The following is a 144,179-nucleotide window of genomic DNA, read 5'->3' on the forward strand; positions in this document are numbered from 1 at the left end:
GCCCAGCCTGGAGCTTCCCAGGACCCATGGCTGCACCACATTTCAGTGTGGCAGGTTTGGCTGCCTCCATTTATACTTTTGTCACAAGACCACAAGCAACAGGGCAGAGACAAAAGGGTCCATATTCCTTTCTTGTGGGGCTGATGTGCTACTGAGATGAGTAATACCTCAAGATGGTCATAAAAGAACAGTGAAGTGCCAGCTGTGGGAAGTCAGGACACTTCCAGGATAACCAGAACAAGTACAAGTCAATGTAATGAGGATTTCATTAAATAATTAATAATTAAATTAATACTGCCTTTGAACAGTGCTATGAGCCAGCAGTGAGCCTAATTCATACTGTTGGCTGTACTTGACATTTCTCTGTTGAGGAGTTTGGATGACTCGGGGCCTGCCCTTGAACTCTTGACTTGGGGCCAATTTTGTTCTGATGTCACCGTGCAAAATATTAATTTTCTGACACGGTCTTGCCTTTCCTGTCTGACATCATGGCGTACTTCTTCCTCACCCCCTGCTCTTTTTTAGTGTAGATTTCCTGCCTACCATTATATTTTGGCATTATGCCATCACTCTTGACTATAAACTTCATGGTTATCCCAGCTAACAGGGGTAGGAGCCTTTTCAGATGGAGTCCATTTGTGTCTGATAGAGGTGAAATAATTAAAATTTCTCCTTGAGCACACATCTCCTAAGGCAGGTATCTTCAGAAACCCAAAAGCATGCCTTTTTCCTTGTCTAAAACATATGTAAATAACTACTCTTCCTAAAACAGAAATGAGAGGACCCTTGTATAGCAACCCAATTGCTCTTATAGCAGCAGATGAACAGTGGCCAGGAATACCGGACAGGTAAGATTAATACCAGTTTAATGCTCATGTGAGCACAACCCAAGTTTAGCTAGGACAGTATTCCTAAATGAGTGAATCCCGAGATCCCACATTTTGTACTTGATACCAAATAAACAAATGCATTGACCTGCAAGTTATGAATTGTAACTGCACTTTTGGGGATCTGGCAAGGAAACATCAGTAACGCAAAGTAGGAATTAGGAAGGCTCAGAGGAAATTGTTTATAAGGGAGACAAGGTGGACAAGAAATTAAATTCCAGCTCCTCAGTTTTTTCTTGTAGGTAACTGCTATTGTTTGGAGCCATAAAGGTCAGGCAGTCCTTATGCAGCCATGCTTCCTGCACTCTCGCCCCCTCACGTGTCCTTCACTCATTCCTCCTCCCCAGGTTATGGCTCCCTCCACGGCTAGAGCTGGTTCTGGGCAGGCCCTTTGCCTCTTCACTCTCCACACCAGCTACTTCCATGCCTCTGTATTTGATGTTAACTCTGGACACAGAGATTTCTTTCCACACTGTGACAAATCCCCTGCAAATCCAAGTTGCTGGTTTGAATTACCATTTAAGGCATTAGTCATTTAAGGAAGCTTGTCAGAGTCACTAGCCAGCAATAATATACTTCTTACACGCAAACAGTCTCCTAAATAATAAAACAGTCTTCTATGACCAATTTTTCTCTCTGTTGTAGCTGGATTTTCTGGGGATGTAATGGATCTTCAACACAATCAGGAACAATAAGACAATGACACAAGTTTAGCAATTGCTTTGTGAGATTAGGTTAATATCACGTAAAAAATGGTTCTCAGATTCTGCACACAGACAGGTTTATGTAAAATATATAAACATTTGTCCAAGTTGTTACAGATTGCATAAATATGGCATTTTTACTGTTGCATTTACAGATGTGCATGTACAATGATGTGCAAATAATCACAATCTGATTACAATCTTTGAAAGGTACTTGAACCTTGCATCCAAGTAACGCAATGAATGAAAAATGCCCACCAAAGAATTTAAATAGCAAACTTATAACATGGTTTAAATTCATAACAAATTTCAATGTCTTACCAGTAAAACTTTCACACATTTAAAATATTTTGTATTCATTTTATTTGTATATGTCAAAATACATTTTTTTTCCAAAATAGTGGGTTTTGCAACTAGTTTCATGCAGATACAAGGTCTGCTCAGTACTACCAATAAAATCAATATAGCACAGTAGCCATTCATTTTTTAGATATAAAGAATAAATAACCTAAATATAAAACACTAAAATATTAGAAACACGTATTTAATCATTCACAGGCACCCAAACTTTACCAAATATAATCCAGAATATGCCTAACTGTCTTGTAACAGAACTCAATATGTTGCAGCCATTCAATTCTTTATGTTAGCATAAGACAATGGAAGTCCCTATGGTTCAGACCCACCTCTCATACAGATCAATTACAATAAGATATCTCAAACTATCCGTGTACCTTTAAAATCAAAAATCCTGAGCTTGGTAGTAAGAGCATAACCTTACATCTTCAAAAAACCAATCAACAGAGAGAGGACATCATGTCATCCTTACCAAAACATATCCCACCCCTGTAAAGCTAACCCTCCCTCCCCCCCAAGTAGGCAGTAGGACACAACCTTTTTAAATGAAGGGGTACAAATTCACATTTAATATAGTATACAATATAATCAATAATACAATAGCTACTACAAGCTTTACAATGTACAATTTGTTTTAATGGCTGATCTGTTCAGTGGTTTTAGGCAATAAACTATGTGCCAATAGGATGTCATATTTTGAATGGTTTAGTGAAAATATAAAAGCTGTTCCTAACAAAAACGATCTTCACTTAAGTACTTTTTTGTTTTTAAAGGCCACTGAAATGTATAAAATGGTCTGACACGGTGTTATCAAATTGGATGCCTTCTCACATGGCAACAACAGTGCATATAAACATTATTGTGAGTGTAATGGGTTATGCTTTTCAAATGATTTAGTACATTACTTTGGCTAGCACAACAGGTTTTGGACAGCACTCAGATAAATACAGGTATGTGAAATGTAGTGAAGCAGTTATATTTATGCATTTTTTTATTATGGTGAACACTATCAAATGAAAAAAAAAAGGGACAAAAAGATAATAAAGTTTTATATAGTTTAGACCTTTTGTAAAGATAGGGCTCCATACAATGTACAATGTCTAAATTCTTTATACCATAAAAATTAACGAACTTTGTTAAACACACTATTCTGGATAGCCTAATTTGCATTAACAGACATTTGCAATAGGGAAATATATTCAAGCATGCCACGTGGTGGTCTGAAAAATCAAACCAGTACACATTTATATATACAGCATCACTCAGTACCTGCTCAAATGAATGTGACGATTACAGGATCTAACGTCTTTCACTACAAACTTCTTTTTTTTTCTTTTTTTTTTTAAAGTGACCAATAAAGGCAGAAAACAGGACTCTTAAAATATTTCTAGTTTCAACTGACTTTTAAAGCATTTTGTATAGGAAGTAAATGCATATTGCACAAACAGTGAAAGCAAATGTTCCACCAAACATCTCTGTTCCAGGTGGTTGGACAATACAACTCTAGTTAGCTACACAAATTATGTAATTTAAAAGAGTGTGTGGTCTCTGCAAATGGTAAAGCTGTGAAAACACTGTACAAGAAAATCTGGTACACGAAAAATTAGAAGGGAAAAAAAAAATCCAAACTTAAATCTTAAAGAAAAACTGAGTATAGGAAAAAAAACGGGAATTGTGGCACAACAAAAACATTATTGAGTAACTGTCGTCTGTGAGAGCTGAAAGCTTTTGTTGATGTAAAGTGTTTATGTACAACTAAGGCTTACTGGTTAAATATCTGAGGCGTATCTGGCCTTGAATACTTTCCTTATTATGCTGTGGCTGTAAACAAGATTTCTCAGTCATTTTATCTTCTCAGCAGCTGCATTTTAACAGAAACAATGATCTTGATACAAAAAAACACACAGGTAAGAGGGTGTTTGGCAGGATATCTGAAAATGACAGTCTCCGAAGGATCTTCCCACACTTCCAGTGACTGCCATACCATGGTCCACTGGAGTTACTAGTGATGTGCAATACCGTTACTTGCTGCTGTAGTAAACCTTTTATTTGGAAAGTTTGCTTATAACTCTGATCAAGGCCCCATTTTCATCTTTTAGCCTCTGGTTGTCTGCCTTCAGGTCTGGTAGCATCTATGAAAAATGAAACATGGTGGTTATTTGCTGTTACACCCCAAGTAAAAGCAGCAAGACTAGACAAGGACTGTGAGTAAAAATCTTTGTTCAGCTTAAGTATCTTGGCAGTTCTCACACTTCATATCAGCAGTTCAGAAAAATCTCCCCTTTTAGCATGATACATTTAAGGGTTAGAGATTAGAAGTTTTCATTTGCTTGGACTAGATGCACTAAAACTCAGTGGTGCAGATGACCAGCCTCTGACAAAAGCATTTATAGTAGCATGAGGAAAGTAATGAAATACTTCAAATTCCAGGGGGGAGGAAGGGGGGCAGAGGGAAATTAACTACCAACAATTTAAAGAGGCTTGTCTATACTGCACTTGCAGAGTTTCAAAAAAACATGCTGTGGCTAAGCATCTCTACCACTGTGCCCTTGGATGATTTCATCCTGATCAGATACAGTGTGATTCAGCTTGTTAGCTCATAGCATTAATCCTCCAACCACTTCCAAAGTCATGTTGAAGCACACATCCTGTAATCTGAGATCATGTCCCTGAATAGCATAGTTCACACAAGATCAGATCACTGAAACAGATCACAGCAACACCAGGCTACACACTCAGGCAGACAGGTTAGGGAACGGCAAGTTACCGCTGCCAAAGGAGATAGGTGACACACAAGCACAAAAGCTGCAAGGCAGAAACCAAATGAGGTGAGAGTTGGACAGGATCAGATAGGAAAGGAGGACAAGTCAGGGCACAGAGGTTGGTACTGGGAGAATTCAGCTTCCAGAGAAACCAGAAATTATCTCAGCAGTTCTCTGTATCTACATTCGCACACTGATAACAAACGACCTATCACACTCACAGCTAAATTACACCTATGGATTCTAGCAGGGGTTTCACGCAGGAGGTAACAGCCTATTCCTGCACAGTGGTTACTCAGTAACCTCAAGTGCAAGTGTATGCAGAAGTTCAGCTACCAACCTAGGTAACACCTGTTACCCTATTTTTCATTATTTTCTTGGCACTAGTTTATTTTCATTTTATTTAAGCAAAACTATACTTTCAATCCCATTATATTCAGAACATTACAATGGAATAGAAAGAACTAGGAAGTTGAAAAATGCAGAGTCAATTAACTGCATTTTTCATTTCTACATCTCCTGCCCACACTCACTTCACTGAACTGCAGACTCTTTCATAGTGAATCACAATTGTGAACTGAAAATGACTGAGGTTGTAGATCTCTAGTTTATCTCCCTGCAAATACCAAAGTATGTGAAAGGAAATTGACAGGAGATCATAAGAAGCAAAAGGTTGTCTCTACAATTAAAGTAGTCAAAAATCATTCAGCTACCCTTGATTCCAGCTCTGTTTTATGGATGAGCCAAGGGAAAGACACCTAAGTTGAGCTCTTCAGAGTCACAGGGAAGCTTCCATTACAGCCAAGTGAGAGCTGTGCTCTGAACAAAAAGAGCTGTAAAATGCTGATTACTTTCAAAAACTATGTAAGTATGTTTGAAATTGGGCAGCATGAGAAATCTTTTTGAAATTGTCAAGCATTATTGTTTAAGTCTAAGCTGTAAAAAATAACTCTTGTTGTCCAAGATAGGGGTCATATCCAGATAACATGCATCTTCAAACAATGGAACAGCCATTTGTTCAGGCAAACCAACCAAAAGCTTTTCTTCCTCCTTTCCACTCTGCTAGAGATTTCATACCAAAGGTACTGGGTGAAACCACAGCAACCCTCATCTAGTCATGCACAGGGAATCAAGGGAGTCTGGTTTTGTACTGGTTACATAGGTACCTTGAGTAGTGTTGTGTGTGCATTCCAATGAAACCTCAAAGTAAATCCAGGAATGTCACAGTCCTCTTTCAATTTACTGAACAGGGAGGGAGCTGCAGCCCAGAATGGTTAATTACATAGAGACAGACTCACAGAGAGGTAGATTTTCGGGTGAACTACTTTAACAAAGTCCACTGTTCAAAATTACAGCTGTAACATAATCCAGTGCCATTATGTATCTGCAAATCTCTGTAGGTAGATTTTAATCCTGATTCAATTAATAGGTAGAATAGGCCTTAAGGAAATATTTTCTCTTTTGTTGCGAGTCTGCTAGAGCATAGGAGAAGACTTGCAAGAGACAAAAGGGTTATATGACAAGATAAAATGGTATTGTGTTGCACTAGGAGATGTTTATATTGCATAGCTGGAAAAATTTCTTCATCAAGATGGTTGTCAAGCAAAACTGCTCAGGGAAGTGGTGGAGTCACTATCACTGACAATATTTAAAAGATGTGGCATGCAGGACATGGTTTAGGGCTGGTTGTACTGGGGTACTGGTTGGACTTGATGATTTTGGAGGCCTTTTCCAATCTAAATAATTCTATGGTTCTGTTATTAGCAGGAGATTCATCCGGAAGGATAAGCACATGTAACCTAAAATACTTACACTTCTCACCTATACTACTCCCCACATACTTTAAACAAATCTCTTGGAGCAGTGCATTTCTATGGGTACTCAAACTTCTCGTGAGGTGACACCATACACCTTTAATGTCAAGAGGGAGGAAAAATCTTTGTAGTAAATTCAGTAAAATTACAGTAACATACTGCACTTTGAATTCCAATTTGCTTCTCACTAAAATAGTGAAGTATCTTCCTGTGATAAGATTCGATTAAAAATGCACTGTTTTGTCTGTCTGTATCATAACTAGCTAGTAACTTTGCAGTGTTATCATTTAGCAAATAATGATTTAATAACCATCTGACAAATGAAGTCATCTCAGATCTGTAAAGTAATCATCATGTCTGTGTTGGAGGATTCACCAGTTTGTATGTACAAAACAACTTGATTAATAAAGATTACAAAAAGCTCATGAACTGTTGAAGTACCTGTTCAGATTACTCAGGCACACTGCTATTTTTAACCTACCACCATAGGCTCCCTGCTGTGCTCCCACTGCTTCTCTTTTGCTTGTCAGGCTACTCAAGCTCCACAACAACCTGCCATTGAAAACTCCTGCTATGGAGAGGAATACTGAATGGTTTTCTATGGTTAACAACCCAAATGGCTTACCATGGTTAAAGGAATGCCAGTGCTAGCAAAAAAAATCCCAGTATGGATGTGTCGATGTGGACAGCAGTCATTAGATTAGCTCAGCTGTGTTGAAAAACCACATTGTTTGCTGAGGCTCATGTAAGATGGACAGCCCTAAAGGGACTGCTCTCCCTCCTCATGCAGCAGTGTGCTCCTGCTGCTTTCTGCACAGTTAATTTAGTGATCCAACAATACTGGGGTGAGACGCATCAAGTACTATTATGAATACAGGGATTTGTTTTCAACCAGGTCAGTGAGCTGACTTCACTTCCTCAGTAAGGGTTAACATAAGGGAGCACTGTGGAATGCAGGGCCTGGATCAGGAACACCACATCCTAATGTTAGTCCAATTCCAGAAAGACACCAAGCAAAAGGATAAACCTCTTCATTTCAGGCCTCTTAGCGGGGAAAACCCGAGATCAGATTCTGAGCAGAATGCACACTCATCACGTTCCTTTCTAAGCGGGAAGGGGATAGATGAAAGGAAGCAGTTTAGCAAGAGTCACTGTGCAGAAGGATGGTTTATTTTCTTCAACTACAGATCTTAAAAGCTCACTGTAAACTCCAGCCTAGACACTTGTTATATTTAAGAGGAAGAAAGGCATATAGATTTGGTGTAGAATGAAACCACATTTTATCCTCATGGAAGTTTTGAACCTTCCACGGGTTTCTGAAACATCCTTAAAATAACACTAAGAACAACAGACTAGCATTGTTTTCCAAGATGAAACTCAAACCTGTTCATACTTTTATCAGAAGGGGTCTGAACCAATCTGACACACTAGGCAGTTTGTTTTGTGTCTGTGATTTTGCAGTTATTGTAGGACTCTCATCCACACTGGGATGCCTATATCTACAGCAATGTAAATCAATAATCCTAACTCTGTGCTAGAACTGCATGTTCTAAATTGTCTATGTAAAAATAAGGATTGGCAAGACCCAAATGGGAAGTTAATACTTGAAAACAGTAATCAACTTGAAATTCCAATACATTTCTGAAAAAACCAATACTTTGGTCCCCTCTGAAACACTGAAATACACAAAAGTAAGAAAAATGGTTGCTAATGCAGCTGTTCAGGAATGCACAGTACTGAAACCAGTATTGAAAATACTCTTTTTTGTTAAGACTAAACCTTTATCAACTCTATGCACTTAAATCAAACTGCAGAAAGAAAGCTCAAATCTTAATTTCAATTTGTTAGAAAACTAGAGGCATATCTATTTGAGCATTTACACAAACATCAAAACAAGAGACTGACTTTAGTGTATCCTCATGCAAACCCAAATCCTTTCAGTTGTTGCCAAGATTTTAACATGTCAAAGGTCTCCTGGATCCTTGCCAATTTATCTTCAAGGACAAGTTTCAGTGCTAGCAGGGACAATACCACACAATACCAGCACATCTGCAACACTTCTAGCTTGTACACGGGGCACCATGCTTTAGCTTTAGCCACACCTCCAGAACCGAGCAGCACTGAGTCAGTTTCTGACACACAAGTGTTAATTGTAAAATTCTGCCCAAGCACAAACTGAATGTCAACACCTGCCTGGCTAAACAAAGGAGGAGGAAGAAATTACAAGTCCACAGAGCGCAGTTGCCTACAGGACCCTGACAACTTGGCAAGCACTCGGGTCAAGGCCCTATTCTCAGTCATCAGTCGCTCATTTATGTGTTTCAAAGATTGAATCTGCTTTATTTGTTGCAGGTTCTGCAGGAATCAAAGAAAGAGGAGTGAAAATGAGAAAAAAACCCCACATGTATATTAGATGAGCAGAACTGAAAGAAAACTTAGAAGAGAAGGTCCCTTTTAAAGTAAATAAGCTGCTGTGAAAGGAAAGTATCAAACAAGTGGCACATTCTTGAAAAGCAATCTAAGTACCAGTAGTGATTAGTCACAGCTTTCCAAAACAGTTCAGGATGCATTAACAATGAGAGCTATTCCTGGAATTCTTCACTTAACATCCTAATTGCACAGACTGAATCTCCTATTCAAAACCCTGTACATGACATATTTAACATATACTTTTAAACAACAGTGTAACAAACTATGTGAAGAATATTTAATCTTTCATTCAAAACTTTCACTTCTTGCTTATTGAAAGCAAACTTTTGGAAAAAACAATATATTTGTTCTCTATTTTTATCAGAAGCCTAGCTTTCCCTAGAAGCTCACATCCTGTATTCCACTCTTAGGCAGACAATTATTTTCCTCTACCATAGTTTGTTTTTTCTGTATTTCACTTCTGAAGACCCTTCAAGGAATCATGGACCTTATGCTCTCCCTTACAGCAGACTTATCTTGTTCTGAATCCAAGGGAGCCAGAGGCATCACAGTTGCTCTTCTGCCTATCAGCTTCAATTACTTAAACAGAACTTGGCACATGTATTTTAATTAAAAGTATTTGGAAATGAATGCTATTTCCAAGCACCAGAGGGAGCTCAAAAGGAAACTTCTTGTTAATCAGTGACAAATAACAAAGGTCAAAATAATGGTACTTTCTACTCATAAATTCTATGAGTTTTGTTGGTCATGTCTAATGTTTACATGAAAGGACATAATAGAAAATAAACCCACCCAAATTCTCACCCTTCTTAATAATATCAGAGGGTTTAACATTGATAAATACTGGTTAAAAAAACCCAAACAAACAGAAATGAAATTTATTTTCAAAAGAATATGGCTTCTGAGATTTACTTTATACATAGTTGAAAAAAGCAAAAATCAATACAGTATGTGTCACTCATTTGTCAACAACTCAAATCTACCTACTGCATTTTGTTATGTAAAACCTGATTCACACTATACAAACAAGATTTTCTTTTGATATTGCAACATACCATCTAATTATAAAGAGTATGAGATAAAGACTGAAAAAACATTTAATGCCTAAATATCTATACATTTTTATGTTACCACTATTTAATAATAATGGACTTTAATAATAATTAGTAAATAAAATTTACGAGTATCATATCAAAATTGTAGACTGCAATTCCATCTTGATTAGCTCAAGATATGTTTCACTCTAACCACCTCTGAATGTTTCTTGTTAGCCCGTGTTACAGAATCCTAGAAATCAGCACCTTCTTTGCAATTGTACATGTACAGTTGCTTTTGTCAGCACCACAGCTTTGCTACAAGCTGTGGGACAGGAGTGACTCTGACATGCAGCTGTAACTTAGTTATTTTCTAGTGAAATTATAGAGACCAGTAATACTGCCAGGCTACGTGTCCCACTGACATAATAATACACTTTGTTACTAATAGTGTACTAATTTACTTACTTTCAGTTCCTCTTCCATTTCAGATATCCTTCTTTCTAGTGCTCTTCTTTCCTAAATCAGAAGATGTGTGTTAATAGTGAACAATACAATGTTTTAAAAATTACAGCTTGTAAATACTGTGGGAACAGTGAAATACTTCAAGTTTCAAAGATCATACAACCAAAAGCATAGTGTGGACAGAAAACTTGTGATGGCAGTGATACATAGAAATTTGGTCAATATGGAATTTTAATATCCAAAGAGGAAGAGATACAGAAATTCATATCAAGTCCTAGAAAACATACCCCTTCCTTTTCTCTAATTTAGAAAGGTTTTAAGTACAACTTGTTTGGAATTATTTTTCATAAGCTAAGCTTTTGTAAGACCTTAATATCCAAGAAATGCAGAAAATTATCAGAAACAAACAAGAATATTAAAAGATACAAGCACAAAAGCATAAGCTTTCACAGACAAAGGTAGCTGAAACATCCGTCTCAGCTCAGTGGGATCTGTCCACACTCCAAACTGCAACAGTTGATACAACTGACATTTACAAGACTTAGCTCAGTACTAAAGAAATCTAGTTCCGTGAAATCAGCTGCTTCTTGAGAAAATGTTTCTTGAATATTTTCTGCATTTCTCATATAGTTTAATTTTCCTTTTATTTTCCTTTTATTTCCCTTTTTACCTGAGAAGCAGGAGAAACTATCCTTTGTATATGAACTTGATTGCACTGACTATATAATCAAGCCAGCTTATGGAAAGTTAGCTTAGGGTTTTCTATACTACACTGCAGTCTGCAGTGCAGGTACATTTTTATTTTGTTTAAACCTATTTTTCAACACATCTGACAGATGAGCAGCTAATGCAAGAAATGCCGGAGTTCATAGCTTGATTGCTTGCTTTCCTGTGTCAGACGATGCAGTGTATCTCATTTAAAAGCAGCTGCAGTTATCAGTACTCTACATTCAGATTTTTTTCCAGAGGGTGAGAGGCAAAAGCAACAGATTATTGCGAAGTGGACATATGCATCTGCATACAACAGTGTTATGCAAACAGCAAGCAGCGTTGGCTGAGGTGTGTAAAACTTTGGTTAGATCATACCGCCCAGTAGATACTGACTCTTGCCGGACACCTTTCAGATATAAATCATTTGAATTTAGTTTAATCACAGTGCAGTTATACCCCAACATTTTCCCATTATAGCAAGCAACTTCAATTTTTATCAAAGTAATAAATATATTACTGCAGTTGTTACTACTTAATGTACTTAACTCCTTCAAACTAAGACTTTTTTTATAATGACTGTAATAAGTACCAGTGAGTTAACAGGATGCAAGTAACTAACAAAAATCCCACACTGTCTTACAATACTTAGAATTTTATCTGTTACCTACTAGTTTTACAGAATAACATACATGATGTGTTCTTACATTAAGCAATATTCAACAATTTTTCCTATTACCAAGAGATGAATGATCAAACAAATCTCAAAATTCCAGGTGTCTAGAAATTCTCAATTCTTTTGAATAATTTGCTTAACTAGCATGTTGAGCTTGTCTATTAGCAATAAAAACCAATTCAGTAAAATCTGACTTTTTATCCTTCATATTATACAAAAGAAACAAACATACTGGTCTAGGAATAACAGTGTTTGTAGAAATGTTTTGTTCCTATTATTGGAAGCTATGCTCCTCTTTTTCTTGAACTGCTTACTCTTTTAGGAACTGGTTTGAGGGATGCCAATGAAATAATGCACTGCAGTTTCACTGAGAAGATTTGCCAGTATTATTTGATTATTTCCTGGACTCAAAGAAAGTATTTGAAATCTCTGAGGTCTAAAATTTTATGATATACCTCCTCAACTCTGTAATGTCTGTCAAGGAACATTTGTAACTCACAAAAAAAGAAAAAATCTGACATACACAGATATACACATATGAAAAACTGACCCCCCCCCGAGCTATACCATTTTTAAGAAGTAAAACCAGATGTATATGCCTACATATATTTGTATATTCAATAATACAAAGAAATACACCTCTCCACAATTCAAATTCCCAGCTGAAGAATTCTAATTTTGGAGAAAAAATTGTTTAAAGGTGCCTATATTTTTCTGGTTTCTCATCCAGACTGAAACCTTTAAGTTTTGGTTTTAAGTTATATTACCACATTATACAAAATTCTGCAAAGGGCTGTTTGCATATTTGGCAGAGAGACAGGTTGTTAAAGAAACCCTCATTTTTGCCCATGTATTTCTAGGACTTTGCACATGTGCTCTGATCTGTACCCCCATTCTCATGGAAATAGCCCCTTTCTGGTAAACAGTTTTCAAATGAACAATATTCACAATGTATCACTAAGTCACATCATGGAAACCCATTTCTAAAGGGTGAATTTAAATAAATTCAAAGCCAGTATTTTCTGAATTTTACTACTGTGCAAATCTAGGCTTAATACAGATTCTCATTTTCTTCACTGAAACAGTAGGTTTCAGCTGGAAAATGTCATAGTCCAAAGAGGTTTTCAGCTCTTTCTCTGTCGGCTTTTTATTTCTTACAATTTTTCCTCACTGATTTACTTTTTCCCTCTCGCCTTCTCTAGGTAATTTATATAAAAATCTTTAGGTTTATATTTTATTATCGTGAAGTCATATACTTGGAGAAGTATACTTAGAAAAGCTCTACAGTATCTTTTAATTTTGCATTTTTATTGTTACATTACACATTAAAAAGGTGTCTTTAAAATTATTTTTAAATGCTGAATTAAAGAAGCTTATTTCTAGAGATCAGCTATTGATGACTAGCAGCTGAGAATCCTGCTTCAGTCACATTCAAAGTGAAGCTTCAGATTTAAGCTACAAAAAAAAATACAATAATAAATATATTCCTCATTTAAATTCCTATCTGAAAAGAAGTATGTAATTATAAATAAGATTCAGATGTACAAATTTTGTGCAAATCCTGTTTCAGCCATACAGCACCTAAGTTAAATACATATATCACTAAGTTAATTATTTTAGCCACTAGATTTAATATTAATACATTTAGGGAAAATAAGATTTCTGAAAGACATTTTGCTGTTGGACTGAATGTCTTAAAAAAAAGTGCAAGAATTTCTAAAAAAGGCAATTGTTGTAATGCAATGGCCTGATTTGGGAGAAAGCCAAGCAGTAATTTAAAACTGAAATAATGTCTACCTATGCAGTACTCTGTGCATTACCTAGGAATCCACACAGTAATGGATGCAGCAACATCTATTAAACAGTTAAATGTCCACTTGTGTGGCCATGCTAGCAAGCAAGAAACCAATTATCTGCTGCTGAAACCTTTCTACTGATGAAATCACTGCCCACACTAGGGTCCCAAAAAAATTAAAGAGAGAATTACGTACTAAACTGCAACAATAAAGTGCACAGACTATTAAGATAAATATAATGAAACTTCAGGAAGTGCCTGAGAGTATTTCTACATCTCCGTGTGCTCCTGCACAATCTGTTTATATACTGGACAGTTCTGTGTAACTAAAACTTTTTTTGTATAACTAAAACCTAAAATACTAAAAACCAATACAAAAGGCTAGTGAAGATGAAATTTACCAGGGATTAATAAATGTTTACCACATCACTTCTTACTGTCAAAGTCTTATTTTTTCCAGTTTGTCTCTAATGTGTCACTCCAGGATCAAGGGAGAAGAAAAGAACACATGGTGTTCAGAGTCATGAAGGAAGCCAAGGCCACCACAAAATCAAGGTAGTTTGCTTTACACTGCTGTGGAACCAAACTTCTATGGGCTGGATTCTAAATTAGCATAAAATTATAGACTAAAACTATCATGTGTCCAACTCCTGATATAATTCCTGTAGTCTATCTCACACATGAATACACTGCATGACTTCTTTCCCATTCAATTTAGGATTGTCTCTGACTCTGATGCCCCTCTTCCTGCACTGCTTACTCATTCTTCCACTTTCTCCCCCTACCCCATTATCATACTCCTCTGGAAAAAGCTACAGTGCAAGGAAAGAGGCAGACAAAGATAATTTTATATCATTAGCAGGTTTAAGGTCCCATGTCTGTGAGGCAGAAACAGCTACCTCATTACCAACAATAATTGGTGCCTCTGGAAAGCTCTGAGGAAATTAACTTCTCCAAATCTTGGAAATGTGTTAAAATATGAGACACAATGAATCTGCTTAACCCTCTGGAATGACAACATTGTTTTGGATGAAATGGAACAAGTGGCAGGTCCCTGGAGGGCAGCAGAGTTTAGAAACTGGTTATCACGAATGAACTGGCAAACTAAAGGCAATACTTAGGAGTAATTCTCATTTCACACTCACCACCATTTTGAAACCTAAAATCCCCAAATCCTCTAAAAAATGCAAATTACAAGAAAGGCTTCTGTTCCTACTAAAATATATCCAAACCAGGGGGTGCAAAACAAGCTAAAACAAAGCTTGAATTGGAGTATTTAAAAGTTCTCTGGCAGAAACTCACCCTTTTCTCCATTTCCAAGAGTGATCTGTCAGCAAATCTTTCTTGTCTCTGAAACACAAAATTGATGAAGACATTAACATGTGCTTTGACATAACACAGAACTGAGGAAAAAAACCAATTAGACATTTCAATATTCTGTCTGAAGTATATAATCAAAAACATTTTAAAGAGCGTTCAGGGAAGTAACACCGAAATACAGAATAAGCTGGATTTATAATGCACTTCTTCTGTGACCATCCCTGTTATTTCATCACTACACAGCCTTTGGCTAACAGGAAAAACATATTATTTCTATCTAAAAGTGTTACAAAATGGGCATCTTTTAAACGTTCTTCACTAACATTTGCAGGGTACACGTGAAAGACAATTAAGTACAGCTAAATTGTGGTAAATATGATCTGACAACATGAAACATTCTACAGCAAGAGTAGACAAATTTAGACAAATCTAACTCCAGTGTATGTGTCTTGAACAACTATATGCAGCACTGTTATCTGACAGCAGTTATTGGTAACAGAAATGCATTATTTGCTCTTCATTTCCAAGATAAAACTATTTAACCAGCCAGGAAGAACTAGCAGGTTATGCCAATTTGCCAGCAGTCCTGACTGTCAGTTTGAATATATGCTTAACAGTGTACAAAGTGTTTACTCCTACCCTGCAGAAAAGCTGCATGCAGATAAATGCTGGCAAAAACCACTACTATTTAAGTAGGCAGGAAGCAGTCTCACACTTTTTGTTCACATCTGAAGACCAGAATCGTGCACTCTTTTCTCTTTAGAAAGAGAGAAATTCTCCATACCCATCTTTGGATAAAAACCAAAACTGATACCTAGTAAATAGCAGCTCATAGCCTGAGGTGCTTCTGGTTTATTATCTACATTATTGGTTAAGTACATGCTTTTATGTTTTATACAAACCTGAGTGGTCTTCTCCAACTGTAGCTTAAGATCTGTAAGTTCCATGTTGGTGTCATGTAACTGTGCTTTCAGTTTTTCATTTTCAGCTAGAATCTGTTCATAAAGCTAAGAGAAAATATTTGTTAAAAAAATCAGATAATAGTGAGATTAGCAAAAAAACTTCAAAAGCATGACTGAACCACATGTGAAATTAACAAATATATTAACAGTCTAAGAAGGAAAATAAAGATGTTTAAAATTAGCAAGCATGGTAAGGATCTGTTACTAAGTATTTCTAGAAACAAACAGCTTTGTATAGGGAACACACAACTTACCTTACACATAATTAAGCCACCTTTTTTTATTCAAACTTTACAGATTACCCCACCACAGTACACTTTTCAACAAACTCCTCCTCGATTTTAAAACAAGATCTAAACATATTTTTACCTTATATGTATGTAAGCTGGCAAACACATAATGAAGTCTTCACATATGCATACATCAGTTTTAATGACACTTTCTTATGGGAAATACTATCATATTATCTTTTTAAAGTTTGACTGTATCGTGGCTCCTCTGGATTTCTCCCTTGCCTTGAAAAGTACAAAAACCAGAAGCTGTTTCATAATGTATATTTTTTCCCACTGTAGTGGTTGCTGTGCTTCTCCATTCAGCTAAGTTACTCTAAGCAGCATTTCGGATGCAATGTGAGACTATTTTCACACAATTCAAGAAAAGCAGTAATAAAATCCTATTTTTGCACCAAACTTATTGAATCAGATACCTTCTTAAAATCAGGGCTATCATCTTTTTCTAGTCTACTGCAGTATGGTTTTCGATCTTCAAGATAACTCTGTGACCCTGACCGCCCCTGCGCTGAATCGTAACGATCACCTGCAGACGTGCTGAGCGATCCCGTATCATATCTGTAAAAGAAAAGGTCTGATTTTTCTTTGCCTTTGCACCCAAACTGAGACCCCTGACTGTATCATGTTTTGAGTTTGCTGCTACCCAGCTGAAAACAACCAAAAGTAATTATGTATTTTTTTTAGACTACCATCTTCTAATTTGATGCAAGTTTAATTTTTACATTCTCCAGTACTTCAAGATTCTGGGTGAAAAAGTTTTCAAATTGGTCCATCTGCAGAGTAATGCATGCAGAGTAATACTTTAAATGTAATTAAATTATTTAATGCAAGCAAATATTTACATGTCTTAAAATACTTTAGAACTGGCTTAGATAGCTTAATTCTTCTTTATTTACAAAGAACATTTTTTTTAAAAAGTGTATTAGTTTAATTGAAGTATTTTAAAAAACACTAGATGAATGGCCTAGATGAATTTTAAGTTTTGTTACAGCAACCAGGATTTCAAAACTATTCGTTGTGAATTCTAGTATTTCAACAGAAACAGCTGATGAAACAAATCTTTGGCAGTCTTTATCCTAATAACTCAATAAAACCCTGTATTAATAAAGTTAACAGAAATTTCACACTGTTCACTCTTCACTAATCATGTGTTACAGCAGTTTTATTTAACAGATTTTCACCAGTCAGAACATAATAAAATTTGATAATTAAAGCTAATGGTCCAAAAGTAAATGATTTTTTAAAAGTTATCAATATTCCAGCATTTACTTTTTAACAAATCGTAAGGAAGTATGTTTTTCTTTGGCTGTATTTTTTTTGAAGTTACATAGAAAATTTCCAGTAGGATATTCTAAAAGAGAGGCAATAAGAACCCTGTCTTTGTAAAAACTGGGTCCATGCTGAAAAATCTGTAGGGATAGCACTGTGTCCACTGTGTTCTATGAAACGCCCAGCCTGCCTTCAGAGCACTACAAATACAGAGTTCAACATATTCCCCCACATGGAATATTCCACCCACACATGGCAGGACTGTAGCTTCACAATCAAACTTCATGCAAAACACAAGTATCATCACAGCCTTTGAAAGCTCAATCCAACCACTGGATTTAAGCTGAATTTGTAAATAAACAACTTAAAATGACAACATGTGAACAGAAAGTGTAACAATTCTAATTAATTTGTTTAAATTGCACATACCTTGAAAGGCTCTCACTCTGAGGTGGGGACAGGTAAAAAGAGAGAAAAAGAATGGATTGGTGAATAATTTAATTAAAATATATAATAATCTGTGAACAAATACAACTAAGCAGTTAGATCAAATGCACATGCTATCCACCAGTATGTATTATCTGAACTGTGTCAAGCTTCAATTTTGTTATGTCTGGAAGAGAAAAGAAATATGTGCTAGAATGCACTTGACAAAATATGATTTACAAGGGTGTTAACACTCTGGAAGTCTGGAGTGCCCGAAACAGTGGAGTTATTTCAGTACTTGGTACATTCTGGGTTTGCTTCCTTGTTATCAAAGGCATTAGAACACTGTTCCTGAAATTCACCGTTCCTTCTTTCTGTTCTTTAACATCAGCTACAATGTTTTCAACATAATGACTTCAGCTCAAAACAATATATAAAGATACAGGATCACCGTTTCAACATAGTGTGACTGGAAACAAGTTACTACACCAACAACATAAGGAAGTACTTATTAGACTTAATTTACATGACAGTAAATTTTGTCCCAGTGGATACACCTGGAATGAATGAATGAATTAATTAATGAAAGTAATATAAAAAATAACTCTCTTTAGTTGACAAGCAAAACTTAATTAAAAGTGATGACTTAAGAGTGAGAGAGTGTCCTCTAAGTATTACATCAGTCATACAAAACTTTTGCCCCTCTGGGTGGTCAATATAAATGCATAATTTTTTCCAATTATTATTCCAATCTTGAGTGAAGACATTTCAGTCAAGGAACTCTACTGACATATCATCACCTAGACATCCTCCAATGTTATTCACCTAGCAGTGGCTGAAGCCTTCCCCACAGGTGGTCCTCTGGGGGGGCTGATGTGGCTTGCTTGGTTTCCTTTTATAGAAGGAAACTGTATTTTTTCCATGTACGTAGGTAAACAGCCACATTCTCCACAATACACTCAAATTCCCCTTTGATACCTTGAAGTGCATTTACTGGACAGAGGATATCAAAGTTACATGCTATACCTAACCACTATTTTCTGTCAAGGGCAGGAATAATGCTGTGAATTAAGAGATTTTGTAGAAAACTGGGCAAACTGTTCTGATATTTCACCATAAAATCATTTGCATTTGAAAACAAGATCACTGAGTCCAATCTTTGATTTTGAACATCACCATGACAACTAAACCATAAAGCTGTCATGTCCAGTTGTTTCTTGAATGCTTCCAGTGATGGTGACTCCACAGCCTCTCTGGGCAGCCTGTTCCAATGCTTAACTACCCTTTTCAGTGAGAAAATTCTTCCTGATGTCCACTCTGAACCTCCCTGGTTCAGCTTGAAGCCTTTTCCTTTGGTCCAGTCCCTGTTACCAGGAAGAAGAGACCAACCCCACCTGGCTACAGCCTCCTTTCAGGGAGTTGGAGAGAGGTCTCTCCTGAGCCTCCTTTTCTCCAGGCTAAACAACCCCAGCTCCCTCAGCCACTCCTCACAGGAGCTCCAGACCCTTCCCCAGCCTTGTGGCCCTTCTCTGGGCATTCTCCAGCACCTCCATGTCTTTCTTGCAGTGAAGGGCCCAGAACCAGACACAGGACTCAAGGTGTGGCCTCGCCAGTGCCAAGTACAGGGACACAATCCCTGCCCAGCTCCTGCTGGCCATGCTATTGCTGATCCAGGCCAGGATGCCATTGGCTTTCTCAGCCACCTGGGCACACGCTGGCCCATGTTCAGCCACTGTCATCAGCATCCCCAGCTACTTTATCCCTTGGGCAGTTTCCAGCTACTCTGTCCCTATCCTGTTGCACTGCATCAGGTTGTTGGGACCCAAGTGCAGGACCCAGCACTTGGCCTTATTGAACGTCACCCAGCTGGCCTTGACCTACTGATCCAGCCTGTCCAGACCCCTCTGCAGAGCCTTCCTGCCCTCCAGCAGATCAACACCCCTGCTGAACTTGGTGTTACCTGCAAACTGACTGAGGGTGTCCTAGATCCTCTCAGCCAGATCATAGGTGAAAGTACTGGCCCCAACACTAAACCCTGGAGAATTCCACTCATGATCAGGTGCCAGCTGGACAGAATTCCATTCACCACCACTCTCTGGGCCTAGGTACATAGCAGAAAGTGCACCTGTCCAAGAACTCTTGGTCAGTCAACTCTACACTTCTCCACCATTCCAGCCCAAGACTCTCACCCTTTTAATAATATTAATGATTTTGGGACTGATTTAGCACTATTTCACTGTAATGTTATTAATTCTATCAGAAGCATGACACAGCATACTCTACCAAAATTAATGTCTACAAAACATAATATGAAGTAATTACAGACCTAAGGATAATGATATGTACCCCTGGAAGGGAAGCAAACAGGACTATGCAGTTATGTTAATGTGGCACAGAAATGAAAAAGACAGCAAACCAAAATGGCATAGAATGAGTCTCTTAACTTAAATATTTAACAGATGTGTATGGAAGCTTTTACAAAGAAGGAAAGAAATATCCCTTGAGTTTTATTCCTAATGAACCTGATTCTGTAGTGTGCTACTCCAGGGTTTAGGTCAAAAGAAATACATTCTTCTTACAGCTCAGCTTATGTAACTAATTCCCTTTTAACACCTCTTTATCCCACTGTCAAATACCATTCTGTTTTCAAGAACTTCTCCCATCAAATCAAGCCTATTATACACTTTTCCACTAACTTTTTATCAACACCAATAATACTCACATAGGATATTCAGAAAACCATTTTGTTCACTGAAGAAATTACATACATCGTGCTCTTCAACTTTCTGTGTTTCCTTAAATTACCTTTGCATATTATTTTTTAATTATAATAATGGCAGCACTGGGTTTAATTTTCAAAGCTTTTAATTAGTGTGTGCAAGTAATTGGCCATAATTTATCTGAAAATAACAATGTAGGTGAAATAAAGATTTTACTGGGTAAATCTTTACTGCTTGTTACAGTAACCTGCTGCATCATGTCCCTGTGTGTCAAAAATTGAATCGACATTTTCTGGATGCTAATACTACATAATCAGAATGGAAGTCAAAATGGTCAGTTATGGTCACTGTTGATATGTGAATTCAATTGTAACAAAAATTTTACAACAAAATGTATCTCTTAAAATTAATAAACAAATTATCTTTCTTAAATTACCTGAGTTTCTTTCTTATTTGTTCCTTCTTCTGAATCAGACTGGTGGTCCTGATCATTTTCATCACTCTGGTGAAAGAGGTAGGAGAGGAAAAATAAAAAATTAAAACTGTTGAAAGCTTAGTAAGATTTTAATGCATTCTACACTTTGAATATGAAAATATAAGAGCAGCAGAATACTCCACAGAGAATATACAGGATATATGAAGAAAATTCTCAAACAGGTACATGTTTTCAGTACCAGAAGGAGATGAAACAATTTTTTGCATTTCACACGTGAAAATCTGGCTTCTATATTACACATGGATCCCATGACAAAGAAAAGGGAAAAGGAATAGTCTGAAACATCAACTATAACCTTTCTAATCTGGCAGCAGTTATGTAAGTTGCTAAGTACATAGCTACTTGCAATGTGCCAAATAAAGACTCATTTTTACAGCTTTGGTATGCATGCAATATAAAAGATTTGTTCAATAATTTAATTATTTCCCTTAGATTATGATTAGCTCCTATTAAGTTATGGTTGCTACTAATTCTAGTTATACTAATTCCAGTGTTCTAGAGTTCTGGTTAGCAGTATCAACTGAAAAAACTTAATTTTGATTTTGTTCCTGAAAGCATCAAAACTAACCAAAGAATATAGAAGTTGAAAAGCATATTTTTTTTCTAGAACAGTGAGTTACATATTGCATTACTCTAAACAATTCTCTATTTTAAGAGTACAATATACACATTTCATTTTGCTAAAAGTGAAGTTTACTTACATCCTGAGTCCAAAAAGAAACTCCTGTAGATCGTCGTTTTTCTCTTGGTCTCCGTCTTTCCCTTATAGACTTAGGCTGTGACTTATCTTCTTCCTTTTCTTCTTCTTTTTTGCCCCCTTCTGTTAATAACAACTTTCTCATTCACTGAATTTTGACACAACCTAATTTCCTAAAATACTTCTCAGTCTTTAGAATGCTCACAAATAAGTTCTTTTTACCTGAACTAAATTCACTAAAGAGCTTCTTACTACATACAGGATTTGCTGCAACATACACTCTTCCAGAACACAAAATAAATAAAACAAACCTGCCCAAACCAAAGTTCTTAACTTATTATCATGCAGTTTGTTCAGCCTGATGCTCTTTTATTAAATAAAGAAACCACAGAATTGAGTCCAGATAGAAGAATCATTAATAACTGTCATCACTAGTCTTCAGAGGTAAAATAAACACTTTAGAGTGAAGCAAAAATTAAATAAGAAAGAAGGGAAATACATTTATGGTGAACTTACACCTTTCCAGATTTAATAATCTAGGATTTTACCTTTGGGATTTCATATGGTAGTGTATTTCTCCTCCAAAAGTCCTAACTAGAAAAAAATTAGAACCTCTGGTAGCTAATATTTACCAAATGAAAACATTTCCCACGGAAAAATCTAGCGCGAGTTTCCTAGAGTAAGCATGCATTACAAAAGAATCATAATCCAAATTTCAGTTCATTTTAGGACAAAGGGGAAAAAAATCAGAAAGCGTATCCATGAAGCCTTGCCACAGTAACTTCCTCAGAAAACATCAGTCTAGAGAACATGGCAATGCTGCTATATAGCTCATGGAAATTTCATCAGTTGATCATTTTATCCGACCCTCTGTAGAACAAAATTATCAATCAGTAACCCTACTGAAATTACTGATCAATAATTTGAATTAAATTATTTCTCTTAAGTCAACAGTGGCAAGTCCAAGAACAAAAAATCACACTGTATGTTAACAGGCTCCTCATTTGACAGGCAAATAATCAGGCACAACATCTCTCAAAATTATAGCAGGGGACTCACATTTGAAATGAAGGCAAAATCTCTGTGACATCAGAGAAGAACATTTTGTGATCTCTGAATCATGCATCTAATCCTCAGTTTAAGATTACATGAACCAGTTAAAGCATGAAGAAGTATGGTTACATCTGAACAGAGATCCTTTAAGAAATAACGCATCATTCCAGTCCTTCAATGTGGAAGGACTGAAACAAACCCCTAGTTATTCAGCAATTATTTAATCAAGTAAAATTCCTTCTTAATACATGCAAGTATTTTGACCCTGAAATATAGTATTTTATTATAGTTGCTGTGTTAAAGTAGAAATTACAGCATTATGTGGGAGTATATTTGAAAATTCGGTGACCCAACAATGGAAAAAAAATCACATGGCTGCAAAACACCATCAAATACAGAAAATCTTTTTTCATCTCCATATGAAAGTTTTGAAATTTCTTAGATTTGAGCAAGGTACATCCCCAGTGGTCTTACGTATCTCACTGCCTTGTGAAATACCTCTAGGAATGTAAACTGCCCTTTGTCAACAAAAGAACAAAAAAACCCTTCATAAACAGTACTCCTACCTCTCTCACTTTCCTTTGTTCCACTCCGAGAATAGGCAGAAGTTATACCTATAAGGCTGTTTGGTCTGTTTAGCTGACTTGAACTTGATAGAGAGCTAGTGGACGTGGAGAGCGAAGAGGTGGATGATGAAGAAGTTGAAGTTGAACTTGGTCTGTAGCGATGATACGGCTATTCAACAGAAAAATGTCAGAATTAATTAACCAAGATTAATGAATACAAACCACGGGATATGAAAACACTTAACTGTATAAATTATTCTTACAGTAGTACCAAAATTAAAATAATATTGTTGGAGTAAAGATTCATACAATTTCTCTACCTAAAGAGACTCATCATGAAAATACCTCTTCAGCAGTTCGGGAATATCTTTGTCTGTAGTCATCATCTTTAGTTTCAGATTCTTTCTTTTCTTCTTGTTTTTCTTTGTCTTGCTTTTCTTTCTCCTCCTTTTCCTTTTCTTCATTTTCCTGTTCTCTGGTTCGTGTGGGACGACTTCTTCCTATAGTTTTTTCAGCTTCTTGAAGATCTGTCAGTGTTACGCCCTGTGAAAACAGCAGTCAGCAAACACCATTTAAATATAACATTAATGTAGATGATCATATTACATAAATATTTTAAAGAAAACATTCAACCTAAGAAAATTAAATCTATCTATTAAGAAATAAATTTTACCTACATATTCTACCTATAAGCTTTCCTCTTGAATCTTGGAACCAAACATCCCTCTGATATGTGGCAAGTATTTGCTGTAATGTGATCTACCACAGACTCTCCAGCAAGCCAATTTTTAGTTGAACTAGTAGATACAGAATGCATAGAAGATCCTATAGAAATAATTTAAGGATCCAATAGATACTTCTAATGTGATTGTGAGCATACTAAACATTTCTGAAAGAACCCTACAAATATAATACTCGTATTTTCAGGAATGTTGATACTTTATAAATTAATTCCTTGCAACTGGATTTTTAGGTTTTAGCAACACTAAAAAGTCTCTTGTTATTTTTAGGCTATAAACTAGTTTTGAAATAAGTTCAGAAAGCAAACAATTTTATGAAGACAGCTTTTCTCTACTATACTTTTCAGCTGATGTATTAGTGAGACATTGCTCAAAACACTTTGTAATCCACTCTTCAAAGCCAACTCTGCTTTTAGTGTTGATAAAGTTTAATCCAGTAATTCCTGGTAGTTTCTTCACTGTAAGGATTCAGCAACAGTTAGCCTGTAGTCGGATCATCATTCAGGGCTCTGAATTAGTACTATGAAGTAAAAATATGTCCTGTACAATGAAGTTGTATCAAGCAGTACAGATCTCTCATTTGGAAAGCTAACCAGAAGTATATGAGGGGTTTAAAACTGCAAAGATTTGAAAGCAACTTGAGTAAGCAATGTAGCTATGGATTCAGCCTAAAAACAGGTAAGGAAAATGGCTAGAGTATTTCTTTGTGCTGTTTTATTCAGGGACTATTTGCTGATTATTCTCAGTTTGCCAGCAGACAGCAGTTGGCAATTGCTCCACTGCCCAAAGAGCATTCGAGTACCATTAGAGATACTCCATTTTGCTCCTGCCACAATGGTCCCTGTGATAGGATTGTGTCAGTTGCTGAGAGATATGGATAAAAACTGGGAAGAACTTCCAAATATATCAGTATGTAAATTAAGAGAGAGAAATGCTGCAAGGAGATACACAGTTAGATAGTAGATTATTAGCACATAATAAAAATCTCTCTTTTAGTATTTTTCCTTCTCCAGGGAAATTAGATTAAAAGTATTTTTTCCTATGTCATGAATCTTATTAGCAATCCATGTTGATCAGCTCAATCATATTATCTACAATAGCTTCTGCACAGAAAAAAAAATTGGAAATGGATGCAAATGCAATATGCTATGCCTGTTTCTCAAGAATGATGTTATGGGTATGTTTTCAAAAATGTAGAAAATTTAGTAATACTGTACCTGTGTAGATCTTCTAGACTGTCTTGCTTGCCTGGATCTAGCTTTTCTTTGGGACTCGGACTCTTCATCCCGTACTGGAGTGAGGTATGATCTAAAGAGTTAATTACAAACAAAATTGGCACATGATAATTTTGGCACAAATTTATTAAATGGTCAAACCCACCCCCCCCGCCACCCCAACACTGCAGACTGAAAACCAAGGCAGTCAGAAGAAAATATTTAACTATATGGGATAGTTTACATTTTAGATATTTCATTCATATCATACTGATCTACTTATTCATCAAGACAGCAGCTTTAGAACTCAATTAAAAGACAGTTTGCCTACTTAATTTAGATTTCTTTTTACCATTTTCTATAAATTTAACTTCAGCTCTTTTGGTGTATCACTGGTCTACTAACACAGGGGTAGAAGACCCCAGAGATTCAGCCAGTTAGACATTTATATATCAAATATGTGCGTGTATTAACTTTTGACATAATTTGTAAGCTTTCAGAAAAAGCTAAATGTATTGTTAATGCACCTAATTATATTATCCATTTCACCAGAGATTAAGAATCCCTGAGGAGGTGGTTACCATATTTTCACATGAATCATCCACGCTTTGAACAATCCAAATCCCTTTGAAAAAAAAATGAACTTAAAAATAAATCTTCATGAAACCCACAGAAGTCCTGCAGAATCAGCAGGTAATTGTAATCAAAGATAAAAGGCTACTAGAGTAGAAATAGAAGGTCTGGACATTATAAAGAAATTCTCTAATGCAGATAACAGGTAAAAAACCAACAGGATGCATGCACAAATGCATACATTTATATGTATGTAAGCCCATAATTAAAGAACTTAAAAGATTTTAATGCATTTATTGATTTTCTATGGCAGAATACTCTGGGAAGCTGCTATAATTTCATACAGTTTTTAAATCTTAAAACTGGCTAAAAATTAGAAAAAAATGAAAAAAAGAATTGAAAAAAGCAAACTCAAAAGGTCGCTAAAAGGCTTCTTAAAACCTCTGAGCTTCTTTAAATCAGAGTCTATAATATTTTCTGATTGTCTCTCTTTATATATCATTAGTTAAGAATGGTTGAGAGTCACTGGATTAGGATACAATAATTTGCTAGTGATTATGCCATCAGTTATTAACATCTAAATAATTTATGTACGGAAAGAGCAGTTTGCTCACCTAATAATGTATTTAGTAGCCTTAGCACATACTAAAAAAGAGTTCCGAAGCAATCATAAGATTAAAAAAACTTCATTTACAAAGACCTATGGATTACAACCTATGCTCTACCCCATTAAAATATTTACAACTAACTGCTATACTTAAAAATGTTGAAACAAATCCCATCTTATGGTGCATCTTAAAAAACCTACACTATGTAAATTCGATTTCCTTATCCTGGTCTCTTGCATGCAGCATTTTTGATTGACTTTCCATTTCCCAAAAACACTAGGCTGTATCAACACAAGGAAAAGGGTGCCTGTTAGGCTGCTTTAGGTAACCTGACCTGAACCTCCACCTACCTAGGAGGGCTTGACTGCACAGCAGGTGTCATCTTTAGGGCTTGAAATTGCTACAGTTTCCCATAACTTTCTTTTTAGTAACTGCTGTACCTATACCTACCTTCCAATAAATCTGAAATACTGTAAATTGCACTGAGAGAAAATGCAAAGTCTCAACTTTTCAGGTGCACGTTGCAGCTACAGTCAAGAGTAGAAAGTGCTCTTCCCTAGCATCCATTGCATGTGGCACACTATGCTGTATTATTCATGATACAAAATCTTAGAGAGTCAAGTTTGTCATTTCCTTCCCTGTTTCTCTGAACCAATCCTAAAAATCAAATGATTTTTAGGATTGGTTTAGAGAACATAGCTTCTTCAGTTGTTCCAAAAGAACATTACGCGCTACATCAGTAGCGTGCTTTATATCTTCACTTTCAACTATCTTTGAAATAGTCTTGCAAACATACTTTCTAAATATACAATTTCAGTCACTAAACACAGATTAACCGACTTCATTACTTAAGAAAATATACAGTATGTAATATTTAATATACATTTATTTGTTCATGTGCATAGAAACATATGTAGATGCACACACAAATATATGTATCTATCTGTATATATACAGATAGATATGCTTGTGCTCATATTTAGAGCACAATATTCTCAAATGCATGCAGCAATTATTCCAATTTTGATTTGTAAGATTCACAGACATTCTAATTTGCCATGAAGAATGCCTCTGCAACAGTATATTTCACAATCAGCTCAGTGAAAACCATGGCATTTCAGGCCAACTGCAGGTATCTAAAACATATGTAGTATATGCACATTAGTATACACACACTGGTGAGAGCAAACAAGACAGCAAAAGCCTAATTCTAATCTTCCTTGCCTTTCTAGCTTATATAAGACTGAAACAGCATTTGCATTTTAGAATTTGAACTATTCTGAATTACTTTAGAGAAAACTCACATTTTGTTGGTTATGCTTTTCATTTGTTGGGTTCAGTTGAAATTTCACTATAGAAAATGCAGGTTCTGACTACTGTAGTTATTGAAATGGATTGTTAGCACATGTGGACCCTTGCTGAATCATGGTGGGGAATAAAAACATAATCCACATATCACAGAAGTTTTTCACCTCAGTTTTGGGTAGGAAGACTACAGAAACCAGATTACCCTCATTAGGCCTCTATAAGGAATCTTTAAATGCTGCTGCCTTAAGTGAACCAAAATAATACAATTTTCTCCTGAAAAAAGGAACAGCTTCATTACCTCCATGAACATACAGAGATACACATATCTGGCATTGATACAAAAAGTACATTTGGAACCTACTATAGGAGCAACACACAAATCTGAACTTGCAGCAGAAGGGTTAAAGGATAAACATTTATAAGTACCCAGAAAAAGAAGAACAAGGGAAAGCTAACATGAATTAACAATCTTCTGAAATCTAATTTTTGCTTCCATAAATAGAAGAAAACAACTCTTTATGGAAACAAATATGCACCAATCTTAACTTATCCTTCATGTAACTGTAAACAGAAAAAAGCACCATATTCTTAAAATAAGATTTACATCAGCTTCTTACTCATTCTTCATACTGAATATCTCTTAAAGCATTGCATTTAAAATTGTATGACTATGTTTCAAGTAGAAGAAACCCTAAATCATGCAATGAAATAAATAGAATGTGTTGGGTTCAATACTCTCTTCTCAATAATGTCAGGCATACAAAATGATTGAAAAAATGCTATGCTGTGACTATTAGCATACTGCCAATGGCACACTACCTCAGTCTGCAGCAATGTAGTTGTAGTAATTAATGAATAAATTGCTCATTTAATTATTTTTAATTCAGTGTTTTACAGAGTTGAATTGCTGGTATTTCTAAGAGGACTCATTTAATCTGTTAAAGAACCCAAGGCCAGTCAAAATCATAAAATATCAAAGTTTAAATTTCATTAATGGTCTCTATTAGTACTAAACTCATAGATAAACTGAGGTACCAGTTGTTTCAATGCACAGCAAGAAAGCAACATTGCTTTACACACAGTACTGTTCAAATCTGTGGTAACCAACACATTCCTTTAAATAATAAAAAAAAAGTATAACTTTTGGGTAAGAGCAACATTACTCTTAGGACCTTTACACACCTCCGTCTCTCCCTGACCTCTGATGTTGAGGACACAGTGCCAGAAGTAGCTGTAGTCATGGCTGTAGTAGTGGCTGCAGCATTTACAACAGATGGTGCAACAGGAACGGTCACTGCTGTAGGAACACTGTCCTTTTCTTTCTCAGTACTATCCTCAGCCCACAAACGATTTGAGGTACTACAGCATAACAAGCAGCAACACAAAAAAAGAGAAAAGGAAACAGCTAAACAATGAAAGCACTTTACTAAACAACTAATAACATGTAAATTGAGGGATGGATTTTTTTTTAAGAAGCAAACTGAGAAAGGTCTCTACTATGAAAGCTCAGCTTGAGCTATTAAATTGAATAAATTAAGAATCACCAGTTCACAACAAATGAACTTTTATTCTTCAGACCCTTCTAATATTTTATTTATTGTTTTATAACAACATGGCTTTCATGTTACAGTAGAAAGCCATTCACAATTTTTGAGCCAAATTGTATAAAATCAAAACAAATTTAACAGTGAAGTGAAAAAATCCAGAGCCCCAGGATCTACTAAACAAGAACGCATGCACATACATAAGCACACAGTAGACCTGACAAAAAAAGGAACAAAATGTCCTGGTGCCATTACCTGCTTTGTACACCTGCTGAAGTAGAACCTGTTGTACTCTTCGTAGTAGTGTTTGTGCTGGCAGGCAGCGTTTTCTGAGGACCAGCAGAAGAGGTAACTGTTGATGCAGTACTTGGAACATTAGAACTTATCAAATCATCTTGTCTTCTACCAAAGGAGCCACTGAAGGAAAGACATGTACAATGACTGCATTTATTCCTTAAATTTACTCATTAAAATATCACCAAACTGTGAATGATCTCTGCCCACGTATTCTGTGCCTCAGTTGAGTCTTGGAAACTTCTGGTGCAAAGGAAGCATTTTTTCCATTGTTTCCTTGGCTAGGACTTTTAATCTATGATTTTGGAGGGCAGCAGGAGTGTCCCTTAGTCCCAACCATTTCTTTACCAAAGAGGATAAAGAATGGAATCACACTTGTTTATGTAAGAATGTCTTGATCACATCTACTAAAGCATTCACATAGGGCCCCCAATGTCCCATTTTTAAACTGCTGTTTCACCCACACTGAATACCTCAGAAAATGCAGAACCTTACTGCACAGCTTGTCAGGAAATAAAATGTCATCAATATCACTCCTCTTATAATTTGAAAGCAATTAAATATATGGCCCCATTTTAAAAAAATCTTTAATCATTCCCAGGAAGAATAACCTCCCACTCAGGTTTTTCCCTTGCTCTTCAAGCTATAAAGCAGACCCAGTGGTTTACAAGAAATAAATATGCATTATGCTGTATGAGACAGCCTGGTTACTGATAACATCAATGTCAAGACTCAAAAAAATGCTAGGTATGTATCATGTACATCAGCAGCACGTACCAATATGCAGTTTAGTTATATGACTCTTTTCCTTGATCTATTCATTTTAGTTATTTATTGCCCCACTAAGAAGAAATTCTTACAATGAAGAATTTCACTCAAATAGCTACATACTACACAATGCAGCAAAGTTAATCATGTATTATATGTGCAGCATATGATTCCTCCTGAGAAAATTCTGCAAGTTAGGAACCAGCACACCTGAGAACTGTTCTTGCATTTTCATAATTTACTTTGCATTCAAATGAATTTTATGCATTCTGTGATACTGATACTCAACATAGGTATGGCTATAATTTACAATTAAGGATAGCAGTCCAATACCTCTAAGACTGTCATGCAATAACCAGAATTCAACAGAGACAGTGTTTTCCCGTTTTTCATATACCAAGCAGAATTATATCCATTTCAACATTTAAAATAATTATCTTTGACTACTGACCTAATCTGGAAACCATCAAATGAACCCCAAACTGAACTAAACCATAGGAAAAAGAAAGCATCTAACTTTAATCGCATAGTTTAAAATCAGCACAACCACTGCATCAGCATACAAGTGCATGTTTAAAACCAGCACAACCATTTCAATACACACTTTGCAATTATTATGAACATGGCAATATGTTACCATTCAGTTTTAAACTGTCCTTAGAAAATTATTTAGTACTTGCTAACTTCTAACAGGAAATCCCATACCTTCTTTGATAACTTGTGTTTAATGATGTAGGACCTTCATTCACATTGTTTTTCTTGACATCTTCCTCCCATTTTCTCCTGGTGTAGGAACTGCCACCACGTATTGAACTAGCAGACGAATCCCTGTAAAAGAGATTTGAGTTTAGCAAACTCACATTAAAGAAGGCTGTTCTTGATGTGAGTTGAACAGGAGTTTAGAATTAAAATCCTGGATAACATACTTAAAATAAACATAACTGAATAAGGAAAAAAATTGCTTTTATGGACAATCATTTTCAACCTCTGTGAAAAGATACTACATTCATAGTAACACAATTAGAAACATAATAAAGCAGCATCAAAACAAAACTGCTAAAGAGGATTTAATCAACATTAAATCAATTGTTGCTTTTTATCTGTGGTTATTGCTAGCTTTGTTTTTCTCAAAAAAGGAACAAGACATATTTCTGTTTGCTCCTGAGATTATCCATGCAATAAGGGAAATCTCCTTGGCTTTTTTAATAGCTGATTTGATGGCATTTTTCATTCTTTGATGTTATAAGAAGTTTAAAAGCTGGCAAGCCTTTAGAACTCATGATACTCTAAGACCAGCGTAACTAGGCTTGCAGTAGCCATTCCTGAGGGGTCTGACATGCATCACTAGCTGACATGACTTCAATTATAAGGAATTTCCAGGCTGTTGTTGTAGTTTATAGCAGCAAGGAATGACCGTGCAAAAATCTACTTAGAAAAACTATCCCAAAACCTGACCTACAAAAACTGAATTTCTAATAAAAATATCAGCTCAAGATTTGAAGTTCAGACAATAGGAAGAATAAAACATGTCTTTCACAAAATTATATATAAGGCAATCAGGTGTACAAGGCAAAATAAAACAAAACTTTGAAAAGATGTATTCTATGTTCAGATACCTTTGGCCATCATAATGTGCCTCTTTCTGCATGAAAATGTATGTTAGCACTCCTGCAGTTGGAAACTGTTGGTTTTCTGCATGACCTATACACCCAGACACTGCTATAAATTAGCAATGCCTTAAAACATGAAAGTTTGTCAGTCACTCTAAAATCTTATTTAAATTTCATATTAAAATAGATATATATAACTTCATAGTCACCTGTTTTCTTTTTCATCAATGTCGGAGGTACTGGCCAGCCGTCTTGGTATTGTAGGTGCAACATATGCAAGTCGAGTTCCTTTTCCATCTTTCTCCTGAAAGACAATAGTTTTTTTGTTAATTGTTACTATTATTGATTATCTTCTCTGGAAAACCATCATTATGCCAACTCCGGCCATGTTTATTATGACCCAATTATACCAATGAGTTTTAAGCTTTAGTTAAATATCATAAAAGACTAGAACAGGAAAAGGAAACTGCTAATGTTTCCATTCTAGCGATGCTAATGACTTATTTCTGCTTTGCTGCAGTACACTTCCAACAGTGATTCCTGAAAGAAACTGATTCAATATTTTTATATAGCACAGTACATTATTGTTCTTAATCTTAAAATCATATAAACATTTGTATTTCTAATAGAAGCACAAGTTTTATTTTCTTCAGCTACCTGAACAACACTTAGTTTAGTGTATCCATGTATAGTTACAGAACCAATTTTTGAAAATAAAAAATCACTACAAAATGAAAATTAATACAAAAAAGACTTCTTTAAATTATAAGATTCTTTTAGCATAATTGTCCAAGTGATGCAAATGCTATCAAGTCTCTCATGTCCCCAAATTGTAAAAATGACTATTAGCTTTGCAAGTCCTACAAAGGAATGAAATGCCCGACCTATGTACCAGGTCACCAGACACTGGAGGAGCATATTACATTTTGAGGGATACTATAAAGAAGCTCTGTAATTCAACTTTTTGGAATTTTAGTAAAGAACAGATGTGTACTACAATCTTACTTCTGTAATACATCATTAACATCTATATTAAGAAAGGTGTATGAATTCCTCAAAATGTTCTTTTATCTTGAAAATTATTACCTTTTCTTTGTTGTCCAGCGAAGAGGAAAGTCTAGGACTTGATGCAGAACGCATAACACCTGCAGAGTCCTTTTCTTTCTGAGCTTCCTTGGAAGCAGTAATCTCTGCAAGTGCACCATAACTACCAGTTTTTCTAAGACCCAACCTCCATGAAGCAGGAGATTCATCTTTCCTCTCTTCATCTTTGGGAGAAACCTTGGTTGTAGATGTCGGAAACTATAAAACACATGAAAATGAATTTACATTATTAATTTACGTTATCCGTTGTAATTTATGCTCCTTGCAAAGATTCGAGAACACAACTGTTTTTAATAATTGTAAGTGCTGAATCTGTAGGGAAGTTGTAGTGAGAGGCAACCTATGCACTTTTCACTTGAATTAGTCAATGAGATCAGAAACATAAGACCGGTCAAGGAATATCACTCTCATAAAAGTTAGCTTACAAAAACCCACACTTCGTAATACACGCTGTGAACTTAAGATAAAAACTTAGACACATGCAAAACATTTTGATTAAACATGTTATTTTGCAACTTGTACATAAACCTGTGCACACAAGAACCTCACCATAGATTTTTCACCCTTATTGGGCACAAGAACAATGCCAGTTTTGCGCAAGCCCTGCCTCCATGATGCAGGATCTACTGACTCCACGACAGGCATGACAGGAGGAATGAAATCATACTAAAGCCAATTAAGACAAGACAAAGATAAAGATTGAAAGATAGGAGAAGAGAAACCAAAGGTTGTTTTAACACCATATCGTTTGTTCCTAGGTTTATATGGAGTGTTTATATTAAGCTTTATATTAAGTAACTCTTCAACAACACAAAAATACCAAAAAAGCAGTAAGACACTTAAAACCATAGTAACAGATTACAACTAAATGTAACACAGCACGTTTAGCTCATTCAGAGACAGAATTACAGCTTGCATAGAAAAGAACAACAAAGTCCGTAACCTTACAAGATCTGTGGCCTAAATCTTCACACTGTTGAGAATACTGGAAGATTCATACTAACATACCCCTCTTCTTACCATGTATCACTCATATCCCTGAATCACATCCCACGCTAGCGTGGCTATCCTGCTAGACCTGCCTTACCTTCAGCACCTGCAGCCACAGAGCAGCATTACTGAAAGCAATGCAGACTGAAGGAAACCTGACTTTACCTTACTATACTGTACCCCTTGGTTTGGCCATCTATGCTGTAAAAGCAGAAGTGCAGCTACAGCAGATCAGATGGCACAGACCCAAAAAGGCAGGTGCAAATGTAGGTGCAAGATCACACACAGAATGCTGCTTTACCTTCACTGGAAAAAGCCGTTAAAAGCATTTTGATTTACTGACAGGAGCTGTAATTGCTCCTTTAGATCACATGTACCTGCTATGTTACAAGACAATAATTTTTACATAAAATGCATTTATTTTGTAGCTACAGAAGGCCCTGAGCTTTTCACATAGTAATGGGAAGATAACTACAGTTTATTTTTAGCCACCACCTTTTACCTAGAAGACCAAAATATAAATCATTCATTTCTGCATAACAGAATCAGAAGTGTATTGATGATTTATAGAAGATTATAATTTAGCTTAAAATCAAGCTTATTTCCTCTCTTGTGAAAATACTCCCCCATATCATTAAATCACATACCTGCACCTGTTATATTAAAGTATACTTTGTACCATGATTCACTATTAGATTCTATTGTGAATATGGAAGTATAACCCCAGTAAGCTCCCACGAGCAAAATACACTTTGTAGTATTCTCCTAGTAGTATGTCTTTTCTCTCTACTGTGGCTGCAGTATATCATGGTTACCACTTCTCCTGAACATGCTTTTCAGATGCATCAGTACAGGGCTACACTTTGATGATGTGTACAGAAAAGTTGTAATGAATGACAAATGAAGATTTATTGGCTTACTATCCAGTTTGCACCAACATTCTTAAAGTTTGACTTCTGACTATGCATTCTTATCTACTGCAATTTTTTTTTCCCCAAGGCATACCTATCTTCCCCTTACCAAGTAAAACTTAAGTTCATAAAAATTAACTTTTCCTTTAAAGTTATAAGCTGTAAAAGCTTCCAGCAAGCAATAAGGCTTTGCTAGGTGAGGCTTTGAGCTATGCATTGAAGAAATCACGTGTCCCTATTATTTAGCTCTTCCATGAGGTCCTAACCATATTAAAACAGGGATGAGACCCACACAATTTTTTACTTCTTATTTTAGGTATAATTTTCAACTTCTGTGCCAAAGCACTAGCTGAATACTTCAAGGGATTCCAAAAAGTCACATGGTCATGCCTGCTTCCCTTGAATTAAGTGCATGAGAAATACAGGCACAGAGAGACACGAGAACTGTAGCTTCTAGAAATTCTGGAGGAGTTTGGCACATTTGACACATTTGCTCCTCACATTTCTGTGAGGAGCAAGTTCTCCTCACAGAAAAGACTTTCAAAAGACCAAGTTTAGTTTCAGAAAATACAAACAAGGACTCCACTCACTATGCAAAAGAATTTTTCTTTTTCAGAAGGATTTTACATTCAGCTATTTCATAGTTCTGTATTTTATGCCCCTGTGCAGAATTAAAGCCATTCAAAATTAAAAAAAAATAAGTAAATAGCAGTTTCTGGAACAGAAAGCATTTTAAGAATCTGTGCATATTTTTATCAATTCACCGGTTAACCAAATCTACTACTTACACTAGAATCAAAAAAGATAAGATACACTTACACAGAAAAAAGAAAGAGAAAATCATAAGTTACGATATAATAGAAAATAAAAAGGTACTTTCTTTTACCTTCTTTACAGGTGATGTAGGTGCCCCTTGGCCACCAGCTACTGAGGGTGCCATCACAGCTACTGATGCTGATTGTGTACTTGTGGTATTTGCATTATTAGCTGCCAAGGTTTTGGTCTTATCTGCAAAATATTTACAAGATTTAATCTTCATTCTGAAAATTCACAATTTCAATACCTTTACAACACCGAAATGAATTTCTATCCAAGAAATCTGACAGTTAACTTTATCACTAGCATTTTATTATTTATTCCTCAGTGTTTTCTCTCTCACTCCCAATTTACATCTTTGCTAGGTCCACCTTGTTTTCCTAAGAGGTTGTGCATGTAAGAATTCTTTTGTATTCATAAGGTGTTACCACTCAGAGGTGCAGAGACAGAGCTATGGAACCATTCAGGTTCAAAGTGACTCAGGAGATCACCTAATTCACCGTTCTGCCCAAAGGAGGGTCAATATTGCCCATGAATCAGGTTGCTCAAGGCTTTGATGAGTCACATCTTGGAAACCTCTGGAGACAGAGATTTCAGTCTCCCGCACAGCCTGTATTTTATCAGCTGGCTAATGACTATAAAAACTGTAACAGTAGGAGATATGTTAACATCTCATCTGATCTCATTAATGCATATGAGTATCTCAAAGGCAGGTGCTGAGGATAGTACCAGACTCTTCTTGGTGCTGTCCAGTGACAGGACAAGGAGCAATAGCCACAAAGTAAAATACAAGAAGTTCCATCTCAACATGAGGAAGAACACTGAGGGTGGCAGAGCACTGGAAGAGGCTCCCCCGGGAGGTTGTGGAATCTCCCTCTCTGGAGACATTCAAAACCCACCTGGATGCTTTTGTGTGTACCCTGCTCTAGGTCACCCTGCCTTGGCAGGGAAAGTTGGACTTGATGATTTCCAGAGCTCCATTCCTATCCCGACTATCCTTTGATTCTTTAATAGCTAATTCAAACTACAGAATGCAGGTGCCAATTTAAAGTGAAACCTCTATTCCCCAATAACTACGCATGTCTGAGTTCAAAGAAATAATTAACTGTACAGAGAAGCCCATCAGGAATTCTGTCACCAGAATGAGCTGAGGCAGAGACTTGCCTTCTACAGCACCAATTTTCCATTTGCTTCATTCCTTCTTTGTCCCTTGTTTTTCTTACCTACATTTCACTGCCTACCTACCTAGTCTCTTCTGCTTTGTCTAAATTCCTCCCTCTGTCCATGGTTCATGAACCTTAACCCTTCTTACATAAACTCACAGAAAATATCATGATTGAGATACAACAACTGCTGCCACTGCTTTTGCTTGAGCTTCATAATGTTACACCTCACTTCTGTTTCATGTATTCAAACTGCACATTCTTCAGGCTTGGCTGTTGCCTCCTATTTATTAGTGCAGTATGAAGCAACATGGGGTTCAATCCCCACTGGTTTTGGCCCTACTACAGACACATCTTTCCATCTATGTGACCCATACAGCCTAGCAGCAATTAATTTAGAAAGTACACAACGCAGTGTTCTCACAACTAACATTTAAATTCAATAAAGTACTGATATACAATTAGAAATTGTGTAATCCACAGTATTGGTCTTACACACTTGTTTTAGTTATGGACATAGTTGAACAGATGTTTTGAATGTTAGTTATGCAGTAAACAAATACAAAGTTTACATCTTACATGACCAACAGCCCTATATGGAAAGTTCTTTTTAAACACAAGTGAAAAAAATGGCAAAATTCTAGGTTATAAAGAGCTGAACAAGGCAATGTGGCATGACAGTATGATTTGAGATGATGCACAGGCAGATCTGATAGAAATTTGTAAGTAATACATCTTTAAAATACACAGAAATGATCCCTTAAGTTTTAGCTTTCATTTCTCCAGGTTCTGTACTACATTAGTATAGAACTCTGAACTTCACATGAAGTGTTAGCAAGTTCTCCTCACAGTTTAGACAAAACAATCCTTTTCCAGCCCGAGAACCAACAACACCGTTGCAGCTTCAGGCCCTAAAGTTACAAACAATAGTAAACTGAGAAGAGCAATCTGGGAGGATGGGACTTCATAACCTGAAGTTGTAATTGGACATTTAACCCCAATATGCTAATGGACCAAAAGTTACAGAAGTCTGAAAACTCGTGACCCGTTGTCCATCTTGGGTGTAGCCTCGGCCAGGCTCTTCTACTGCACAAGGTTCATCCTCTGAAGGCCTTTCATAAATGTCTACTTTATTCCTTTAACACTATCTAGCCTCTGTTCTAGATCAGAACATCAGAAAAAGTTATCAGGAGTGAAAGCATGGAAGGATAAAAATGGATTTTTCACAACTGTATTCTGAAATTATTTCTAGAGCAGCAAGAACAGTTTTATGCATGACTGAGCTGATATGGACGAATTAAAAAAAAATTACAGTATGTCAAAAAAAGTAAGTTACAAAACCTGAATTGATGAAAATCTTGTTTTTTATCTTGTTTCCCTGTCATTTGCAATAAGCTACTTTCACATTCATTTTTCCCTTCTTGGTCTTACAGACAGAAGAATTTATATTTAAATTATATTCTCAAGTAACCAATGAAACAAAAACATAGGAAAACATTTTAATTATCCCAAAAGATTTGTAATCACCATCACCATTTCCACTACTTCAGAATACTGAACACTGTTAAAATATTTCACAACCAGAATGCTCCTTATAATAATAATAATAACAACATTTTTCACTAGAAAAATCTTTAACTACCTTAAGCTGAATAATGGTAAAAAAAAAGGGAAAGTAAAATCTTGGAACAAAGAGATGTAGCTCTACAGGGAAAAGCTTCAAATGTATCTTGCCAAATAAAGTATGATAAAGCCTTGTTGATATTAAAACCCCCAAAGTTTACATAAATTAATTCTTGTGTCACAGTCAAATTTTCCTGGCATGAACTACTGGCAATGAAGAGAACACAGTTACCAGAGTCATAAAGTTCAGCAGACATTACAGTCAGCTCAGTGACAGAGAAATTACTACATGTTATATATTATAAGTAGTTTAAGTTTAGCAAAGCTCAGTAAATAATGGATGCAAGTGCATTAAGGTAAAAAAGTAATTACAAAGCCTGCCAGACACTTTTTTTCAGCTTAATACTGAAATGCTGGATTATTTCAAACTACAAAAAAAAACCCCAAAAAACCAAAAACAAACAAAAAAACCACCACAAAAAGCCAACCAACCAACCAACCAACCAAACAAAAACCACACACACAAAAAAACCAAACCAAAACAAACAAAAAAAAAAAAACCAAAACGAAACCATAATAGAAAGTTTGGGTTTGCAAGTTATTTTTACTTCTATCTACAGTAAATGCTTATGATAGATTGGCTAGCTCTAAAATACATTCTTAGTCTTATCTTTACAGGTGAATAAATTAGAATGTATTAAAATAAAAACTGACAGCTCACCAAAACCAGTTATTTTTAAAAGTTTATGTATAAAATATTAACAAGCTGTTTCTAATGACAGCTATGTCTATGTATTGTACTGCTGCACTACAATTCTAATATTCTTTATTAGGATTAAACACATATCTTTAAACACTAATTGCCAGACACTTCTTTTCTGGTATGAAAGAAAAATATATATGTTGCTCTTTTATCACTACTTACTCTGATAATTGTTCAAGAAAACAACAACAACACAGAAATTCCATTTCTCAAGAGAGAAATATAGTAATGTGCATACAATGCAAAGCTTTTCAAAGAACATTCCTCTTGAAGTTATATATGAAGTAACAGTCAACAATAAAATAACACCTTTAAAAGTTTATCTCAGTACACACTGAAAATATATGCACTACTACTTTATGAATACCTGAGCCAGATTAAGTGGTAATTACTTCATGATGGTAAGAACAAATGAGAATGTTTGCACTTCTGCTGATCCAATCTCTGTACCAGTTCCACAAGCAAATACTGCTAAGAAGTCTTCCTCTCTAATTTGATCTTCTAACTTTTTCAATGTTTCTGAGATGCTACTTCAGGCTGATATTGTTCTATCTATCTAATTAACTGCATCTATTTGTTAAGCTGCCAATCAAGTAAGATGGCTTACAGCTTTAACCAAAGTAGCTACCAGTAAAGACATCCATTTGATAAAGCTGTTATGACTCTAGACACATAAAGTTATTTTAAATTAACCAGAATCTTAGTGAAATACAGAAGAATAATATACTTAACTCTGTATCATGTGATATTAAACTAGAAACTTTATATATTTAATGAAATGCAATGCTCCAAATAACATACCTGTCTCTGCTTCAGATTCTGAGTCATCATCCTCTTCCTCTTCACTAGAACAACTGGATTCATCCTTCTTTCCTTCTTCTTCTTCGTCTGCTTTCTCTTGCTCCAGAGACTCTATACTAGATGCATTCTTTTCTTGCTCCATAATCAGCGTCTCCTTACTGAGTTTGTAAAGAGAAATATTTACTAAGTACTGAAAAATTTACTAAAGCCTGTTAAGAGTAGGACCTTGTGACAGCTTGTAAATTCATATTTTTAAAGATTTCATATTTTTTCTTATTTTTACTTACTTTTTAAATGTTTTCTGTGTCTGATTATTATCCAAGTTGGCTGTGGATTCAATTAGGGGAGATTTCTTTTCACGTTTTTCACTATGAAGCTTCAAAACAGAGAATGATGCAGTTTTATTGTTAGAATGATATCAGTGTGACAACATAACAAATGGAGGGGAGATTCTAAATACTACAAACACTAGAGTGTTTAAAAAATTTCAAACAGTATGAATGTTCAAAGCTCTAAAAATCTTAGAAATTGTTATTCCAAGTAAGATACTCATTCTTGATACTTCAGATCATAAAATGCCCACTGGACAAGGCACGTTGTAGGCTGCCTTTTTTCTTCCAAAGCTTTTTTGCTCACCATAGGTGACCGAGTAAGGGCATAAAAGACCTTTTGAGATGACTGTGGCATCACCTGAATTGAAGCCCTGAATTTCAAACTTTGGTTTTAATTTATGTCCTCCCCTGAGTTGGATATCACATGTATATTAAAATGCACCATACATATATATATATATACAAGGCCTACCAGATTCTGCTTCTTTTGTAACTCTTCTAAATATCCTAGAATATCTTCATCTGCCACATCAAACGCTGTCTGGCCCTGGAGAAGGGGAAGAAGTAAAACACCATAATTGTACAACAGACTTTAAATGTATCAGACCACTATGTCGTCTCATCACATGATGATGCAGGTTAAGGAGAACGTTTAGAGAGAGAAATTGGAAAATACGAATCAAGCTCTACTGCAAACTGTTAGTCTGTCAGTACTTGAAAACAATTTTGCAATATTCCTTTGTTTTGGGGCAGGGCGGGGGGGGGCGGGGGGGAGGAATTCAAAAAAAACCATTTACACCTGATGAGCAAACACATTTTTATGTGATAAAGACATGACAATAAAATTTTCTTGTTGTTTGAAGGAAAAAAACAACACCATGAATGAAAAGTAGATTGATGAATATAATCTCCCAGTATTAGTGCCAAACAACTGTTCACAATGGCAGCTGAATGGATGGATCCTGAGCAGTTCAGTATCCTGCCCATCTTAAGACTATCACATATAGCTTGATTTTTTAAGCTTTCATGATTTAAGGGAGTTGCACTAAATTTAAGCAGTCATGCATTCACATTTTACAGCAAAAGTGTATTTTACTATTTACATTCTATTTTGTAAAAGATCTGCTTGTTATTTCTCCTTAGGGTATGATTTCCATGGGACATATACTTGAAGGCTGGAATCTAGGCAAAGTCCTATATTCTCTGGCATAAATGCAGCTGCATCAACATGCTAGGTGGGCTTACTGAGATGTTGGGGGGATCATGACAAGATTAAACTAGGAAGTACTTCTGTACAATAACCAGTAATAAAAACAGAGCTGTCATTTAAAAGTGGCCACAGCAGCTTATAAAAATAATGAAAGGTGTTCCTGTTTGTGCTTATTTCAGTTTCTCAAAATGTTAACTAAAGGCAACCTTTCAACAAACATTAGCCAAAGCAGCCTGAGGTTTTCTGCCATGTGAGCTATTATCACAAGTTTATATTTGCATTATAACTACAGTTTTTAAAGTGACCTTCTACTTTCAGGTAGCTATTGGGTGTAGTTAGATCTACTACTACCAGAAAAAGTCACTTTGCAGAAAACTGTTGCAGTTGCAAGGTTACATCTTAAATCCAAATCTGCAACAGCTGATAGCTGAAGTCATGTGCCTAAACAATAATGGCTGAGTCCTCTGAGATGCTAAGCACATACAACTGAAACCAAATCCAGAGCTTTCAATCCTCGTATCTCCAAAAGCAAAACGCTTACTAGCTTACTAAAGAACAGGCAAATCTTTCCTAGGCTGCAGAAGCAAGTCCATATACAAAAAAATAGCTGATATGTCTCTATGCCTCCTTTTTTCTTATTCTTGTCCAATGGATTTGAACACACTTTTATGAGAGTGCTCTCTAGTGTATAACATCCACATTTTCACAACCCCAGTAACATATCTAACACATACACTGGAAGAAGAACAGAATCCATCTGTAAAACACACTACAAAGAGAAGAATGAGAGCTGAGCACTTACATGGCTGAATGAACTGTCTGAATGGCCAAATGAGCCATTCTTTTGATGGCTATGTGAACTCATGAAGATATTTGTGTCTATTGGGAGCAAGATCAGCAAGCTACACAGGCCATTGCATAAAAGTCAAAGAAAGAGGAAGCTTTCAGGTATCTCCAGGGGGTCCAGGGTGGCCTACAAGTTTCTTCCACCACACCCAAATCAGCATAATTTAATGATGACTCTTCAATATACCAACACGAACTGATTTTCAGAGTTGAAACACTACCCAAAGGCATCATCATCATCATCTTCAGAGATAAAAAAAAGCCTGAATGCAGTCCATCAAGTCACTAATTTTGTACCTCTGAAATGCCAATAAACTCTTTCAATTATTAATTTCCATGTGAATGGATCATTTAATACAGAACTAAACATAAAGTTGGCCTGGAAATTAATTTAGACAATCAGAGAATTTAGTTCTGAACACAACCATGCTCTTTTGACAACACATGCATTATATAAAGCTCCACGTACAGTAAACAGCAGTTTATCATCACTTTTCTTACCCTGGCTTCTAAAGTCACTTTAGAGACCAGAACTTTGTATCTTGACAAGGATTACATAAAAATCCTACCACTTTGTTGACAGCCTCCATATCACATAGGTTTTCCACTAAAATGCGACATGCTTCTTCTTTACCCCAGTGAGCAGCAGCATGAAGTGGTGTCCAGCCATCATAATCTTTAATATTTACATCGTAGTGAGCCTGTATTAAAAGCCTGAAGAAATTAAAAGAAATAGACCTTGACACTGCTGACAGGGATAAATAAATTTTCGTAAAAATTGTAAAACTTCTCTATGGTAATATCTTTCTCCTTTTTTCTCACAGATATTTTAATTGGGCTACTGAAAATTTAATTTTTTACTTTATTTTACTTCTCACAGAAACATCTGCCTTTTCATTGTTTAGCAGGTGTGTATACATATTTTAAGGAAAATTCAAGAAAAACAGCCTTTGCAATTTTCTTGTCTATTCACTTCGTCTCCAAAGACCATTGTTTCTACAGTTAGATATTCTTCTCTGTACATGCAGTAATAGGCAAAAGGCTTTTTAAGGAAAATAGGTATAAAATGTAAAAAAATTGTTAGATAGAGTGTTCTTATCAGTAAACTATTAAAACCTCCTTACATTCTAAAATTAGCTGTTTGAAACTTTCACTTCCTGTCATTAACTTTTTGCAAAAATCTAGTGTTCACTACATGCTTCAACTGTTCTCTGAGAGGGAGCAGAGTTCCTCTAAGAGGGGACCTGCTGTTCTGCCTGTATTCAGCACTCACGTTCATCATGGTTCTCAGGTGAGCATCAAAGTGACAAAGGACACTTAACCTAACAAGTAGTTTTATGTAAAGAGCTGTCTGAACCACTTACAAATCACATAAGAACAAAATATTGTTTTCAAAAAATTCTCAGCTTCTCAAGAGCCTATATATTTATAGTAATATCCTCCAGTGAGTCAACTTTCACACGCTGAGCTGAAAATCTTGCAGTCTTGCATCCAATACAGAGCACATTTTTTGATAATTTGAAGCAATCACAAAAATTGCTGGCACATATGTTTTGCCTCTCCTAGCAGAAATATACAGACTGGACTACAAAAAAAATACAGGAACTGAGGGAGCTAAAAACCACCCAAACAGTTACAGATACAACTCCCTTACAACTTCCCTGCTACTCTAAAACAAAAATTACTCTTTTTCAACAGAATAATTTGTCTTCATCATCAGGGTTTTATGAAACAGAACTCCCATTCAACAAATTGCTCTGCAGACCTTAAAGGCACCAATACTCACAGTCAGGATGTGTGCTCATTTTCACTTATGTTACAGTCTGTAAGAACTCCTAGCACTGCTAAAGCAGTCAAATAAATTTATAATACATTAAAGCAATGTATTACTAATTATGATTTACTACAATAAAAGCAGAGCTTTGATGAAAAAGAAATTAAATATGTTATGATATGTATTGATATTACATTAATGAAAAGCTGTGAACTAGGGGACACCTGAAGTCTAAAGCTCTCCAGGGAAGAAGACTTCAAGAGTCATTGAATTGAATTGAATTTTAAAAACATTATCAAAACACAAAGTTAAATTATCTGGTTTTTAAGTGTAAAAACTTTTAGCCTGAATTACAAACTCTGCTTTATGTATGGAAATAAAATATGAAAATATGCACCAACCAGGATGCCAACTGCATATGCAGTTATAAAGTTTATATGCATTATAAAAAGGTCTTAAGCTTGTTTACATAAGATTCCTTAAGAAACAGGGCAAGTTTCAATCAACTTTCTTCTCTTACAAGTAAGTATTTAGGTTTAACATGTATACTGTATTCATATTTTGAATGGCTTAGGATAGAAAGCTAACCCCATCATGATTTATGAGTGCTTGAAAACATAAAATCAAGCTTTGAGCACAGATTGTTCTAGAGACTGGGATTTTCAAGATACACTCTGTAAATGTTATAAGTGCCCAATTCCAAGCAGCATTACATCAAGACAATAAAATAAGAAAAAGTTAACCGACACTTACTTTAAGACTTCTGTATAGCCCTTAGCAGCAGCTACATGAAGTGCTGTACCACCGGATTTTGCATGCCTGACATCATTTATATGGCCACTGTTGAGCCACTGTCTTGCATCTCTTAGCATTATTCGTTCTTCTTCTTTTCGAGCTGATTCTATATCAACCCCTAATTCAGACAGGGAGGGGGAGAGGGGAAAAGAAGACACAAAATGTTTTAGTTCAAATATTTCAATTCAATTATATAACAAACTTTATGCCGCATTTATATGATACAGTAAAAAAGCCCTAAACCTGAAAAATGTTCAGAGTTAGACATGAGTATTTTTGGGAAGATGAATTCCAAGGTTATGGAAACATCCAACATTGTAAGACATCTTGCATAATGCCTTTTTTAACAAAAGGAGGGGCTGGGTGGACAAAGTATTGTAAATAAATAATAGTAAAAATCAATCTACTAAATCTCTTCAAAATCATTCTTCTAAGAATGTCTACCATCACACTAATAACCACCGAAGTGACTTTCTAAAAAAAAGAGAAAAATTGTATTTTAATTTTCTAAGCAACAAAAAACAAGTCTGTGATGATGCACCTGTATACAGCAGAAAACAGATGAAGTTGTTTTACAAGCAGACCTCTATGGGAAGAGAAACAATCTTGCTTCTTAATACTGATGACAAAATGGAGCTGTACCTTGTAAACTTTCTAAAGCATGAATCACAAATATTTTACACAAATAGACAACACTTTGGATATTGCACTTTCATAGCTCTACTAAAAAAAACCACCCAAAACACTGAAAATTTTTTACAGTATGTCTCACAAAAAAAAAATACACTGATGGAAAGGGAAAAACAGTCTATCATCACAATACCTACAAGTACATGTATTCCAAACCCTGAAAAAGAATGCAAACACATTATTTGCAAGCATTTTTGTAAGTACTACTCAAAAACATAGCAGGAAAGAGATCTTGAACTATGCATGAGCATAATTCTAACTATTGATGGCTGAATAGTGACAACTCATAAGGAGTACTCATAAGGAAAGGCAATTTAGAAACTGTGATCATCAAGAGCACAAACTGCATCTGGGTTGACCTTTTTAAGAAAATCAGTGGCCAAACCTCCAACAAAATGTTTTTATGTGTATGATTTCTCTAATCTTACACACTGGTATGCAGGGACCTGGGCGATATATACTGTAAAACTTAATGCTAAAGACAATCAAAAGATAAAACTTCACTAAGTGCCATAAAGTAACCAAAGCAAGTTAAACAGTCAGTGTTCTGAGGACTTGACCGAACTCCTAGACTCACTGAATTAATTGCCCAGCAAAACCATTTTAATCTTTACAATTTAGGAAAAAAATTAATAGAATTACATTTTATCAGAAACTGACAAAAAACCATAATTTGGATGTTGAGTCTCCAAGATGCAGGAAGACATACAAGGCTGTTGAAAGACTCAGCAGAGGAAAAAGCTGAAAAACCTTCCAAGTATGACAAATATGAAGAATGAAGACCAGGAACTCTGAATCTATAATACACTGATAATCACATATTCTCATTCCTCAGGAAGCTCCTACATACTGATATGTGAACTACTAACTTCATGGGCGTGAGCATCTGCTTGCCTTTCAGAATGACACAGCAGTGATCAGCAGATCCTGGGACAATACTCTAGAATACAGTCATTTACACGTCAGTGTTGCCTGTAAAATACTACTATATAAATAAATAGTGTATATTTGATCATCTCTTAGTCACATTTATGTCCATTCCCTTTTTTGTATGCTCAAAGTCCAACTGTGAATCCTTATCAGCATGAGTAACCTTTTCCACCTGAAGAATCTGAAAAAACTCCTATCAGTGTAAAACTGTTATTTACATAGCTGTTTGTTCTGAGACACTTCGGTATAAAGGAAGAACAGAGCAAAAACTCATTCCAGACCCTGATCTTGTGAGCTTCTAATGGGTCACATCTAACCTTACCAGAAAGGCCTAACAACCCAGGTGATTATATCAAAACAGCAATGCTTTTGCAGAAAAAAGTAACTAATACTCAATACAGACTTCCATTAATATCACAAACTACTGCACTTCTGAAGCCCAAACAAAACACAATGGTTGCAGAGGAGTAAGGGCTGTATCAATACATTATTTTACAAGACAGTTCATTTCTGGTCATATTTCAACAGAAGAAAGCACCAGAATCTTGCCAATCTAAATAAAACATTCCACACTAATAACCGGCATGAAAATGGGAATTAAACTTTGTGGCACACAAAAAAAGGTTGTGCTCTGAGATAAATACAATTCCCATTATTAACTACAGAAAATGGAATGTAAACAGACTTTATTATACCTTGTATGGGCCTTTCTCCTTCCTTTTGTTTTCCAGACCAGGGGAAAAGCAAATGCCTATCATCTATTTCCAACCCTTTCTCCCGACGGCCCATAGATGGCAATGCGCTGCCTCCCAGCTCAGCCTCAGCCGCCGCACTCGCTCACAGCACCAGCGCGTTAACCACTCTGGCTGCCGAACAACTTATATCATTAATAATTTATTGCTAAATGCTTCCACTTTTTTTCTGATCAACAAGTGTTACTCAACAGCCCCGAACAGGTTTGAAAACAGTGTGCCATTCAGAGAGCATTTAATGAAAATTCAGCATAATTTTAACTGCTGAATCATTGTTTCAGGACGACTCAGCCATATAAAGGCATGTTTTATAGATACTGCAGGGAAGATCAACCCACTTTTTACTTCATGAAGTGAATGTTTATATACAAATGTAATAGTTCGCATTTTATCCACATAAACAAATCTGAGTTAAGCAATACATCTGGGAGAGTCTTTTCACATTACCTATAATTAAGAATGAGGAACATGTGTTTCTGCTTGGAACAGGAGGAGTGACCACTCTTGATAGTTACTGAATAAATAGCTACCACACTGAGCCCCTGATTCACCTCACATCACCTCTCACCACTAACTCACCTCCTGAGAATGTTTCCTATAATTCAAAATAACTGCTTAAGCAGTTAAAAATAATTTTAAGAGGACATCTGATGATCCAACAGCTAAAAAAGTCACTTCAAACCATTATACATAACCCCACTCGAGCCCTGAGGAGAGACAACATTTAAAGCTGTCCAGGACTAAAGCCACATCTCTTTCAAGTCTGCTGGTTTTCACCAGTGCAAATGAAAACTTTACTGGTAAAAGACAACTTCCACAACTCTGTGTTGAAACACTGCAGAGCAGAAACATGACAGGCCACAATGAGAAGCTAAATAATATTTTTGATGAAGCTAAATGATTTTGAGAATTGCAGTAGCCCCTATATGGGACTGACCAATGCAAAAGACATTAGTCATGTGGAGGAACAACGAAACAAGTCCTTGATAATGGGTTTTTTTATAACACACAAAATAGTTTAACCATATGGAGTGCAAACAGAACAGTTGTTCAGCACTACTCCAGAATAATTTCCATAAAACAGCTGATTTTGTTATCTGTGAAGTGCTTGCAACTGGGTCAAAAAAATCTTTATACCTTACTTGAGCATGTAATTTACCTTCTCACAAATTACAAAACTAAGGTAGGTTTTAAGCTCAAAAAATAATTAAGCCAATAATTCTCCATGGAAGATTAGGGTAGAAAAATATTTTCCTAACTATCAGAGTGGTACAGCTTCAGTTACAGGATAGCTATTCCCTTAGTTCACAATTCCTGCACAGTCCATTATGTCAAGTCATTCTATTTGCTCAGCAGGACACAAGAAGACACTGACCCTTGGTGCAATTTAGAGGTGTAGCATATGGGAATCAGAATGACTAAAGAAAAATAGACACTGGATAATAATACTAGAAAATCTTTATTCTTTAATGGCCAACACTCATTACAATAGAACTTGTATAACAAGAAGATTATTTTGGATCACTGACCATCTCCTCTCTAGTCATATCAGACCTTGGAGCCTGAATACTAAAATAGGATGAGGAAACATTGCAGATCCTTCCTTTTATTAAGCCTGTAATGTCACACAGAACTGAACTGTATTGTATTCTAGGATTTATTTTTGTGCATTTAGTGTCTCTAGAGACTTCCACATTTTGTCCTGTAATAAGACATGTCCTTAAAATACAGCTTGATAGCTGCCAAAAATTGGGCATAAGTACAAATTGGTGATTAACAGAACGCTGAGTAGCTGAGTATTCTGTTTTGACATTTGCTATAAAGACGTAAGGCCTGCAAAAGCAGCAAAAAAGGAGACATAACAAGTGATTCTTCTCGGATTTCTAACAGTAACAAACATCAAATATCATCACTTAAAACTCATGATGAACCTGACCAATCTTTCCAAGCAATTTTTTGCCACCAAACAACTCTGCCGATATGTAGGAAGCCAAATTTACAGCACTAACACTGCAACACAAAAACGAAAACTCATTGAACGTAGGAATAAATACATGAAAGGGTTGCAAGGCAAAAATGTTATGGAAAATGCCTACTTAATTTTCACACTGCATATTCTACCTACAAAGAGATAGGACATTTTGTCACCCAGGCTTGTTTATTTTCAAAATAAATAGCCTGGTCTTCCATGACCCTTAGCACTGAGCCAGGGCTGATCATTCCACAGACCCCAGCGTTAACTTGCATTATCAAAACTGTGGCAATGCTTTGATATGAAAGAGTGTATAATATGGAACAAATACAAATTATCTCACTGCCAGAGTGATAATTATATTCAGCTATATGTATAGCCAGAAATGAAACTGACAATGCCTCGCTGTTAACGGCACATTAAGATAAACAATTAGGTTCCTATTTTGGAGCTATTAACTTCTCTAGCCACAAAACACACAATTACGAACTTTTTAAGTGATTCTGATAATGACTAAATAATCCTTTTTTAATGCAACATTAACACACAAATTTATGTCAAATCTATATCCAAGCTAGAATGCCATCAAAGGTGCATAATTAAAACCTCACTGCTGAGACAACTGTCTCATGATTTAGTAAGACATGCACTGTAACTTCACATCCAGATTCATACCATTCCTAGTCCATTCTTATCCACAATCATGAAATACTTCCTTTGATTTTATCTCTGCACATAAAAGCCCTTGGTTCTTATGTCTTCAAACACAAATTTAGAAGGAGGGATAATGCATGCCTTCTTCCCTGCTTCTGTGAAAACAGGCAAGCAAACCAACTGCCATAAAAATGAAAGAGGAAGGAAAGTAGGCTGTCCATACCAAGTGAAATTTAGTATTTTAAAACAACCTAAATTATTCTTTTAGAAGCTGATAGCTACAGTGTGGGAACATGTACCTTCTTCTCAGATTTATAAAGACAGTACCCTACACATTTTACAGTAAGCTTCAATTGTGAAATATGTGAACCTCACTGAAATTTTCAGTGCTGTGGCTAATTTTATAACTGGGCTTTCAAAATAACTTAATTAAATTTGCAAAAGAATAAAAATTAGTGTTGTTGTATTAGTAATCTTGTATATCCACATTACAAAAATGTATATAAAATCCTATACAGCAAAATATTTCTTCAAAAAATGCAGTAACATATAAAAGAGAGATTTTGGAGGAGTTCATTCCCCAAACAATTCCAATTTCATAAATAGTTACTGCAGCCATTGAGTACTGCACATCAGTAAAGCCAAGCATTTCAAGAACAACCTTAAGAAATCTAGGCTGAGGTGAATTCCAGAAACAACTCTCAAGCAAGACTGACAGTACTGTTAGAAAAGAGAACAACTAATTAAAATAGAAAAATGGTAATATAGACAAAAAACACACCAACTGTCTAACCTGATGTTCGCTGTGTGTTAACTGTAAAAACTGCTAATCAAATTTCTGTTAACACTACCAATTAACTGAATCAAAGACTTTGCAAATCCACTGTCTACTTCTGTGTATCAGTAGGTATCTCTTATTTCCCTGCAGATCATGTCTTCCAGTTTCTTTTTGCCATTTTCTTTGGGCATTAAATGGGTTTGAGCATATAAATTAAAACTGGGCAAAGCCTGAAACAATTATTAGTTTACTGTTAAATTATGTAAATCTGTTTTAAGAGATAGACATTTCAAACACCATCCATTCTATATTGACCAACGCTGTTTAGAAAATAAATTAACTTCAACAGTCACAATTTAGCCCAAGTTCTCAAAAATACATTTAGTGTCCATAAATACAACCACCCTTCTGTATTCAAAATTACCTTGTCTATTTACTTCATTCTGAAGCAGCTCTTCCATTGCCTCTTCTTCAGCAATATCTAATGGAGTGTCTCCTTCACTATTTACAGCTCCTACATGTGCTCCTTGACTAATTAAATACCTGCCAACAGACAAAGAAAAAAAGCCCATAAATAACATAGCAAAGCTGATGCAAAAAAAACCCCAAAAAACCAACTCATCAGCCACCAGGATATCATATGTACAGATACAATAGAAACATTTATATTGGCTGTAAGTACAAACACTTGTGACTGTCTGCAACCTATGAATACCCATAGGTCTTTTCATCCTAATACCCATTAATACAAATAGCTTTCTGGTATTGGTTTGCCACAAAGACTCCTGACATGTTTCATACATACCTGGAAGGACTGAAAGAAGAAAATGGCTAGATAAAGACCAAAAGTGATGACAAGGTGAACAGGGACAGAACCACCAATTCCTGTGACCTCCTCTTATTAAGCCACTTTTCCTATAAGTCAATGGCACATACAATTTGCCACAACAATGACTCCTGATCTTTTTGGCAGCTTCTTAAAGTCAATAAAAACAAAACTACATTTCCTTCTAAGTATTTATAAGGTCAGCTTTTGGTGGGAAAGGAGGCAAGTGGGAGAAAGAAAACAGTACTTCACACATTTCAACCCCATTATGTTTTCTTATCTGATATGTTACTGTCTCAGGAGTCAAGAACCCAAAACTCTCCATTTCCAATTACATCAAAAGATCAATTCCAACAACAGGTCACAAAAATATTATATTATTTAATTGTATTAAACCATAAACCTATGAAACTATTGAAAAGTTACAGCTAAGGAAAAATTTAAATTGATCAAGAGAGTATTGCAGCTTCTAACCATAGTATTTCCATTTACCTAAAAAAATCAATACTTTGAGCCAAGAGTCCCGACAAGCAAAAATCTGCAAACACACCTTCTGTCTTGCACAGCTTGATTCATATATTCCATATATTTGAGAAAAAAAAATCAGGATATACTGAAGAATCAATCATCTGTCATAAGAGGTGTACAAAATTGTGCTTTCCTACCTTCACTATTACAGAATGCCAAATTCTACAGGAGACAATCACACAATTAATCCAACACTAATACAAATTCTTTGAAGTACTTTATTGCTGCCTTAACTTCTGCCAATTAATTATCATCCTAGATAGCTGAAATCTGTTATCTTTAATCAATAACTCAAATCTAATACTCTCCTATATCTGTATTTTTTAATGTATGACTTAATTAGTATTTGTTACTAAATCTCTCTAATTACATCAAGAAGTGGTAAGAACTAGTAGATCACAAAATGAAAACTAATTCCCAGAAAGGCAAATCTCCATACACCATCAGTTGCTACCAGCAACTTTGATGCTGGTATACCATGCTGGTTTTATACTGTTCTTCTTGAGAGCGCTGTGATCTAACTATGACCTCCCTCCTTTTAAGAGATTGAACTTCTGCAGGAATGAAAAATTAATACAGAGGAACAACATTTCTCAACAATACTAGTTGTACTAACAGTGATACAGCCTCCCATGTCACAGATGAGGTAATTGTTCTGCAGGTGTTTGTTAGACAAAAACAGCACTGGGGAAATCAGGCCTCTTACAAAGTCAAAATAAAGTCAACCACTTACAAACATATCTTTATTTAAAAATTCAAGTGAATAATAATGTTCTTTCAATGTTTACGTTCTAATACAGACAGGGAAAAAACCACTTTTATGTATCTCCACGCAATACCTCTAGCAGAAAATTAAAGCACTTCTCTAAGAAAAACACATATCTCATTGAAGCAGTTGTATTTGGTCAACTGGGCCAATATAGATATGATAAAAGAAGGAACACATAAAAAAAGTGTAGGGAATGAATAAAAGGCTAGCATAGCATTTTAAAGAGTTATTATTGTTATAGATGGACAACTTCACAATCGATTCTTTAAAAGCAGACTTCAAAATGAAGCTGCTTGCAGATCAAAAACAGATCAGCAATGCTAGTAAGGTTGGAGAAGTACAGTTATCTGATTTTCCTTTTGCAGGTGCTTACAGGGATTTGGTTTTCCTGGGTCAGCAAAGCAAGCATAGGTGAATTTGCTCCAAGTTCACAGGATTTAAAGGGATGGAAGAAACACATCAAAGATGAAAGGCAGCACACTCCTTGCCAAAGAAGAGACAACACACTTTTCCCAGCCTTCCTTCAGCCACATCAACTAGACCCCTCCACTGCTATCACTCTCAAAAAATTAACACTGATCCTCTCAGGAAAATTAAGTGAAAGAACATTATTAAAGATAAACCAAGTAACTCAAATTCCAACTATTTTAAAGATACCTTTAATGTGTAGCCTTTTCTCACCTGAAAAAAAATCTACAATTGTTCTGTTTTCCATGTCATTCAGATTACCTCATCCTGTAAAAGTGTATTATGCATTTGTTCACCTAAAGCTACTTTCAGCCAAGCTATGACAGGGTTCACATGGCACATGAACCTGGTACCTACAGAACCAATGGTTTTATTAGAAACTTAGTGCTATCAATGAAAGGAGAGGAATCATTTTCCATGAGTCCATAACTTGACCCCGCATTGCATACACAAAGAAGACAGATTTGGTAAACAAGACCAAGAGAATGATGCCCTGACTTTGTAAGGCATAACTGAGCAGAAGACAGTACCAGAATAATCCTAAGAATGAGAAGATTTTGCTGTTTACATAAGAAAAATACTTCTCGAATGAACTGCATTTCAAACAAAACGTTATTTAGAACTTATATAGCATGACTTCAAATGAAGGTGTATTTGACATTTCAGTTACCCTGGTACCATATACTAGAATCTTCATGTGCCACTGTGTATCATGGTGTGCAGGTATGTACGCGGATATTAAGACTTGCATGTTTTGGGAAAAAACCTAAATAATGTATACAAACGACTGCTTGTATTTTACATTTTAAAGTAAATTTTACCTTCACCTTGACATTTCATCTTTCTAAAGCAAGCAAACATAAACTTCACTTCCTTGACAGGTATTTAATTTTTACCGTTACATACATACATATCACATATATACACAGTGAAAAGGAAATTGAAGCTGTGTAATGAAAAGCCCAGCCCTATGCATTTTGACACCATGTCTATAAAAAGGTGCTTTATGTAAACTTGGAAGCAGTGAAAAAGTAAAAACATATAAGTCTTCCACCATCTCCTACTAAACTTTTCTGGTATAGCCCTTGCATTTGTATCTTTTGAAATTCACTTGTTCAAAAAATGGTCATGTTCAACAGACAACTACAGAACAAAAATTAAGAAAATTCAGTGATAATCTGTATCATGTATTGGAAAGCTTTAATTCTAAATCTAAATAGATGGCAAGGAAACAGCAGTTTGATTCATACCATCCTGTTTTATCAAGCTAAAGCTTTCAAGTGTTAACACTGAAGCTAAAGGTACACTTTTATACTCTCGGGATCTAAATATAGCAAACTGAAGTATCCCAGGAATACTAGGAGAGACAAAAGCAGCGAAAGAAAAGAAAATAATTCCTGATACTTTTATTCTGATATTTCCATGACAAGGATTATGCAGTCTGGGTAAGACTGGAAGAAGTTTGCTTTGCAATACTATTGTTTAATGAAGGCAAATATGCTTCTAACTGTATTTTTTATTCAAGGAGTCACTACTATATACTCCTCAATAGCTACTGAAAACTGAAATTAACTCCTTTGGAAAAAACACCAAAACAAACATTTATTTTTCTAGAATTATTATGAAACCTATATACTCTCCCATCTTTTAGTGAAAAATATATTTTTATATCACTAATAAAGGACTGGAATCTCAGTATATCTGAGACAATAAAAACTAACCCTCTGAGATTACTGTACAAAAGCCAAACAGTCCACACCAAAACAAATCCCAGGAACTGGAAATAAAAAATATTTAACTAGCAATGTGGCCTACATTCTGAATTAAAAAAAAAAATCCCAAACCAAAAAAAATTCCTTTACAACTGAACTTTGTGTGTCTGTACATCTGTTAACAAAATGCATATATAGAAAAAAAGAGAGGAAACCACCTCTCTCTGAAGACACTTTGTATACAAAGTTGAGTCATATCTCTGAATTTAGAATTTCAGAATCTGGAAGATGCTCAAACTTGGATAACACTGCAGATAGCATTTTCATATTATTTATCTCAGCACCAGAAAGAGGGGCATATGTTTACATTCGAACCTTGGCCCAGTTCACAGTATCTGGAAACAAGTTTGCAAAGTCATTACAGATATAATTAACTTGAAGTACTGGCTGAACCTGAAGGTCACCAGAAGGGTGGAAGGCACAGGGAAGGGCAGAGAAGTGGCCATTACAAACTGCTGACTGAGCTCACTGGAGACTCACTGGCACAAACAAGTGGTCCCATCAGACTGTTCAGAAGACTGGACAGCAGTTCCTGACTCCTAAAATACGATGAGAGGGACCTGCCTAAAAAAATGCTACATATACATTTTAAATAAACATGCTCAGTGTGTCCTTCCTGGGAAACAAGGCCTAATTGCCAGCAAGGGGCCCAACTAACAGCGCAACTGCCAAGAACTTTTAACTAATTAGCTAACATTTAAGATTTCAGCTAAACCCAGCTGGTTCAAAAAAAATCCATACATGTTGGAGTTCAAATTAATTCCATTAGTATCTTAATTGAAAAGAGCCAGAGACTGAAAACGTATCACTGTATTCATGCAGCTGTGTAAAACCTCATTCGAAGAAACAAACAAGGAAAAAAGTTAAAACCGGACTATTTTGGAATATGAATTTTATTTTTTTAAAGCCTTTCAGAATTGTTTCACTGTTTATTTTTTTAAAACATATAAAGTAGCAATGCACTTGTGAAAGTATATCTTTGTAAAACATCCATATTACTGGTAAAAATACATTTACAATAACTCTGGCCAAACAATTAGGCCTCCAAGAGACACTTAACAAATAAAAATATAAAATTTTAACAACTCTATTTCCAGTTTTTTTAAAAGTTGAAGTATACTGAAACTGTAAAACCTGGTCCTTCTCAGACCTCCCATTGGCTTTAAATGTCTGGGAATATTTTAAAAAATATTTTATAACTGTAAAATAGTTCCACTCTGATCTCCTAACAATGTTGTTATTAGCTCAGACAAAGTAGAAATACTAACTCAAGATTACTTGTCATTTCCAAATGTAGTTTTGTTTTGGCCTGGTTTTATCAGTTTGGGATTTTATTTGGTATTTAACTTTCAGAAAAAATAACACTTATAGGCCAGGTAAGAAAAGGTATACATATGTGTACGGACAACATATTGAGAGACAGGATTATAACTTCTACGTGATTCTTGAATTATAAGGATGCACTTCTCAAAATAAGATATTGAAGAAAGGTCTGTTCTTCTTATTTTTCTTGAATGTCTTAACATAATACAAACCTGAAGCAAATCCAGCAGCATTAGAGTAACATTATGCTAAACTCTGTTGTGGTACACAGTATAAATATGCCCTGTGTCAGTGGGCAAGCCCCATGGAAAACACAGTTGGCTGAACAGGTATGAACAGCCAGTGTACAGCCACCCCTCAACCACTCCCTCAAGCACCCTCATAATGTCAGACTCACTTTTGAACATGTAATTCAAACCCCAGATAAATGTAATGACAAAAAAGCCACAACTTCACGGTTTTGGAAACCTATGTTGCATTTGGTGGAGCATTATAAGCATTTGGTGGAGATGTTAAAGGTGTGCACCACGGGGCAGGCACCAGCGGTCCCACCAAGCGCTGAGGAGCCTGCCTGCCTCGCACAGCCCCTGCTCTGCACCACCGGCGACTCTCCTTGCGCCCTGCAGAGAAAACCAACAGGTGACTCTCCTCAACCCCCTTTCTCCACAGCTGAGGTACTACTGCAGTTCTCTCTTCTGAATCTACGATTTAGAAAAGAAAATGAAGGTTCCAAAATTCAGCACTGGAACCAAAACTGTAGAAATTCAAGTGGGCCTAGAATCCTTTCTCCTTCAAATGACTTGAAAAACAAAGTCAAACTCACAGGGATGTCTTATTAAGGCACTCTGCAAAACGCCATCCCACACTGTCAGTCACTGCTGTGCCTCAACATTCTGCTTCTGAGCATTTAAAACTGAACAGAGACTGGCACAAATAAGACAGGCTTCTGTGATGGCATTTAAATTTAAACCAAATAATGAAAATACTCAGGCACTTCTAAGGTAATGCTGCTTTGCAAAATCCAGAAGACTTTCACTCACATCTTCCTCTTTTGAAAAAAGAGTGCTGCAGAACTTTTTAAAAAGGAAATGCTCCCCCCATAAGCAGTATCATCAGCTAGTAGCTATGCAAAACACCAAGTTAAATCAGACCAATTAAGGTTATTTGACATAACTAGACAATTATTTACTCTGAAATACATGAGTGATGATTTTAAGACAGCTAATATCAACAAGAGGTAAATTTTTGATTTTTTTTGCTTGCACAACACAAACCCCAAGAATTTCTGATACCTAGAGAAGCTTTAAAAAAAAGAATAACAAAAAAAAAGTGAGAAAGAAATGGCCAAAAGATATTAAGCAAATAGAAGGAGACATTTATTTTCAATTTTCATCAGGATAATCCAGACTAAAGCATTTATCTTTTTTTTCTAATTAACCAGTTTGCAAAAACATTTTAATGTCCTTAAATATGCAATAGCTCTTGCAGATATCATCAAATCCAGCTTCCGAGTCTCTCCCGTGAAGCTCTTATGAAAGGCATCTTGGGCTGACACACATCTTTACTTCAAAATTGTCAAATACTCCCAAAGCTATCAAAGTAGTCAAACAAAAAAAAAAGCTTCCTATGAAAACACCACTTTCTATCAGTTCTAAATATTGTACCTATAAAAAAAATAAATTTAGGACTAGGAAGCCAACATTCCATAACATACCAACACACGACTGAATTTTGCACATAGCTGGTTGTTCCCAGCCTCCACTGCTACTTGTACACCCAAGAAAGCACACTAAGTAGAATCCCATCTGTCTTCCTTCTTGATATGCAGAAGCATAAAAGAAACAGTGTAGATAACAGTATCTGGTTAGTTTTAGTCCCCTTGTGCTTCAAGAAACCTCTGAAAGAAGCCAGCTCTAGAAATATTTGTACGTAGGTGGCCATCTAAACTTAACACAAAGATGGAAAAGGAAAAATTCCTACTTGCATCATCTGAAAAGCAACTAAGCCTTCATATTTTGCCTTATCCATATAAAGGGAAAGACATTTGAGAGGTGGCAGAGCAATGTTTAGGTGAAAATAAACAGTGAGCGAAGCAAGTAAAGTCGAAAACACGAAGAAAGCCATATAGGGAACCATATGGCCTACTCCAAAAAAAGAACAAACCAAAAACCAACCTACCATAAAAAACCTCCAAATGAAGCAGCACCCACGAAAAAACTGAAGAGAAGCCTGGCATTGCCAGGAGGAGTACAGGACAAAAATTTCACCAGGAATGAAATGAAGCCATACAAGAAGTATTTTTAAAGTGCATATCAAATGTTATTTTCATGATGCACTTCATGAAGGGGTGTTTATTTTGAAGCTTGCACCATACTGTGCAAAAGTGAAGGCTGAGTATGAAAAATGTCTCGCTGCAGCTGCAGAGGTCATACTGTAACTCCAACTGACAGCATGATGTTTGGAATGCTTTCCCATAGCAAGTCTCCAATAATTTGTGGTGATTTACCGAACCATCATCAAGGTGAACAATTGGGATTGAGTTACAGTGCTTGAGAAGAAGAGGTAACAGCAGCATGGAGGCAGAAGAGGAGGAGGGAGAAGGAAGACCATGCTGCTTCCCACTTTTCTCAGCTAACAAGAGGTGATCCCACTAGCAGCTCACCTCCCGCCTTATGCCAAAAGCAGCACTGCTATATTTGGATACAGTAGCATCAAAAATAATGATTTTACCTGCTGACTTCTATTTCAGCAGAAGTTATGAGTATGAACTTAACAGGCTTGTTTTTCTCTAACAGCCACATGACTGCATTCATATCAGAAAAATTTAAACCAAGATCAATTCTTTTCCTGTGTTAAGCAGATCTTAGCATACACATAACTACTACATCACAGAACTTATCTTACTTGTAATTATATTATGAAACAATATAGTAAGCAGACCTCTCTGTAAAGCAACATTACTATCACAGTGTAGTTTGTAGCATCACTCAGTAGTACTGAACTTAGTCTGACCCCCATTTAGATACCAGCAATCTGCACTTCATAGCAATTGTTTACATGTTCAGTCTACTTTGAATTTCCTTGAAATCAATCTTCTTCCAAAATAAAGTCCTACTCTTCATTCAGATTTGATAAGCAGCATCTTGTCTGTAATAAAGAGCTTTCAAATAATTATTTTTTTATAGTTTTTCTTGTCAAATCCACTGCTTATAGAAAACCCTCACACTTCTTTGTCTTAGTGTCTGAATTGTACCCAAATAACCAACTTTCATCAATGCACAGTAGCCCTTATGTGTCTAGAGACACCACAGCTACATCTACATGCATTTTAGGAGAACTCAAACATCTATTATCCTGCCTCAGTCAGGGATAAGACTAGAAAAACACACACAGATTACAATCGTTTGCACTGAAATGACGCAGTTTAGGATAGTCAACAAAAGACATGGCTTTAAGACAGGATAAGTAGGTCATAAATTGTTTTAGTGTCACTAGAAAGTCTACTATATGTGCCAGAATAGGGTCAAACTCACAACAGATAAAACCACTCAAGTAAAAGCTGAAAGAAAATCAAAACTGAGATGCAGAGAAGTGACATCCTATACCACAACTTTGTTTTCTCCTAGAACACAATCCTCAAAACCAACTTTTGTTGCCAGTTAAATTATTTTTATATCAGGTAACTTAATAAATACTATATTCAGTGGTCAACAGCACTAATAATTCTATAGATTCCACTGTCTACAAAGGATCTATCATCACCTCTGTCACATAGCAATTTTGAATTGGTTGATGAGGCCCTCACATGTGACAGTACGCCATACTTACCAAGACTCTGTACAATTCAAAACTTGGTTTCTCATGTATATAATATACCTAGAGCTGTTCTCCCATGTTCTAGTCCTACCCAGAAAACAGGAACTTCCTGGTGGCAATGGGCAGTACAAGCTATCAGCCAGGAAGGACCTGAGTGCTGTCTCTTGTGAGTCTGTACAATCTCTCAGGTTTCCATATCTATCACTCTTCTGTATATGTTCTTTTCATATGTACCACCTTCAACTTCAGAATTCACATGTAAGGCATCTACTGGAAATTGTTCTCATAATACCAATAAAAATCAATGTTTTGTGAGAAACAAGTAAGATCTCTCCTATTTCACTTCTCAAAGCATGATGGTTTTTTTAGACATCAGCTCCATTTTCAAATTCCTTTTCAGCCAAATATTAAGCGTTCAATGAGCATTACAATGGGCATCAGTACCTTGACCTTTCATTAGATTGAATGAACTGCTAAACTGCATTAAAAGAAAAAAAGGTATTTCCCATTAAATCGTGTTCCTGAAGAAGATATCTCTAAACTTAATTTCTATTACATTTACCCTTAGAAGAACAAGAACGCTTATTAAATACTAATACACTAACTTAAAATATTTAGGGTCACAAGTAGAGATACACCCAGTAAGCCAATCTGAAAGAAGGCAGCTACAGAGCACACACTCTGTACATTCTACAGTGACCAGTTCTCCTTGACTCCCTCACCTGAAAAAACATGTATGAAAATCAGTTAAGCCCTATAGTTTCCTCTAAGCCATCAACTATATTTAACCGTGTATTTCTGTCAGCTGGGTTTTATCCACACATCAGATCACAGCTACACAGTAGAAAATATTAAACTCTACCACATGATGACATGATTTCAGAAAGGGAACTTCACCATCAACCTTAACAATTTCCTTACTATTTCATTATTCTTAGGACATACATATATCCAGCAAAAACATGATGGAAACAGGACACTGACACAGTACATCTTCATAAAAGAAAATGTCAACTGATACTACCTCACTGGTTTTCCAGTCTGTCCACTATTTTATCTAACTGAATTTAGCTTTATCCTTGCAGATAAGTAATGCAAGTTTGGAGGAGGAGGAACTTTTATGTTGCACAGAGCATCACACTTTTTAGTGGCAGGGGACTAGTTTTTTTCCCAATCTGTTTTTCCAGAAAGAAGGCAACAAATGGAAATTAACAATCTTCTAAAGCCCACAGTGACCTTTTCCCAGCTCTCAAAACAAACACTGCAGTTTTACCAATATGAACTTGTAGTCAGTCATTCTTCTAGAAGAGATGTTTTTCCTTGGCTGGGAATATATCTCCTTTCCCTGTTTTTATTTTGTCACATGACTTTTCTGAAGTCCCCTTCCCATTTTCTTGAGTGGGTTGTATGATGTTTCATCTTTGCTTCCTTTCACTTCTAAGTCTACACCTCCAGTTAACATTTCCTAGTATTTAAATAAACATTTTGGATCCTGACAAAAACATCCTTTCACCTTGTAGCATGTCTGTAAGATCAAATTCCATACCAGTCTGCATCATGAGTTTACATGTGGTTTACCTCAGACCACGAGCTTTACCTTGTCATTCAAAAATCCAAATTTCCAATTATTCTCCAAAGATCCATTTCTGAACATATCACTAATAATATCACTTCCTACTCACTTAATTAAAACTATAACTTGTAACCAAGCTGAAGGAGACAGGAGCCATCCCTGACATTTTTACTAGTGTGCTTTGCCTAAGTAATATTTGGCTCTTTAGGATTAAAATGGGTTACAGCAAAAGAGTTCAGATTAAAAACTCTCTAATAAGTAAGAAACAGCTTCAGATGATCTAGTTATTAAAACATTGAGAGAAAATGGATTAAAAACAACTGCTTTGAAACATACTGTCTGGCACCAACACCCTGAGATATCATGAAAGACATTGAACAGTACCAAGTGGTTCAGGCTTATGAGGTGGGAGATGAACCACAGGACTCCACCACTGAACAGGCAGATCTACTTAGCCAGGCTTCTGATCAAAAGTACAAGATATCTCTGAAAAGGAGCTTAGACTTTTTTTTTTTTTACCTGCATATCTATGCTAAGCGCTGCTGGCAAGCCAGGTCAGCTCAGTGATCCAAAAGAGAATAAAGCCTCCAAAGCCCCTGAAGGCTATTCTTATGCATATAGTTCCCACATTGTTGTGTGATCATTAGATAACACAAGAGGGAAGGTGGAGGAGGCAAAACCAAGGGAGGAAGCGAGTATCTGCCTGTTTCTGCAATAGTCTCAAGTTAGCTCACTCTAATCATGTAGTCAAACTCCTCTGAATTCTCTTGCCTAGCTGTTGCCAGATGAGCACTGGTCCTGTACCACAGGCAGGAATCACTACCAGGCAGCACCCACAGCAGCCACCCCAAGGCAATTAGAGCTGTAAGAAAACCACCCATCACTGAACATCTAGATATCCAACTACAGGTTTGCAGGATTGTCTGTCTATCAGACAGGGATCACTCAGTCTTAATGGACTGTTACTAAAATAGGGAGATCCTGGGACAATGGTTTGCAAAGCCTTCAGCAAACGAGTTTGGCTGGGTTCACTTTCAGGTGTCTGGAGCCTGGAAGAACAGATGGATGTCAGCAGCAAGCCTGCGGTTAACACACAAGCCTTTTAAAGTCTGCTTTAAATGTTAGGGGAAGGAGGGGATATATAACAGGAAACTTTGGGCAGAAAGGAAAAGTGGGTATTTTACAGCAGCGGAGTTGCTCAAACTACTATTCTCATCCTAAATAAACTGACAGAGGAGACTCTGAACTTGAGACGTTTTTCTGTTTCTGACTGTAATCATATGCTTCAGCCTTTAAAACCTTAAAAACCTTCTTAAATAAAGAAGGTGTATTTTGAAACTGTACTAAGCCTTAGGATTTGTATGGGTATCAAACTATGAGTATCAAACATGCTTCTCAAACATAAAAGCTACCATAAAGAGTTAGTCCAAGCATCCAGTTAACATCAAGCCCATCTCCAGACATAAGATCTTCAACGAGCATAAAAGTAGAGCAAATACATGCTACTTTTCATGTCATACCTTTCTAACTACTTTCACAGACTTTCTCAATCAGATTCCATTTCTATTGATGTATTCCACCTTAACATTTTTTAATGCATCCACCCTCCATGGATTTCTCATCCCTTGAACCCATGAGGAATTTTAGTATGTGTAGAAACATTTGTCACACTGTTTGTAAAACCCATTGCATGAAGGTATGAAAATGCTGTTGACATCTCTCTCCCCCTTCAGTTTTTGGGTGGTATTTTTGCAATAAACCTGTAACTGTCACTGACTTTATGTTAGTTTTGAAAAACACTTCTCTAATACTTCTTGGAAGATGTATCTTTCATTCAGGGTAAAATGAAAAGTCATTCCTATTTAAGTAGTATAACTGTATAGCAGTCTCTAAATAGTTGCAAACAAAGTTCAAAATACATCAACTACACACTCACAACTAGGCAACCTACAAAGACCACAAGAAAGTAATTTTTAGCACAAACTTTAATTATTGAACAAAAGAGAAATTTCTAATATTTCAGATTTTTCTATATCAGGTGCAATACATAGCAGAGAGAAATAAAAAAATAAGCATTTAAAAATTGTTTAAATGCCACTTTGCACTATTTTGCCCTCCCCCATTACTTTTTTTTGTGTTCAAAAGAAGTTATTTGTTTATTCCTGATACTGAAATAATATACAAACTTTTCAACCACAGAAGAGATCTATCAGATAAAAGAATTCATTATACACAAGGAAACAGTTGTATAAAGGTAAATTTAAGGGTCCTACCCATTAAATAGCATCTTAAAGAATGCACACAACATTTCTGTTCAAGTCCTCCTGCATTCAGGTTTCTTTTCCCACAACTATAATTTTACAAAACATGTCATGTCGACTTCTTAATTTACACTAACACATTAGTGGAAAAAAAAGCTTATTTGTGCAAAGCTTTCTGTGTATGAAAAAAACGGAGATCAGAAATGAGAACACACTATAAAAAAATCCACCTGTTATGGAAATGTTGAAGAATTTTGATTTAAAACTTGTTCATATTACAATTACTTGTAAGGTGATTTACATAATCATAAATTAGATGAACAACAATCTAAATAGACCATTCTAAAATTGAAGTATTCACAGAATTTCTAGTAAGCTGAAACTCTCAGTATTTAGAGCGTCAGAAACAACAGAAGCAGTTGCCTTCCATGCCAGAAATTTTGCTTTTACAGCACAACTACCCCTTTGCAAGCAGCTAACACATTATTATACACTAAACTATGTTCTTTGCTGTATTTCAATTGAAGTGGCCTTCTATAAGACAAACATTTCTTAAAGTGGAAGATGTATTTTTTTGGAAGAGACAGGAAGCATATTCAAGACAAGACGGTTATTCTGAAGGAGCAGGAAACTGAAATGGCACAGGAGATACTGCTGGGAGAAACTGTCACAGGAGTGGTGAACACGTGGAGGATAACAGGGACAGGGAATACACCTGCAATGACAAGCCCACTGACCAGACAGTACAGAGCAAAATAAAATCCCAACAAGTGGGAAGCCGTGCTACAAATTCACTCAGCCCACTAGCAATTAGCATGGGACCAAGACAAAAACATCACTGAAGTGGTGGCTGCCTGAGATATTCAGAGCTTTTTCAGAGAAGCTTCCTACCACTTCCATATTCTGTACTTCTCACAGATCTCCAGCACATGGGTGCACTCGCAGGAACATCTGAGGAGCAGCAGGGACTACTTAAGAGTAATATGTACATAACAGCTCACACATACACCTTATAGCAGCCTTCTTGTAGCTGAAGGGGACTATAGGAGAGCTGAAGAGGAACTTTTAACAACAGCATGCAGCGACAGGAAAAGGGGGAATAGCTTCAAACTGAAAGAGGGAAGGTTTCAAAGATATTAAGAAGAAATTCTTCACTGTGTCATCTACAGGGCAACCAAGGAATCAGGCGCACCCAGCATGGGTTTAGGAAAGGCAGGTCCTGCTTCACCAAACTGCTCTCCCTTCTATGACCGGATAACCCATCAACTGGATGGGAAAGACTGAATGCTGTCCACCAGGACTTCAGAAAAGCTTTTGACACTCTCTCTCAGCAGTCTTCTGGAGAAACTGGCTCCTCATGGCCTGGTCAGGCACATTCTTTGCTGGATTAGAAACTGTCTTGATAGATGCACCCAGAGAGTGGGGATGAACAGTTACATCCAGTTGCTGGCTGGTGCTCCCCAGGGCTCTGCACTGGGGCTAGTCCTCTTTATTACCTTTATGGATGATCTGGACAAGGGGATCTAGGACACCCTCAGTCAGTTTGCAGGTAACACCAAGTTCAGCAGGGGTGTTGATCTGCTGGAGGGCAGGAAGGCTCTGCAGAGGGGTCTGGACAGGCTGGATCAGTAGGCCAAGGCCAACTGGGTGACGTTCAATAAGGCCAAGTGCTGGGTCCTGCACTTGGGTCCCAACAAGCTGATGCAGTGCAACAGGATAGGGACAGAGTGGCTGGAAACTGCCCAAGGGATAAAATAGCTGGGGATGCTGATGACAGTGGCTGAACATGGGCCAGTGTGTGCCCAGGTGGCTGAGAAGGCCAATGGCATCCTGGCCTGGATCAGCAATAGTGTGCCCAGCAGGAGCTGGGCAGGGATTGTGTCCCTGTGCTTGGCACTGGCGAGGCCACACCTCGAGTCCTGTGTCTGGTTCTGGGCCCTTCACTGCAAGAAAGACATGGAGGTGCTGGAGAATGCCCAGAGAAGGGCCACAAGGCTGGGGAAGGGTCTGGAGCACAAGTCCTGTGAGGAGTGGCTGAGGGAGCTGGGGTTGTTTAGCCTGGAGAAAAGGAGGCTCAGGAGAGACCTCTCTCCAACTCCCTGAAAGGAGGCTGTAGCCAGGTGGGGTTGGTCTCTTCTTCCTGGTAACAGGGACTGGACCAAAGGAAAGGGCTTCAAGCTGAACCAGGGAGGTTCAGAGTGGACATCAGGAAGAATTTTCTCACTGAAAAGGGTAGTTAAGCATTGGAACAGGCTGCCCAGAGAGGCTGTGGAGTCACCATCACTGGAAGCATTCAAGAAACAACTGGACAGTACAGCTTTATGGTTTAGTTGTCATGGTGGTGTTCAAAGTCAAAAACTGGACTCAGTGATCTTGGAAGTGTTTTCAAATGCAAATGATTTTATGGTGAGACACCACAACAGGTTTCCCAGAGAAGTCGTAGACACCCCATTCCTGGAATTGTTCAAGGCCAAGTTGAACATGGCTCTGAATAATGTGATCTAGTTGTAGATGTCCCTGCTCATTGCAGAGGGCTTGGACTAGTTCACCTATGAAAGACCCCTGCCAACTCAAATACTCTGTAATTCTAGGACTAGAATTAACGTCTCATAGTTCTTATTTATAATTTTAGATTTTGAGACATGCAAGCCTGAAATAATATTGGGAGGGAGGGAGGGAGGGAGGGAGGGAGGGAGGGAAGGAAGGAAGGAAGGAAGGAAGGAAGGAAGGAAGGAAGGAAGGAAGGAAGGAAGGAAGGAAGGAAGGAAGGAAGGAAGGAAGGAAGGAAGGAAGGAAGGAAGGAAGGAAGGAAGGAAGGAAGGAAGGAAGGAAGGAAGGAAGGAAGGAAGGAAGGAAGGAAGGAAGGAAGGAAGGAAGGAAGGAAGGAAGGAAGGAAGGAAGGAAGGAAGGAAGGAAGGAAGTGGCGGAAGGAAGGAAGTGGCGGAAGGAAGGAAGGAAGTGGCGGAAGGAAGGAAGGAAGTGGCGGAAGGAAGTGGCGGAAGGAAGTGGCGGAAGGAAGTGGCGGAAGGAAGTGGCGGAAGGAAGTGGCGGAAGGAAGTGGCGGAAGGAAGTGGCGGAAGGAAGTGGCGGAAGGAAGTGGCGGAAGGAAGGAAGTGGCGGAAGGAAGTGGCGGAAGGAAGTGGCGGAAGGAAGTGGCGGAAGGAAGTGGCGGAAGGAAGTGGCGGAAGGAAGTGGCGGAAGGAAGTGGCGGAAGGAAGTGGCGGAAGGAAGTGGCGGAAGGAAGTGGCGGAAGGAAGTGGCGGAAGGAAGTGGCGGAAGGAAGTGGCGGAAGGAAGTGGCGGAAGGAAGTGGCGGAAGGAAGTGGCGGAAGGAAGTGGCGGAAGGAAGGAAGTGGCGGAAGGAAGGAAGTGGCGGAAGGAAGTGGCGGAAGGAAGGAAGTGGCGGAAGGAAGGAAGGAAGTGGCGGAAGGAAGTGGCGGAAGGAAGTGGCGGAAGGAAGTGGCGGAAGGAAGTGGCGGAAGGAAGTGGCGGAAGGAAGTGGCGGAAGGAAGTGGCGGAAGGAAGTGGCGGAAGGAAGTGGCGGAAGGAAGTGGCGGAAGGAAGTGGCGGAAGGAAGTGGCGGAAGGAAGTGGCGGAAGGAAGTGGCGGAAGGAAGTGGCGGAAGGAAGTGGCGGAAGGAAGTGGCGGAAGGAAGTGGCGGAAGGAAGTGGCGGAAGGAAGTGGCGGAAGGAAGTGGCGGAAGGAAGTGGCGGAAGGAAGTGGCGGAAGGAAGTGGCGGAAGGAAGTGGCGGAAGGAAGTGGCGGAAGGAAGTGGCGGAAGGAAGTGGCGGAAGGAAGTGGCGGAAGGAAGTGGCGGAAGGAAGTGGCGGAAGGAAGTGGCGGAAGGAAGTGGCGGAAGGAAGTGGCGGAAGGAAGTGGCGGAAGGAAGTGGCGGAAGGAAGTGGCGGAAGGAAGTGGCGGAAGGAAGTGGCGGAAGGAAGTGGCGGAAGGAAGTGGCGGAAGGAAGTGGCGGAAGGAAGTGGCGGAAGGAAGTGGCGGAAGGAAGTGGCGGAAGGAAGTGGCGGAAGGAAGTGGCGGAAGGAAGGAAGGAAGGAAGGAAGGAAGGAAGGAAGGAAGGAAGGAAGGAAGGAAGGAAGGAAGGAAGGAAGGAAGGAAGGAAGGAAGGAAGGAAGGAAGGAAGGAAGGCCTAAGAAAACTTAAGATGGCAGCAGAAGAAGCAGAAACAAGATTGACAAGTCCCCAGTTTGAGAAGCATTACAACTCTGTGCAACAGGCAATTCCACAGGAGGATGAGAAAGGGAACCACAGGTCAGATTCTTCCCAGCCTTTTATTAACAAACTTAGTAAACAACAGAACTCATTCCCTGACTGTCTTCTCTCTTGCACAGAAATAGGTGCTAAAAGTAAAATATATCAGATTCAGTAACAGACACACACAAACACACATCCTCATGCTTTCCAGGAATGCATCCTCAATAAAGCAGACGCTGGATCCAGCACATACTATGGACCATATTAAAATAAAATTTCTAATCTCTAGTAGTTTATTGTATCACCCTTCCCCTAGTTTTGCTTCAGCTGCAAACTGTGGTTTCTAGAATTCACTTTTGTAAATTATTTGAAGATGAGATTGTGGAGAAGCAGTCTGAAGAAGATCTAAATTCTATGGGCATCATCAGATATAAATATTGCTCCACTCAGGTTCCCCTTCTCAGCTGTATACAGAAATTTGTTTCAACAGCTTATCTTCAAAACTCCATGTGCCTTAGAAACACTGCTCTTCCAACATCTTAGATTCTCACATCCCAAAGGACTACACCTCAATAACCCCATTTCTCCAAACGCTCTCTATAGAAAATATGCAGAGAGATTCTGTTCCAATCTGAGAGAATAAGAACCAGAGAGATCTCAGATATTCAAGTCAATATTCAGTTGTTCAGTGGACAAGGGACATTGCACACTCTTTCCTAAACAAGTGCCTGTGTTTGGCTGCAAGGCCAAATCAAGCTCACTTAACTACTTTCTCCTACTGTGGAATAAAGGCGGCTGTTTTACCTCCACTAAACTGTAGAAAGGCTTATATTATCTCAATTTGCAGGGAAATTCTTGTCATAGTATAGCCAAGAAGTAAACACTCCCAGTACTCATGCAAGGGGGTTACAAAGTTAGTGGTCACGTAGTGCCCCAGGTATACCAAGGATATACAAAGCACATCACTCTGTGAACACCTCAAAAAAAAAAACCCAAAAAACCCAAAAAAAAACCAGAACCAGAAAAACCCTATAAACAAACAAAAACCAGGGAAAATTATATACTAGAGTCCCAAGAATTCTTCACTTCTCTCTAGACTGCAGCAAGTAAAACTCTCAAACTCACAATTTTTATTCTTCACCACTGCAATTAGTACATAATTACATGATAAAATACTACTTTCTATTTTGTCCAAATCTTACACTGGATCAGATGTCACAAAAAAAACAAAAAAAAAAAGTTTGGTAAAATGAATGAATTTTGTGTTTACCCAAAGGGTTTTAAAAAAGACTTTATTACCTGCTTAACTGAAACAACAGTGTGCTGAACAACATATGCCACACATTTTCTCAAAATAAGTATCATTTCAGGCTCAAACAGACAACCTCTCAAAAAATTTGATTTTAGCACACCTTCAGTGGCTTTCAACTGACTTCAAAAATAACAAAACCACTCCTGGAATTCAGCAGTGAGTAAGCTTTAACTAATACTGAAATGGGCATCCAGTTTTTACGGTAGGCTTCTGCTCCACAGCTAAAAGAACTAGTCAACTGTTCTATACCATAGATGAAAAACAAATGTTTAAAAACTGCAAATACAACTGTAAAAGTTATGTCCTACACATAGACTTACCCCAGGATAATGTTTCAGACTATTAATAAATGTAATTTGGAACACTGTCCCTGTGCCTTTCCCCAGAAAGCCTTTCTACAGAAAAAATAATATAAAAAAAATAATCTGACAGTCATAAGCAGTCTTATGTTTATGTTTGCATCTACCTAATATGTAATGTAAGAAAACTAGAAAGAGAAAATGCAACACACAAAGTTATAGATGTAGCACACTTCACAATCAACACACAATATAAAAGTATTCTTCCTCACTACACATCCCAGAGGCAACTAAAAACATAACTTATAAATACCATCTGCTTCTATTGTCTCTCTAGCAATGTATTAGCAAAATACATCAATTTTAAAAATAGAGGAAAAAGTCTTACTCTGCTATATCAAGATATCCACAGGAAGCAGCTGCATGTAGAGGTATCCAGCCTTCATTATCTGGTTGATTAATATTTGCTCCATTTTCCACCAGAAATTTCACCATATCTACGTTATCATCTATACAAGCCTACAAAGAAAGAAAGAGTTAAGAAGTAAGTTGATATCAAAGCTGTTCTACAATACTGAGCATCTTTAAGCAAAATCTTCAGGAGAAAACGTGAAGTATCTTCAGTTCTGATGAGGAAGTAGGGTTTCTTTGTTGGGGTCCGGCAGCAAGACAGGAAGAATTTGAGAGATAAACAGCAGGTTCCAGATTTATAAAACTTTTTAAATAAATGCGCTTAAACAGTTAAAAAAAAGCAAAAAAAAATTATTTTCTCAGGTAAATGCATTCTGGTTTTCTGAGAAGACCTTTACAATCCCCACTGAACCCTTATTCTCCAGTATAAAGTGGTTCCTCAGGTCCTCACTTTATCCCAGGCCCAGCTCAGCCACTTCAGTGGATATTAAAATTGAATGAACAGCTACACCATGAAGTAGAATTGTGACTAAGAACTGGGAAGCACTTTGAAAACAATACCATAATGTGATTTGACCTGTAATGTAAGAGAAACTATGGAGTAGATGGGGATGCTACACAGTATTTCAACATCCCCCTACTGTTTTCTACTGCAATATATTCTATACCACCATAAATCTTTTAACAGTCTATTAATCACGCATGTTTATAAACTTATTCGAGTATCAGGTTGGCAACTGCAAAAATATTATCATCTGCCCACATCTCTTAATTACCAAGCAAACAGCATTGCCCAGATGCAGAACTACTGCCGTTCTGCAGACCTCCATCTTGACTGACTCCTGTTTTGCCTTTCTTCTCTCTGTTCGAGTATTTTTCTCACAGGGTGCTCGGTGAGTTTTCTTGCCAACTTCTATCCTGCTGCCCTTAAAAGGGCAGAGCAACTGAGAGAAAAGTCCCTCTGCATTTCAGGGCAGCAAGAACTCCAAGCAGCTAGACCCCACAAGACTGGTATTAATTTTTCAGCTTAATAAATCAACAATACTACATAGCCACATGGCTGAAATGAGAACCTCTACTCCTGGGATCCTAGTTCCTACTAGGGAATTACACCTCTAATGAAATGCAACTAAGGTATAAATTTTATTTTTCAGAATACTTCTGAAAAATCCCCAAAATTACATAATGTTTTCCCGTAGAAAGAAAACAACTTGGATATCCCTATTTAAGCAACTCTGTGTTCAAAGATGAATCCTGTAGCTTTCCTTCGTTCTGCAATGCTGAGGCAATAGCTACACCATGAGGAGAATGTTGCTTCCCAGTGTAACCAGCCAAACAAAACCAGCCACAAATTATCCTTTAACTCCATTTGCTTTAGTTAGGGACAGCTAGACTGCAATACACTGCTTGCATTATTTGTTTTTCAGTTAAAAACAAAACCCCATTCTTGAATGAAACCTTCCCTACCTTTTCAGGTATTCTTGAAAACTGACTCGAGAACTTCTTAGTCATACCCATCCCTAATAAAATAATTTATTAACATACTCCAGCAATAAAGACTACAAGTTTGTTAACCACATTTGTCTTCAATTTCTCCCACTTATCAACAGTGTACAATGATTATACACTTAAAACAAGCTCTGAAAGAAGAGAATCACCTCTTTTTGTAAGACATTTTGTAACTTAGTGAAAAAGAATCCAAATGCAAGACATGGTTAATCAGTTTAGGAGGAAAACAAATTCAAGAAACTCAGATGTTTACACTTAACAGAAATATCAACTATATGTACCCATATATCCAGTTTTTCTGGATATTCAATTTGTCCAACCACTCATATTCTACATCTATAATAAAATTCACCATCTAATTATAAGGAAAATTAAATTTATATCAAAATATTTCTGATGCAAATATTTGAGTATTAAATTTTAATATGCTGCATGCTTATCTTAAAATTTCCAGGAATTCATCACCTGTGGAAAAAAGCTATCTTAAAACTGATTAGCACTATTAACAAAAAAAACCAAAAACCAACCAACCAATCAACCAACCAAACAAAAAAAAATAAAAAAAAAAACCCCAACCATCTGGTTGTGACACAACCCAAAAATCCTTGACTATTTTTCAAATATACATGAGAAAACCTGACAAGATATACTCATAAAAGTGCTGTTGCTAAGTGAATCAAAAGCTTACATATGCAGCACATTAAAAGACATATGACTAAGTGGCTAAAAATATTTGACCAAATTTGGGCAGTTTATTGTGCCATATATGGCAACAATCAGGAGAGCTCAAATACACTTATCAGGTATTATAAGAAACTGCACATTCATAACAACCAAAAATATTTTATTAAAAACTCGCTGTTGTCTCCAAAAAGGTAATACCTATCTTAAGTCTAATACAACAAATTGCAATTCATTCTATTGCTTTTAAACACAAATCCACTGCATCTTATGTCTCCATGTCCCCTTTTTCTTAACAGAACTACAGGCAGGTGTTGGATAGATTCTGTCACTCTCAGCACTTTCCATAGGAAAGGCACTTCTCACTATCATCATGTACCTTAAGACAGAAAGCCAAGAAACAAATGTTATAAAAGAAATTTTATCTAAATGTTTTTCCATTTCCACTGCACTGCTCACTTCTAAAAGCAATATTTATCAAGTGTCAGAAGTGCCTCTGTTGTTAAAGACTGACATCTCAACCACAAAAGGAAAGCTTGTCAGAGCAGCATGATAAACTTAAAGCAGTAGCCTCTGAACAGAATGCCCTTCTAGACCTCAGCCTGCAAGTTATTACAAAGGAAAAAGCAACGTACATGCAAGACGTAATCAACCAGAGTTCCACTGATGCTGCAGTAACTCAGAAAGATAAATTCTCACCATTCTTTCTGTCCCAGAATCTGAACAGAGGACGCAGACAGCTGCAGGTCTTCCTTTTTCACATTTATTACAGAGATCCCTTTCAAGAGTCATCTCAGTTCTTTGCAGTCATCTGCCCTTATCCCCTTATCCTCTCACTTCATGACCCACAGTTCCCGTCTAGAGCATCAGTTACCACTTAGTGAAACCACAGGTCATCCTAAAGCTCTTTCCAAGTGCTTGCAAAACACAGCTGTAGAGCACCTATACCAGCCAGCTCCTAGGGCAAGCAGGACATAGGAGCTCACACATAAGACACCCTTCATCCCATGAACTGTTTTCTCTCCCTCAACCCCAGCCTCACCAAATGGCAGAAAGGCATTTCCGCATGAAGCGCTCATTACCCTGCCAAATTTGACCTAAGTTAGCAAACAGGCCTCAAACAGAACAACAGCTGCCAGTGCTATCATAGAAACCTTTTTTCCTTTGAGAACCAATTTAGAAATTAGGCTAATCAGTCATAAAGTCAAAGTAAAGTTGAGAATACAAAGTCTGGTTACCTTTTCTGATAAGAAAAGGGAAGTACACTGAGGTCCAGAAAAGAAAACTACTTTCCATTTGTACAACAACCTGAAACTTGGACTGCAAAGACGAGCAAAGATCAACAGCACCTGGCTCCCACACAGACAAGTCCTAGGTAGGTCTAGCTTGTGCTAGAAACAACATTTTAACCTTTTCCCATAAATACTCAAAAGGGGATAACAGACACCTGTTAAACATGCTAGACTTTAAACTGACTGTATTTGCCATGACTTTGTATTCCAGTGCAGTGGCAGGTGCTATAGCTGCCTCTTGATACTATGTGTTAAGAACATAGATGACAGGGAAATATAACTTAAGTCAGTAGCCTTAAAAAGAGGTAATTTTAAAAGAAACATCAGAAGTTCTTGGTTCTTCAGTGAGTAAGCACCCATAGAATTCAGCAGAGAGCACTCTTCCCCAAAAGACAGGAAAAGACTGTAATTATTTTGAAAAAATCAGAAATCTTGTAGGGAAGGAAGCTATCAGTCTGTTAGACCACTGTCCCATATACATGAAGCAGAGCCATACACTATGCACCTTACATGGGGCTACAATTTATACTGATTTTCATTAATGCTAACATCTAAAGAGGTAACATAATCTAATTTAGGCGTTCAGACATTACACTTCTTTTAATAAGTTTCAGTAAAATTTGTCTCCATTCTCCACAGAGAGACTAAAACCTACCCTTTTACTGACTAGATCAGTATTCTGATCTATTCCATAAATTATTTTGCATCTATTAGGAAAACAAACGTTTTTTGTTTGACACCTCTGCCATCACATTTCATTTTTTCCTTTTTTACTCCTGGTACAGAAAAGAGTCAAAAATATGAACACAGAAGAATATATTAAAGGGATAAAATAAGTCCAACAGCCATTCTGAATTGCCATGTGAATACTGGAACCAGGAAGAAGAGCTCACACAGAGGGTCTGGAGTATAGTTGGTCCCCTCTTTCAATTTTTCAAGTGAAGTAATTCCAGTGGGTCCAACAGGACTTAGCAGGACATGAACATCTGTGCTAATGTACCCAGGAATCAAATCAAAGCAGCAGAGCTGGTTAAAAGTGGTTCACATTCTCTTTGCTTTGGGTTGCTTTGCTCCTCTGCCATCACATACCACACTCCCTTACAGCTATGCTGACACATTGTGCTAAACTGAATCTACACTGGATCAGAAAGGCAATTAGAAATAAAATGAAATAAACAAGAAAAAGAAAGAAAAATACTCTTATCTTTATCTGGTTAAAGCAGAATTATTTGCTTAGATTATATTAAAATGGGTTTTGTATTCGGAGAAGCAGCATTGTTCTGAAATTCATTTTCATGTCCTAATTCCACTATCAAAGAAACAAAATTTAGTTTCACTCTGAATTTTCACCCATTATAATGCCTGTTAAAGCTTCTTGTTTCAAACTGACACTTTTTGAAAGACATATTTCCAAATTAGCAACTGCTTCACCACTTGTACTTTTGAATTTACAACTCTTTTAAGCCTAGTTTCTTGTTTGTAAGTATTTCATAGAATCATAAAATATTTTGGGTTGGAAGAAACTCATCTAGCTCCAAATGCCTGTCATGGGCAAGTTGTTGAGAGCCCCATCCAAGCTGGCCTTGTACAGCCTTCCTACAGAAATGATATTACTTGCTCTATCTCACTATCCTCCCTCCCTCCCTTGCAGTTTCAACTGAAACTGAGACAGGAACTGAGGCTGAAGAGAATTAAATTCACCAGTTGTCATGAAAAGGTGGTTAACCATGAATCCTCTGAAATAATGGTGCCACAAAGCAGTTCACAGTGTGAACTCAACAGCTACTGCTCTTCGTGCTGACCTCCCAGTGAGCACAGCTCCATGAGGTAACTCCCACAGTTTGAAGGCTGGTCTCACTCTGCAATGATTTTTGCCCTCATGAGGAAAGGTTTTCTTAGGAGAGAGGACATTACAGTTCACTAATCACATCTTCTGTTCATCTTCACTGATGCTGTGAAAAAGAGAGTAAATTTACATATTGCAATTCTTAGAGGTTTTCTTCTGGCAGTAAACCACTGACAGTGAAGGTCTAAAAAGAAATTTGGTCAAACAAACCAAACCAGGTTTGAGCAACGCTTTCCAATTTTCAATAACTTACATATTTATGCTGCACATTAATTAACAATGAAGTACCAACAAATGAAGTGGCAGTAAAGTGCATGAAATGAAACATGAGCCTTATCTAACTTTCACGTTACAGGGTCAAATTAATCTGGGAGTTACTGCCACTAGAACAAAGGAAGAATATTTTTTTTGCACCTAAATTTATTACTCGGCTATTAATTCAATGTTTTCATACAAAGTATAACATCTTAAGGTTCTAAAGTGTTCCAGAATATTCACTGAATATTCTGGAACACTTTCAAGACGAAGGGTAATAAGAAGGAGCAGCAAATGAGATTATGAAATATTAGTGATTACTACACTTACTTACTATTCAAACAATCACTATAAAAGCAGGTATTTTACATTTGCCAAGTATTCTGTTTAATAGTACATACAGGATGGAGAGGCTGCTGTTGATGTTCATGTTTACGTTAAGAAACAGAAGAGTTTTGGTGTTGTAACAGAACTTCAGGTATTAATCTAGTATTACAGATGACAAATGTTGCTCAATTATGAAATTAAGTGTTCATTTAGCCAACCCACAAGTCACAGCTCCTATTTTTCAATGAGCTGGGTAATACCAGATACCTTGCCTACTGACAAAATCTAGTTTTAGGATTGAATATTTTACTTTATTAAAGCATGCTTTCTGGTAAAAATGGTATGGTTTACAATGCAAACATCCTTGCTAAACTAGTAATATTACCCTTTTGCTAGACTAGCATTACTTCGTTTAGCTTGCCCGTAAATATTATGTATGATACACTTGTGTGTTATTTTTTGGTAAGAATGGCCTACTATTTAAAAACCTGGAGAATTGGCCCATAAAAAAGAGTTAAAATTAGTATTACCACATCCAATAATTCAAACTACCAAAGTATTTCAAGAGTATCTCATGGCTTCTGCAAGTTACAGCAAACTCTTTTCCAGAGAAATTTCTTGCCAACACTTCACTTTTAAGCGCAGAAAATGAGAATCATTTTAGACATCTGCAAAAGCAGGTGAGAAAGACACTTTCTCCTAAGGAAAAAACACTACTTGAAGATGATGCAACATTTCATGTCCATTCAAGTCTCATGGGGAAAGCACGCAGAGGCTATTGAAACTGAGCACCCATTAACTATCATTACTTAATTCAAATCCTGCAGAACTGTCAAACATTGACAAAAATAGATAAATCATTCCAGAACTCAAACTTCTCTAGCTATTATTTCCACTTTATGTAAGCAACTTGTCTAAGTTTTCTAAGATATACAAGTGAATATCTCAACAAAAGTTCACTTAAGATTTTCTTTCAGCTCCAAGATAAAACCAGAAGCTACATCAAATCAGTAAATGTTTAGCTCAAATATGTGGTAAGAGCACAATGTAATTTCCATCCTACAATTCTGTCTTGTTTTCTTTGCTACACTGAAATTACGAATTTAATTGCATGCCCTTAAGCTTTGCTAGTTTGTAACTTATAGTTAAACCGGCAAGTTTAATTATGGGCACAATTCATGAAAAATACTAAAATCTATCACTGCTGAGACTGATATAATCTACATGTTAAAAAATTGATCTCATAGGGATTTTCCACTATTTGAATCCTAATGAATGCTTAATCATAGATCTTAATCAGGACTGCAATGGAATACATATATTTGAGTGGTTTCAGAGTGTTTCAAGTAGAGATAGAATTATTCTTGCCTTCTAACCTCCTGCCAAGATAAATAAGGAGGAGAGTTGGCTGCTGCAATGTTATTTAACCAGAGATGCCACCCTTAGTGTTACCAATCTCAGTAACAGATCAAGACCCATCCTGACAGACATTATATGGACAAAACAACCCAGTCTGATGCCTGCTCCCATTCTTGCTAAAATAATCCCAACTATTCCAGGCTACCCAGTTACATGGGTAGTCCATGCAAATGTGCTTCAAAATAGACATTTGTTTTCATTTTTAGCTCTGTGAAAATCTATTTTCAGGAACAGTTGAAATTCCCACACCAGAAGTTATCTCTTAATTAAAACCACCGTACTAAATATATAGTATTAAACTTTAATGGTATTCATCTACTGCAATGCAAAGAAGAAATTTCAAGACAACGTGCCAAAAATATCTGCCTAAACCCCTCAAATAATCCTTGGAAAATGAGATGTCATGGAAAGAAATTATTTTGGAAGAGAGCAAACCAAATGGCATTGAAAGACTTAAGTTACTAATGCTGGTGCAGATCTATTTGCCTGAGTGGCCTTTTTTCTCCTGGCTCAACATATTGACAGAGGTGGTGAAGACACTCCACAAAGCAATCTCTGTCTGAAGTTCACACAAATGAGGCTTTTTCTTAAACTTTGGCATTAAGTGCTTTTCCTTCTGATTTTTTTTCAATTTAAAAATAACACTAGTACTTTTTGTGGAACTTGCTTATAAATGTACTTTCATGTTTCTTAGGCAGTTTTTTAACCATATGCCAACTGAAAAAACAGGAGTGTACCAGGCAAAATGGAGAAATTAAGATCTGCCCGACACCATGGTACAACACACATGGTACATAGCTGGTACAATGTGCAAATTCACAAGCTGTCTTGAACCCTGAAGGTTTAGGCAGGTAAGTATATATAAATTACACATGACAGATCGTCATTTTAGCTACATGTTTTTGAAACCTATCAAAAATCAGTGAATTTGGGAGTTGCTCCAGAACTGAATTTCAAGTTCAATTGTTTTACAAAAGTATTTCTCTTTTTTCTGGCCTCTGCCTTCGGAGCTTGCTTTATGAGGCAATTTCAACAGGGAATCACAGAATGGGTCAGGTGGGAAGAGACCACAGTGGGTCATGTGGCCTACCTAACCCCCCTGCTCAAGTAGGGCCATCCTAAGAGCACATGGCCCAGGACTGTGCCCAGACAGTTCTTGAGCACCTCCAGTGAGGGAGACTCCACAGCCTCTCTGGACAATTTGTTCCAGGGCACAGTAAAGAAGTTTTTCATCATACTCCAGTGGAATTTCCTGTGCAGCTGCTTCTGCCCAGTGTCCCTTGTCCTATTGCTTGGCACCATCAAGAAGAGTCTGGAAACTTCCTCGGACACGCTCCCTTCAGGTACTGACAGACAGTGATGAGGAGACAGTGACAGTGTCCTCTCAGTCATCTTTTCTCAGGGCTGAACAGGCCCTGTGGTTGATGCACCATGCTCAGTGGGACAAAGACGATACAACCCTCCACATCTACCTCCCAACAAGTATGGAAAAGAAACAAGGTTCAGGAGTAAACAAAACTGGCATACTGTAAAAATATAGTGCCATTATAGAGTTTCATTAAGCATTTATGGTTTCATTAAGCATTTATTGCTCCAACTTTGGCAGATAGTGATTCATTTTCATGGTCACACCGTGTGTAGATATTACATTTGAGAAGGAGAAAGCAATGTCATATAGGACATGTATTTCTGTCCCAGTCAAATTAAACAGTAGCCAATTGCATTTCAAATAGGGGTTTTTTTCCATGAGTAAACATAACCTGCTTTTAGCACATGGGTGACTAATCAAGTTCTTGAGCCAAAGTAGCTTTTCAATTTAAAATACTTAACCTCCTGATATCCCCTAATGCACTTTCTTAACCAACATAATCTAGCAAAACAAAAAAGGATGAAGAAAACTTTGTAGGGGAACCTGTTTACATAAACAAATGGGTTTGTTCATTTCTGTGTTCCTTCTGTTAAATTTAAACCACATGTGCCAAGTTTTCTTTTTTCCCTCTGCTTCTGACTATCACCTCTGTACAGTTCTGAGCTCTTCAGAGTGGAAGAGTGCACTGCCTTGGAAGAAAGCAAATCTAACCACATCTATCAGCCCTCCTCTGAGAACTCTTAGGCTTTGTTTGTATTCTAGTCATCAGCTGACGTTTAATCTTCTGTATTAGCAGGATCTAAGGGAAGTGTTCCCTGCTTTCTAATTTTAGCTAAGTGAAGTGGCAAAACTGAGTAGAATAAAACGAATAACATCGAATTTAAGAAAAACAATGATAACCCTTCACACCATCAAGGGGGAAAAATTTACATGCTGATAGAGCATCCCAGAGTAATAAAGACAGACTTTCTGTGCGCTCAGTTTCCTACTACACATTATCGCTGACAATAAAAAGGAGTTTTAACAGAAAAAAAGCAGGATTACAGGTACAAAAAGGCAGTAATACACTCATTCAATTAGCACTTGCCATGTGTGGTTTTCTCCTTAGCATTATACAGTATATTAGTAGTAAAAGCAGATATAGTAAGCTGATAAGGCTGGTATCAGTCAGGGCTCTTTTATTCTCTAAGCAGGGGAATCTATGCAAATAAATGACTAATTTGTATAGCTCAATTTAACATAGAATAAAAAAGTACATGCAAACTATGAATTATGCATCAGTTAGATTTATTTGCATTTTACATGTAAAAAGTATCATCAAATTGAATGAAAAAACTCATACATGGATGGAACCAAGAATAAAATGAGAAGTAACAATGGCATTTCTAATTGCTTAAGCATTAATCAGATAATTTTAAATATAGTAAATATATTTGTTTATCAAAACTGCATTCTGTGCACAAAGCCACTTTAAAAAGGTAAGACTACATAAACACAAGGAAAGTAGTTGTTTCGCAATTTTCCACTGTAAAGGAAAGAATATCTTGCCCCTGCTGCTTTCTGTTCCTAGACTGGGAAAAGAAAAGCTCTTCTTCTCTCATTTAAATCCCAGAAAATTCTTCAATTTGTGATCAAGCTTAGATAAATTGGAAACATTTTTTAGCTTTTCAAAAATGCTACTAAGTCTTGAAGTTGACTTAGGTTGCAAATCAGCAGGTTCAGGATGAAAGTAAAGTATTCTGACAGGCTCACCAAAACTTCAGCAGAAAACCAAGGTTTTTCTGAAAAACCCCAATTAAACAGAGTTTAAGTGAAGTTATCCAAAAGCAAATCAGCCAAACTTGCTACAGTAAATATCAAACAGCTGCCTTTTCTCAAAACTGTATTTTTAATATAGATTTTGCCTATTCAGAATGCAATAAGGTGAGAAACCTACAGCTTCCAGTCCCTGCGACCCTGCAGGTGTCAGACAACTCCTCTGCCAGCTGTATCAGCAGTAACACCTCAATGCTCCTCAGGACAGGCCTTGCTCTGAGGCAGGGCAACACAGAAGTGTTGAGCAACCTCCAGAATAATCCTTGTAGCACAGCGCGTTTTACACATAACAGTGATGTCCATGCATTCTAACTTAATTTTTCAATTAAAAAAACCCCAAAAACCAGGAAGCAGCTCTCCAATGGCTGTGGAACACACACATATATAAATAACTTCATTTTACAATCACTCAATTAATTTATGCTTTCAGAAATACATTCAGAACAAAACCAGAAGAAACTGGGACTTGGCTTGCTTTCTGTTCTGTTGTAGGTTTGAAGGAATTACTCAGGAGAGTGCATAAGGTACAGACAATGCTAAAAAATTCAGTGTCAGGTAAATTTTCATGTACATTTTTATATTCCACATTATACGAACACACAGAGCATCATTTGGAAGAACCTGTCCAAAAGTTCTCATTTAATCTGCACAAAAAATATCTCAGTGGTCTCCAAAAGGTAAGGTACTTGCAACAGACAAAGGTCACCAAGACTCAAATTCTCTGCAAGTATAAGATGACATCAGGATATACCTAAAGCCAAAATTCAAGTCAGCCAAGTCACTTAAAGAAACTTTTGGAAGTTAAAAAAGACTGTTTTCATAGTGTCCCTTTGCTAAACAATCTTCTGAAATAATTTGCATGCATGCTTCGGAATAGTTAACAAAATTGTTTGTTCAAACAAATAGATAATAAACACACCAGAAGCCTCTGTCAATTACAGAGAATAAAAAGAAATGCTCAAGACCAAACTCCCTCTCTCTCAAAGGCCAGCTATGCAGCTGTTCATCTGCGCATAGTTCGCAACTTCTAAAAAAGGCGTTTTTGCCACAGTGTAACTTAACACCCTCTTCAATAGGCCCGCTCCACCGTGAACTTGCTGAGCAACCCTCGCTGGTTGAGGGAAGATGTGCTCCCATGGGGGTGCTTCCTTTGCCCCAGCAGCAACCCCAGTCCCACCTCCATCAACTTATCCAAATTTTTCACTAGCACAAGAAAACAGCCGTGAGTACTTCCTAACAGGGACAGCCATCTAGGCTTTCTCTCGAGCCACAAAATTAACAACATCCACTTTGGAACCCTCTCTCTCCCAGAAGAGCACGACAGAAGTACCAGCTTTGACATCGAATTCCCTCTGGTCTATATAAACAGGAAATTCTTTGGTACAGTTGTCCCATTAGAAACTCATTATGACAGATTAACAAAGAAACTGCAAGTAATCACAAGTTACTAAGAAACCACTTACATCACAATTACAGTGAAAAATGGTCAGGAAGACAACAGCCAACAAGTAAAATAATCTGAGCTTATTTAGACCCACCCACAACAGTGTGTATCACTATATATACACAATACATGGCATTTTAAAAGAGCCGATTTTCAAGTCTTTTTTTAGTCCTTTTTTTAGTCTTTTAATCCTCTGAATGTGTATCACATGGACCAGAAGCCATTTTTTAAAGGCAATTTTATTAGGAAGTTACAGTAGTAAAGAAATAAAGCAAAATTACGGCAGCAATTAAAAACAACTTTTTAACAAATAAAACGGAGACAATCAAGATAAAATCTGAAGTAAAAATGGGTATAGATAGTATAAACTTACAGTAACAGAGTAGAGATTTGGAAAGAAAAGTTAGAAACATCAATGAAAAAACACAGCTATCAAGGGCAGGAATATTAATGCATTTTTAGATATGTTAAGAATGAAAAAAAACCACAAACAGTACATAGGGCATAAATAAATAAACAAATATAGAAAATTAGTCAACAAATACTTCTATTTTGTGTTTTGAATGAATCAGAAAGTTTTGTCTTGCATAATGCAGCTGATACACCTTCTATTCTACTAGTAATAAGGAAGAATATTAAAACTCCATGGATCACTATTTTAACTTGGTAGATCTTGGTAACACAAATCACAAGTGTGCTTGGGTAGCTCCCTTGCCACTATTCAAGAACTAATGCAGCTTCAAGTTTGCCAATGTTTGTCTTCTAGACAGATTGTGAAATACCTGGAAAACAGCAAAGGACTGATAACACTGTACCAGCATTGCAAACCAGCAACAGAAAAGCCTGAATGTGTTAGCTTGTCAGCCATGCTGGATAAAATAAACAAAAAATTAACCAACAAACAAACAAAAAATAATCCATGTGAAAGATTGTAAAATAACTGAGGTTCATTAGGCTTATCAGCAGGAAGGCAACACCATGTCAACACAGTTATACTGTCCCAAAAGCTTTGCTTAGCTTCACCAACAGCACGGTTGCTTTTTTTGCACCATGGAGCCAGACCTGATTGACACGGAATGCAGCTGACACTCTCTCCTCTGATCTGGGGCAGTAGCAGTTTTGAAACAATATGGGTCCAACGAGGCTCTTCAAGCTTGCAGCCTTGCCAGATGAAAGCTTACCCCACTCAGAACAACTGTTCATAGATGTTCATGAAAGCTTACTAGCAGAGACACCTTGGGTGCAGAGCCTGAAGAGGCTTTCCTTGGGACAGGACACCTTGAAGTATGTCTCCCCAAACCTGAGTTACAATAGACTTCTCTTTTTTTGATTATAGAATATCCTCATCATATGAAGTATCAGATTAACTATGATGTCTGTTTTGGCATACAATGCATGAAAAGCCAGTACAAATGGAGTAATTTTGAGAAGTGGTTCTCCATACTGCATCTGCAACCAGTGTTACTGTTGTTCTCTTCATGGCATTAAAAAGCAAATCAGACTCTGCTACAGAGTCTCTGACATCTACTCTGATACAGAGGTCAAAGATTATACATGCTGATTTTTCATCACTATTAGAAGCATTGGTATACTAAAAATGTTATACTTTTTGTCAGTGTATTACAAAAGCAGCTTCTTTTTCTTCCAACTGCTGTGTGTGCTCCAGTACCAACACCATCTCCAGCCTCATTCGTGGATTTGTTTGCATGCTCTCATTCAGCCTGTACCACCTTCACCACTGACACCAAACACGTTAAGACAGCAGATCTGCAGCATTTCACATGGCAAGACTTTGTGACTCCCCAAGTCACAGCTCTGGTCACACCTTTCTGTGTGGCACAACTTGCACTGCCTCAAGAGGCCATGCCTACTATCCCCTAAGTGTCTACAAATTCTAGGGAAGAGCTTACAGACAGGGCAAGGATACAGTGTATATTCCCCATCCTCTACAGAGCCATTGATCCTCACAAATCAAGTTATCTCTATGTGCAGAGGCAAACCTGTAAACTCGTAAACACTGAATTTTCTAGCTCTTGCTAACCTTCTTAAGTGCAATTTAATCCATGCAAGCAAGAGAAAAACACTGTAACTAGATGAGCAACTGTCACCAACAGCAGACATGCCAAAATCAGAGTAGCAAAATCATGGTGTCCTCTGCACTTATGTCAGAGAACAAGGGATTCAGATGTTCATACAAATGCTGCAGCAGATCAACTCTAGCTTCTCAGTCCTGCACACCAAATTTTGGAACTCAGAAATGAGTTCCAAGGAGAAAAGGCACTAAAGAAACTTGCTAGTGATGTATTTTTTCACTGTCTTTCACACAGTACTGTCGCTGCACACAATACCACTTCTTTTAAGAGATAATGGAGAACATACTTTTGGTAAAAGTTCTTGAATGCTGATAAAAACAGACACTTTAAGAAACCATTTAAAGTGAGCTGTTATGACCTTCTTTTTCCTGCTACACTTGATTTTAGGCAGTTACACAAAAATGATATCCCAGTTGATATCAATCAGACCCTCATCTGAATATTTTGCTTTGGCATCTATGACATTCAGATGATTAAAACATTTCAAAGTACTTATAAACACTATCTCTATCCAATAATTTGCCTATGTTTCAAGATGAATTTTAAGCAATAATCTGTTCCCTGCAGGAGGTAGTGTTATAAAACCAGAAAACCCTAATTCCTTTGAGCTAGCATGCACTAATCATAATCACTCAGGGCATGATTCTACACGAGCTCACTGTTGACAAACAGGGAGGTCCCAGCCTCCCTCCTCATTCTGAACTGCACACTCCCAAAAGCATTTGTCAGACTCTCCATTAGCCAATTCACTAACCAGCAAGGCAGAAATAACCTTTTCTTCCTCCCCACCCACTGAAACAAACAAAAAAGGAGGAGGGAAAGAAAACAGCATGGTGGAAGGAAGAGCACACCCTTTCAAGGCAGCAAAGCAGAGTACTGCCTCAGTTGCACCTGGAGCTGCAGCCACTTCAGAGTTTCAGTCTAAAAAGTATTCTAGTATTCTAGAGAAAAGGAAAAAAGCCTAAATTAGTAATTATGCAGTAACTCATTTGTATCGACTTCTAACTTCTGAGAGGCTGCTGACATCTTTGACATTAGGACACAAAATACACTGACTTTCTTTTTACCAGGACTGTGTCAGCTTGAAAGAAATAACAAAAGCCCAGAAGTCTGTTGTTTACCTGACCTTAGCAGTATGCACATCATCACAAAATCAGTCACAAATGTTCTAAAGTTTGCTTCTTGTACATCAGACTTCTAGTTAAAGATGATTATTTATTAGAGAGCACAAAAATGAAAGCCTGGCTGAAAAGCACACCGGCTTCAAGGTCAGCCACACAAATGCACACTGGCTTCACTGACTGCCTTTCCCCCACAAATACGTATAAACAAATGCTAAACAAGTGAAAAAAAAAACCACAAAAAATGAAATTTCTTTAACATTGTGGAGAAAGCACACACAGTGCCTGAGCATGGGGAAAGTCTAAACGCTGCAGAGTTTTGTGGGTAACCACTCGTGTCCCTGGAAGGAGAGGAGCAATAGCAAGGATGGGGTAGAGTTTGACAGGGAAGACTTCCAAGTTTTCACATTTAAGACAAATGAACAAAGGCCTGATTGACTTTCTCTGCTATTCAATCATCCACTGTTCATGCTGTAAACTGAAAGCTCCTGCAATGCAAACTGTTTTGAAAACTGGTTCTCAATGTATTTTCACCAAAGCTCTATCCATCAGGCCAGGGGCTATACTTCAAATACCTGAGAGTACTTGGCGACAAACTGACTCCGTGCTGTACAGAAGAGAGAAACCCACTTTGTGACATTCCAGAAGATGACCTTTGATGCCTTGAGCTTGCTTTTCCTCCTCTACAAAAAAACTTCTGGAGGGGAAAGCTGTTCTGCCAGCATAATTTTCACTATTAAATTAGGCAAAAAAGTGCTAGAGCTTTATGCTTCTCTAAGGACTCTACTTTGACATTAAATATTCATTTATGCACCGATATATAAGCAATAGTAAGGCTGAACAGCCAAATATTCCAGGCCTAAGAAATGCTTTAATTAACACTGCCACACTGCCTAAGCCAAAGCAATTGGCCCAAGAAACCTCTGACGTGTGTACAGTCCTACATGATCTCCACTTCCCTGGCTAAATGAACTTGTTTCATTCAATCTGTGAGATGGTCCGTACTTCCATAATGTGTGGCTATTCAAAATTAAACATTTTTCTTTACAGCTCAGTGTTCAGCCTGTACTACTTAAATCTTGTTCAAAATAGAGCTCACTCTCTCACGTGCTCTTACTTGCCACTTGACAACCATTTAGGTACATAACCAGGATTCATAAAACCTCCACCCCAGAAGTTATTGCTTTACAGATCATAAAACAAACAAAACAAACTGAAAGGTCACCATAAGCCATATCCCCTGACTTAACAATTTGAAATACCATGTAACTGAGGTTTTAGGATATCCACTACTTCATATGGCTAAAGGAAAGCTTCCTTTAATTACACTTACAATCACAAGTGCATACGGATTTTCCTGCAGATTTCCCTCCTACCCCATACACCATTCTCTGCTTTTCCCCCCTCACGGATAAAGCAAGAGTTCAATCAGCACCAGCATCTTTTATCAGATATCCTGAACTATCCCAAGAGCAAATCCTCTATGAGGCCCTATAATCTAGGTATGATGACATAATACAGTATAAAAAGGTAAATGCATGTCAAGTCAAAGTACAGTGTTCATGTTAATTACCTCATATCTAATATACCAATGAGTTCCTTTATTTCAGTATTCCTAATATCAGTCTTTCTTTTCCACACTATCATTTAATTTTCCTAACTCTCAGTTTAATCCTGACAGCCAGCCCACATCTGACAGCTTGCTTTTGCCTCCACTCTTCTGACTCACTCCTACATCCCTACTCTATTTTTGAATCTTACAGCTTCCTCCTCTGTGCCAGTGGAGGCACAAAGAGGTCACAGCACAGATAGCACCAGCCTAAGTCTAGATGAATTTTACCAGTCCACAGCACCCTGACATCCATACAGCTTCTGTGTTCTGAATTATCATACTCAAAATTAACACACAATGTATCACTGTATGGTACTGTAGGTTGTTTTAGGTCTTGGTATATATTCTGTTGGATATCAGCTTTTCTCTGAAGCACTCTTCTGGTAAACCTGAAAATATCTGAAAAAAGGTTTTCTTCTGAAAAATCCTGTCTCGCTGCAAAATGCTAGAATATTAAAACACAGATCCATCCAAGGAGATTTTGCTTCTGGCATCTAATTCAGTATTAAAAAAATTCCATCCTCCTTTACAGCTTCATAGCTGAAAACAGTAAGAGAACAGATTTTACAGAGATCCAGAGTCTTGGTCAAAAGGATGGACTATCTCCCAGAAAAATAACTCAACAGGCAGAACTCTTCAGCCTAGAACAAAATGACACTGACAACCATGTCACACAAGACTAAAAATCAGTAATAAGAGAAATCACCATTCAGAAATTCACCATTTCTGCTAAAACAATGAGTTCAAGTCATTACATGAAGCTAGTATAATCTGCAACCAAAGACATGAAGAAACAAAAGCTCCTTTTCTGAAAACTTACTGGAATGCTATGTATCAGCAGAAGCCAAGGTGACTTATCACTACTCTCAGTGGACTGAGTGGACTCTCCTTTTCACACAAATCAGACACTGGGGCTGTATGATTAACTGAAAGAATGCTAAAGGCCTCAGAGAGCTGTATAGAGGAAAAAACCCTCTGAACTACAATTTAAACTAACACTGTAGCATTTTTACTGATACTTCTCAGAATAGGTAAGTGATGAAGTGCTTTGTTTTTTTCTCTTTTCTGCAATAGAAAATATAGTTTTTTATTACAACTACAAGTAAAGGTAATGACATTCTTGCACTCAACAAGATTCTGTGTATCTGAATAAGAGATATGACTAAGTTTAACTATCTAGCCTCTCATTCAGGAAGGGTTTTTAAAGTATAGGTATATAAACTACCACACAGAGAATTACAGCAAAGCTTCTGAGCATCCTACTACTTGAGAGTAAGTACAGGGTAGTTCACCTCACTGATGCTACTATACCCAGATGTTCTTCCCAGAGGAACCTGAACCAGATCCCTCTGAAGCAATCCCTTAATATGCAAGCCTCAAAAGCTACTTATTTAAACTCTTAGCATATGATGGGGCTACAGCATTGGTAAATGGGGCAGAGCAACTGACACCATCCACCTGGACTTACACAAATGGTTTGACACTGTCCCGCATTATATCCTTCCCTAGAAAATGGAAAGACATGGATTTGGTGAATGTATCACCTGGTGGATAAAGAAATGACAGAATGGCTGCATGTAAGAGTTGTGGTCAATGCCTTGTTGTCCACATGGAGACCAATGACAGGTGGGATCCCTCAGCAGCTGGAGCAGACACTGCTCAACATCTCTGTCACAGCACTGACAACGGGACCGAGCACAGCCTCAGCGCGCTCGCTGCCGACACCATGCTGTGTGACGCAGTGCCATCCAGGGGACCTGGACACGCTGAGATGGCCCAGTGCAAACCTCACGCAGTTCAACAAAGCAAAATGCTAGGTCCAGCACCTGGGTCACGGCAATCCCAGGTGCACCCACAGGGGTGTGCAAAACAGTGACTGAGAGCAGCCCTGTGGAGAAGGACTCGGGGTGATGGTTGATGAAAACTCAACAGGAGCCATCAGTGTGTGTTAACAGCCCAGAAAGCCAACCCTGGGCTGCACCAAAAGGAGCATGGCCAGCAGGCCGAGGGGGGATTCTCCCCCTCTACCTGCTGTAACAGCTACTGGAATGATAACCAGTTTACAATAAGCTTGGGTAGAGGCACAACAGCTTACATGATAGCAAAAGTGCATTATGAAATAAAGCAGTATTATCAATATGCTACTATCCTTCATTAGATTAATTAAATCTGCAATATAAAGCCATTGCCACAAAAGAAATTTCTTCTACTAGCTACACAGGCTCTTGCCACATTTTCAGTGTTAATAATTAGCTACTGTGCTACTGAAGGAGGCCAAGAAAGAGGGTATTAGAGACAAAGCTAAAGACAGCTGGGCTGGTTTTTTTCCCCCTGCTTTTGGATGGCTGCCTTCATTTCACTGGAACACTACAAAGTAAGTTGACCATATAAGGCACTGGGATTCCCATGGAAAACGCTTACACAAATCTATCCATGAAGCCTATTTAGTTTATATATCACAGTTAAGATGAACATTTGCAGTACATTTTTAAGACACTTTAGAATTAAATCTTACACATATAGCATTACTTTTGCCTTAACTGAGCTCATGCAAATAGTCTTCCAGAAGAATCTACAGCTTAACATTCAACTGAATGCACTCCTTTACATAATATTAAGACCGGAGCAATTTCAAAACTGCAGGTAGCATTCATAAACACAACATCCTTGACTTGGTGCAAATGAAAAGTACCAGAAAAGCCTAATTCAGGGGTCTGACAGCAGATGAATCTCACTGTCAGCCACTGGCTGCAGCCTGCATTTATCAGAGGCAGCAACTTGCTGCATGGAAAGATTATTTGTAGCCTAGATTCCAACAAGAATAACTCTAACGAGCAAGTGCTTATAAGGAGATGGTAATACACAGTCTACAGAGAAAGGACAAAGAGAACTGAAGAAAGCAACATTCTTGAACAGATAGGGGTGTAAAATAGAGGGGACTGCAGGGGTTCTACTTGACAAGGGCAAGGGATCTTTCAAGACAATGGAAGGAAACATCAGTCTACAAGATGGGGCTAGAAAGAAATAAGTATGAACTTCAGGATTAGACATATAAATACAGGAATACAAAAAGCTGCAGTTAGAGGTATGTGCCAGCATGATAACAGTGTCTTCTTAGCTCTAGGGTTTATTTTTCAGAAGAAATCAAGCACTTAAACATTACGAAGAAACACTTCTAACACAGTATCAAAATTTCTAGAGAGCTCTGCCATACTTCTTATATACTACCTCCCCTTAATATTTGCATTAATCTTGTTAGATAAGAATTTCACAATTAACCTTTATGAAAGGTCAATTTTGCCAATAAAATGCATAGTTTAGTCAATACTGGTTTTCCTCTTGAAACAGATATCCAAACCTCACAGTAAAACCACACTACCAGATCTGTTGAATAAAAAAAGTAGGACATTTTGCTCCTACTTTATTTAGGCAGGACTAGGATGTAATTCTTCAATCAACACATAGCCTATTGACTCCTAAGGACAAAAAAATGTGCCCGTAGATTAACACAATCTGAACAGAACTATTCCTTCCAGTAAATGTTAGCTGCTGCCAGACCTGGCTGCCTTTTGCATCTCAGCAAATATACTCCATCTAAGAAAGACACTAACATAAGACAAAGCAGAAAAACTAAGCAGTGTGTAGCCAAACAAGAACCAGAACTAGTTTTATTAGAAACTGAGTACATATGTGACCATGGTAGAAATACAAAAAAAATTACAATACCTTTGTCTAAAAGATGAAACTTTAGTCTGATCTTAAATTTGACCCTGAGGCTAAACACATTTGAAATCTATACACCAGACTGTGAATCAGGAGCCATCTCTATTCAAGTTTGGAATTCATTTGGCTAACATTCCCCTGAATTAAAAACATTCCCTAAGAAGCTGTAGATTTATGTAACTTTATCCAGAGAGGAGACCTAAGACTAGTTCTCACGATTGTGTCACTGGGTGGACCTAAGGAGCAATTTAATGACTGCTCAATTGGTTCTTGTATCAGTATTTTAGAAGTTACTGCAGTTACTGCTGTCCAACTGCAAGCTCATCTACCACATGACTTGCCAAGTCAACAAATTAAACTTCCCTACACAAGAGTGAATGGGCATGGCAATGTACAGGAGCTGTCAACAGGATATGGGAATGCACAGGCGCTGCCTACTTGTGCTTAAGTAGGCATTTAGTCCATAATAACAACAGCACCATAGTATGTATACCTCTATCACAGTACCTATACCCCTATCAAAAGTAAATGCATTCTTAGTTCAGAAATATATACCAAGCAACTTCAGATAACTTTAGAGCTACAAATATATTTTTGCTCTGCAAGGTACCACCTTGCTAAAAGCACATTTTACAAAGTCTTAGACTCAAAAAGCCACATATATGGGCTCTCCTTAGAAGAAATCTTTAAGGGCAGAAACTGCCTCTGTGGGATGCCTCAAATGGGATGCTGAGCTTTTGTTTGAAAGGACTGTATTGATACACCTCTAGATTCAAATTTACTCCTTATCAGTCCTGCACTAAATATAAAGCACTGAGTAAAACTGAAGAAATAAATATAGCATTAACACTCCTGGCTTTAGGAATGGCACAGAAAATACCCACTACTACTGCTCTGCTGAGGACTTATTAGATTGAATTAGGTTAGGCAAAAGATGACATAACTATGAATATCACAAGCACTCCTGTGTAACACGCTAGGAAGCAAGAGGGAGAAGGAAATGAGATGGCAGGTGAGTTTTTGCCTTTCCATATTAGTCTGGGCTATATTTTACTTTCTTCCCATGGAAATCACTAATGTCTGAGACAGAACAGGTTGCTAAAAGGGTCACATACTTTGCAATTAAACATCTTAAGCTGCAGTGCACAAGATGTGGCACTCTACACAAATAGGAGGTGATGCTGCACAGTCACTCTGGGCCTTCTTGTCCAGTCACTAGCAGTCATTAGCTAAAAATTTTAGAATCAGTTCATATCTTCCCCTTTCCTCATTCCACTCCTGCTGCCCAGGAATAGTGAGAAGAGATGGTAACTGGTTATCAACAAAATTCAGCCCACCAGTCTTCATGACCATTTAGGAAAAGAATTGAAATTCAGGTCAGAGAAAACAAAAAGTTTTAATATGTGATTTTGAAGTCTTAAGCCTAGTAAGATCACAAAGGTAAAGCATTCTTCAAAAATCTACAAACAGCTGACCTTGAACACATGGGGCAGTGCTCATCCACGTTTTAGTCATACAACTGCATCTCAGCTGCAGAGGACAGTTGTGAAAGAAGCTATGTGGCAGAATGCAACACTCACTTTCTGAGCTCAAAGTGAAGAAGGAAAAGTTCAGATCCAGACTACTTGAATCTAAATCAAGTTACTTTCTAGTCAAGAAACTTCCAGTAACTTTGCAGCTGTTCCTTTTATCTTCGTACAACATTGTTTTACTGATATACTCATCAACAAAATATGTATATATTTGCAATTAAATCAATGTACATATTGAGTTTCAGAAGAAAAAGGTTCAAGATGGTTATAAGAATCAATTCCCACAGCCTTAATGAAAAGCAACAGGACACCCACACATCTATGAATGGATAAGGTAATTAATCAAACTGAATAAAACTGAGCTGAGCTGTCCCACATGAAGATGGCAAGCAAAAACAATGGTGACACAAAATACACCATCTTGCTGCTCTAGGGTTTGCATTTAACCACACTATTCAAAAAGCAGAGCATGTAATTATCTAAGAGACCAGAAAAAGTACTTTGATAAGTACTGCTGTAAAACAGGTTTAGGTATTACCATAGATAGTTCCTTTTACTAAGCAACTCATTTAGCTGAAACAGATGCAAACCCTGTGCTTGGATATGAGCTGTTTATTGTTACACAGAAGGGAAAATCTAAAAGATGCATTTAAGTTATAGCTATAGTTCTGGAGAACCTAGAAGGTATCATTTTAAACTTGAGCACTAAAAAAGATGCTCTAAGTAGACCAAGGGCTGTAGAGTTTGGTGACAAATCTGCAAGCCTTACAGATAATTGTACTGAAGTTGTGGTATTTACAGAAGCTTAAATGTTTCCAGGAATAGAAGCAAGATCCAATTCTTGAGTCTGTTTCTCACTACTTCTATGGTAGAACTGCATAAAGACTTATAAAGAAATTAATTATTGTTTCTTATACAAGCATTGAAAATTGAGGTTTTCAGATTAAGGTGTCAGGCATTGATTCATAATGTTCTTAAAGGTGATCAGCAATAGTTGGTCAAGAAGTTATCAAGTGTAACATGAATTGATGTTATCACAAATAACAAAAAAGGGGCTCACAGTGTTAAATTTTCCTTATGCTTTAAATTGCTGTGTTCAGGTGTCTGTGGAGTATAACAATGAGATCAGAAAACTGTTGGACTGAAATGTGGCCAGTGCCTACAAAGGTACACCAAAGCCCTTGCCCCAGAGCTTCCCCATTCTTATTTGGGAAGCTAATGCTATCTAAGGAAGAAGTCTACACATGCTTGTGCCTTAAGCCATCTGTGTAATGGAGACAACATTCGTGCAGGAGCCAGCAGCAAAGACTGGATTTGGGATAAGAAAGGGAAAACTCAGAATCATTACCTTGAAAAAGAAGTGATTCTGTGTTTAATTTTCCCTTCCTGTTGAGAAACCTGATAACAAAGCCAGTTTTCGGTAATTTGAAGCTCATTTGGATAGCATAAAATCAGGAGTTAATTCATGCCATGTTATTTATAAGTGTATTTAGAGAGCACTGAGGTAACAAAAGCATCTCTAAAATAAATGTCTATCCAGTTGCAACGTGCATTACAACACAATTCCAAGTACTGTTTTGGTAGGTACCTCTACATGTCTAACTACAGGCCTAGCAAGAATATAACACTGCAGAATATGACTAGGTAGTTCAGAAAGAACATTCTATTTACTAGTTTTAGCTTGGGCAAATGTATAGCTAGAGCAGCTTGAATGAAACAAGAAACCAAGGAAAGAAGCACCTTATTGTTGATTATGAGACATCTATGAGCTAGCCTCATTCAGCTATGAAGTAATGACTCCCTAATTACAGCAATCTTCCCTATTAATGCTTAATATTCAAAATTACCCTGTACTTAAGGTCTTGAACTGAAGATATGAGGTCTAAATGAAGGTTAAATGAACTGCAATACACTATTTGTCTTGCTCATAAGGAAATGGCTTATTTCTTTCATTTGCAAACTGATCTGCATCTCAGAACTCTGGCATGCAGACTAGTACCAGAGAAGCTGAACAGCTGATGGTCCTTGTAGCACCAGCACTCTCCTCATGACTCCAAAGAAGCACACAGCTACTGGCAGAAGACAGGCAAACTGGCACCACCCTTATTCTTCTGGTGTCATTTATAAGCAGGCGCATGAGTTTCCTCAGTTAAACTGTACCTTAATCTCAGATGACTGTACTGTGTTGTCTCATGGCTCTTGAACTAAGGTATAGCAGACCCATCCTAGCACACCAAAGTATGAAATCTATTTGGCAAAACTGGGAAATTTTAGTAAAAATGACCCATGAGCACTACGACTGAAGCATGCGTGTGACTGGAAAACCAGAAGTACAGGATGATCTTCAACGTCGTTTACGAAGTGCTTAAACTTAGCTTCTGTTTTAAGAATTACTGTTTGCCTTTTAGCTAATTTCTGTTCTCAACTTGAACTGAGTCATTTTTTCCATTACTGCAAGCAAGCTACTTTGTTTTTGTTGGATGCTTTAAGTCTAAGCATGTTCAGAACATCACAACTACAGAACTATAGCTAAAGCAAGATAAAATTTGCTGAAATTAACAATTCAAATGAGCTTGAAGCAAGAGTTACAGCCCATTTATTTAAAAAAAAAATCTTTCAACTACTTTAAGATCAGTATACAGAATTGAACCCATTCCTTCTTTGCCCTCAAGTTTATAGCAACAGTTTTATCACCTCTTGGATTGATTTTAGAGACCAAACTTTAGATCTCTACTGGTAAAAAGATCTAAAACTTATACCATCTCATATGCAAGAAGGTAACCAATTGTGTAGTTTTAATTTATCACTTTAGGATCTTGGCTTTCTATAGAGGAAAACTTAATAAAAATCAGAGACTGTTGAAAGATCCTCTCTGTCACATTAGAAACAAAGTCTTTGAACAGCAAGACAGCATTTCTTTTATTTAATAGCTATTACATTAAATGTGTGAAGACACTATTACAAAAAAAATTACATTTTGCAAGATCAGATAATTTCACATGACAGCATTCCTGCTTCCAAAAAATGGCAAAATGTTTACAGGTTGCAGTAAAGTTTCCCTAAGGAAGCTGAATAATTATGTCTACCCAACTAAATAAGGTAAGTCAAAAAAAACCCAAAACACCTATCAACAATCCCCCCCCAGTACTACTATAGTGGACCTCAATTACTGATTGATCAGTTACAGATACAAATACAGTACAATCTAGGTTTGACAGAATGGTACAAAAGTAAAAAAAAAAATCTTCAAAAAAGAATCAAACATGAAAATGCAAGCAGGTATATTTTGTGTATTTGGTGGTGTTCTTCCTCCCCAAACTTCATACACGTCTTCCACTGTGATGTGCTGTAGAGCAGGAACGATGTCTTCAGAGGCCTATGCAAAGCTCAGCGAAGGCACTGTTTCATTAGGAATTTCTGCTGTGTGTCTGTGTCAGGCCCATTATGAGAGAAAAGCCACTGAATACAGCAGTTACCACATAGTTGTTACAGTAATATGGGATTTAAGAGATCTAAACATCAGACCAGGATCTCCAGAAAGATTTAGATCCACATCTGTAGAGTAATTCAGGTTTTCTGGAAGAGATTTCTGCTTCAATAGCCAAAAAGCTACCAGAGTGTAGAAAAAACCAGCAGTGTCTCCAAAAAGGAAAAAACCAAAACAAATCAACAACAAAACAAGAAAACCAGACAGACAAGCATTAGTTAGGACACCAGCAAAGTCCTGATCTCCCCAAACAATACTCCTGAAGAACTATACTGGGCATCTATGTTTCTGTATCTAATTCAAAGAATCATTCAAAGCAGACAAATCATACTTTCATTAAAAAAGAAAGCTACACCCAAAAGCACCTTCTGTTGAAACTTATTTCTCATCAAGCCAGTGTACCCTGGCACCTCTCAGTCACCTGTTCAGATGTTATTAAAAAAAAAAAAGGAAAAAAGGTCAAAAGACAATGTAAGGCAAGATTGCTGCAAATTCTAGGAATGTAAGATAACCCATGTATTGAGTAAACATTTGCTTACTTACACAGCATTAAAGTTAACAACTGCATTTTACATTTCTGCTTTGTGGAACAAAGAACACTCTGCTGTTAACAAAACTTGTTACTCTTTTTGTAACAAATCTCTTCTGCTTGGTATGCTACAATTCCTCCTTTCCACTCATTTCTCTGCTTCCTATGCCATACTTTTCAGGAATGAAGACCACACTTCTGTCCAGACTAACTTTGCAGTAGGTGGAAAGATGACAACACATGCCTACCTGCCTGCCAAAAAAAGTAAGGTCTGAGATCCAGGAATAGGTTGAGCAAAGACATCCCTGTTCAGCGGACTGAAGCCTGTATGCTTGCATTTAGACAAACTCCTTGCCCGGACTGACTAAAACAGGAAAGACAATGCTACATGCTATCAAGGTCAATGTGATATCAAACAGCATTCTGAAACTGCTGGCTAAATGCACGTAGGAAAAAGATGTGTAAAGCAAAAATAATTTTATTTCTTCTGGTAACCTTGGGAACAGAAAAAAAGTAAGGCACTAGAATACAGCAAGAAACAGAAGATTGTTTGGTAGATAACTACAGTAAGCATCGTATCTCTAGTTATGTACTTGCTTTCCATGGCCAAGGATTTGAGGAAGTCAGAATTCCTTAGACGCTAAAAATCAAAAGCCTCATAACTCAGATTAAGAAAAAAAGAGTCTTCAAAGCAGAAGAAAATCCCTCACTTTTATTTCACCTAAAAGTAAGCAGACAAAGGCTAAGCAAATATCCTCCAGATACTTCAGTGGCAGAAGTATCCCTTCCACCAAACACTCAACAACCAGCATCTAAAGATACTTTACATACTTTAAATACAGCCCACCTCGTAACAAAGTAGTACCATGCTCACTGCGGCTACCACTTGAGAGCTGAATCAGAAAGGCTGTAAATCCAGTGCAACAGCAGTTTTTTGTCTTCAAGGACCAGTAGAAATTTTTGGTTGTGTTTTGGGTTTTTCCTTCTCTTTTACATAATTTTTGGCAAACCACAGCTCTATTTTGTCTTTCACCTTCTAAATGGTCACCCAAAAAGCACCTTCCACCAAAAAGAATTCTTAGTGTGATCTGGCTGTTGGGAAAGATCCTTACGATTTTGCACCTTTGAATGCATTAGTTGGGGTATTTTTGCAGCCTTAGGGCATAACTACAAAAGCCTTTTTTTCTTTAAAGGCAAAGTTTCAGTATGGCTACCAGGAACACAGATTAAGGAGGTTGCATAACTTTTCTTCCAGTTTATGTAGGACCCTTGGGAACATGTTAGCAGAACTGTTTGTTGGTTTGTCTGCATATATTGCCAGCTTTCCTTCTGCCTACAATTCAGATTTTTGTCAAAAACTAAGCCTGATGTAGTGCAAGTTACAAGCCTCCATGAAAACCTAAAATATGCAGCAAGCTTTCACACAGACTAAAAATTTCTACAACAGTTAAATGATGGTTTTATAGGTTTAAATAAGTAGTCCCCTGGGAATAGCACAGAACACTAGCAACTAATACAATTTCACCCAGTTTTTGTCTTCCATTTCCAAAGCTAAACTAAGGAAGAAACAGTAGATCTTTCATCTAGGCAGTACATTTAACTCTAAGCAACAGATTCATGGAAGTGTCCTTCTAAGCACGTAATTTGTCACTTCTACATTCAATAGGCTTTAGAGTTAAGCAATTCCACACCAACCTCTACAACTGCAGGTGATCAGCATTACTGCTGCATGAAAATGTACATATTTGTCAACCTATCCTGGTTTCCTGCAATTCAGTCAGTAAAAGCTGATTCAGTGCAAATAAACACTAACTCCCTAAAACAGCAGCCATGGAAGCAAAGGTTGGGGAATAGCAAGAGTTTGTTGTTTTAGGAGAGGAAGTTAGAGAAAGTAAGTATTACAAAGAAAAGACTTATGTGAAAAAAGAAACAAAAAACTTTGGATAGTAAGCAGTGCCTTCATACAAATACTTCCTGACTTCTTGGAAAAAAAATCATGGATTGAAAGCAAGTGGCAAATGCAAGGCTCAACTGTCATTTGGTTTTTAGAACAGACAACCAAAGTTATGAGTTTGCTTCAGTATTTGTCTCCTGGAATTCACAGCTGCTTGGCTCCAATTTCCATCTGCAAAATGGATAATTTCCATTTTAGGAGACCAGCTTGCAGGAGGTCAGAGCAATCTGGCTATACTTGATTACACATCATAGTTGGTTACAAACTGAAGGAGCTGCCTGTGCCAGTACATGCACAAAATAAAATCTAAGTTGATCAAAGCAAGTTTACCAGGACTTCATCAACTGAGGCAAAAGTTGCCCTGAACTTTACTCCTGAGATTCAACTGCTACTGGAGAATTTAATGTCTACTTCTAGCAGTTTTAGCTCAAATGCTGGATGAAGTTACAAACTAAATAATCCCATATCACAGTGATGGAGAGCCAGGATTTTGGCTTCATGCATTCAAAATTTCTCTATCTCCTAATTTGTGGCATGTACAACTCCTACATTTACCGATTAACAAATGCAGAACATCCATTCTTCTCCTTCCCCACAGTCCTTTGCAGGAAATCGGGGGAAAAAAGGATCAGTGATTTATGGTGCTTAGTGGAACTACAACTTGCTACAACTACTGGCAAAATACAGGGGAGAATTATGGCAATACAGAAAATTCAGAATTAATTCAGAAGTCTGACACTTACATTGAAATCACAGGTCAAACCCAACACTAACACTATAGCAGAGACTTGACAGTTAAAGCTTGTCAATTTAAACATTCTTCTAAAAGAAAAAAAATTACTGACATTGGCTTCAACTCCCAAGCTCAAAAAGAATGCTACAAAGGTTTATTGCATCAAGGATTCAGAGATTTAAAGCCAGAATTTTAGCTTGTTCTTTTATGGCTGAAGAACACTGTCAATCAGCTAAGCACCTGTTCTACCCATACAGTAAACTCTAAAAACAGTATGAAGAGATGCTGATATTGCAGATTAATTACATCACTACTATATCTCCGAAGGTTCTGCCTATTCAACCCTGAACACAGGACATCACAAGAGCCAATAGAAACTATATGACATGAAGATACCTCTCAATAGCTGCAAAGAAAAGCCACTCAGTGTTAAGAATTATTAACCATAAAATGTAAGTTACACTTGAAGTGGGAGGGAGAAAAGTATATTAACTTAGACAATAGCCATCACAGCAGCCTGTTCTAAAAACAGGTTAGCACTCCTTGGGGTAGAAATGAAAAGTTGTTTAAGTGAAATAGATCAGAAAGTCGGAGATCTTTAAATACTTCTAAAGCTAAGTAGACAAAACTGTTACAAGTTTGCTCTAATCTATAACCTTCTGATACTTGCCTATAAAAGATACTTATTCCTGTTGAATGCAACTTTTATTGACCACAGCTGCTTGTAAGTACAGCATCTTCAGTAAGGTTTCCAGTAAGCTTTCCTCAATACTGCAAGTCCTACAGGCTTTACCATAACCAGATCAATCAGACCTTTTGCACTATTTTGATGAGAGGGAGCACTTCCCCTTGATTCTTGCTTTTCTGGACATTACCTGTGACAAAGTCAAAAGTCCCATATTAAAAAGCCTCAGTACACATTCAAATCCAAGACAGCAAAGCAGCCACACCACTGACAATTGCAGAAACTCACCCCTGGCTGGCTAAAGGGAGGATTCTCTTATTATGACAGACCAGTCCATTCAGCCAGTACATTACAGCCCTGCTGTATTTTTCAGTTTAGACACTGTGCCCAGTGTAATTTTCAAATTAAAGGCTACTCTCACTCCCTCCAGCCCCCTTGCAGAGAATGGGGCAGACACATTACCTTTCCCTAGTTATTCTAGGTGACCCATCACTCTGCTACTCATCAGCCTTTGGCACAGTCTCCCACAGCACACTCCTGGAAAAGCTGGCAGCCCACGGCTTGGACAAGTGAACCCTTTAGTGGGTTAAGAACTGGCTGGGCCCAGTGAGTGGTGGTGAATGGTGCTGCATCCAGCTGGTGGATGGTCCCTGGTGACATCCCCCATGATCAGCTTTGGGCACGGTCGTGTTTAATGTCTCTACTGATGACCAGGATGAGGGGATTGAGTCTACCATTAGGAAATTCCCAGACAACACAAAGCTGGGTGTGTGTGCTGAGCTGCTGGAGGGTGGGAGGCTCTGCAGAAGGCCCCAGACAGGCTGGATCCATGGAATGAATCCAGTGATATGAGGTTCAGCAAGACCGAGTACTGTGGCTGTACTTTGGCCACAACAATCCCATGCAGCACTACGGGCTGGGGACAGGGTGGCTGGACATCAGCCAGGCAGAAAGGGACCTGGGGGTACTGATTAACAGCAGCTGAGCAGGAGCCAGCAGTGTGCCCAGGTGGCCAGTGGCATCCTGGCCTGTATCAGGAATATTGTGGCCAGCAGGACCAGGGCAGTGATTGTTCCCTGGTACTCAGCACTGCTGAGGCTGCACCTTGAGTGCCACGTCCAGTGCTGGACTCCTCAGTTTAGGAAGGATGTTGAGATGCTGGAGCATGTCCAGAGAAGGGCAACAAGGCTGGTGAAGGGTGTGGAACAACAGCCCAGTGAGGAGCAGCTGAGGAAGCTGGGGATGTTCAGCCTGCAGAAAAGGCTCAGGGAGACCCAATCACTCTCTACATCCCCCTGAAAGGAGGCTGTAACCACGTGGGGGTCAGTCTCTTCTCCCAGGCAACCAGGACAAGAGCACACAGGCTGCGCCAAGGGAGGTTGGACCTGAAGGTTAGGAAGAAATTCCTCAAGGAAAGGATCACTGGGCATTGGAATGGGCTGCCCAGGGAGGTGGTGGAGTCACCATCTCAGGAGGTGTTTAAGGAAAGACTGGATGTGGCACTTAGTGCCATGGTCTAGCTGACAAGGTAGTTTAAGGTCATAGGTTGGACTGGACCTCAAAGGTCTTTGCCAACCTAGTTGATTCTGTGATCATATATTAGAAAGAACTTCCCTTTGCTTCTCATTCTCTGCTGAACTGGCAACAGTATTGCTGCTGCATGCATGTAGTGTTTTGGGCAAGGACAGAATCATATTTCTCCTCTAAGAAATTGACAACTTTCTGCAATATTGATTACAGTGGTTAATGAGTTCTTTCCCAACATTTGTTATCACAGAGTCAGGTTCCACCAACTGATCAATTCAAGCCACACACTGTCTAGAACTTTAAGTCCTATATGCAGAAAGCAAGAAGATTGCAGAACCCCCCCCCCCACCACACTGTGCCTAAACTGGATGTACTATCTGCATCTTAACCTAAGATTTTAAGAAAGATTCTTATATGCAACTTCTAAAGCCAGAGCATTACTAAAACTGGACTTCACCCTGACACACCTACAGGTTGGGCAGAGAGATGACTGAGAGCAGCTCTGTGGAAAAGGAATTGGGGTGATGTTTGATGAAAACCTCAGCCTGAGTTGTCTGCACGAGATCACAGCCCAGAAGGCAAACCATACCCTGGGCTGTGTCAAAAGGAGTGTGCTCAGCAGGTCAAGGGAGGAGATTCTCCCCCTCTCCTCTGCTTTTGTGAGACCCCAGCTGGAGTGGTACGTACAGTTCTGATGCTCTCAAGGTAAGGGCATGAAACTGTTGGAGCAAGCCCAGAGGAGAACCACAAAGCTGGTAAAAGGACTGGAGCATGTGCCTGGCAGACCAGGTTGAGAGAACCAGGGCTGTTAAGCCCAGAGAAGAAAAGGCTGCATGGGGACCTTATGGCAATCTTGCAGAACCTGAAGGGGGCCTACTGGAAAATTACTTTTTGCCAGGAACGGACGTGATAGAAACAGGAGTACTGGGTACAAATAGAAAGATGGCAAATTTAGACTAGATGTTAAAAGAAATTTTTTACTGTATGGTAAAAATATAGGAGACACTGGAACAGGCTGCCCAGGGAGGTTGTGGGTGACCCAGCCCTGACAGTGTTCAAAGGCAGTTTTAGTAAGGCTTTGACCAACCTGATCTAGGAGGAGGTGTCACTGCCCATAGCAGGGATTTGGTTGGGATTAGATGATCTTTAAGGTCCCTTCCAAGCCTTAATAAGCCTATGATTATATGAAAAATAATTGGGATTAAGGAGATAAATACCTTAACAGAGTCATAATATTCTCAGTGAATCAAGAGTCATCAGAAGTGCCAGGAGCATTTCACAATCTACACTCTAAGCCTGACAAAAGCCAAAGTATATGGAAATCTTTGGTTTACATATTTGGCTTTACAGGAACAATTCCTTGTATTCTGCAATTAAGCAAAGTTAAAACATTCCAGAGAGAAATTTATAGTGCACTCATGGGTTTGGGGTAGGGAGAGTCATCTTCGGTATCCTAACAAGGGGGAGGAAAAGCTGACATGTAAATATCATGTGTCTCAATGGTTGCTGATAGTACTAAAGGAACCAACCCTCATCAGACCTTTCTCAGAGAAAGAAATCAAAGCAGGGCACATGCTGGATTTCTATAAACACCAGCACCCTGTTAAGGTCTCTACAGATTAAAACTTGAATTTGGAGACTTCTTTCATAACTCTACAAGCACCAATAACCAACCAGTGCTGCTTATTTATTAAAAGCTACAAGGCAGATGGATTTGATTGCAAAAAATCCAGTTTCTGGAACATGAGTAGATCAAGAAGACAGAAGGACAGAAAAAAAGAGAAAGGGGGGCAATTTACCCGGATTAAAAAAATTCCTACCTCTATCACTGTTCTATCTTAGGACCAGAAGATTATTTTTTACCCTGTGTTTCCCAATGCCCACTTTCATCTAGGTCATAGAACTTCTTAAAAAGAGAAACGTATGCAACTGTATGGAGTAATATGGGTCTCATCAATCGTAGCTACCAAAAGATAAGTACAGAAGTGTACTGATAAAAAGTTAGTGATGTCACTCCTACTTAAGCGACACTCCTCAGCTTTACAGCCTGCTATGAACTCAGCTGCAGAACAGCTGAATCCAGATCTTCAACCATTTTTGTTTTAAAAAGTAAGGGTTCTGACTTAAACTTTAAAACCCAAGTAATACTTGCAGTTTATGCTGCAATGAAGCAGTCCAAATCAGTTGACTTAGGCTGTTAATTGTTTAAATTCTGCATAAGCACCCTTCAAGTAGTAATAGAATTCAAAGCATGTTATCAAATACATTATCAGCAGGGAAACACGACAAAGCAAAATAAGGAGAAAAAAGCACCAAGAAAATTCTCTTGTATTTAAGTAATTTAGCTTGGCAATATAAAATAAAATTAGATAATTACAGAGAAGAAATTAAAAGGACCCAAACTCCTAAAAGAAATGAAAGAACAAAGTCTTTCAAATGCTGTCATAAGAGTTTGTCTTGAAAAGACAGTACTTGTTAAAATATGTGCAGGTAAGAAGCTATTGAGACACAAAGCCCTGGGAGGATCTCCCAAAAGGGGGAAATTACACATCAGCTCTTAAAGCAAACACACTTCAGTGATATCTCTATAGCTGATGAGAAATGATGTCACTGAAGAAGATATGGTTCTGATGCCAAGGTTTCTTGACAGGAAGTTACTTTTAAGTGCTATTTGGTCATTTATTTGAATCTCCATAGTTTGCCTGCCTTCAACTTTTAGCGATGCATTTATTTATATATTGTGTTTTGGAAACAAAAAAAAAAAATCCAACACACACACAAGAAATCATAACAAAAAACCTAAAAACAAACATAAAAGGAAAAGTATTTTTAATAGGACTACTACCATGCAAGCTTTTCTATGCCAGAGCTTTCTTGGTTTTATGTTTTAATCCAGCATATGCACCTGACATGGCAGGTGTCTTATTCTAAAAAAGGATGCCAAACCATAATTGCAGCAATAGCTTTTGCAACCCACCATCTTAATAATCACAAATTTTGTTTTGGTAGGCTTTCCTAGCTTTTGCAAAGTCTTTGTAAGTTAAATTGCAGCTGTTACCTTCTCTTGGGAACTGCTCCATACACATTCAGAAAAACTCGTTTCCATGTTCCTTGTACCATAGAACCTACTAATGATTAGGCTCCAGAAAGTTATGACACTTTGTTCACAAGTACAACTATTCTCACAAAATGAAGCTTCTTGCAGAAAAAATTTCGAATAGTGCTCATCTCCAGCAATCATACCTTAACAGCTACTTGAGCCTGCAAACGCTATTTGCTATAATTACAACTGACATGCTACAGAGTATAGCAACCTCCTCAATTGCTGAGAAAACAACTGAGAAAGCACTCTCCCACCTCCAATTCCAACATGGGTAAGTGGTAAAACACTTTACAAAACATATAATGTATCTTCTGTCATTTGCACCAAGTTGTTCCCTGTTTTCCTTAAAACTGGTAGTTTTTAAGTCACCACTGCTGTATTTACCTAGAGCAATAAATAAGACTTGTTTCTACAGTAACTTCATGTGCTTTCTTAGGAGTCATGTTTGATAGATCCAGCCAAAGCTCACCTTCAATATTTAGTAAGTCTGTTAGAAGTGTTAAGCACAAGTGACACTAGACCTGTTAAGTTACTCCTCTGCAGAGATGCAGGAAAGCTGTTTCTCTTCCTAAGTGTACAAACACCTGATAAGCACTGTGACACACAAGCATTAGCATCCACTATCACTATTAAACACATACAAACACAGCTACAGAGAGCCAAGTGCCAAGCATTTGGCTAGGCTGTCTTGCAAGGAAGCAGACAATGAGTGACCAAAAAGCCACGTCCAGAGAGGTTCATAAACAAAAACGCACTGACAGTCCCAGTGCTAGCACAACTCACCCCCTCTGCTCTGTTATACTCAGAAACCAAGAAACTGACATTACACAAAAATTCTTCTTTCAGAGGTAAGCACTAAACTTTTATTTTCTACTGAGGAGATGAAGTGCAGGCTCGTCATAAAAAAATAGGACCTAAAATACTTCAATTTGCTACAGTAGCTGAATAAAATAAAAGTGATGAAAAATTGTGAAGTCTGCAAGCTTTCTAAAGACATTGTTTTATATGATTGGATAGAAATGAGATTATTACTGATCAGGAGTCCACACTCGGCCTGCAGACACAACATTGGCACCCCAATTTTCAGTCTTCATTTTGGAAAAAAAGCTAAGGTTTCATTTCACCCAAATTTGCAGCAGATTAAACCACATGTTTAAAAACATTTCCAAATAACAGATTAGCAGAACAACTTAAAGAGCACTAATTTTTTTAGTGCTTTTATATTTTTGACAATATAAATAAAAATTTTAAAAGAACTTAATGCTGCAACAACAATAAGCAGAGTTACTTATATTTTCTAGAACACAGGACTAGTAGTCATAATTCACACTGATTGAGGAAATAATACAAGAAGTTTCAGATTGTTTCATCTCTGGGATGGGGAGATACACTTTTAGAAAACTGATTTATTTTGATAAAGTTATTCACTTAATTAAGCTTATTTATTCAAGTATAACTGCATCTATTTGCAAACACTGCAAGCAACAACACTTCCATTAAAACTCGGGACAACATACTCTGCAGCCTTAAAATAACAACTTTTCCACTTCAGTAAGAAAAGCACAGGTTTTCAGTCAAGAGCACTAAAGGAAATTTCAGGATATTTGTAAGCTGAGAGTTTCAAAGCCCTAAGTCTGAGATGGTGTTCCAGTTTCAAAAGGGGCCCACAAGGATGCCAGCTTTGACAGAGGAATGCAGCTCCTCAGTGAAAGCTTCATCTAAGTTAACTGCTTCAGAAGGCAGCACTGGCCACACACATGCAGTGTACATCCTTGTCAGAGGTGTTCACCTTGGTTACCAGATGAAGATATTGTTATTGTCTTAGACAAGTACTTGTTTCAAGTGTGAAATTTTAAGAAGAACTAATAAGGTAAGTTCATACTGTAAGATTGGAGATTTCTTAGAATTATTAACAAACAGCTTTCATGTTAACATTCACCTCAGTCCTTCTGTGAAAGAGAAAAAAAAAAAAAAGAGAAAACCCTAGGAAATTGAAAAAACAAGAGATACATCTATCTAGATAGATATTTTTATCAGATCCACAACATAAAGCTAACAATTGCAAGTAATTCCTTGATGTACAAGAAACCTCAAATACTCAAGAAGTGTATCTATATAGATGACTCTGGTACTCTTCTAGCCTCACAGTCAGGGCAGTAAAACAAACTCCAAAACTAAATAATCATCCCAGAACTAAATTAACAATAATAATAATAATCACGCCAGAACCCCACATCATTATTGTCTAATAATCAACACTAGCTGGCTAACTGATCACATCAAAGCAAGCTGTCATGGTTCCAATTGAAGACGCTGAACTACAACCATAACAGAGGAAAATAAAGCATATTTCAGACTGAACTAAAAATAATTTAAAAAAATAATCAGTAAGAGACTTGGTCCTTTTGAATGTTTTAGGGCTACAACCATTTCTAAGAATACTTTACAGATAATTTAGTATGAGAATCAATGGTTATGTGCTAGTTATAGACCAAATTTAAGCATTCAGAAACCACAGTATTATAGGAACTATTTATTTGCCATCTTTAAGATAAACCTGCTTCTGTGTGTAGGTCCAAAATCAGGCTACATTTGATTCTCAGGGGCTTCACCCTCTTCTCAGAGCCAACTCCACACTTCACTCTGTTTAACAGACCTTTAGAAGCCATTAACCTAACAAATATATTATTGGGGTAAGTGCTAACATCACTCAGGCATAAATGGGAGAGAGTCTTGTTCAAAGACTCCATCATATTGCTCTAATTTTGGTTTTGCCAATGAGCCAGCCAAGATTCAGAGTTTCCAGGATCAGCGCAGTGGCTGATTCAGTGTGCTCAATAACTCAAACACAAGAGCTGGGTACCAGGTCTTGTCAAAACAATGCATTAAAAAAGAATAATTCAACAATACTTCCCCCCCCACCAAGTACCATGATCATCTTTTGCCTTCTTGTATTCTATGTTACAGACTTAAAATTACTAGAAAGGAAACAGCTGAGGAATGCCACTACCCTTATGCCACGCTTTCCACTGACTGTCATTTCAGGAATGCATATAGGAAAGTAAAGGAGCTTGGAATGTCTCCACCCATCCAGCAGCATCAGAAGCTGACCAGCTTAGGGACGGCTCCACTGCTTTACAGCTGCATTCCAGTTTGCATTTTACAGCTGTCAAGATCAATGAAGAAAAATATACTGTTTGGCACTGACAAAACATTTGTTAGGCAAATGCCCTCATATGCTGCATGTCTTACTTGGTATGATCTAGATTTATACTACAATACAGCAGTAATAAGATTTAATTTACAGTTTCTTGGCTGCAAGAATCCTAGAAAGGTATTGCACTCATGCTACAATTGTTCAAAACTACCTCCACATTGCTTTCAGAGCACATTAGTTCATCTAAGTCTAATCCATCTGGAGGCACCCTTGGATAAAATTTCAATATTTGCTAGAACAGATCACATTCCTCAATTCTACATGATGTGAGTCCAGCCTCAGGAAACACAATTACACAGAGAGACTACCAGTCTGCTGGGCTCTCAGTTTTTGAGAGGATTGCACTAAGTGTCTTACTAGCCTAAGTAATAACTTTGAGAAAGGGAGCAACTGAGAGCATGAGCAAAGGGATAAACAAGTAAAGAACTGCACAAGAGCCTGTCAAACCATCTGTTCCAACTACAACATAGCATATATTGTTAAGCCTGGAATAGAGAGTGGTAAATCTACTGGAGATTCATTCTGACTGCTTCCATCTCCTAGCCTCAGATTTAGCTAACAAGTAATAATATTCCATGTTTTTTGACCAAATTCAATAATTTGGTACAACAGCATTCTTGCTACTACAATGTCAAAATCATAAAGGCCTTAAATCAAGTGTGTTTATATCTATTTTATTCATACATAAAAAAGCACATCTCATCTACTCTTACAAGGTGCTTTTTGATGGCTTATCATGAGAAAGTGTTCTAGTAATACCAAAAATATACTAGAACACATAGAAAACCACAGACCAAGCTATACTGTAAAAGCAGCATTAATGCTCCAGTGCAATTCATATCTAGAGACCAAAAGAAATTGTCCCTGAACATTAGCTTCAGTAAATACTAAATCCCTACCAGCTGAATTTATTCTTACACTGGAATGCAGAACTCTTCCTCCATGACTAGCAAGTTTAAGAAACCTGCCAGTTACACTAACATGAAAATTGGCTTTAAATACTTTAAGTCATTTCTATATGCTAGAATTTACTTGGATTATTCTGTTTGTGCACAAGCAATATCCATAGTAATGAAAATACATAGAAATCCCAGGTTCAGACTTGACAAAAATAATAAACCTAAAAAGGTGAAGAGATTGTTACTAGTTTCTTTCATAAAACACCAAGGAGAACACAATTTTTTGAATACAGTATTTAAATTTCCACTATTATACTCACAGTATGTTATGGAAAATCACACCTTTTTTCCCCTCTTCTTGCCTCCCTTTCAAAGGGTAAAAAAAATTTTTAAAATCTTAGATGACATCAGTAGGAAGTTAACAAGTACTTACTGTACCATCTGAACCTAGCTACTGTAACCACAGAGAGAAAGATCTGTGGCCCACACAAGAATCAATTACAAAAGGGAATTTAAACAAATATGCCTCTATAGTCAGATCACTGAGTGAAGTCAACAAGAAATTTATTTCTGGACTAATTTTCTCTGTTTATCTTGTATCATAGATAAATAGAAAAAAAAAAGCCATAATAGAAGAATAATAAAACAAGCTGAACAAATTACTCCAAAATTCTCATTGGCAGAACATCCACAATGAGAGCATTAGGAGGTTTGGTGATTAGTAGGTTGGTTCCTCTCCAAACAGTGAAACTTTGACATCAGTTTTGTAACTGAGTACAAACCTTTCGGTACAAAATGAAGTCCACCTACTCGACAGTTTTGAAGAGTTAACAAGTTTACCATATGCACCAGTACTTTCATTCTCTGAAAGAGTAATGGTAGAAATCATAGCCAGGAGGTCACTAGGATAGCGTTGAGCTGTTTCCATACCTTCCTTACCCTTGGTTGTTGGGTGCTGCTGCTATGATGCAAACATTCTAGATATTTAAGACTCTAGCAACCTGGTCTTTGCTCTTAACACCTTGATGTGCTGCAGCCACTGCTCAAATACATGACCTGTATCATACCATTCATCAGAAGAAATAGAGAGCACTATGGCTGTACTGTCTGTATCAAATTCTAAGGCAAAGGGATCCAGTGCTGGTAGATTTTATGTTCCTTTTACATCACTGGTTGCAGTTTTGAAAGGGTGTCATAACATGGACACAGCTGTGCCAAAGGTACCCATACTCGTTACCATATCAGGTACTAAGAATATGCCACCAGAAGCCCTGACAGAACTTTCCACATAAACAGTTGCAAAAACTCCTGCAAAGGAAGGTACTTCTAATAAATATTATCTCAAAAAATCCAAAGGAAATAACAGCAAGAACTGTCCTTACTCAGAAAGAGTAAGCAAACATTCTGTGAAACACAATCTTAATTAGCATTCAGGGATAAACACAGCAGAGTCCTACAACAGCGGCAGCAAATGAAAGTAACACTGCCAACTGCTCTATCTGCGAACTAGTAGGTAACTACAATGTTGGTAAAACAGTCTCACCTTCATATTCAACTGAGCACCTCAAGAGGTGCAGAAAAGCACTATTTGATACAGAAGATAGCCTTCAAGGAATTTTGCTTAATTAAACTGTAGTTGTCAGACAAAAAAGCTGACATGAATTCTTCAGCAAGGAGCAGGGGCCTTCACCAACAACATCCCCTGTGGGTGTGCAATGATCCCCATGCACAAACAGCCAAGAGAATTTCCCTCATTGTACCTCAAAAGCAGTACCCTTCCCAGAACAGGTAAGATCAGCACAGCAGGACACGTTCTTTCCGTGCTGTGTGGTGGAATCGGGCTACAGCACTCACCATCCTCACCCAGAGAGAAGTAGGACAAAAACAAGGTTACTATCTCCTAGGTCCGAGCAGCCTCAGAGAAAAAGGGCAGTCAAAAAGCAGGCTGCATAAATTGTGATACCTAACCACAGCCTAATCTCAGCCAGTGCTGAGGTGTGTGCAGGTACTCCACACTGCATATCCGACATTCCCAGAGGAGCAATGTGTACAGGAAATGCTGCCTTCCAGGAAACTGGCCACATCGTGGTCCCTCCCCACTGCATGCAGTCTTTCCGTGGTGCTGTCCAGAAAGGGTGGGCTCCACTTTCCTGTACAGAGCTTCACATAACTTCGAGACAAACTAATTTCAGCTATTTAAACAGTAAATTCCAGTCAGAGCTAGTGAACTAAATTCTCTTTCATAAAAGCCAAGGAAAGCAGAAGAGAGTCCAAACTCTGAGGAATGATAGGCTTTAAGCTTTTGGGATGAAAGAACCGATTCCCACTCTGAAGAAATACGTCTGCCTAAGAAGAGATCAGGTTTTATTGAAAATTTGATATAGCCTCTTCTTAAAATAATTTTGGAATATGCCACTTCTAACTCCCCACTCTGGAGACACTAATAATCTGCAAGGTCACAGCTCACCTTTGAGCTTCTTTCCTGTCTCAAGTTCCCCTTATATTCCATTGTTAAGGCAGATTAGAAAAGCTGTACTTAAGTTAGAGCTCATCCTGCATAACAGCTGTATCAAAGTGCAACATTCAAACTTCCACCTCCACTGGAATAACGGCACTGACATCTGATTGTAAATTTAAGTTCTCATTTTAAAGTTTTCTGGTCTTACAGATACAGACACACAATATGTATATAATGCAGATCCTGCAGCACAATACACAGTATCCTGCTGCAATATGCTACATTGCATATGTATCTCATAGACAGGAAATCAGGACATAACAGTTTTGTCCTTTCTGCTGAAGGCCTAACCTGCGGACTTGGGCAGAACAAATTCTTAAAGCGAGCTTTGAACTCAAAATTACTTAGAGGAATAATAGCCATCACCTAACGACAATTTTTCCTCTTCTGCAAGATACCAAAGAATTTAATTCATCTGTCCTCAGATATGATGCACTCAAGTCCACTCATTTATGCACATGCAGATAAAAAACAAAGTCTGCTCACTGGCACTGTCAAGAGCTGAAGTACCCATATATATCCTCCCCACTTTCCTCCTCTCAGCTACCAAGTCAAGTAATTGTTTTCTTTCCCGTATGCACGAAGAGAAACAATTCTACAAGCAGCTCTCTGATGGTCATAGCACTCTAGCCCACTCAGAGAAAAAGCTTAGCTAATGGCTTCAGCAACAAAGCCTGATGCTCCATTAAAGACCAGACCCAAAGTTCACCAGAATTTCAGGATTAATGGTACTTTTCCCTTAGCATTTCCAACTACCTAGGCTGTGAAAAATAAAACAAAGCTGAAATCTCTTCCTATAACTGCCATATGTAGCAGGAAAATCAAAGGCTAAATATTACATTAAATATTTAATTTTATTGCTATTTCAGACGTATGCATTTGCTCTCAAAAAATGGAAAAATAAATTGATGGAAGACAAAAACGACACAAACCAGAAAACGACAGTAATTTCACCTTTACTGAGATAAATTTATTTCTCTGAAGAGCAGTGTCTTCTACATGGGATCTGACAGACGACACAAAACAGAAAAAACCCCAGCCAACCAAAGAACCACAAAAAACCAGCACTCTATGGCAGTCTTAAACACAACAATATGGACTTGAACACAGCTACCATCAGCCAGTCAAAAGTGTCAGGAATAATGATAAATTCTAGAAGACCTTCCTTTGAGAACAGCTTTTTTTCACGCTGCAGGCAAATTTAATTTAATTAATTCGTGTTACAGACCACATCATGTGTGATTTGCACCTTTTACATGGCATATTAAAAGAAAGTAAGATTTTGTGTTAATCATGAAGTGAAACCATTCAGAGTCATCACAGGCATGGATTTGTTATAAGGTTTTTTTTATAGCAACAGGTAACCTCTGCTTACTGTACTGCCTCAAGAGGGTTATAACTTCACAACTGATCTTGGTTTCAGTACCATAAAATCAGAAAAGGTCTTCTGGTATCACTAAAAGAGGGGAGGGGAAAGGAGGAGCGTGAGCAAGAATTTTAGCAGTGATGTAAATCTTTACCTCTGTTCCCTCAGACTTTGCCCTTCCAAACTGAAAGCTGACGACAACGTACAAAAAAGAGGGGGTGAATATGCTCAGAATTACCCTGATGAAAGCTTTTTTGTCTAGAGTATCACAGACATTCTGTAAATGCCTTCTGGACAGCAGAAAGAAAGAACGCCATCTCTTATTCTAACAATAGAGTTAAACTAAACGTCATCCTTCCCTACCAATGGCTGGAGTACAGCAACGTGCAGAGCCAAGGATCTAACCAGTTAAGGTATGGCTTCTCAAGCAGAGCTCCCTGGAAGCACGAAGCGACCATAACTTGATTAGAGGAGGATAAATACAGAAAACCTTGCAATGAAGTGACAGGCTAGCCTGCAGTCAGGTAACCGTGCTGCAGTCACACGCTGACAGGCTCAACCACAACACACACTCATTCTTCCAGTTCAGTTCACAACTGAAAGTAAACCAACACCCTTTACAGGGGAGCAAGTGACAACTCAGACACTGCAAACAGAGCAAAGTCGTAGAATTTTATATCCCATGCTCAAGAGGAGATTCTATTCAGTCCTGCAAGGCAATTTATGTATTTCTAGAGCCTCATAGCCTTGAAAAACCTATACAGGATGGAGAAAACAAATACACTACCTCATTTTTTTAATGTAAGAAACCACCTCACCTAACCATTTTGGGAAGATTTCTACTTGATCAACCTACAGCAAATAACCATAAAAATATTTTTTTGAACTACTGAACAATTTCTAAACTTCAGAACAAGAAGCTAGCCTGTCAAAGATATTTTTTTTTTGCTTTCCAGATATTCAGTGAATCTAATACTGTGTGGAAGCTTTTGGCCTTCTAGAGAAAAAAAACTATTCAGGCAAACCCGCATTATCTCCGGATTGCCACAGCCTTTCCTTATTTGGCTAACGTTTTGAGATTCCAATCAGACTGCTATGAAGTTCAACATGCACAAAGCATCCATTTTGAGGAAACTTCACAGCCAGTTTCCCGTCCATTCCCCCCCCGGCCCAAGTGAAAGTTACCTCCCTCGGCACCAACACCCCTCCCACATACCCACACCAGAACAAAGCAGTATGGATTGGGTTTTTTACTACTTTTCAACGCACGAAAAAAAAATTTAAGACCCCTGCTCCTCTTGAAGTTAAGCTTTTACACTGCGGCGGGAGCCACCGGTAACGAAAACAAGCAGCCCCTTCCTGATGCGCGTTTCTATATAATGAACAAAACACTGGTTTCCCCTAGAAACCGGAGAGAAATAGATGATCCGTCTCTTAACGCGGCCGCCCGCACACACGAGCGGGCTTTAATCGGCTCAACTACTGCGGAACCGGGGAGACGAGGGAAGCAGGGAACTACTACCGGGATCCGGGCAAGGGGCAGCGGCAGAAGCGCCCCCCGAGGGCGGCCCGCTCCTTCTCACCTGCGGTCACCCTCCCACGCCGGGGGAACCTGCCTGCGGCCCCTCAGCCCACCCGGGGCAGGGCCCGCTCCCCCAGCCCTCCGAGGGAAGCGGTGCCAAAAGGGGAAAACGAAAGAGGGTCAGCGGCACCTCCTTCCCGCCGGAGGAGAGGCCCATCCGCCCCTTCCGACGCCCTGCCCGCGGGGAGGGGGCGCAGCCTCCCGCCGCGGCAGCCCCGCCGCCCGGGCTCGGCGCGCGGCCCCGGCCGGTCCCAGGCTGACCTGCCGCCGCCTCCCCGCCCCGACACCCCCCAGCGGAGGGAGCGCAGCCGCCTCCGGCCCCTTCCTCCTCCACCTCCTCCTCCGGGGGAAGAACGCGGCCGGCCTCGCCCCCCTCCGCCCCAGTCCGGCTAGGGGCCCCTCGATCGGCCCAGCACCGACCTGGTGGAGAGCGGTGAGCCCGTCCACATTGGCGTAGTTGATGTCGGCGCCCCGCTCCAGCAGTCGCAGCACCTCCTCGGTGTCTCCGCTGGAGCAGGCGGCCAAGAAGACGGCGCCGTCGTCGAACTTCACCTTGGTCTTCTTGCGCTTGACCACGGGCGGCTCCAGGTCGGTCTCGGAGCCGATCCAGCGCTTCAGCTGCTCGTTCCGCTTTTGCTTGGCGTCCGCCATCTTCATGCCCCGCTCGCGCCGGCCCCCTCAGCCACGGCCGCGCCGAGCGTACACTTTATACCGCCACTATCCCACAGCGCACCGCGGCCGCGCGCGCTCACCCGCCCAGGGAGGGCGCGGGGCGGGCGGGGAGCGGGGAGGCGGGGCGATGGCGGCCTCATTAGCATAATCCCGCGAGATTGCTGGGGGGCGGGCTGCGGGGCGGGGGACAGAGCGCGAGCGGGGCGGGGCCATGGGGGGGTGGGAGCTGTGAGGGGGCAGTGGGAGCTGTGAGGGGGGCAGTGGGAGGTGTGAGGGGGGCAGTGGGAGGTGTGAGGGGGCAGTGGGAGTTGTGAGGGGACAGTGGGAGCTGTGAGGGGGGCAGTGGGAGGTGTGAGGGGGGCAGTGGGAGGTGTGAGGGGGCAGTGGGAGTTGTGAGGGGACAGTGGGAGCTGTGAGGGGGGCAGTGGGAGGTGTGAGGGGGCAGTGGGAGTTGGGAATTGAGGGAGAGAGTCGGGAGCTGGGAGTTGTGAGGGGGCAGTGGGAGTTGTGAGGGGGCAGTGGGAGTTGGGAATTGAGGGAGAGAGTCGGGAGTTGTGAGGGGGCAGTGGGGCTGCAGCCCCGCCTCCGTCGGGCAGCTTCGCTGAAGGTGCTGCCCGTTCCCGCCTGCGGCTTCTGTCACCTGCGGCAACGTCGGTGTTTCCGCCTGCGCTGGCAAACGGGGCACATGCAGCCACTTGGCTGGAAAAGAGGAAGTAAATGGAGCAACTTGCTTGAGGGTCCTTTGTTTTGGGAGGTTAGACAGGACCACCTCAGAGCAGCTTGGTGTACGAAAGCATCAGCTCCCATCTGCCTCTTACAGTCCAGGGAAGCTGGAGAGGGACTCCTTGTCAGGAACTGTAGGGATAGAACCAGGAGTAATGGGTACAAATTAGACAGATATTTTTGTAAAAACATTCTTTATGGTGAGTGCGGTGAGGCAGTGGAACAGGCTGCCCAGGGAGGTTGTGGATGCCCCAGCCCTGGCAGTGATCAGAGCCAGTTTGGATAAGGCTTTGATCAACCTGGTCTAGAGGGACCTGCCGCTGCCCATGGCAGGGGTCTGGGATTAGATGATTTTTCAGATCTATTCCAACCCCATAACATTCCAAGTGCTATCATTCTACCTGGCAGCGGACAAAGCCCTGTGTTTATTGTTCATTTCACATACAGTTCACTTCCATGATGTCAAAATGGGGGTAGCATTGATGCCAAAACCTGGGGGTAGCACAGCAATCCTTTCTCTTGGGAGAAAACAAGTAGTTACAAACCACGCAGCATTTGAAGATACAAAGACTAAAATGTTTTTGTTCGGAGTTGCAACTTCTAGGAACCAAGCTATAACAGATAATAAAGTTTTTTTTCTATGCACAGCCTGTTTTCTTTAGCTAGAAGGAATATGTATTTTGCTTTAAATGGAATAATCTCTGGGGATAAAATGTGGTTTTGAACTTACTGGAAAATAAGTTTTGTTTTCAACTAATTATAGGAAACAAAGTATAGTTTGAGAGGGTCACCAAACCTCATGCACTTCAAATTTTGCATGATTTGTGCTTTTCTAATTACAATCTCTCCTTCTTATGGTGGGCAATCGTGCAGCCAACTCATGCTCTTATTTCCATTTATATTGATAAAGATGTCAGTGACATTTCACTAGAAGTAGTAGTTGCAAGATACCTGCAGCAACGTGCTGTTCTTAATGTCTTTCAGAACAGATTTTCATCTGGAGATATTTGCATAATATCCATCAGACTTACTCATACAGCAGTGCATGAGATACATGCACTGACAGTTTGCAGGCGTAATGTGATTGAGAACAAAAGACAACATCTGGTAGTCAAGATGAAAGATTTGCCAGAGAAAGATTTGCAGTCTAAGTAGGTGGATGAAAGATTACCTGGCACCTAATTTATACCTTCCCATTGGCAGCCTGTGTGACTACCCAGGGGTACATTTTAGATTCCTGGGTTTGAAAATATGGCTGACTGCAAAGCACAATTCAAAGCCAGTCTTTGCAGTGTTTATTGCTCACACAAGTGATTTAGCTGTGCTTTGGCATAGCACTGGTACCATCAACAGGGCATGGACAGTTACCAGCCAGGAGCTTGGCTGCAGCCCACTACTCATGTCTAAAGAGGGAATCTGTGCAGATTCCAGCCTCCTGCTGTGGTCTTGTCCTTCTGGGCAAACTCCCCTGGGGACAGACTCTCAACCCAGTGCCATTTTCTAAGGACTTGAAAACTAACCCAGAAGAAGGTAATGCAAGATAAAAGTTGCATTCCCCTGCCCCAAATGCCTCAGATATTTCACAAGTCACCTCCCCAACATGCTGCTTCTCTCAGCTGGCTGTCTGAAAATTTGACTCTTCAAGAAACATCATATCTGAAGAATGTTTTATTTCAGCACACAATATTTAAATAGAGTGCTTTATTAGCAACAAAGTAATTCTAGGCAAATCGATAGGCACATGTTCAAAATGCACTCTCTCAGGAATTTCAATGTCATGGAGCAAGTTTCTAAGTTCCAGACCTCTCTGCTTGATTTTAATTTTCCAGCTAAACTTTTTCTTTCTGATCATGGATCCTCTTTTAACTCCAACTCGCTCTTCTTGGCTTGTTAGTGAAATTCAGAGATTCCACAGCTCAATTTTCTTAAATATCATGCAGTTAGTTTGGTTTTAAAAACCAGATCTCATACTTTCCTTTTATTCTTCTTTCCAGGAAAGTTTTTTCACTGATTCAGCTCCAGCTTTTCAGTGAACTTCAGCAAATATTTTTTCCATGCACTGCAGCTATTTGTATATTCCACATTCTTGACATTATTTTCCTTGACTTTTAAATTTTTTTGGATTGCACCTTATGGTTGGAAGTTATGTTTGAGGGGTTTTGCAGACACTACAGGCAAGATATAATTCATTTGTACAGTCAGCTGAAACTCAGATATTCCATATATATTGAATATAAATGTCTTTTGGAGATAGTTGTGTGCACTGCTGGAAATTATACGTAGTTCTTAAATCTAGCAAAGCATATGGTCTTCCTTAAGCAAAAAGTAGAGCTGTCATTCATGTAAACTAGTTCATCTCTGCAAGTGTTCACACTTCAAGAAGGGAATAATAATACTAATATTTTTAATTTCTAATTTTTTCCTATCTCATATCTCCCATAAATGTTTGTAATTTCAATAGGAAAGGCATATGGGGCCATATCCTTTACCCCGTCATAATGCCATTCTACCCCCTGTCTAATGTCATTCCATTTCATTGTAAAATCAGTGTAGATGAGAGAAGATAAGAGTCTGCAGCTTCCAATTCCATACTAATTGAGATAAACATATGTAAATGCCAATAATAATTTTGGTAGAAATATGAAATTCTTTTCCTATTATCTGTCTAAGCATGGAGTGTTAAATTCATTTGTGCAGAGGGTTAGAGCAAATATATATTAAAGCTGTCTTTGAAGACCATATTAAAAGTGAGTATCAAATTAGCTCTAAAGGAATCACTAGTGCAAGAGACTATCACAAGAGTGAATTAGATAACTGCATAAGTGTGCATGTGTGTTTACAATAATCACAGTATGCTAACGAGAGACACTTAACCATTTGCATTGCTTTATAAGTGCAACTTAAGGACACACTAGGTTAGACCAAGTTTTATCAGGCTTTTTTGATGTATTGCTACCAGACAATCCAACACATTAGGTGTGCTGTTAAATCCCTTGTTGGCATGTGTGTACACAAGACTAAAGGTGATTAAGTATGTCATTTCCCCCATACAAATATCAGCACTGAATTCAGTAGGGCAGCTTTTCCGTAGAGGTAATGATGTAAACATTTTACAGAGATAGCATCTATGTGTATACATATTTCCAGTTAATTTAACAACAGGCTTCAATTGATCAATACAATGATTTAGCAATGAGATTGCTATCAGTGTGCTTTCTGGTTTTCCATCTTTTCTTAAAAGCATTACAGCCATTGTTCAAAGCTATTTCACACAGGCTTCTAGACAACAGATGTTCACAGATGAAGCTTTTGCACTACCCAAAATCATCATCTTTTGGGATGTAGAATTTTGTTCTGACCTCCAAGTGGAAAATTGCTGCCTTGTCTCTCATTTTGAACAGCATTACACACAGTGTGGCTTCTAAAATTTTGTCTTAACATTTTTCTCTCCCCATTGAAGGAAAACTAATATATCAAAGTTCATGTAATCAATTCCAGCTCTGAGAAAAAAGGGTCGTTGGAAGGATAGTGACAAATATTGCATATATATATTGACACAAAACTTTCTAATAAATTTAACAGATTTGTATAAAGAATCCTGGATGGTAAAATGAGAGAGAGGATAACAAAATATAGAAGTATCTTTTCATATTAAAACACCATGACAGAGATACTTATCATAAGAATAAGGCATTTCTTTCATTGCTTTACTTGATAGTCATAGTCATTTCTATCTTTAAATCTGGTGTGTTCTCTACCCTAATTGTGTAACATACCCACACATGTAACAGTGAAATCTCTGGTATAATCCTTATCCAGAAAAAAAGAGGTAAGAGGACTATGCACAAATTGCTATCAAAATTTTCAAGTAAACTACATAAGAAGCAGACTTCTTGCTCTTTAGTCAGTTTTGAATATGATTCTTTTACAGAAACCCCACATTTTGAGGTGAGTTACTTTTTGATGCTGCATAATCCTGAGTCACCAAAACCAAAACTAAAACTACCATAGCAACCAGAGCACAGATTTATAAACTATGAGTTCTGAATTGGATTTGCAGTGGTGTATTCTCCCATCATCTTCCATGAGCTTTGCACAGTTTGGTGTCTCTGTATTCCTGAATGGCAATGCAAGCTAACATTTAAATTTGATTCACATAGAGATGCTTTCACATATTTTTATGTGTACCCATCTGTTAAACTAACATTTGTTCTACGGACAATTTCAACAGTACATGGATTAAGCTAAAAATAGTTCTCTTGGCTAGTAAAAAGTAACACTATGTCCTTTAGAAATAGGAAAATATACTTATTTATAAATTTGACTTTATAAAATCATTCTTACTTTCAATTAAATTTAAGTTTTGTCTACTCATGTAATGAAAAAAAAAGAACTGAGCCATATGTTGTGTAACAGAAATAGAGATGCTCTGTTTCTATCCAATCTTTGCAGTCCTGGGAATAGTGAATATGTATGGATGCAGACACAGTGTTAGACACTGCTGTGATAGTTGTCCATTTTGTCCTCTTGATATTGAGAACAACTATCTCTGATGTATTTTGCTGTCTTAAACCTTATGGTAGCTTTTATGAACCTCTGTTCAACTTTCTGAAGGTGAAGTGTTTCTTTCCCACTCATGTGTGTGGCTTGAGTCAAGTAGCATACTGCTGAAACATACAATTCAAATACTGAGGGGGAATGGAATGACCTGTCCCTCTGAAATGCATTCAAGTTGTTCCCTGTGAACTGCATTCTGAACATATCAGAGCTGGGAAACATACTTCCAGGGCTTCAGGAGAATGTTTTGGACAAATAGAAGTGAAAGACGTCCTATTCTAGCTTCTCACTCACAATGCAAATGTACATGCACTCAAGGATTATTGACATCCATGACACATTTCTGCCCTTCTGCTATCAGAAGGTATATAAATTTCCTTTTAAATATTTGTTTTGGTATATGAATGTGTCATTTCTCTAAATTAAAAATACTAAAATCTATATGTGGCTGAACAATTGGCTTGGCTCGGATTTTGGGCATCTAGGAGTATGCTTTGCTGCTCATGGTGCTTATAGGCTCTGCTTTTCTGAGCATGTGACATAACTGCACACTGACATAATGATTAGTCTTAGCCATGTACTAACAGAAATGACACACCTATATCACTGCAAAAAGAATGTTATTCTTTAGTCTATTCAGACAGCCACTAAAATGAGGAGATCTTTTAAGAAAGAGCACTGGCTGTTAGTGTATAGCAATGCGTATTTATAAGAATATTCAGAAAGACCTGTGTCTCTGAATACAACAGAAACAAGCAACTGAAAGCAGTTTTCTTGCTCAGAAACCACTTCTAGCAATTAATTGTCCTAATAAACACTTCTAGTATTTTTCTCTCCCCTGAATTTTTTACAAGCTCTTTGTTTGCTATGGAAAGGTACTTCTCTAGGTAACTTCTCACGCTACAGCTCAACTGATCAGTCTTCATCCCAAACCATCAAGTGACTTCTTTGGTGACCTCCTGTTTTTCTCTAGCACAAGGCCAGAAAGAAATTGAATTGCTTCATCTTGTAAGTTCAAAAGAAAAGTTACTTAACTGAGACAATAATCTGAGGCAAAATTACAGCAGCCACTAACGTAACAGTAAGGTACTCCAGAAATGTTAACATCTCTATCATAAATTCTGCTATATATGCTTTAAAATCTTTTTAAATGGCTTCTGGTTTGATAGGTTTGTGACTTTCAACCCCCATCTGATGAAATTGCATTTCCTAACCATTCCAGTATTGGTGTGCTGGCCTGCAACTCCCCCATTCATCACGGCAACTCAAAACACTTGAGAAGGGACCTGGAAAATTAATTTTCCTTTTAGGAGATGCTTATGTAACTCAAAACAATCTTCTTTTCACTGAAGCTTTATTTAGCCACTTAGTGTAAGATGAGGAAAAGGCTGTAACTTCTAGATTTTAGCCAATTTTTTATTTTCCTAAATAATTTGGATATATGACTCAGCCTTCTTTTTGCCTGAGAGAAAGACATGTCTTCCAGCATTTTCTTGGAGATCCTGGCTAAGGTTTCACTAGATGATGAAGACATTCAGGCAGGTTACTGACACAGAAAACTCCAGTCGTATTTTTTTTGTACTGCCCATTCCCTACCTCTGGATGCACAGATGCCCTTCCCAATTGTTTCCCAGGCTTTGGTGCTCATTTGGCACCTGAATGAGTTGGCTACACTAGCAGGCTATTTACTTCTTGGCTCAGCTAGTTTTCTGCTGCTCTAGCAAACAGAACAAATGTATCAAAGGGTGACAGGAGGCTAGGTAGAATTGGGAGTATGTGACCAGGCCTGAGGAAGGACAGAGTGACTCTTCTCAGAAGCAGGAATACATTACGTACGCTCAACCATCACAAGAAATCTCCCCTGTAGTTTCAGCTGTGACCATTAAACCATTTTGTTTTCACGTCTGGATGGTTTGGTGTCCTTTGGACCTGGATTCTGGCATGTGGAAAATGAATCCTCTAACCTGAGTAAGACAAGTGAACACAGTCTTTGTCTTCTCTGTGGAGGTAATGTACCTGTTTGACGTGACTTTCTCATTCCTTCCACGTAGCAGCCAGCAAACAGGATTCTGTGCAAACATGGCAGTGAGTGGAGAGCTAGATCATTTTCATGTTAAATTATAAGAACAGCTTTCTTATTCTTGGCAGTCTTAATTTTAAAACTGACAATCTTGAATGGCCACCCTTAGCACACACTCAGTCCTGAGTGTACAGCAACGGTGGCACGAAGTGAGCCAGGACCCCAGCAGAAACTCACCCCCCAACACAGCCAGGCAGTGCTGTTCTTCATCTCTCATGCCCACCTGCCTCTTCCTCCCAGCTGTGTTTGGGTCATGATCACTTCCCTGTTACAGCACTGGTATAGAGTATACATTACACAGGTATAGTGTATATATTATATACTTCTCTATAACTGAAACAGTTAAGGTATACTTTTACTTCAAACACTAACTGAGATCTGAAACACTGATTTTGCTGAGATCAGACACTTGGCTTGGTTTTATTAAGCATTCGTTGATTTTTAGTTATGTGCATTTCGTTGCTTTCTCCCTCTGGCTCACGAAAGTTAAGGCTGGTCCTAGAAAAGTGCTACATTACACTAATTTTAAGACAGATGGGTGGGTGGATGGATAGATAGATAGATAGATTAAAAAATGCCTCATTTCAACTAGATTAATAATAGTAAAATTAACTACTTGTGTATACAATTATAATTGGAAGAGAAAATTTTAAAATGTAATTGTTTTAATTATTTTTGTTATTAACATTTTGATAACTAATTTAGGACTGTGGGCTGATATGTAGCATAAATAATAGGTTCTTGTAACATTCCTGGCTGTGCACCTGAATCTTGATTTTACATGGGATAAATACCTTAAAATTCTTAATTTTACATTTATGACCTAAGTTTCTATTTGAACCTCAGAAACAGAATAAATAATTTTGAACACATTAATTAGAATCTTTCCATTCCCACTGTTCACAATTTAAGATCTAAAATATTTAAATTAAAGCATTAATAAAGATATAATAGTCTACTAGGGATACAGTGCCCAATGCTGCATTTTCTTTTGCAGCAGGAATTTTGATTAAGAGTGCCCTTAAAAAAACTAAACATTTCTGCACTAACACAAAAGTGATTTCTGTGCTAAATGTCTGTGTTATAATTCTGTGGGCTCCCATATTTAAAAAAGGCAGAGTTTGCATAATTTTGAATTTGTACATAATATTAAATCTTATGCCCTTTATAAAATCACTGTGGTACTCCCAGTAAAACAAATGGCAAACAATTACTTCAAAAGGAGAAGGATCTGGTCCTACTCCCTCATCACTTGCATTTAGATAAGATTATAAAGGAAGTTTAACTACTACAGAAAAGCAAACCGTGTAAAAAATAATGGCTTAAAGCACAATTACTATGTCTTCTTTTTGTAAAAAAGTTAATCCATAATTAAAATTCAAAATTTACATCATTGCTTTTCTGTATTGCATATTTCCAAAGATTCTTACTTTCAAAGAGATGCCATGCACTTCCCCACAAAAAATAGAAATAACCTGCAACTGTATCCTGCACACAATCACTATTGTATAACACTTCTCTGCAGCAGCAGTAAGAACAAAGGAAAATATATATTGTAGTGTTTTATACCCCAAATGTGTGCAGTAGTTTTAATGATTGTTTCCTCTAGAAGTATAATAATTGTGTAGGTAATACATACAGGTCACATTAGACACTTGCTCTGTCTAGAGAATGTTGAGATGTATTAATTTGTTTTCACTTAAAGCAGTCAAGACTCAGTTTAGAAACTCCTACTTGTTTTAGTGACTTTGTATTAGCTCCCAATAATACCCCACTGAATCCCACTGGAGTTTCTTATGCAAGTAAATGATTTCCAGTATAAGTTCCAAAATCTGTAATTTAATTATGTGTTAACTTATGAAGGGGTTATACAACACACAGATAATTTCCAGCCTGACTATTTATTCAAATGAAACATATTATAGCAGAGCTGGAATCTCATTCCCCCGTTATATAATGTTCCCACAGATTCACACTTCAGCTTTAATAAAGAGATGAGGATCAGCCCTCAAAGAAGCAATTACCCCACGCAGTCCTCATGAGTAGAGAGATAAAGCTAAATATAATATAAAGCATGCCATTTGCCCATACAGTGTTTAATGAAGTCCATACCATAATCAAAACATAGTTAAACAAAACCAGGCAGTTACCTAGAAACAAAAGGACAAAAATCTCTGTCTCTGTCACATGTCTGAAAGCATTTATGGCCAGATCCTGCCACTGTGCCCTTGCTCACACCGTACAGTATTTATGAGCAGACCCATTGAGGTACTCAGATATTAAAAACAATATAGAAGTTAATAAATGCTTCATTTGCTTTTAAAGCTGCCATAAAATAGGCAGCCTTTAGATTCAATGTTTGCTTTAATGATTCCAGCATACAGTGGCTTTGTTAGGTTTGTGTTACTTGGGTTGGGTACAAGTTCTGCAAGCACAGAGCTCAGCTTAAGTTACAAAATTTCAGTTGTCTAAATTAAATCTAGCCTAATTTAGTTTACACTTGAACTCTGCTTATATTACTACTAGTAGCCAAACTAGTTGTCTTTATGGTACTCAAGCACATCTCTCTGCACCTTCTGTATCTATTGATGTTTCATCTGCGGATGTGGAAATTGCATGGCATGAAATCATCAGCTGGTGTAAACTTACTGTAACTACCCTGGATAAAGGCCTAACCTTCAACTTCTAGTACTGTGGAAATGAGATTTGTGTTCCACTTATAGAAATACAGATTTTGAGGAAGTCTGGACTAACTGTACTGAAACAAAGAGACACCTAATTCACTTATTGGGTTTGGCTGAGATGGAGTTCATTTTCCCATGGCACCCCTCACTGTGCTGAGCTTTGCACTGGCAGCTAGAAAGGTCTTGATAACACCCCACTGTTTTGGCTGCTGCTGAGCAGTGCTGGCACAGCATCAGCGCTGCTTTCTCTAACACTGCCCTCCGGCAGTAGGCTGGGGTGGCCAAGAGGCTTGGGAGGGGACACAGCTAGGCCAGCTGACCTAAGTCGACCAAAGAGATCTTCCATACCATATGATGTCAGCTCAGATATAAAAGCTAAGGAAATAAGAAGGAGGAAGAGGAGAGCAGTCATTATTTACAACATTTACCTTTTGGAGCAACCACTATGCATGCCGAAGCCCTGCTTCCTGGTACATCACTTGCCAATGGGAAGTAAAGAATAAATTTTTTTTTTTCCTCTTGCTTGCACACACACAAAGTTTCACTTTTGCTTTAGTAAACTGCCTTATCTTAACCTATGAGTCATTTTCCATTTTATTTTCTCCCCTCTATCCAGCTGAGAAGGGAGAGTGATAGACAAGCTTGGTGTCCAGCCAAGGTCAACCCACCACATTCAAAAAGTGTGCTTCAGACTAGAATTTGCTTGATACCCAAATTAACAAAGTGCTATGCTTCATCTGAAAGGCATGGTCAACATAGATAACATTCACAGATAAACTGTAACCAGTTTTAAGCAAGTTTAGTAGAAATCTTTCTGCCTTGGTCCTCTACAGCCTGCACAGTGAATTTCTGTCTACCTGTGTGGCACAGAGGATACTGCTCAACGTCTGACAAACATTTGGGACATGTGAAGAGTGTGTCTTTAATTGGTATCTAAATTTAATCTGTACCCTATAGTTAGTACAGGTTTGCACAATATGTCTAAGTGAGCAAGTATAGAGAGAGGTGGACACAGTTTGTCTGTGATCCAAACTGCTGCATATCTTGTCTGGTTATAAAAGAGCTCTCCCTTTCAGGTGATGTAGGAGCACAGCTTCGAGACCAAAGCTGGCTCGTTTCTTCCCAGCTTGGAGCACCAGTGAAACAAGCTTCTGTCTGTCTGCACCTGTCTGTGAAGTCTGTTATGACGGGACATGGGAGTTGCAAGACTCACAGTGAAGCCCTGGGGTTTGAGTCTGGGTGGAGGCAGGTGATATAATTAAGGCAATCTGAAATCAAGAACCAGAGACATATAGTGCTCATTAGCCTAACAGAGGAAGGTAGGCCTATGGCTGGGTGTAGGGTTTAGCACCAGGAAGCTTGCATTCACTTTGACAAGACCATAGCTGAACTTCAGATGGAGCCAGAAAACCAGGGAGTGTAATTCATGAGGTGAGTCCAGGAGAAGGAGCAGACAGACCAACAGCAAGGACAGATGGCTTGAGACAAAGCTACAAATGAACAGGTGATGAATGCCAGCAGAATCCTGAACAGTGAAGGCAAAGACAATAACAGAGACCCCGAGGCAAGGCAGAGAACAGAGTTCAAGCCACTATGCTTGTTCTCAGGACATCTTTTGTATACACCCTATCTGCCAACAGCTAATGACCTCTGTCTGCTGGCTGTAACACGTGTTTTGGGAGCTGGGTCCACTTCCCAAGGGCGCAGCACCCAATGGCTGGCTGCGTGAGGCAAAAGTCATCTTCCTTGGCTAGTCATGGCATAGTTATACCTAGACGGGAATGCATTAATTAACTTTAGTGAAGTTAGAGGAGGACTGTGAAGAAATCTGTGGAACATTTGTTTTCACACAATATTAATCAATATAATGAGGTGCAATCATGTAATGGTCCCATTGAAACCTCTAAGGCCTAGTAGGTATGCATATGCTTGCATGTACACTAATTAAGTAAGCATATGCCTCTGAAGGCCTCTACTTCAATATAAGTAGGAACCTTAATTTTTGAGGGGATGAAAAGATGTAATAAACTGGAATTGGGCATATAGTACCTATAGGGCTGAAGGTGGTGCAAGAAGATGGGTTAGCTCTCTGGCATGTATATCAGTCATTATAATAAAGACTTTTCCTGCAGTTGTGTACATATTTGCACATTGCCGGTGAAATGACTGCTGGGAGATTAATTATGATATTTTTATTAATCCAACCAAGTGGATTGTAGACAGAACTACAATTCTGTTTGTAGCACCCATTGCTCTTGTGAAGAACTGGATGCAAGTCTTTTTCCCTTGATATATCTGCTTCTGGCTGGAAATATGTATATATGTGTGTGTGTGTGTGTATGTATGCATGACAGAAGCTGGACTTCTGCCAAAGGGCCATTTGATCCTCTGCCAGCTTTTGGCTTTTCAAAATGAAAAAGCTTTTGGCCTTTGCCATTTAGGCGGTGACCAGTTCGTCCCCAGCTCTCCTTAAGACTTACAAAATATTAGTAAAAGTACTTATTTTCAGCAGAAAGATGAGTTTTTCAGGATGGGATGTTCTTACATAATTATAAATGTACATGGGAAAGTCTAAGTAAAGGGAGTTAGCCTGCTTGCTGAATTATCCCCTTTTGCTTGTTTCTGTCAGATGTCTTCTTCAAAAAATTTTTTTTCTTTCATCAACATATATAAGATGGTAAAATGCACTCACGGTAACATCTTCTGAATTTATTGACAGTGATTTTTGTTTATCCCAGGATAAAAATAAAAAGAAAGCACAATTTCAAATAATTTTTGTATTTGTTTCACATTAAATAGAGAAATTAAAAAGGTAATGTCATATCTTACAGCATGTTTAGGATATGTATCCAAAGCAAATGCGAGGTTTCCAATGCTTTTTGTTTTTTCAGATGACTTTATTATGTTCCAGTAAACAGATTGTAATCATGTCTTATCCTTGTTCTAGCTGGAAGCTTTGCCAGATCTTTTCTTTTTAAAGCAAGGACTCTCCTGTTTGCTTTTTATCAATTAGTTTAAAAAGGAAATAATCATGAAGCTTTAGGATTCTTGCATCTGATTTAACAATCACATGGTTTCTCATGAAATAGCCATGTTTATTTTCAATCTCATGCTGTACAAAAATAATTGATTTCCCATGATTTTTAACGTATTAAAATGCATTGTCTTTTAATGCTCTTTTACATCCTAGATATCCTAATTCTACTGATAGTATGCTTGATTCTCTGTTGCTCTATGTTAGAAAGTGTGTACACAGTCTGAGTTCAGTCAGCAAAGGCAGATGTTCAGTAGCCTTTCAGAAAGGTCTTTCCCTTTCTAGTGACCACAGAGTCCAAGGAGACTGCTCCCCTAAGATAGGTGTCTGAAGTCAGGCAGCATTAATATCCCCTACTTCACACTCATTTAAATCAACAAAATGCAAGTGCAAAGTGGAATGAAAGGTCTTGGCCTCTGGTAGGATTATTTTAAACATCCCCATTATATTTTCTATGCACGCCTGTACATGGCTGGACAGTGAATCAAGCTCTTTCAATTACATGTTGGCCTGCAACTGACATGAGTAAAGGAAGCTGAATCTAGAGACTCACCTTGCAGAGAAGCACCTGAAAGAAATTGTTATTGTTCACAGTTTTAGCTACAGGCCTTGTATTTCCACAGCTTTCACTGTTGATGCTTTATGGATCTGTTTTGGAAAGATGTGTCATTAGAGAATCCGACTCCCAGTTCGATATTCCGTAGTAGGCTGCATGCCACGGTATGTTGGTCACATCTGCATCAATGGTTCAATGCAACAGGAGCAGATCAGCAGCTGGAAATGGCTGGTACTGATTCCTCCATTTAAAGAACCATAGAATCATGGAATAATTTAGGTTGAAAAAGACTTCTAAGATCATTTAATCTAACCATTAACCCAGCATAGCCAACGCCACAACTAAACAATGTCCCTAAGTGCCGCTTCCATAGTGACTCAATCACTTCCCTTGGATATATACATATGTGCATGTTACCTTAGATCAGATTTACTGTGATGGCTGAACTATTTCTGGGTTTATATTGTGGGTGGTGCCTACCATACATGTGGTTCAGAATCCTTCTGCTCTAATTATGGTGGCAGTGCAGGCAGTACACTTTTGGAGTGAAAGTTAAAGTTCCATTTCCCTCAGAAAGAATATCCTATGTATGCACCAAGCCCACTCTGCAAACCAAGCCAATGCAGAGTGAGTGAGGATGATCAGAGCATGAACTTTAAAGCTTCAGTACTTTTCTGAATAAAAACCCAGCTGGAGATGCAGCTCCTATATACTGAAGATTACCTACTGCGACTGTTCCTGCTCCACAGTACATCAGTGACCAAATCCTCAGCAGGATGAGGACAACTGCCTTTAATTAAAATGCATGTAATATTACTGCATATCTGGGCCATGAGCTGCATCACTATCTCAGTACTGCTAAAGCTGGCATTTAAAATGATGGAAAGCAGTTGGAGAATTTCAGTCTTTCCCTTTACTTTGCTATGTGACATTAATTTGTCTGAAATGTGTATAGTACATACAGCTATCCTAGGTCTTATATTCAGGAAGAATTAACTTTTAAAGAACTGAAGTAGATACTTGCTTAAATTTTTTGGAAGGAAATAAGATATAACAGAAGTTACTGTGAAGATTGGGTCATAATAATCTAAAACCCTTGTGCTTCATTAAGTATACTTCTAGTAAATCACCCTTGATATTCTTATATCTGTAGTGTTTCAGAATAATTTGCTGCGGGCTGAGTGTGTACAGTATCTATATAAACTGAGATATGAAGAGAGGTTTTCTGATAGAGGGAATTAATGTATCAGAGTCTGTGGATTGTAGACCACAAACAGTAGAATCAGAGAGACATCTTGTCAATTTGACTGTCAGCAGCCTGTGTGCATGCATAACTATAGTTTCTGTGGTATGGTGGTGAGTAGTAAAGATGGGCATATTTTAAAAGGTATTGTCAGAATAACAATGAAGACTGCTAACATTTAGCAAACCTGATGTGGCTGCTGTGACATAGAGGTTGGTGAGGTCTAACCACACTTATTTTGCCAGTAGAACTACCCCTGGTTTGGCATTTACTTCCATGTTGCAATCTGAAGTCTGGTTGGTAAAATCTCAGCTTTTTTTCTGATTTAATAAAACTAGCTGACAAATTACCTTTTAATCCTTTTCCTTTAGTGCATGTTGGGATGTTGCACCAATTATCAGTGATTCATCCTTCACACACTATGCCTATGTTCCTATAACTAGGACTGTTCATGTTATTGACTTGCACTCTATGACCTAAAGTCACAGCAATTACATCTCAAAGCCCTACTTTTCTTCCATTAAAATTCCCAGTGTTTTAAAAATGCCTTGTTCCCAAAAACCCATTTGAAGTCTAGCTCCTTGACTTTCTCAAGAAAGAAGCCCTGAACTTCTTCAGTCCATGTGGAGAAGAATCAGCAATAAGCTTGGCTTCAAAACAACCCCAGGAATAACGATGAAACCCTGGCAGTATTATCACTCTGGAATATCCTATTGCACAGGTTCTTGATCCATTTCAATTTATTCCACTCATCCTTTGGCATCCTGACAAGCCAAATATCAGTCACAATCACAAGTATAGGCAGTTATCTCATCACTGTTAACATCCATGAGTCCTTTGGTCACGTCCTTCATGTGTTCATAATACTGGGATTTGCTGAACTGTCCTGAATGAGCCATCTAAAGCAAATTAAATACTTCTGATTATATCCTTATGGAAAAACTTTAAAGAGTTTTCTCATTTATGATTTTCTTCTTGCTCATTAGATATTTCTCAGTGGCCTTCCTGTGCTGTGCTTGAAAAGCAAGTATAGAAACTTAACTGGAAGAAAGAAAAAAAAGGAAAAAAAGGAGGGTAACCTCTAACTTGGCCAACCAAGAGTGTGCAGAAGCTAAGAAGTGAAGGCAGTAACTTTTCAAAAGAGGGCAGAAGGACTAGAAGCATACAAGATGTTTGCAGCCTTCAAATACCAAAAGACTGTATTATAAAGTGTAAGGACATAGAAGAACATGAAACTTACTTGCCAGGCTCTACTGTACTGTGTGGATGTTTTTATCAGCCATCTTCTGGCATGATAACAGCTTATGGCCAAACTATGTCTTCTCTCTTGTGTGTACACTTTGTACCCACAGTATACTGACCACTCTGTACACTAAAGGTAATGATACTCCAGTCTGTGAGCCATGTAAGAATGGTCAGTACATTGAGTCTTCTTCATGGATAAAATCGTCATAGAAATGTCAGTGTTTGCTGTGAAATCTTATGTAGATGATGATTTACTCAGGCTTTCAAAACTGGCATGTTTACTTAAAATCAGCAGTTTATTTAAAGTCTATATGCAAGCCAACTACACTGACACAAATTAGCACAAAGCAGACATTCCTCTGATTCTGACATAATATCAAAGCATGTCCTTAAGGCCTCCTTTGGGTGCACATCTCCACAGTCTGCTCTGGTAATTGCCTTTATGTCTGGCAGTTCAAAATCAGCAGAGATATTTTTGTCCCTACCCTCTTTCCTGGTAACATTTTCCTTTTGTTTTACAAATCATCTGTAAAATGTAACATTCAAATATCACAACAAAAATATTTTGGCTTAGACACAGACTAATTATGAAGTGTTTCCAGCATCAGTCTACAAATACACATTAAACAGTCACTTTGCAAGGCAGTGCAAAATCTTCAAGCTTTGCTCGCATCTGCCTTTGCATCCCAGTGGCTCCACAAAGAACAGGAAAAATAGGTGGTTCCTCAAATGGTTGTTAGTCTGGCAACAACATCAATGTACATGTGCCAGTCTAGGAAGTGCTCTCTCTAAGACTTTTAAAAAGTTTAAAAGATAGGGTTTTTTAAAAAAAGATTTTAACAAAAAGTTGGGGTTTTTTAAATGAGAAAAATGTTTTATTCTGAAGACTTATCATGGATCTTCCTAACCAGTTGTGCCCACAGTAATCATGCGTTCCCATTGCTTCAATGACATTTTCCCAACCCTGGAAAATTATCTCTTTCTCTACATTGGTAGGGTAGGGAGGAGGCTGTGGCTGGAAAAGTTGTGATATTATTTTCTTCTAAATCACAGGGAGGCAAAGGGAAGAAAATTCATTGTGCTCCTCTGTTACTTACCCTGTATTGCCCCATGGTCACAATATGCAGACTTGGTAGCTTTGCAGTCTTAGAAATGCCTTAGGTCTTCCAGCTTCCACATAGTTACTGAAAAGCCAGGTAACAGCCTTCATCAGTGTCATCCCTTTAATCTTCATCAAAGCTCTCATCATTCAGTGGATGTGAAGCTGGAAGCTGGTGCTGAACTCCCCAAATGTCGTCTCTCACAACCTCTCTTCTCCTGGTGACTGTCAAGGCTTATGTGAATGTTCAGCCTCATGTCTCATGACTTGTCTCACAATCCCTATAGCTTTGCCTTACCAGGTGTAGGTGTTAGTTAAATGCTAGTAACATTCAGAAACTAATTTGTTGTCCACTGCAGTTATTCTCTATGCTTTCATAGAATCACAGAATATGCAGCGTTGTAAGGGACTCATCAGCATCATCAAGCCCAACTCCTGGTTACATGGAGGAAAATTCAAAAATGTTCCTGTTGAAATGATGCAAATAATAAGAAAACCCAAAACCCAAAACACAACCCCCTGATGTTATATATTGCTGCTACCAAAACATCTGTTGATCTGCATACCATCTGTATTTCTATAAAAATGAATGAAGAGAATGAAATGTAACATGAAGAGCATTGTGGACTTTACAGAGAAAATGCAAAATAGATGAGAAGATTATAGGAAGTGTAAGTAGATACTTAAGAATTTTCCTCATGAGCCCCACCACAAACCACACAAAAGGTATTTTGGACTGACAGCCCCTGGTGCAGTGCCACACCAGGCATTGTAGTGCAGAATGCTGGGGCCTCTCATCATGGGGAAGCACTGCCTGTTCACCTGGTCTAGCCAAGCTGCAATGACAGAAGTAACCACAGTGGGTTAATGACCTCGTGCCAGCACCCTGAGTACTTGAAGATCAGCCAGCTAAAAGTGTGTCCTGCTCACTGTGACCGAGGAGCTGAGCTCTGCCATAGCAAAGAGAAGGTGTTACAGCAAGTATTTTACTGCAATGGTCATCTGGTTTCTCTCCAAGATGCAACTGCAGCTTGCTGGTTCATGCAGAGCTGGCCAAGCTGGCCTCAGGGCAGAGCTAAGGCTGCATCTCAGAAGTGGATATATTTCATCTCTGTACTTCCTACAGTTTTGGAGAGCAAATTTCTGCCATTTAATTTATTCATTTCCCACTTTTTAGAAACTCACTTCCTGCAAGGACTAAGCTAGTGGGTATTTTGCAGCTTGGAGAAGAGGAGATTGAGAGGAAATCTCCCAGCAGTCTACAGCTTTGTTATGAGGGCAAGCAGAGGGGCAGGCACTGATCTCAAGCCTGCCAAAATCCAAGAAGCATTTGGACAAGTCTCTGAGGCAAATGGTGTGATCCCTTGGGGTGGTCCTATTCAGGGCCAGGAGTTTGACTTGATGATCCTTGTGGGTCCCTTCCAATATAGAATATTCTGTGATCTCAGAAAGTGTTCCTTTCCCATCCAGGAGCTGTCAGCTGCTGCTGACTTCCCCAAATGGCTGCCACAGTCCAACATCACCACCTGGAAAAGTGAATTTTTTGTGTGGCTTAAGATACAGTTTTACTAATGTAGTTTCTCTCTGTACTAAGTCTGAAGTGCATGTGATCAGTGTGGGAACTGTCTGAGCCTCAGTCTGGGTTCCTGTGTGCTTGCTAGCAAAAACATAGTGATTTTCTAAACACATAGTTTGGGAGAGAGTATAATTCTGAAAATAAGACTAAACTTGGTCACTTAAGCTTCTCCAGCATTAGCTACATCAAATTTCAAGAGCCATAGGAATGAGAAAAGCTTATTATTACACTCAAAATGCCATCTTTGAACAGTAAGTACCATTCTGTTTTTACAGAGATTATCAGAGCAATGGTGTTGAGTTTTAAGAAAGTAAGTTCAGGCCACAGACTGCAGCGTTATTTAAGAGGAATGGAAGTCTGAAAGCATTTAAATTACACCAATTTAAAACTGGCAGTGAAAATATATAAGTCAGGATAATCTTTGTAAAACACTAGAGCACCAACATATTTTACAATGCTTGTCCTACAGTTAAAGAAAATTTTTTTTTTATTTTTAACTGGAATCAGAAGGAAAGAATAAAAAGCTTGTTTGCAAGAGACCTTCTGCTTGCAAAGGCAAATGTGGCAGCCATTATGTACTTAGCATTAATCACACTCTGTTTTGATGCTAGTTCTGCTGAAAACTGGGATGTTGGCCAAGGCGTTGGGGTTATTCCCCTTTCTTTCCAAAATATTCCCTGAAATCTTTGACATCCAGAAGCTCCAGGTCAATATCTTGTTTGAGAGATGAAGCCACTAACTGTTTAGACTTCTGTCCACAGCATCAGGAAATGAGATTTGAACATGACCTCTCAGCCTAGGAGTGAGAGGGCCACAGCCTGAGCCACACTGACACATGTCCCCTCTATCCTTGCTGCCCAACAGTCCCAGTGAGAGGGAGGGATGGACAAACGGACGGACGGATGGGTGGATGGCAGGCTAGATACACATACACATGTGCATACACATAAAAGCACTCCACAAGAATAACTGCAAAGAATGAAGGATGATGATGTTGGATGTGTCAGTAGACCTCAGCACTGAATATACACTTACACAGATTTAAAAGAGACGTTGGAATCAAGAGACAGAACATGTGTGATAGAAAATCCTTGTAAACTCTTAGGCTTGCATGCTGGGGCAAATGTTTTCCCTATTCCCTGGGGCAATATCTGAACAAACAGAAGATGTGCAGGTGTCAGGGTGGGGCTACAATAATAATCCCCAAGGGCTACTGCATGTTTCAAAAATTCTATGTTTTTAGGATTAAATCTGTTTTAAAAAAACTTGCACCAAGATAAATTCACTCCAAGAGAAAATGCCCCTATGATAAAGGACTTCTGTGAGAATGATCCATTTTCAGGTTTTTTTCTTTTCTTCAACATGATTTCAAAAGTAGTTTCAGCTAAAAAACATTTCCTGACAATCTTGACTCAGGAATTCACATTGCTGCAGGCTCCCTCTGCAAGGCAGAGTGACCTTTAGAGCAGCATAGTCCCAGCCTGAGCTGTTTCCCACCCCCTCCTGCTACACAAAACCTTGGCTAAAACAGTGACAGTGCAAGTCTGGTTTAGCTCTGCTTGGGACCTGGAGCTGAGATCCGTGGAAAATGCTGATCTGGACTCGAGCTATTGTCCAGAGTTAGACCCCAAGTTACCTTGTTTTGCTTGCTGTTTTAACCTCTTAGTTAAGTGAGCTTAGCTGTTACCAATTCCCCTGTAGATGTGTCATAAACAAACAGTAGCAAGTTCCTCAGTGACTGCACAATGCTGTTACAGTCATGCAATGGCTTTCAAGGGAAATTAATTTTAGGAAAGCACTTAATGTATTTACATGCATCTTTTAATACAGTTTTGACATAGAAACAAGGTGGGGCCAATGTCTTATAACCAGCTCTTTGCTGACACAAAAAATCACTAAAAGACTGAGAATTCCTGATCCATATGCCTCTGAATAGACTCCTACTGACCTTCTCATTTTGAAGTATAGACTTCAGTTGAAAATGCATAGCAATATTTTTCTATTTTATGCAGCTGGCTCAAAGGTTCCCTTCTGCTGGAGGTTTTGTCCTGCCTGTAAACCTCTTTCCTGAAGGACATCTGAGTGAACTTTCTACTGTGAAGTTTACCTGAATTACAGATAAAGTGGGGAGATAATTCCAGTGAAAAAAAAAAGCCATGGAGTTGTCCAATGAAATAATGTGTGTAGTAGTTAAAATATTAAGAAGAAATTTTTAAGTAGCAGCCATCATGGAATCAGACTTGCATTTTCCTGTGTCATTACTGAGGTCAATGGATTTACTTGAGATTTATGCTTATGTGATTCCTTTCACTTAAAAATTACTGTCATATCCCTGATAAATATATAAAAACAAAAAAATTTTGTAATCAAGATCTCATGTAGGTAGCCCTACCTTTATGGGAGAACACAGATCATAACTGAAGATGTAGAGGAATGCACAAAGTTATCTGTCTTGCTTGCAATGTCATAGGCCATCCTAAAGCAAGGTCAGACTCACTGTTATGCATTAGTATGATTTGTTATGAAAAGTGGCATTTAAATATTTAAATGTACCAGGTCCTATGTGTTTAATTTCATTGTTTAATCATTGCATAGTTTCCCAACTAAGTCGTAGTTGGCACAGAGTGGTGGGTCGCTCTTAATTTATGTGCTGCTGCAGCTTTTCAGAGCCTTTCACTGATGGTGAGGCATTTCAGCTATACATTATTCCTTTTTTGCTCTTGAAGCTGTATATCAAGGTACACAGACTTGCCAAAATTTTCTTCCCTGGAACATGGTAAAAACAAAATATCCCAGTATATATTCAGCAGTGCCTATATAGAAATTCTTGCTCTTTTAGAGTGCGGCTATAAATTCCTTGTTAATGTACCATGCCAGGAGTAGGGTGCAGAGTAGATGTACATCCTACTGATTATAACAGGAGTTGCACACATAGAAATATCTTGCACCATACTAAAGAAGAACTTTGAGGCATTTAAACGACACTTATCAGGTTGTAGCTACTGTGCAAGATAATAGGCTCCAACAAAAACCATAGATGGCATCCTAGCTGTCTCATTGTTGTATACACTAAAAAACCTTTCTAACATCACATGCTTCATACAAAATAGGCATCCTCCCTGGAGGAATGGGATTGCCTGCTAAGGACTGCAACCCTGCTGGTGTCTAGTTTAAACAGACAGCAGATTAAACAATTGAGAGAAAAATGTAAAACGAGAAATATTTATATTAGTATTGCTGAGCACCAAAAGCTTAATAAAGTGAAGTCATAGGTGCTCCCACATTAAAATTTACTATGATGTTTACAAAAAAAAAAGCTGGAGGGGTGTAAGGACCAAATAAATGGAGGCAGAGGGGAAAGAGAGAACATGATTCAAGACAGAGACGAAAAAAGAAAGCACAACACCGTAATGCAAACACGCAACAAGCACTTGGAAGTAAGCTACTTCAAAATCAGTGCTAGGCTTTGAACATTTATTCAAATATTTATTTCTGCTCCTGCTTTCCCTGCGTGCCCAGTGAAAGACCCCTTCGACAGGCCTTCTTCCGCTGGAGCCAGATGTAATGGCCCTGAGCAACGCAGGGTAAATATCTCTGTGCTTGTATCTGTGGGTTTGTATATGTGTATGGCTTGCCCTGGAGAAAGCTTCTAAGTGAGCCCTCTTTTTTCCCCAAGAGGATCATTCTATCTTTCCAGAGGAAAATCTGAAAAAACCCACCCATAACAACAAAACAACCCTGAAATCACCCTTCCTTGTGGCTTATGTTTTGGATAACTTTTTTTTACCATAGTGGTGGCTGCTAAATTTACTCTTGCTGTACTGGCATTTGTTCATCTTTGGACTGTTGCAAGCATTTGGCTAATAGGGACATTAAAAAAAATAATTAATCAAGAATTTTAAACGTGCTCCTAAAACTTACATAAATTTATGTTCTAATTCTACCTCCATCTCCAACATAACCTCAGGTTGTGTCACCTCAAAAGCCCCCACAAGGAATTATAGGCATCTTATGCAGAGTTCACATGAGGACAAGTCCTTTTCTTCCCTCCTAGGGAATCCTTGATTGCACTGTAGCTAATGCAGCCTGCTGCATAGTTTTCTATAAACTCCGTGCAGAGGAACAAGATTTGGGCAGGGCCAGGGCTTGTTTTCCCACAAAAGTTGTGAATCTATTGGTTGATACAAACCAGATTAAAGTCGGGGTTTGACTATTCACAGATATGTCAATTAAAACAACATCTTAAGTACAATTTGTTGTTAACAAATTGTACATATCATTACTGAACTGGCCTCCAACTTTGGCTTTGAGAGAGTGTTTATGCAGAGGGAGAGCTCTTTGCAAAGCCACGCACACAGGCTTGTCCATCCATATACAAACTTAGATGGAATGAAATTTATTTTTATCCAGGAGGATGGAGCTGCCCTTTGAGTACACAACAACGTGGTTCCAGCGGCATTAGATGGTACTAATGGGGTGCCATTCTCCCCTTTTCCATTGAAAAGGCACCACTGAAATGTACACCTAAAAATGTACTGATATTTACCACCACATGGATTACATTGATAGCATAAAATCTTTTTTTGATTTTTTGAATCAAAAAAACTTTTTTTTTTTTTAAAAACAGGCAGTTATTAAAAATCTCACTAACTGTGCCTGCAACTGCTGAATTCAGCTATTGTGAAGACTACCTTTTTTTGGCAGTAGGCTTTTCTCTGCCTAAAAATACAAAGAATTAAAAGTATATGGTCATAGAAAACAATGACTGTAAAATGATGTTTCTTTATTATCCACATTCTCTTCTAAGACAAAACAAAAAGTACTAATAAAACCCAATCTGCCCAGTCCCTGGTGACCCAGTAGTCCATCCTGCAAAGATCATCCCCAGAAACATTCTTTCAAAGACAGAGAGTTCTGCTTCAGATTAGACTGCCGAGTCCTGGAGCTCACACAACAGCCCTACTGAAAACAATTAAGTAATTTATACTAAGAAGCAACTGTGACCTTATCCAGACAAATACCTTCCCATTCTTAGGACAAAAGAGACAGTATGTTGTTTTACTTTCTCTCATATTATCTGCTATAGTGGTATTTTTTTAATTATGGGAAATCAACTAAAAAATAACGTTGTCTAGCAACAAAGAAAACAGAAACAAACAAAAGAGAAACAGAGTGACAGTTCTGCTTTTTGTATTGTATACTTCTACTTTCAGGTAAACTGAATAAAACTAAAACAACAAACTATTTAAATGAACTGGCTAATCAAACTCCCAAAAATTAATTAGTACTGGGACTCAGGGTCAGTCCAGAAGTTGGTTTGTTTTCTTGGTTTTGTTGGTTTTTTTTCCTTTTAAATATAATTTTAAAAACATCTTCATTTCATTAAGTTATTCTAAGGATATGTAACTTTATAATCAAATCTTTTAAATTAAATCATTAACTTACAGAACAAACATTTATTATTTTCCCCTTCAGCCAATTTTTGCCTTTGAATTAAAAGACTTAAACTTTTCAATTTTATTAAAGCTACATAATGAAAAATTATTAATTCAGAATATGGGATATTCTGATGTATTACATGGTTTTCTTACTATTTGTATAGCAACTTATAAGTTATGTCATAATAATACACTACATGGCACCATCAAGCTATTAGTAACAATGTTGATATAAACACGTTCTGCATTTAACTTTGTAAGATAAGAATAGGAAAAAATGATAATGAAAGAGAAAACAATGGCAGGGGATGTTAATCACCTTAATTTGTGATTCTTGGCAGAAGCGCCTTGAAATTTCTCTCATGGGCCCAGTCTTAGGAATACATTACGCCTAAAGAATTTAATAATATAGAATAAAACCATGTTTTTACCATGATTTCATTAATTTCGCCTGTATTTTGTAGAGTCATATACTCGTCCACATGCAGACCTAGTAAAAAAAGTAAAAAAAAAGCTGCACAGATCCAGCTGGAGTTTCAGAGAATTAAACCCTATTAAAAAATTTAAAATAAACTCCTATTGACCATGACTTCTTTGAATTTTCTTTTCTCTCAAGGTGTTCTTAGAAGCTGCATAATTACTATATTAAGAGAAATAAAACTACCAAGTTAAGTTATACACAGCCAATAAAAAATGTTACTGATGGCTTATTTAAAACAGCAGCAAAAGATATCTAAAAATCTTGTAGTTATCTAAACAACAGTCAATAGGAGGAATTTGAAGGCCTAATATTGTCTTTGAATGAGAAATATTTGAGCTAGGAAAGTGATTGAGTTGCAAGAAGGCCATGTCAGCAGTAACCAATGAATGGAGTAATTTGTTTTATCACTGGTACTTGCAGTGTGGGATTTGGCATCTTCATACAGTCAGAACTAAATGTTCTGACCCTTCAATCAGAACTAAATCCATGATTGTTGTACTGTGTATGTCTTATGATTCCTGATTTGCCTCTTCTGCAACAGTTAGGAAAGTGGCTGAATGCAGTATTTTTTGAAGTGCTGCAACTAACTGTGAAATAGAGGTCAAAGGATGGGTTAAAAGATGGTAGCAACATTAGTAACTTTCTCTTCTGAAGCAAAAGTCACAGTCTGCTCTGATACATCATGATCAAGGACTGTTCACATTCCTGCTGTAAAATTTAGGTGTTCCAGTGTAACTCATACACCATCATTTTCAGATAAACAACCCAAACAGGTCACTAAATACTGAGGCCTCATATCGGTCTTTACTGAATTTAGCAACTATTCAAGCAATAATTTAGCACTTTTTATCTGGAAGCTAAATAAGAATTATTGCAAAGAAAAGTCTACTGGATTTTGTCATAACAAAAAATGTGGATCTGTCAAAAGCAAACGCAAATAAAAGGTATTCCAGCCTGTGTCTATGCATCCTGAAGGGTAACAAAGCAAGGAGTAAGGAGCAGCCCTTGAGGAATTGTCAAGAATAATTTGTCTATCTAATTTCCTTTATAAGAATGTAATGGGCCCTGCAGACTGGAGATTGAGTCAATGAAGCAGAAAATCAAGTCATCAGAAAAATATAGGAGAAGAGGAGTAATGAGTTTGGGTCAGACCAAAGAGTCCACTCAGCCCAGTATCCTGTCTCTGTCATGGCCATAGCAGGTGTTTATGTAAGAATGTAAAACCAGGGCAAATGCATTGTGATCATGTCCTCAGTATGGCCTTGTATTGGGTTTTCATGGCAAGATTCTGGTAGTGGGGGGCTACTGGATGGATTCTGTCAGAAGCTGCCAGAAGCTTCCCCCATGGCCCACAGAGCCTATTCCAGTCAGCTCCAAGATAGATCCACTGCTGGCCAAGACTGATAGATCCACTGAGCCCAAGAGTAACAGTGGCACCTCTGAGATAACAGATTTCAGAATGGAAAAAAAAAAAAAATCAAAATTGAACTCTCTCTTTCAGACATTATCACACTGACTTCAGTAGCTGACTTTTTGCTGCTCAGGGTAGAGTAAACAAACAAGGATGGGAACTATCACTGTATACATATAGAACTCAGCGTTGGCTAAGTTATATTTGTAGTGTATTACAAACTTGCATATATTCAAGACAGAACCCAGAAAATAAGAGAAAAAATTATCTCGTTCCCAAAAAAATAGAATGTATTGTCCATGGGCAATCCAGTGGAGTAGAATCACCCAGAGACATTATTCAAATAGATTTTGAAAACGAGCAAAATGGAAATGTAGCAGGCTGACTGTGCCTAAAGTTCCCAGAGTACATTTTAGCCCCACAAGTCATACTCTGTGTACTTCTGAGTTTTAGGACCATGTCAGAAGAAGATGCAATTTCTTAGTCTCAGTTAATCATTTTGGCAGTGAGAAATTATATGAGTGGAAGATGCCAAAATATTTTTTACAAGTTGCTCCAGGGAACAGAAGAAACCAAACAATGTTTCTTGCTTTACTAGAGTATGTTCCTTTCACAGGAAAGGTCCTTTTGTTACAGCAGGTTGTTTATCATCTCTACATTAAATGAGAAACCTAAAAGTTTAATATTTTTTCTTCAGTCATTTAATCCTAGAACAACACAAGTCTTTAAGCCAGTTTCATTCTCTCCCTCCTGAGGAGTGGCCTCATGGCTCCTGCTGTGACTCGTTACATTTCATAGCTGATTCTTAGCCCACCACTGCTCCAGCCCACTGTGACAGAGAAGTTGCTGTTGTAAATGGATACAGCAGTGCAAAGATCATGGGAAGCTTATCCCTTTGTTTTTAATTTCCCCCCTAAGGGCAATTTTTTCCAATTAGTGCCTCAGCTAGCAATTACTGCTGCACAGTACTCTGACTTATTTCTGTTTGAACTGGCTGAGTCAAAGTTATAGAATCTCTTGTGTGACATAATATCTACCCTGGTCTAGTGCTCTTGCAACAAAGAGGATCCCTTGGCAAGGATGCTCTCTGGAAAAGGACTTTCCTCACTGCCTGATTTGGTTCTCTCTTCCATGGTACACGGGAATGATTTTAAACAGTAGCTTTCCTTTGCTGTAAGGGCACGTGTACCTAATGAATATGAGCAAAACAGCATGCACAAATGTGCACAAATGATTTTTTGGTTGTTGTTATTGCTTTGTCTTGACTGCGTGCTGACCATTCCTCACAGTCAGGTCTCTCACTGGATCCAGTGGCTGGCACTCCTGGAGGGAGCATTGCATTGCACGGCACACACGTGTGAGAGTCTCCCACACAGCATGCACCAGCTTCATTTGTTTTTTCCTGTTTTCCTGAGTACAAACCAAACCCAGAGAGTTATGGAATAGCTGGTTTTATCCCATATCCAGAAATCAAGATACATCAGTACATACAGTGAACTATTTCACCCCAAAACTTAATCAGAATTGAAAATTTTAATGGTGTCATGTAGAAAGAGTCTTATCAGAACTTTGACACGTTTCAAGTTTCTGGCATTAAACAGTTTATTTAAAGGAAAAATCCACATGATGATGGAGACCTAATCACGGCTGGAAGGAAATGCAAATGAGAATTAGTCCTTAATCTCTTTGCTTTCCTAGCAGTAAGGTTATTCTGATCACCTGGCTGAAAGTGAGAGAAAGCTCCCACACACAAAAATTGGAAATAGTCCATAGATTCTGGGAGAAACTTGGCATAGAACAAGATAGGAGCAAACCTTATCTAAAAACTATTTGGTACCACTCTAAGGAAGTAATACACCTTAGACTAGCTCCTTATAATTTCTCATTAATTTTCTCAAAGTTGAAAATTGGATAAACATAAAAAAATTAACACAAATTATGCATATGATTCTCTTCAAAGTGGGTGGTTCTGTTCAAAATTAAGAAACCTGGTAACACTATTCACAATGACAAAACAAAACAAAATGAAAACAACCCCACATCCCTTTTAGAGCATGGGTCCCTGAAGACTGTCAGATAACATATATTCACACAACCCTCTGGGCTCATTTGTTTACTTATTTGTGTAGTTTGGCTTATGGCCATACAGCAAAAGCACTAAATAAAGAGCAACTTACTTAGTCAATTACAGACAACATTAAAATCAAACAGATGTGTACAAAATACAGAAATTAAAAATACATAGTCATCTTTGCCAAACACAACAAATAACTGGAGATGCAATCCAGGCTACAATTATCTCAGTTAAATTATATCTTATAGGATCTTCAGATCTCCTTAAAGTAATTACAAGTATAATGTGCCTCTGATGATACTGTCACTGAAGATCTCTCATGCAACAATACAGTTCTTACTTTTTTGCCTTTTTCATTTCATTAGTGTGAAATAGGTAGGAGTCAATAGTTTTGCTAAGTAATACAAAAGCTGTGGAAAAAATTGGGTTACTTTTCTGATGTCATCATAACATAGTAAAAAGGTTATTATGTATATTGCTTAATGCCTAGATGTTTCTGCCATGAGAATTGTGATCTGTTTAAATGAGAGAAATATTACCTATTTTATTTTTTCGATAATGTGCAATAATCTAAAAGGGTTTGGTTTGTCAATGTGATCACAAGACAAAAGTACTTGGCAAAAAAGTAAAAAGCATACCTGTGAATACAGGAAGATATCTAAATGGAATGCATTTTGGAGATCCATATCCTCTAGACTATGGACATGCTTCCTTAGTATTGTGATAGTGACTGCTTTGTGACTGCACAACAATGCCTGTGAAGGTGAACAGAATTGCCTTGATCTGTATGGTACCAGGGTAGTTTGCCTGGACCATAAATCTGCACAGATCTACCTACATTTAAGATGCTTGCCTGGTTAGAAATATAAACCCCTCATGAACACGTGTTCAGAAGGCATAAACAATGCTAAAGCTGGTTATGCTTGTACCAGTACATTACCATATTAATCTGAACCAAGTTTTGATTTGGTTGTATCGTCACATGAACTGCAGTAAAAGAGAAATTAAGAAAATTACTCTTCTTCTCCAAAGAGGTGATCCCTAACTGTGTATGTATTTTTTGTACAGAGAAAATCTAGTGATTTTCTTAAACAAATGCATTTTG

General features: G+C 38.0%; 1 protein-coding gene and 1 long non-coding RNA gene across 8 annotated transcripts; both read right to left on the reverse strand.

Annotated features, from left to right (window-relative positions):
* Positions 1-1,937: 1,937 nt before the first annotated feature.
* On the reverse strand, positions 1,938-114,985 carry PPP1R12A (protein phosphatase 1 regulatory subunit 12A). Of its 6 annotated transcripts, none has more exons than XM_064419601.1 (25): positions 114,622-114,984; positions 70,541-70,671; positions 51,419-51,537; positions 45,177-45,336; positions 43,219-43,363; positions 41,066-41,140; positions 40,549-40,637; positions 40,262-40,419; positions 35,982-36,103; positions 33,177-33,392; positions 32,300-32,394; positions 31,186-31,308; positions 29,674-29,835; positions 29,057-29,233; positions 25,389-25,479; positions 23,777-23,974; positions 23,441-23,600; positions 21,817-21,935; positions 21,056-21,121; positions 17,903-17,919; positions 16,621-16,762; positions 15,855-15,959; positions 14,935-14,982; positions 10,457-10,507; positions 1,938-4,080 (listed from the first exon to the last, which is right to left on the reverse strand). In XM_064419601.1, the coding sequence occupies exons 1-25, from the start codon at positions 114,856-114,858 to the stop codon at positions 3,994-3,996; spliced, it is 3,093 nt and encodes a 1,030-aa protein (XP_064275671.1). In that variant the 5' UTR covers positions 114,859-114,984; the 3' UTR covers positions 1,938-3,993. The 6 variants fall into 6 exon arrangements, with proteins under 6 accessions (XP_064275671.1, XP_064275670.1, XP_064275674.1 ...); XM_064419600.1 differs by having other exon boundaries at positions 23,432-23,600; positions 114,622-114,983; XM_064419604.1 differs by lacking the exon at positions 114,622-114,984 and adding an exon at positions 109,518-109,538 and having other exon boundaries at positions 23,432-23,600.
* Positions 114,986-130,092: 15,107 nt separating this feature from the next.
* On the reverse strand, positions 130,093-135,782 carry LOC135301339 (uncharacterized). 2 transcript variants are annotated; one of them, XR_010363090.1, is made up of 4 exons: positions 135,307-135,782; positions 132,393-132,529; positions 132,093-132,319; positions 130,093-130,649 (listed from the first exon to the last, which is right to left on the reverse strand). It is a non-coding gene; the product is annotated as an uncharacterized LOC135301339 (long non-coding RNA). The 2 variants fall into 2 exon arrangements; XR_010363089.1 differs by having other exon boundaries at positions 132,093-132,529.
* Positions 135,783-144,179: the final 8,397 nt, after the last annotated feature.

This window comes from Passer domesticus, chromosome 5 (assembly GCF_036417665.1).
Source record: "Passer domesticus isolate bPasDom1 chromosome 5, bPasDom1.hap1, whole genome shotgun sequence".
Classification (NCBI taxonomy): domain Eukaryota; kingdom Metazoa; phylum Chordata; class Aves; order Passeriformes; family Passeridae; genus Passer; species Passer domesticus.

Bases quoted from the DNA above. Each gene is read 5' to 3' on its own strand.
- PPP1R12A (XM_064419605.1), bottom strand. From the start codon at position 114,858: ATGAAGATGGCGGACGCCAAGCAAAAGCGGAACGAGCAGCTGAAGCGC. The intron at 40,420-40,548 runs GTAAGTAAAAAT...TTACAAACTCAG, and splicing joins ACACAGAAAACATTTAAAAA to TAAGGAGACGCTGATTATGG. The intron at 32,395-33,176 runs GTAATAATTTTC...ATTGTCTTTCAG, and splicing joins CGCTGGACAACAAAGAAAAG to GAGAAAGATGGAAAAGGAAC.